The 123,951-nt window shown below is 45.5% G+C and overlaps 5 protein-coding genes and 2 long non-coding RNA genes across 9 annotated transcripts in view; 3 read left to right on the top strand and 4 right to left on the bottom strand.

Annotated features, from left to right (window-relative positions):
• LOC307222587 overlaps positions 1-3,553 on the bottom strand; it is a 3,749-nt gene extending 196 nt beyond the window's left edge. The window contains exons 1-3 of one of the 2 annotated variants that reach the window (XR_013841806.1): positions 3,398-3,412; positions 2,687-3,320; positions 1-587 (exon numbers count right to left, since the gene is read on the bottom strand). The exon at positions 1-587 is cut by the window's left edge and continues 196 nt beyond it. This is a non-coding gene — a long non-coding RNA (uncharacterized lncRNA). Of the gene's footprint in view, positions 588-2,686 lie in introns of both variants that reach the window. The other variant, XR_013841805.1, reaches the window with a different exon arrangement.
• A 3,792-nt stretch (positions 3,554-7,345) lies between these two features.
• On the bottom strand, positions 7,346-10,178 carry LOC307221715 (dispanin subfamily A member 2b-like). Its single transcript, XM_079986491.1, has 2 exons — positions 9,740-10,178; positions 7,346-8,209 (listed from the first exon to the last, which is right to left on the bottom strand). The coding sequence occupies exons 1-2, from the start codon at positions 10,076-10,078 to the stop codon at positions 8,039-8,041; spliced, it is 510 nt and encodes a 169-aa protein (XP_079842617.1). The 5' UTR covers positions 10,079-10,178; the 3' UTR covers positions 7,346-8,038.
• Positions 10,179-15,783: 5,605 nt separating this feature from the next.
• PMIS2 (PMIS2 transmembrane protein) lies at positions 15,784-19,768 on the bottom strand. Its single transcript, XM_079986504.1, has 2 exons — positions 19,174-19,768; positions 15,784-17,156 (listed from the first exon to the last, which is right to left on the bottom strand). Exons 1-2 carry the CDS (start codon positions 19,486-19,488, stop codon positions 16,983-16,985), a joined length of 489 nt encoding a protein of 162 aa, XP_079842630.1. The 5' UTR covers positions 19,489-19,768; the 3' UTR covers positions 15,784-16,982.
• Positions 19,769-28,020: 8,252 nt separating this feature from the next.
• LOC307221806 lies at positions 28,021-31,448 on the bottom strand. Its single transcript, XR_013841537.1, has 2 exons — positions 31,332-31,448; positions 28,021-28,870 (listed from the first exon to the last, which is right to left on the bottom strand). It is a non-coding gene; the product is annotated as an uncharacterized lncRNA (long non-coding RNA).
• A 27,162-nt stretch (positions 31,449-58,610) lies between these two features.
• LOC307221572 (neural cell adhesion molecule 2-like) lies at positions 58,611-77,074 on the top strand. Its single transcript, XM_079986211.1, has 9 exons — positions 58,611-58,721; positions 60,674-60,763; positions 64,509-64,721; positions 65,573-65,719; positions 66,248-66,388; positions 67,021-67,211; positions 71,970-72,063; positions 74,315-74,489; positions 75,818-77,074. The coding sequence occupies exons 1-9, from the start codon at positions 58,682-58,684 to the stop codon at positions 75,876-75,878; spliced, it is 1,152 nt and encodes a 383-aa protein (XP_079842337.1). The 5' UTR covers positions 58,611-58,681; the 3' UTR covers positions 75,879-77,074.
• A 2,778-nt stretch (positions 77,075-79,852) lies between these two features.
• LOC307221488 (B-cell receptor CD22-like) lies at positions 79,853-96,927 on the top strand. The gene is made up of 10 exons (XM_079986001.1): positions 79,853-80,159; positions 82,153-82,210; positions 84,174-84,587; positions 85,688-85,960; positions 86,875-87,144; positions 87,315-87,722; positions 89,936-90,229; positions 90,677-90,949; positions 92,228-92,497; positions 95,109-96,927. Exons 2-10 carry the CDS (start codon positions 82,177-82,179, stop codon positions 95,111-95,113), a joined length of 2,241 nt encoding a protein of 746 aa, XP_079842127.1. The 5' UTR covers positions 79,853-80,159; positions 82,153-82,176; the 3' UTR covers positions 95,114-96,927.
• A 1,744-nt stretch (positions 96,928-98,671) lies between these two features.
• LOC307221480 (B-cell receptor CD22-like) lies at positions 98,672-122,297 on the top strand. 2 transcript variants are annotated; one of them, XM_079985965.1, is made up of 14 exons: positions 98,672-98,966; positions 103,163-103,220; positions 103,705-104,118; positions 105,693-105,989; positions 106,491-106,751; positions 108,422-108,682; positions 110,228-110,488; positions 111,096-111,356; positions 112,125-112,385; positions 113,120-113,219; positions 114,007-114,070; positions 114,645-114,802; positions 115,835-115,907; positions 120,300-122,297. In XM_079985965.1, the coding sequence occupies exons 2-14, from the start codon at positions 103,187-103,189 to the stop codon at positions 120,462-120,464; spliced, it is 2,610 nt and encodes an 869-aa protein (XP_079842091.1). In that variant the 5' UTR covers positions 98,672-98,966; positions 103,163-103,186; the 3' UTR covers positions 120,465-122,297. The 2 variants fall into 2 exon arrangements, with proteins under 2 accessions (XP_079842091.1, XP_079842092.1); XM_079985966.1 differs by lacking the exon at positions 110,228-110,488 and having other exon boundaries at positions 98,673-98,966.
• The last annotated feature ends 1,654 nt before the right edge of the window (positions 122,298-123,951 follow it).

Here is a 123,951-nt window from a genome sequence, read left to right as displayed (position 1 = left end):
GATAAATGGAGTCGGCATCCTGTCATCAGATCCTGTTTGATAACATTGCATTTTTCAGAATCTCTTATAATCCCCACACACCCCCTTTTCAAAAATTATATGTATACCTAGGAATAGATTTCCAATGTGTATTGGAATATATGACAGGATGTATTACAGAATATATTACAAATTTGCTCCTAGGTATTGCTCCTAGGCATTGCCTCTAAAGTGACAACATCAAGTGCTCTGAAAGTTCATGCACCCCATTGCTCGTCATTGCATAAATTCAATAGAAATCATGTGATGTGCATGCATGTGTATACCAGCCCTTTAGTTATGGAATGAATCAAAATGCACAGCATCCAACCAGGCCTTCTCTGATTATTGCAATGGTGGGGAGGTTTTTCAGGGGGTGGAGAATGTGCGGCAAAACCTTAGTTATGCGGATGCTGATTTTTTGCATTTGTATACACAATTGCCATTATTATGATATACACAACAATTAAGACGCATCCCACCCCAAGGGCTGTGTTGGCCAAAATGCGCGCCATCTTGGAGTTTCTTTTGGCAGCTATGACATCTCCATTAAGGTTGGCTTCTCGGGTCTGTGGAGAAAGAGAGAGAGAGAGAGAGAGAGAGAGAATTGACGGCAGATGTAAAGGAGAAGTACAGCTGTGCGTCATCGGCCTATCGCTGACAACTGTGCTCCAGAACTCCAGATAACCCCACTCAGTGGTTTCATGTAGATGTTAAACAGCAGGGGGGATAAAATCATACCCCAGGGGAATCCCACATTTCTGAGAAAGTTCATGTCTGTGTTTGGGTGAAGGAGGACTAACAGGAAGCAGGAAAGATAAACAAAAGAAAAAGTGACCTTGCTAGAAGAGGTCATAAAGTGAGGAACAGAGGCGACACAGTGTGGTGGGGAAAATAACTACAGGGGAATTTGTGTTTTTAATTAGGCCTTTAATATAGCCTATACTCAAGAGTATGCAGGAAGATGAAAAGAAATGAAAAGAACCACAGAAACATGGGGAAGGGAGTCAAAGTTTGAAATGCTAAAATTATGATGGAATAATTGTAATATATTTAAATGAAAATTATAAAAAAATTAAAAGATAAATAAATAAAGGATCCAGAGTTTTGTCTTCCCCAATGGCCAGAGGCTGTGGCAATGTCATCTTTGGACTTGGAAAACTCAATGCAAGCAGAGACTCATTTGCTCCACCGTAGCAAGAGACTAACACAGAGGGCTGGGCCCATTTAAGCAAAACAACAACTCACACTGCTGGTAGAGGCAGCTGTGCTGATACTATATAGGGCGGAGGTTGTCTTTATTTCCTGCTGAAGGGTAGGAGATTCAGAGTTGCAGATCTTAGCTTGAACCCCTCCACCCAGCTGGAACCCTCCTGAACACAGCCATGATTCAGTCCCCTCTCTGAATCTCACTCTGCCTGAGTTTTGCCTTGACTGAGCAAAAGCAACATCTGAGCGATCCCCTTATCCTGCTCTCTTTGAGACCACCACCCACTTTGTGCTCTGCCGTTTCTCCTGTAGCACGACACCGTGGCTTAAATGATGGGTGTTGTAGGAATTCTAAGGTCTCAAATATAGAATAAATGTTGATAATTGCACACATGCATAAGTCTATATGCCACAATAGTGCAGGAGAGCAATCCAAAAGCCAGCTTGGGTCTCCTAAAGACTCTAAATATTTCCTCTGCTTCCTTAATCCCTCTTGCCTGAGACCACATGGGCAGGTAGCAATGAGGGGAAGTTCCTGAAGGGATTCCTCTCCTATATCTATTGAACCTCCTTTTTATTAAGTGTCACTGTTTGCCCAGATGAGGGATGACTGACAGGCATCCTGAATGTCTTATCCAGGGGTCTGCAAGGTTTACATTGCCTGGGTCGGTTCACTCCAGCAGAGATCCCTCTGTGGGCCAGATCGTGCAGACGCAATTTCTGGCGCTGCGAAAGTGAGTCCCTGTGCCAGTTTAGCACAGCACACAGGGACTCGCCGAGCAGGCGGCTCGGTTTGGGGGTGGCTCGTGGGCTGGTTAAACGATCCACGTGGTCCACTTGTGATCCATGGGTCTTAGGTTGCTGACCCCTGGTCTTATCAAATGCCTTTTCTGCAAACTGTGTCTGGAACTATGTAAATCTTGCCAAATCCTCAGGAATATGAAACCTTGGCCTACCTGAACCACAGTTACCCCACATTATGTGTGATGTAATTTCTGACTGTTTGTAGAGGGGATGTCCTTCTTCTCCATGCCAAAATGAAAACCCTTAAAAGAGATGTTTTTTCTTGGTTCTGGGTCTCTCTACGCTCCTTGCTAGGTGGGGAGGGAACTCTGTTGCAACAGAAAAATAAAGATCTGCCTTGTTTTCACTGCTTCCTGCCTCCATCCATTTATCTCTGACTGATCATAGACTAAGGGGACTTGGTCCCTTAAGAAGTTGGGCAGCAAAAGTCAACCACCCCTATTTTTCTCTATCAGTTGGGGTGAGGAAAGAGTCCCCAAAGCCTGAATCCAAAAACCCTAGGCTCCCCTGCTTCCTGAGTTTCAGCCACACCACAAGCCGCCTTCTACAGACTGTTGCTAAAAGGAAATCAGAAAAGGTCATGGGGCCTTTTGGACCCCCTCTTCTTATAGCACTACATCTCCCCCAGCCCAAAGAAAAAGAGGGAGGAGCTCACCTGCATAGAGTAAATTAAGGCAGCAATGCCCAGGGGGAGGCAGCAGCAAAGCATGGTACAGATAGAGTACACCAGGTAATCAGGTTCATTGGCAGGTGGACCACGAATAATGACGGTGGCCTGCGGAGGTTGAAGGATCGGAACCTGGTAGGATCCTGCACCAGCTGCACCATAATGTTGGTACTGGGATGGCACAGCGTTAGAGGGCCAGCCCATGTGGCATGGTTCTGGTCCAATAAGAGGTTTCGTTGGCTCAGGGTCTTCATGGAAGTCTTTGTCAGCGTAAGGAGGTGGATCCTGAGTGGTGGTGGAATCGTCTTTCAGCCTCTCGTAGTTGCTCATGGCGAACGGCCTGCTCTCCTTTTCCTCCCCTTTGCTCCCCGAAGCTGGCAGTCTGTGATTAGCTGCTGGGTGCTCCGTTCTTCCCCTCCTCAGCTGCACCTCTAACTCTTCTCCCCGCCTCCTGCTGCCTCCCTCCCTTCCTCTTTCTGTTTTGGTGAACTTTGGTCCTCTTTTGCCTAGGCGTTGGCTTTACATTGCTGGCTGTTCTGCTCAGGTGGCCGCTAGTCCGTGCTCTGTCTCTGGAATTAGAACAGCAGCTCCACTGAGTCTTTCAACCCAGACGTACGAGTGGCTGGGAACGAGAAAATTGGTAATGACTCCTTCCCCAAAACTGCATACACCCCTATCATAAAATATGTACAATCGTACCTTGGTTTTCGAACAGCTTAGTTCCCGAACATTTTGGCTCCTGAACGTCACAAACCTGGAAGTGACTGTTATGGTTTGTGAACTGTTTTTGGAAGCCAAACATTCTAAGGGGCTTCCGCAGCTTCTGACTGGCTGGAGCTTCCTGCAGCCAATCAGAAGCCACAATTTGGTTTTCGAACGTTTTGGCAGTTGAATGGACGACCGAAATGGATTGCATTTGACTTCCACACTGCAACTGTATATTATATCATATCACATATTTATTTATATCACTCTGAGGCTCCCAAAGCAGAAGAAGAAGAAGAAGAAGAAGAAGAAGAAGAAGAAGAAGAAGAAGAAGAATAGTAGTAGTAGTAGTAGTAGTTTGGATTTGATATCCCGCTTTATCACTACCCTAAGGAGTCGCAAAGTGGCTAACATTCTCCTTTCCCTTCCTCCCCCACAACAAACACTCTGTGAGGTGAGTGAGGCTGAAAGACTTCAGAGAAGAGTGACTAGCCCAAGGTCACCCAGCAGCTGCATGTGGGGGAGCGGAGACGCGAACCCGGTTCCCCAGATTACGAGACTACTGCTCTTAACCACTACACCACACTGGTATACAATTGCAGTATTGCCACACTGGCATACAATTGCAGTATTTGCCTTTGCACGAATAGAATAGATGACATTTACTAATTAACGTTCAAAGCACATCTTTTTCTTTAGCTTTAAGGCAGGGATGGGGTGCTTCAGGACTGGGTGCCCAATGTCCTGCTCCAGGCCTCACTGTTTGGCCCCAGGCCACACCTTCCCTGCCTGTGTTCTGCATGGCTTGGGCTGGAATTTGTAGGATGAGAAGACGGGTATGATAGGCATGTATTCCTGTTGGTGAAGTGTTGGGAGAATTTAGGCAGCAGGCCCAGCAGTGCTGAGCAGACGTGGCAGGAGGGTTGGAAAAGGGAGTTAATCGCCGGATAACAAGAGGAGGGGAACAAAACTGGAGGATGGAGTCTTATATAGGAAGGTAAAACTGGGCAGGATGGTGGGATAATAATAATAATAATAATAATAATAATAATAATAATAATAATAATTTACTTATACCCCGCCCATCTGGCTGGGTTTCCCCAGTCACTCTGGGTGGTTTCCAGCATAATATTAAAATACAATAGTCCATCAAACATTAAAAGCTTCCCTAAACAGGGCTGCCTTCAGATGTCTTCCAAAAGTCTGGTAGTTGTTTTTCTCTTTGACATCTGGTGGGAGGGCATTCCACAGGGCGGGTGCCACTACCGAGAAGGCCCTCTGCCTGGTTCCCTGTAACTTGGCTTCTCACAGCAAGGGAACTGCCAGAAGGCCCTCGATGCTGGACCTCAGTGTCCGGGCAGAATGATGGGGGTGGAGACGCTCCTTCAGGTATACTGGACCGAGGCCGTTTAGGGCTTTAAAGGTCAGCACCAACACTTTGCATTGTGCTCAGAAGTGTACTGGGAGCCAGTGTAGGTCTTTCAAGACTGGTTTTATGTGGTCTCGGCTACTCCCAGTCACCAGTCTAGCTGCCGCATTCTGGATTAGTTGTAGTTTTCAGGTCACCTTCAAACGTAGCCCCACATAGAGCACATTGCAGTAGTCCAAGTGAGCAATAACTAGAGCATGCACCACTCTGGCAAGACAGTCTGCGGGCAGGTAGGGTCTCAGCCTGCGTACCAGATGGAGCTGATAAACAGCTGCCCTGGACACAGACTTGACCTGCACCTCCATAGACAGCTGTGAGTTCAGAATGACTCCCGGGCTGTGCACCTGGTCCTTCAGGGGCACAATTACCCCATTCAGGACCAGGGACTCCTCCACACCTGCCCGCCTCCTGCCCCCCAGTGAGGAGAGTTGCAGCTGGGAGCCAGAGGGGTAAACCCATATCATGATTTTAAGGCAGGGGCAGACTTTGGTCTTTCAGATTTCAGAGACTCCCTGCCCAAGGCCAACATTTGGTGCCTCCAACCTCTCACTTTCCATTCTGCTCAATTCACCATGCCATAGTTGTGGCGCCCAGTGCGGCAGAAGCAGTCACACTGCCCTAAATCCCCCTTTGTTTTAAGGACATGGATCGTTGTATTTTATTGTTGCCAATTCTGGGGCAACTAACATGGCCATTGTCCATGGGACTCTGCATGGTATCCAACTGAATTCTACTCAGGGTAGCCCCACTGAACGGAATGGACCTAAGTCAGTCATATCCATTAATTTCAATGGGTATACTCTGAGCAGAGGAAGCACTGGATACAACCTAATCATTCCTACGTGATGTCCGTCGCTTGCTAAGTGTAGAACATTTGTCCATGGCAAGTCTGTGTTTGTAATGCAAGTTGTTCATACGTTGTGAGTTTGTATATGTCTTCAATCCAATCATAGAAGGGAGCTGCATTTTTATTTTTCCAATTCATCAGGATCAGTCTTTTTGCTGTGGAGAGTCCACTCGTATTGTCCTTTTGTAAGGTTCCATGTGCTGGTTATATAATTCAAGAGGATATTTTGCTCTGTAAATTTAAGGTTGCTTTGTAAAGTTTTATTGATAGTTTGCTCTGCCAAAAATCTTTCAATATAGGACAATGAAAAAACATACTGTATTTTTCGCCCTATAGGGCGCACTGGCCCATAGGGCGCACCTTGGTTTTTTTGGGGGAAATAAATAAATAAATAATTATATCCCCCCCCCCAGCCACGGGGCTGGGGCAGGGGAAGCCCGAGCGTCCCCCGACCCCATCCCCCAGAACAGGCTCCCAAGGCTTACGGATATCTGCACGAAGCATGGGGCGCCCTCCGGAGCGTGCCCCGTGCTTTGGGCTGCTGCCCACAAGCCTTGCAAGCCCGCGGGAACTCCCGCCGGGCTCGCAAGGCTTGCGGACATCTCCGTGAAGCACGGGGCGCCCTCCGGAGCGTGCCCCGTGCTTCGGGCTGCAGACTGCAGCCCGCAAGCCTTGTGAGCCCGGCGGGCACTCCCGCCGGGCTCCCAAGGCTTGCGGATAGCTTCCTGAAGCCTGGAGAGCGAGAGGGGTCGGTGCGCACCGACGCCTCTCGCTCTCCAGGCTTCAGCGAAAGCCTGCATTGGCCCATAGGATGCACACACATTTCCCCTTCATTTTTGGAGGGGGAAAAGTGTGTCCTATAGGGCGAAAAATATGGTATGTTTTGGGGAAGCATTATCCTATTGCATCTCCAACAGTTAGATACATTAGATAGCCCCTTTTTAAACAAACGTAATGGGGTCGAGTATATTCTAAATATTATTTTTTGTTGTATGAGCTTCAATCTAAGGTCCACAAACACCCTTGTTATAGCAGAAAAAACAGTTTCCCACTGTGTGGTCAAAATGGAGATCTCTGATTCTTTATTCCAACCCTCCCTCAGTACCTGTATATCAAATTGTTTTGCTAATAACAAAAATTCATATATGTTGATGGCTGTTTTTTTGTTGTTGTTGCATAAGATTTAATCAATGATATTTGGAATCCATTCTTACAAATACCGTAATAGGTTAAGATCTGGTGAAGTACAATAACAACCTTGTAAAGCATAGAGTTTTGGCCCCCCCCCCCCTATTTTTCCTTCTACACGGGTTCGGTTTCTCTTTCTCTTTTTCTCTCTTTTATTTACATCTCACAATATTTAGCACACATATAATTATGTACTTTTTGAACTTTCAATAAAGATGTAATAGTAATAGTAATTTATTATTTGTACCCTGCCCATCTGGCTGGGTTTCCACAGCCACTCTGGGCAGCTTCCAACAAAGATTAAAAATACATTAAAATGTCACACATTTAAAAACTTCCCTGAACATGTCAAAAGAAGAAGAAGTGTAGAGCATTTGAATATTTTAATTACTTTGCTTTGGTAGATTAGAGTTCATGTTTTGTAGCCTTGCCTTGTTTAACCATTACACCTACATAATAAACAGTTCTAATCACTCACTTCCACACATTCACATACCGATGGTTTATTTTGGCTTTATATTATGTCTGTATTTGTCCATCTGTGATCTATAATTGTAAATGGAGTATGCATATTGTCACCAGATCCTGCTTGATAACATTGTGTTTTTCAGAATCTCTTATAAACTCCATCCCCGTTTTTAAAAATTATTATGTGTACAGTGGTACCTCGGGTTACATACGCTTCAGGTTACAGACTCCGCTATCCCAGAAATAGTGCTTCAGGTTAAGAACTTTGCCTCAGGATGAGAACAGAAATCATGCTCCGGTGCCGCAGCAACAGCAGGAAGCCCCATTAGCTAAAGTGGTGCTTCAGGTTAAGAACAGTTTCAGGTTAAGAACAGACCTCCAGAACGAATTAAGTACTTAACCTGAGGTGCCACTCTATAGGAATATATGGCAGAGTATAGGATATTATATATTTTTTCCTAGGTAGAACTTCCAAGAGCACTTGATGTCCCCTTTGGGACAATGCTTTGAAGTTCACACATCCCATTGTTGGTCATCTAGTAAAATAAACAGAAATAATGCGATGAGCCTGTATGCGTGACTCAGTCCTTCAGCACTTCCTGCTATGGAATGATTCATAAAGCACAGCGTCCAGCCAGGCCTTCTTCTCAGTAGTGCAACGGTGGGGAGGTCTTTCGAAATGTGGAGGCTCTGCAGTGAATCCTCAGTCAAGTGGGTGCTGGTTTTGCAGTTGCCAATACAAAGTTGCCATTATGATGATATACATAATGAAGCAGAGGCAGCCCACTCCGAGGGCTGTGTGGTTCAAGATGCGAGCCATCCTGGAGTTTCGCTTGGCAGCTATCACATCTCCATTAAAGTTGCCTTCTTGGGTCTGTGGAGAAAGAGAGTGAGAACTGATGGCAGATGTAAAGGAGAAGTAGACCTGTGCATCACCAGCAAGGTACAGTGATACCTTGGTTGTCGAACGGCTTGGCTCCTGAACAAATCGGCTCCCAAACGCCTCAAACCTGGAAGTAAGTGTTCTGGTTTGTGAACGTTTTTTGGAAGGCAAACTTCTGACGTGGCTTCTGTGGCTTCCAATTGAGTGCAGGAAGCTCTTGCAGCCAATCGGAAGCCACACCTTGGTTTTCAAACGGTTCTGGGAGTCGGAGGGACTCCCGGAATGGACTGAGTTTGACAACCAAGGTACCACTGTACTCCAAAACTCCAGATAACCCCACTCAGTTGTTTTATGTCGCTGTTAGACAGCAGAGGGGATAAAATCAAACCCAGAGGAACCCCACACTAAAGGGTCCAGGGGATCAAAGAGCACTCCCTAAGCATCACCTTCTAGAAATGACCATCCGAGTAGGACCTGGGCCACCATGAAACAGGCCACCCACCCCTAACTCAGAAAGCTGCCCAGCAGTTCAGACCAGGCCTAGTTTGTGAAAACAAATGCCCCAAAGAATCCATGCAATTTTAAAGTGGTCATCAGATACTCTTTCCTGTTTCGCTGCAAGAGGCTAACCCAGCTGCCTCTCTGGATGTTGGCTGCCTGAGAGTCATCCTGCGCCTGCCGGGGAATAGGAGTCAAGTCCTCTTTAGGTGGTGAGGTGCAGGACTCCGAAACAAAAGGAGGAAGGCCACGCAGGAGACAGCCCAGAAACATTGCTACCCAAAGAGCCTGTGGGGCCAGTGTCTGACTCCTCACTGGCCAGAGGCTGTGACAATGTCATACTTAGACTTGGAGGACCCACTACAAGCAGGGAATCCTCTGCTCCACCATAGCAACAAGAGACCAAAGCAAAGGCCTGGGCCCCTTTAAGCAAAACAAAAACTTTCAGCACTGGCAGAGGCAGCTGTGCTGAGGCTCATTTTATTTCCAGCTGAAGCGTAGGAGATTCAGAGTTGCAGATCTTAGCTTGAACCCCTCCAGCCAGCTGGAACCCTCCTGAACACAGACTTGATTCAGCCCCCTCTCTGAACCTCACCCTGCCTCAGTTTTGCCTTGACTGAGCAAAAGCAACATCTGAGCTTTTTTCCTGCTTGGCAGGGGGTTGGACTCGATGGCCCTTGTGGTCTCTTCCAACTCTATGATTCTATGATTCTATGAGCGATCCCCTTATCCTGTTCTCTTTGAAACCACCACCCACTTTGTGTTCTGCCATTTCTCCCTGTCCCTGTAGACAACATGGTGGCTTGAATTATTGGGTTGGGGAAAGGGCCCCCAAACCTTGAAATCCAGAAGCCTTAGGCTCACCTGCCCCCCCGAAATTCAGCTACAACACAACCCACCCTGTAGCCTTCTACAGGCCTCTGCTAAAAGGGCCATCAGTAAAGGTCATGGGGCCTCTTGGACGCCCTGTTATTATAGCACTACATCTTGCCCAGCCCAAGGAAAAAGGAGTGGCTCACTCACCTTTACAGAGTAAACTAAGGCAGCAATGCCCAGGGGGAGGCAGCAGCAAAGCATGGTACAGATAGAGTAAGCCAGGTAATCAGGCTCATTGGCAGGTGGACCACGAATGATGACGGTGGCCTGCGGAGGTTGAAGGATCGGAAACTGGTGGGATCCTGCACCAGCTGCAACATAATGTTGGTACTGGGGTGGCACAGGGTTAGAGGGCCAGCCCATGCGACGGGGTTCTGATCCAGAAAGAGATTTAGTTGGCTCTGGGTCTTCATGGGAGTCTTTGTCAGAGTAAGGAGGTGGATCCTGAGTGATGGGGCCCTCTTTCAGCATCTCGTAGTTGCTCATGGCGAACGGCTTGCTCTCCTTTTCCTTTTTGGTGTTCCCTGAACGCAGCCTCTAAAGTCTTTCGCTCTGCTCCTCCTCAGCTGTCTGTGATTAGCTGCTGGTGCTTTATGCTTCCTCCCCTTGGCCGCCCCTCCAGCCCTTCTCCTCCTCCCCTCTTCCTCTTTCTTCAAACTTCAGTTTTTTTGCCTGGGAGCTAGCTTTACATTGCCGGCTGCTCTCTCAAGTGACCCCTAGTCAGGGCTCTGGCTGCGGAAGTATATAACAGCAGCTCCACTGGGTCTTCTAGCCCAGAAGTATGAAGGGCTAGGAACGAGGAAACTGGTAACCCAAAGCAGTCAGATTAATACTGAGTGTGGCCTTCACTTTCCTCATATTTTCTCTGTGACTGAATGGACATGCACACACACACACACACACACACACACACACACACAGCACACCCCACACCATTTCAAAGCTGCAAATGGGCACATGCTTCCATATTTTATGTTATCTCAAAGTCAGAAATTGAGGCAAAAATTGATTGTTGGAACCAGGCCTGGTGCTGGAAATTGCTTTAGTAGTCCTGGCAGAATTGCCAAAAACCTTCCTTTTGTTTTGGAGTCTGGCTGGCCGTTTTTTGCTCTGCCCACCAATCTTGTCTCCAATTACTCCTGACTGGGAACAGGTTGTAGCCCAGGTTTCAGCAAACAAAGGACAGATTGCCTTTTGAGAAAGAGATAAATGTTGCTTCCAGCTGACTCGCTTATTGGCCACCCATCCTGATTTGTTTGCACAAAGTTTACAGGGGGGGGGGGATTAAGATGACAGCAGCTGTTTACTAAGTAATCACTCATCCTGCTTGTTAGATCAGAAAAACCTTATCTCAACTCAGTGCGAACTCAGATCTCATTTTCTACCATAGACATTCTCAGATCAATATGGTACAAAAACCAAAGCAAGGACCCACAGCACAGGGACGCTGTCTGCAGCGCTCTAAAGCCGGTGCTGGAACTGGGACTGTTGGAGGGGCTGTAGCCACCATGCTCTTAGGCATGGGTAGGCAAACTAAGGCTCATGGGCCAGATCCGGCCCAATCACCTTCTAAATCTGGTCCGCGGAGAGTCCTGGAATCAGCGTGTTTTCACATGGGTAGAATGTGCCCTTTTATTTAAATCTCTGGGTTATTTGTGGGGCATAAGAATTGCCCCCCCCCCCCCAATATAGTCTGGTCACCCACAAGGTCTGAGAGACAGTGGACTGGTCCTCTGCTGAAAAGTTTGCTGACCCGTGCTCTTAGGGCTTATCCGCACTTAACTTTTTCCTAGCTCTTTTCAAATCTTCACATTGAAGTGTGATCCCCGTCCGCCCAACCCAGCAAAAACCCATACTTTAGCGCCCGGTCAGTTCGGATTTTCCATGCTTTGCTGTTTGCTCCGATTGAGCTGCAAACAACGAGTTTTCCGGAGTGTGTAGTAAGAACGGGTTTAGGGTTGTGCGACACGAACTGGGCGCTGAGCCAGGGGGGAGCCTTTTCAAATCCGGGTGAGGGAGGCTTTAGGACCCTGCCAGAAGCTTGCGCCTCCTTTCCAAAGTTTGGAAAGTCCGCTGGGGGGTGGCGAAGTCCACTGTTGCAGTGGCGTAGCGTGGGTTGTCAGCGCCCGGGGCAAGGCAAGTAATTTGCGCCCCCTAACCCGTGGATTTTAGCAGGGGGCAGAGAGCTGTGAGTGCGAGCGCGCCCCCCAACCAGATGTTGCGCCCGGTGCGGCCGGCCCCCCCTGCACCCCTACGCTACGCCACTGCACTGTTGGCCTCGCACAGGGCCCCATGTTACCCAAGTCCGCCACCGCCCTTCCTTTTACGCGTCGTTTTTGCAGAGACGGAGTCTGAATGGACGACACCCGCTGCTGTGTTCCCAGCTTCTGCCGGCGCCACGTCGGGGTGCGTGAGCGTGCGAGAGAGGAAGCCCTGGGTGCGGGGTTTGTGCGGCCCCGTGGCTTCCTGTCGCTGGAGCCCAGGAAGAGAAGCTGGGGAAGGCAGGGCGAGGATGGGGGGAAACAGAGTGGGCATTTAGGGTTGCGAAGGAGAATTAGGGACATCCCTAGGTTAGTTGCATAAATGACTGTCCTGCTGGCTTTTACCGTTCAGCGCAAAAGCGCTGCAGGAGCGGGCGAGGGGGATGGAGGGAGAAAGCAGGGAAAGGTACTGAAACTTCCACTCTTTCCTAGCCTTTTCTCCTACCACCCCACACTTGGGAGCGGTGGGGATGTTGTGGGGAGGGGGGGTGGAGATGGAGGATGGGCAGCCAACTGGAGGAGAGGCTCACAGAAGCTGGAGACAGATCGGTTTGCAACACATGTGGAAATGGGCACACTGCGCATCTTTACATTCGTGTAAGAAGAACGCACAAGCACGCGCACAGCAGGCAGTGCACTCACCACCTCGTTCCCGAGACAGCCCCAGGGAGATTGGCGTGTTGCACGATCTTAATTCAGATCACAGCCGTGCACGTGTCAAGCGGCTCACTCATCCCTCCAACTGTCCCTCCTCATTTTTTTGCAACGTTTGAAAGCGGATCTCTCTTTTCCCCACCCCCGGCACCAGTTCATCCAGAGTGAAGGTAAAACCACCCATAGGATTGCTTTTGATGGGTGGTCTGAATGGCTAGGAAATACATGAAAGTGAGAGACCTCTCCTTCCCCACCCCCCATTATTCCTGCTCTGAATGGAAGGAGCGTCTTCACCCCCAACCAGTGCCCTGTGAGAAGCCAAGTTACAGGGAACTAGGCATGGTCGGCCAATTGGTGTTAAAGAAGGATAGAACTTTTTTATGTATGCCACAACAGCAGCAAGAATACTCATCGCAAAGTATTGGAAGACACAAGAGCTACCCACCCGGGAAGAATGGCAGATGAAGGTGATGGAGTATATGGAGCTGGCGGAAATGACCGGCAGAATCCGAGACCAGGGAGAAGAATTGGGAGAAGAAGATTGGAAGAAATTTAAAGACTATCTACAGAAATATTGTAAAATTAAGGAATGTTAGAAGGATGTTGGAATGAAGTTATGTGGTTTTAGCAGTAATGTTATAAAGGAGTATTTAAAGATGGATTATTAACAGGTGAGAATGTAAAGTTATAATATATTAAGATAAATTAGTAAGATAAAAGTAAAAATGGAAAGGATTTGCTGAAATAACTAATTGAACTAGAATACAAAAAAGGGAGGTGTGAGGAGGTCAGGGAAACAAGTAAATGAAAGACAAGATATGGAAAGGTTGGTTTGTTTTTAATTGTTTTTACTTTATTGTATTTTGTATTTTTGTATTTTTTCTTTTTTCTTTTCTTATTCTTGTAACTTTTTTGAAACTTTAATAAATATTATTTTTTAAAAAATACAGGAAACCAGGCAGAGGGCTTTCTCGGTAGTGGCACCTGCCCTGTGGAACGCCCTCCCACCAGATGTCAAAGAGAAAAACAACTACCACACTTTTAGAAGACATCTGAAGGCAGCCCTGTTTAGGGAAGCTCTTAATGTTTGATGGACTATTGTATTTTAATATTTTGTTGGAAGCTGCCCAGAGTGACTGGGGAAACCCAGCCAGATAGGCAGGGTATAAATAAATTATTATTATTATTGCCTAGGTTTCAGAAAATGAAGGCCAGATTGCCTTTTTAGATAGAGATAAAGATTGATTCCTAGCAGAAGAGTAGTGGCAAGTTCATAAGTGGAGGGTCCTTTCATTGTAGCCTCCCCTCCCCGCCATGCCCCTTCTAAGACTTCTGCAATAATAATAATTTGGGTTGCATTGCCATGATCAATGCAGATCTCCACATGTTGCCTTTCAGTTAGGAGTCCTATTTCCTGTGTGTGTGCATGGGCAGATGATTTGGAATGTTCCAATATCTTCTTTCAGAGCCACTTAAGTTGTCTCTTCCTTGAAGCCCCACTGCATAGAACAAAACTTGCACACTGTTCTCTTGAAATGAAAGCACCTTGTATTTTCAGCGTCCCTTAAATGTTTCTTCCCACACACCTTCTCCAGGGTGACCCTAGGAGCCAATCCTAACTCACCTATTTCCATTCTGATGGGTTATAATCAACACAAATGGTGAAAAGAGCTCTTTTCATTGCTTAAACCCCAACCCCAACCCCTTCCATGCTGTTCAGGAGGCTCTGGGACACTGGAGACAGAGACTGTGCTGGGACCTTCCTGCAGCAGGGCATAATGGGTATTTTGGGTATTTGACCTCCTGTGACCCTTGACCACTGCTGCTTCTAGATCAGTGTTTCCCAACCTTGGGCCTCCAGCTGGTTTTGAACTACAATTCCCATCATCCCTGACCACTGGTCTTGCTAGCTAGGGATGATGGGAGTTGTAGTTCAAAAACAGCTGGAGGCCCAAGGTTGGGAAACACTGTTCTAGATGACCTGTTTATTGCACCATTCACCCTGATATATTTGCACAACAATTGCAGGGGAACATTGATGTCACCAGCTGCTAATGGAACATTTATATGGTTCATGCTTTTATTTGTATGGCGAAAGGTTAGGTGACGGTGCAGTGCATTGCCTCATTTCTTCCTGTATTGCAAAAAGTCTGATTATTGGGGGAAGTGGGAGCACCAAAACTGCTGCCATGTGATTGATGGACCCCCCCCCCCCCGGAATAAGGACAGTCTAGATTGAAGGACAGCCGCTGAAGTTTGGAGGTTTCTCCCTCTCCCATTACACTAGAACTCATGGATCTCCAATAGAGCTGCAAGTTGGATCATTAAGGAGAGATAACAGAATGTACTTCTTCATGCAGTGCTTAGTCCAACTATGGAACTTGGGATGGCCACAAACTTAGATTGCTTTAAAGAAGAGGATTAGACAATTTCAAGGAGGAGAGGGCTATCAAAGGCTGCTAGGCATGATGACTTTGTTCTGCCTTCACAGCTGAAGTCAGTGAATCTGCCATGAAGGTGTCATGATTAGACATGTCAGGGAATTCTGATGAAAACAGAAACGAGAGCGGAAATGGACAATGTTGGCTCATTTGCCCCCCATATCTGCAATGGAAACCCCTCTAGCAGGTTAAGTCAGTGTTCCCTGTTGTTGCTGCTTTCAACCTACAAATTACGTCCCCTCTCCCCACCCCCCATCTGCGTTGTGTTTCCTTTGCATCAAAATGAATGGGATGGAATGACGTAATGACAATGTAACGTAAGTAATTTATGTAATTTCACCACAGTGGACGGTAAGACGAATAACTAGGGCTGCCATACGTCTGGGAAAACACAGACATGTCCTCTTTTGGGGGTCAACATGCCCATCAGGGTGGATTTGTACATTTTAAAGGAAATGTCCGGGATTTTTTTTGTTTTTGGCAGTGGCTTGGGCTGGGGCGGCTTGGGCTCAGGCTGCTCTTGCATGCTATTGCCGCTGCCAGCCCGAGCCGGTGAAAGAGGCACATGGACGCTCTGCATGCCATGGCTGCTGACAGTCCAAGCTGAGGAAAGAGGTGCACCCACACACCTCTTTTCCTGGCTCAGGCTGTCCTCTTTTTTGCTCTTCAAAATATAACAACCCTAGAATAACACACTTTGGGGCAGAAGGCGAACTGCAGCAGAATGGAGAAAGAGCTGCATGTGACAGATAATGAACATTTATCATTTATCCCACTTTCCTTTCTCTATGTGGAACCAATAACAGTTTTGTGAAAACATCGCACAACACAGAACCATGGTGATCTCATTGTATATTTTATTTATTTTGCCTCAGATAGCTCTCTAAGCATCTCACAAGTGCCTTCTTTGCATTAAAAACACATGGGATAAGTTATCGCAGGATCTTCTTCTTTTTCTTCTTCTTCTTTGGCGATCACTCGTAGTCGAGTAAGATTGTCTTACATAAACACGGTTTTAACAATCAGTCCGTAGGTGACTGTTCAGGCCAATTCTGGATCCACACGTCCTTCCACAGTGGGGACATTGGTTTCCGGGTGGGAGCTGATCACGGTGTGGATTTGCCAAGCGTGCCTTCCTCTTAGCACATTTCTCCCTTGCATTCTGAGTTCAAGTGTCTTCAAAGCCTTTGGTAAAGGCTGTTCCCCAACTGGAGCGCTTGCAGGCCAGTGTTTCCCAGTTGTCGGTGTTTATACTACATTTTTAAAGATTTGCCTTGAGACAGTCCTTAAACCTCTTTTGTTGACCACCAGCATTACACTTTCCATTTTTAAGTTTGGAATAGAGTAGTTGCTTTGGAAGACAATCATCAGGCATCCACACAACATGACCAGTCCAACGAAGTTGATGTTGAAGAATCATTGCTTCAACACTGGTGATCTTTGCTTCTTCCAGTACACTGATATTAGTTTGCCTGTCTTCCCAAGTGATGTGTACAATTTTTTGGAGACACTGTTGATGGAATCTTTCAAGGAGTTGGAGATGGCATTTATAAGATTCCATCAACGCTGTCTCTGAAAAAATTTACAAATAAGGCCAAAGAAGTGGGACAATGGGGAATGGGATGGGTGTCAAGGATAGGGCTTGGGTAGAAATTTGTGCTCTGACAACTGTTGTGTTACATGCATGTCCGAATTATTTGTGAAATGCTGGAAGAATGGTCAGCAGTGAAGAGGAAGAGGACAAGACCAGAAGACTCTCGAAATCAAAATAACTCTGGGTGGGAGAATGAGAGAGGAGATAGATACTTTTAGAAGGAGTTTGAGATCTTTGGGTATCACAGAGGTGGCTCACACATGATGTTCATCGCTTGACATTGTAATTCTATCCCTAGTTAGAACAAGGGTATAGGAGTCAGCTCAGAACATGCCGCTTTACAGAACGATTCAAAGAGCATGACGTCAATTTAGGAGGACTTCTCAGACTTGGGCATCTTGAGCAGGGAAGGACTTTTAGCATATGAACGTTGTGTATCCTCAGGGGCTAATGGTTGGCACTTCGATTATCTGGTGAGAAATATTCATCCAGAAGAGGATGTATATAATCAGGCACCCAAGACCCACTCCGAGTGCTGTGTGAGCTAATATGAGTGCTAGCCTGGAGTTTCGTCGAGCGCTTATGTAGTTTCCATTTTGGTTGGCGTTTTGGGTCTGGGGAGAAAGAGAACAAACTGGATCAGGGGAAGAGCACACTGACCCCTTATCTCTTCCCGAATGTGTGTGGCATAGTGCAAAATCAGACACCCATGTACAAAGTAGTAACTTGCCCCAGTCCGCAGGGGCATAACTGACCACTGTAACATCATGGCAAGTGGAGAACCATCTCTCGAACCAAAGATACAAGGTGGAGGTTCAATTCTCCTTGCTGCTTGACAGTAGGTTCCAGATGATTATCTGCTCCAGTGGTAACATGCAGTACTGTCATGGTAAACGTTGCCTCTTGTCAAAATGCAATGTTTTCTGATTTATCCACACTCCCAGATGCAGTAACTTAACGTATCAGCAAAACCCAGACAAAAGAAACATTCAGAACAGTGCTGCACACAGCAAATAGTTCCAGCTATGGAATTCACTCCCTCAAGAGGGAGTGATGGCTTGGATGGCTTTAAAAGAGGATTTTAAGGTGGTTAAGACTGAATAGTGGCTACTAGCCACAATAAAAGGGACACGGGTGGCGCTGTGGGTTAAACCACAGAGCCTAGGACTTGCCGATCAGAAGGTTGGCAGTTCGAATCCCCGCGACGGGGTGAGCTCCCGTTGCTCGGTCCCTGCTCCTGCCAACCTAGCAGTTCGAAAGCACGTCAAAGTGCAAGTAGATAAATAGGTACTGCTCCGGCGGGAAGGTAAACGACGTTTCCGTGCGCTGCTCTGGTTCGCCAGGAGCGGCTTAGTCATGCTGGCCACATGACCTGGAAGCTGTACGCCGGCTCCCTCGGCCAATAAAGCAAGATGAGCGCCGCAACCCCAGAGTCGGCCATGACTGGACCTAATGGTCAGGGGTCCCTTTACCTTTACCTTTAGCCACAATAACCAGCCATAGTCACTAATTGTTGCTGGGAATTCCAACTGGGGAGGGGGCTGCTATGCTCCTGTCCTGCTTGCAAGCTTCCAGTGCACATCTGGTTGGCCACTGGGAGAACAGGATTCTGGACTGGAAGGGCCATTGGCTTGGCCCAGCAGGCTTTTCTTAGGCTGTTATGGATTCATGGGTGGCATGCCACAGCTCAGTTAAAACGCAGTGGGGCTCTGTTCCATGAAAACAGTTGCCACCATAAGCGTGCTTGCCTTTAAGCTTCCGCGAGCTTCTCTCTTTGTTTTGCTGCAACATATTGTCTCAGCTACCAGGGCCGGGCCTAGACATTTTGCTGCCCGTGAACCAGACGGCACCGTCGTATTTCAGTGTATGGAATCCAGCTATACTGGCAACAGCATCTTGCTTTAACACAGGTGATGGTACGGTGTCCTCAGCCTAGATCACGCATAGGCAGACTTGGCCCTCCAGATGTTTTGGGACTACAACTCCCATCATCCCTAGCTAACAGGGCCAGTGGTCAGGGATGATGGGAATTGTAGTCCCAAAACACCTGGAGGGCTGAGTTTGCCTATGCCTATGCCTGGCCTAGATTGTCTCAGAGGCCTTAGCTACAGGGGAGCTAGCTGGGTATTTTGCCCTGTGTGAACCCTTGAGGGAGAAGCCCCCACCCAGTTTCCCTCTGAGTACCCTAGATTGTCTCAGAGGAAAACTGAGTGGGGGCTTCCCCTTGAGGGTTCACACGGGGCAAAATACCCGGCTGGCTCATCTGTAGCTAAGGCCCTGTTTTAGCTCTAACTAGGGGACTCTCAGCACCAGGGTTTTTTCCACCCCACCTGGATCTCACCAGAACCGAGTTCTGACACCTCTCAGGTGGGTGCCATTGTCATAATAAGAGAACAAGGGAGGCATTCGTGGTGAGTTCCAGCGCCTCTTTTTCTAGAAAAATAGCACCCTTAAGAAGTTACAGTCCTTGGGATTCTTTGGGGGAGGGGGAAGCCACGACTGTTTAAAGTGGTATGATACTGTTTTAAGTGTATAGTGCAGTTGGGGCCTTAGATGTCAGCACAGGCAGCTGACCCTGCCCTTTAAGGTCCCCCCAGCCCTCTCTCAAACACTCACTCGGCTCCCACTCACCTGTATTGAGTATGCAAGGGCAGCAACACCCAAGGGGAGGCAACAGCAGAGCATGGTGAAGATGGAGTAGGCCAGGTAATCTGGTTCACGGCTGGGCTGCACGGAACTGATGACGATGGTTTGCGAAGTTTGTGCTATGCTGGCTGGAACATAGTAAGGGGTGTACTGGTGCGGCATAGCGGGAGTTCCTCTGCTGCCCGTGGTGGGTGCCATCCCAGCAGAAGGACCAGGCTCCTCGTTCTTTTCAGAGTAGGGCGGTGGATTATCCATGTGCAGAGCATTTTCGTTCATTCTCTCATATTTGATGTCACTCATGGTGCAGGTCCTGCTCTCCTCCGTTCTCCACTGGCTTGCTGTTCTGCTAGTGAAGTTTCTCTTCCTTTTCTCTCGGTATCCCTGCTTCTTGGGTTGTCTGCTGCGTGACCTGCAGTCCCCGTCTCTCCTCTTGCACCTCCAGCCCTTTCCCCTCCCCTTTCCCCTCCTCCTGTCGTGGTACCAGACCCACTGCTCTGAATATTCTTTCAGAAGAGTCCTTGCTCTATAACCTAGGCTGATCTGCTTGGCTCTCTTGCTTTAGGGTAGCTGTGTGCAATGCTCTGCCCTTGGACAAAACAACTGGGCACCGTGGTCCTCTCTCCCACCCTGCAAAATGTGTGGGTGTTTGGAATGAGGTTTTAGATAATGAATAACCCCAGCCCATTGATACCGAATGTAGAAACGCCAGGGAGCATTTGATATCCCCTTATCCTTCCCTAGGAATGGAGGATAAATTAATTTTTCTCTGCATTTTAATGCAGAATCACCTAAACTGTACTTCTCAAACCAATATACACTTCTCCTGATTTTGCAAAGCAGTTCTCCAACCAAACAAGATTGATATATTAGGGTGAGAGGTGCCTAAAAACTCATGTTTCAGTGAAAATGATATACCCAGTACAAAACTGCATTATATGTTGGGGGAAATTGCTTGCAGAAATATGTGCATTAGTCAAAATGTGTTTATTGAGAGAAATTAACACTGAAATGCTGGTATAGATGATAGATAGATAGATAATTTATTATGGTCGGAGACCAGCTTATAAAACACACTTGGGGGTACAATCCCAGAAGGAAAACAAACATTTAAAACAATGTACAACAATAAATTTAAAATTTATAAATGCGATAAGCATACAGACACTTAAAACTTTAAGATAAGCTACTGCAGAAAGATGATCCAGAGTCACCCATGGAACCGAGTTTGGGGATTTTCTTAACAAAGTAGTTTGAGTCAGGGGATGGTCTGTGCCTACAGATCTGTACACGTCTTATGATCTTTGCCTAACAGGAAAATGTCTAATTTTTGCTTTTCCAGAAGGTCAGCGAGCCTCACCAGCAGGGGATCAAAAAAGAAACTACAAATTGCTGCAGAAATATGGAGAACTGAACTTAAGTTTGGAGAAATGAGAAACTTGGGTCACGGTCGCACTGTACATGCAAAGCACTAATTTACCACTTTAAACAGTCATTGGTTTCTCCCAAAGGCTCCCTCCCCAGTTTATTAAGGGTGTTGAGAGTTCTTTGGAGACTGATTCTCCCCTCCCAGAGCTACAATTCCCAGCAGGGGTGCCAACTTGAATAAAATATGGGGAGGGGGGCAGGTAAGTCCCACTCACATAATCGATCACATGTCATGGCACTCACCCACCATTTGAATGGGAATTCCCTTCAACTTTGGGAGGGGGTGGCCCCCTCAAATATTTTATTTGGGGGGGGGGCAAAGGGACTTCGGCTCTTAGGAGTTGGATCCTACAATTCCTAGAGTTCCCTGACAGGGTCGGCCTGGACTTGCTGCCTCCTCAGCAGTCCCTCCCCAATGTTGCCTCCACATCAGCATCTTGGCAAATAGGAGCTCCTGCTGGGATCCTCCCAGCCCTTTGTTCCTTCAGCCCCAACCCTTCTCAATGTTGATTTGATTCCCTCCCTTGTTCCTAGTGCAGATCTTCATTCCCGTTTCCTCCCGTTTTTTTGCAGTTTGCCTCAGGTGCCAAAATGTCTTGGGACAGCTCTGTTTCCCTCAGGAATGGGAGATTTGGGGCTGCTGGTCCTATGCTGTGCGACCTTCTTCTAGCAAAGATTCAGGCATCCTCACTTTTGATTTCAGTTTTCCCTTGGATACTTTTGTTATTTTATGCATGCTGACAGGTCTATGTGGCTGCTTGAAGCTTTTTTCTTTTTTTCTGACTAGTCAGGCATTTTAATGATCAATTTGTATTGCTTTACGTTTTGTTGCCATGAACCACCCAGAGATTGCAGTATTAAATAAAAGGACATCTGGAGAGCTTTTGAGAACTAATGCTGAGTTTCCCTCCTCCCTCCCCATTGCTTTTCCTTTTGTGCTGTTTAGATCATGAACCTGAGGGCTGAGATTGCTTTGTTTGGCTTTTATGAAATTTACCTGGGAGCTGCTCTGGGAGCTGTTTTTGGCTGAAGAACTGGGCAAAGCAATTATAAATCAATGCATGCAGACATAAATTAGCAGCAATGGCAACAAGGAACCTCCATGCTTAGTGGCACAATATCTTAGAAGACCAATTGCAGTGGGGGCGACAGTGAGGGATGGGATTTGTCTTTATGCCCTGCTTGTCACCTTCTAGAAGAAGGGATGGGAAATCTCTGGTGGTCCTCCAGTTAGTGTTGGATTCCACCTCTTATCAGAGATAAGGCGAGTCAGAGTCCAACAACAAGCCAAGGGACAAAAATTCCCCTTCTCTGTTCCAGAAGCTACTGAGCAACACTTCTGGGAAGAAAGCCTTGTGCTGGACCGCTGTCTGATGCAATAGCTGTGATGCAACAGGAAACTTCTTATCATAGCTATAATGAAACTTGTTTTCCACAATTTCGGTGACATTATATTCAGGGTCATTAACCAGCAGTCCGTTCCTAGTTGCACTTCCCTCTTTATTTCCCCACAGTCATGACTTTTGGATTGAACATGGAGGTTGAAGATCAAGAGAAAAGTCCTGTGAAAAGCCCCCCCCCCATACAACCATTGGTGGCTGCTGTCCAGTGGAACTGGTAGGGCAGAATACAGGGAGACCCTCACTAGGTGGCAGTAGATGACTTACTCCAAGTATGACCATTGATCCACCTAGCTCAGTATTGTCTACACTGATTGGCAGTGACTCTCTAAGGTTTCAGGCAGGGTTCTGTCCCAGCATTACCTGAAGATTCCGGGGATTAAACCTGGACTCTTCTGAAACAAAGAATTTATTTATGTATGCAGCAATAGTGGCAAGAGTCTTGATAGCACGAGGATGGAAGAATGAGGAAACCCTGACAAAAGAACATTGGCAAGAGAAATTGATGAACTATGCAGAACTGGCCAAACTGACATACAAACTGCCAGATAAGGACAACTGTGAGAGCCAGTGTGGTGTAGTGGTTAAGAGCGGTAGATCCGTAATCTGGGGAACCGGGTTCGCGTCCCGCTCCTCCACATGCAGCTGCTGGGTGACCTTGGGCTAGTCACACTTCTCTGAAGTCTCTCAGCCCCACTCACCTCACAGAGTGTTTGTTGTGGGGGAGGAAGGGAAAGGAGAATGTTAGCCGCTTTGAGACTCCTTAGGGTAGTGATAAAGCGGGCTATCAAATCCAAACTCTCCTCCTCCTCCTCCTCCTCCTCCTCCTCCTCCTCCAACTTTAAAGAAGAGTGGGTACTTTTCACAAATTAGTTAAAAAGACAACAAAATGAATTGGACTCCTTGGCAGGTTTTGAATAAACATACACTAATTTATTGATTGATAACATGGTAGATGAAGGGACGCAGGTGGTGCTGTGGTCTAAACCACAGAGCCTAGGACTTGCCAATCAGAAGGTCGGCGGTTCGAAATCCTGCAACGGGGTGAGCTCCCGTTGCTCGGCCCCTGCTCCTGCCAACCTAGCAGTTTGAAAGCACCTCAAAGTGCAAGTAGATAAATAGGTACCGCTCTGGCGGGAAGGTAAACGGCGTTTCCGTGCGCTGCTCTGGTTTGCCAGAAGCAGCTTAGTTATGCTGGCCACATGACCCGGAAGCTGTACGCCGGCTCCCTCGGCCAATAAAGCGAGATGAGTGCTGCAACCCCAGAGTCGGTCACAACTGGACCTAAGGGGTCCCTTTACCTTTAACATGGTAGACAGATAATGGGAGGATTTGTATAATTTTATAACATGAAGAGAATAATATGGGTTGAGAAATCAGAGAGAGGAGGTGAGGGAAGTCTCTGCGGGGGGAAGGAGGGTTTGAGGGGGGGAAGGGGGAAAAATAATGAATATGATATGTTTTGATATGTTGCTATGTTGAAATTGCTAATAAAAACATAAAAAAACCTGGGCTCTTCTCCATGTAGGCAGATGCTCTGCCACTGAGTTACGGTCTTTTCTCTGATCAGATCTCCCTTGCTTTAAAAAAACCTAAAAGTTAGCGCATAAAAAGAGTCTTGCTGGGTCAGGCCAACGGTGCTGATTTTTTCTGCCATCTATCGTCAAAGAGTAGGTAGGAACGTAAATAAAGATTGTTTGTGATACTGTGCGGCTGTGTTTATAGCCCATCGAAATGGCTGCCTCCAGGGTGTAGCATGCAGGATTTATTGCTTCCAAAGGCTTGTATTTAGTTTAATATGATGGTTAAAGTAAGACATAAACAAGCTGTCTTAGGGCTGGGCTGCTTTGCTGTGCAACTGGAGATGAGGAACGGTTTAAACATTCCCGAGATACTGCATTTTGAAACCAGAGCTGGATTAAGACCTTGAGAGCTTCTCAGCACTGGAATGATTATAGTGCCCCCTGCAGATAGGTAATCCAAAATAAAAAACTAAACACTAAAATAAAAAAAGCTTTATTTGAAATGACACAAAACTTACATGTATGCTACAATTAAAATAGCTTCTTTTCCCTCAGTTTTCTGATTTCCAAATTCCGGATAAGTTCATCGAAGTCACTTAACAAAACATGTCTGATTCCATACAGAGTACAGAAAGTGAATTAAGTTGCTCTCTGAGGAGTTTTTTCCCCCTAGGTGAGGAAAAGAGTGTTCAGATGTACAGTTCTTAATCATCAACATCAGAAAATGATGACTACTTCTTCTGAAATAACAAATGTCAAATTCTTCCCCCCCAAAATGGGGTTGCCCTTATTTTGCTGCTGCCCTGAGTGTGTGTGTTTAATATTTTTATGGGGTAATCCAGCATCGTTTGAAGCATACCTGAAATGATCCAAGTTCTATTAGGATAAGGTTACCAGATTTTTTTTCAAAGAATCCGGGGACACTTTTTTTTTTGAAAAGAGAAAAAAAAATATTTTTAAAAAGTTATTTTTTTAATAAAAAATTAAGAAGTAATATCTTCTCTTCTGTGGTCTCCTCTGTTGCGCTGCCTTCCTCTGGGCCCCGGCATGTTCTCTTGGAGCGCTAGCCACTGTGGAGTAGGCTTGGGTTGGGCCTGGATTCGGCTATGTGTCCTTGCTCTCCCAGTGCTCTTCTACTTCTTTTCAGCAGCGGTGGCAGCAGCAGCAGCGTGGCAAGGTAATAATAATAATTTTTATTTATTTATATCCTGCCCTCCCCAGCTGAAGCGGGGCTCAGAGCAGCTAACAACAGTAAAAATAACACGGTTTACATAAAATCACAATCAATTAGTTGAAATCCATTCTAAAATCCATTCTAAAATCCATTCAAAATCCATTCAAAATCAAATTAATGGCAACCATTGGGCTAGAGTGCTATGAGGATTACAGAAGGAGGGGGCCAAAGGCCTGGTGGAACAGCTCTGTCTTGCAGGCCCTGCGGAAAGATGTCAAGTTCCCCAGGACCCTAGTCTCTTGTGACAGAGTGTTCCACCAGATCAGGGCCACAATCTCCTTCCACTTTCTCTCTCTTTCTTCTCCTTCTCCTCTCCTCCTTCTCCCTCCGTCGGCTCCGGGGTTTTCCTGGCCCTGGAGTGCTGCTGGGCAGTCGGCCGGGTGGCTGGGCGCTCTCGCTCCTGGCTCAATTTGGGTTGCGGGGGTGTGTGTGTCAGTGGTTCCCCCAGTTGACGTGCTGGGCGTTCCTGGTTCCCCCTTGGCAGTGGCAGTGGCATTCTCAACAGCCCGGAGCCAGCCTGGTGGCGCAGTTGGCTCTGGCTGGCTTCAGGAGCTGCTCACTGCCATGGCGCCCGCCATTTTGCCTCGCCAGAAGTCCCCATATGATGTGTCTTGTGCCGCTGAACCAACCACACAACATTCATTCCCTACTAAAAAATCTACAACACTTAAACTATAAATCCGGGGACATTAAATGAAATCCAGGTACATCCGGGGACGGATTTTGTCCCGGGACAGATTTGTAAATCCAGGGACTGTCTCCGGGAAATGGGGACATCTGTTAACCATATTTTAGGATTACCTATGAAATTATCCGAAAGCTTTTGCTGATTCACTGGTAGAGATAGAAAATAAAGCAGGAATCCTGGCCATGCAACCATTTTAAGGGAGCATATTTGCATGCCACATTATGTTCAGTTACCTCCACTGTTTCAGCTCTGTCTTAATGAAGCCAATTAGCTTAATGAGATTGTTTTCCAGGAGACAGGGGCTATTTGAAACAATGCAGACTCCCATGTGCTTCCATATGCCATTTCACCCCTTTGCATTATTTAGATTTAAGAGGCTCCTTAGCCAGGGAATGAAATAGTGACTGGCAGAATCTCTCGTTTTATGTGATTTACTTGGAACCCAGAAGCTGCGTAATAAGCCCCTTGCAAAACTGATAAAGAGGATAACTGGTTCTGTAATGCATAATGTAGTACCATTAGCAAACTGGTTTTTATGGCTTGCTGCCCTTGCCAGCATCCCCTTTGTTCTTGTCTTCCTAGCAACACTTGCAGCAAACAGCTTAATGCAAAAAGCAATGGGGACAAAGCATAGCCCTGCCACAACTCATGGTGAATGGGAGGAAATCTCTGGAGCTAAACTGGTATTTACCTTATTCTATATGTTAACATATAGAACATATGTTAACATACAGAATAAGAGAACAAGAAGAACGTATGTTTAAAGAAGATTGGAAAATGTTTATGGGGGGAAGTGGTGTATATTTGAAAATGTGGGCAGCATTAAGATAAATTCAGCAGTGTAAATAGGTTTTGATGGATGTACTGTAATAATGAAATACGCAATGGTTTAGTTTACATAAAATATGCAGGGATTTATATTATGCAAAATGAACCATGGAAAGAGAAGAAGGGAAGTCATTGATACTTTAAGGATATAAAAATGAATATTCTAAAATGTAAAACAGAAAAGTTAATAAAAATAAAGGAAAAATAAACAAAAATAAACTGGTGTTTATCAAATGCTTGAGGTGTTCAGTGGAAGGCTCTGCCCCCCCCCCCGGAGGAAACCTAGGCAGCATCTCCTGTGTCATAATAAGGGATAGCTTCTGTCCTGGCCAGCAGGAGTGCCAACTTGGCCCGCAACCATGGGTGCCCAGGGCATGGCCCTGGCACCAAAATTTGTGGGTGACCAGCCCCTTCATGGAGAATTTTGTGGGTGCTTGAGCACCCAGGGCCTGAATGGAGTTGGCATGAATGCTGGCCAGGAACGGGCAAATTGTCAATTTTGGTTCTCCAGGTTCTGTATTTTTCCAGTCATAAATTCAGTTCTCCACATTTCTGCAACAATTTAATTTTTTTTAATCCTCATGAAACTTCACCCATACTTCACTGTGAATTTTTCCCAAGAAACATAGTTCCGTATTCTGTTTGGACTAATGCACACATTTCTGCAAGCAAATTCCCACAATATAATGCATCTTGGTGGTCATTTGGAACTGCCTCCCGCACTCTCCAAGACCTCGGCCCAAGGTCCTTTCCCTGCAGCAGGATTGCTGCCGAAATGATGGTGGAACTCATTCAGCCTATTATCAAGGCAAGCAAATCCTCCCTTGCTGGGAGCTGGCTGCTGCCGGAGAACAGCTTTCGCCAAGATCCTCTACCAAGGCTGGACTTATAGCCTTGCTGGCAGCAGAAGGAGGACGGCACTGGGATATGTTAAAAGGAAAGCAAAGTATGGGTCAATTTGACACTGGTGCAGAATTAGGAATTCACTGGAGTGAATAAATATGTCTTGCATGTATGCCATTACTGTGCAGCGGCGTAGCGCGGGTTGTCAGCACCCGGGGCAAGGCAAGTAATTTGTGCCCCCTAACCCGGGGCAAGGCAAGTAATTTGCGCCCCTAACCCCTAACCTGCGGCCGCTGCCAGCTTCTTCTTGCTGCTGCCTGGGCTGGGGTATTTATGGTAAGGTAGCCATGGCAGCGGCGGCGGGTCCGTGTCAGGTGATCTGAGGCGAGTTGCCGCTGGCGCTGCTGCCCAAATGACACCGCTTGCCCGGAGGAGGAGGGCAGAGAGGCAAGGAAAATGCAACATGGCCCAGCAGCTGCAGCAGCAGCGGCGGCGGGGCTGTGAGGAGGGGCTGCCTGGCGCGCCCTCCGCAGCCCTGATGCGCGGGGACTGTGGCGAGTGCTGAGAGCCGCTGCCTGCCGGACGCCTTCAGCCCGGGCGCGCGCACAGCTCTTCGGTTCCGCGAGACATGGGGCTCTGCTACAGCCTGCGCCCGAGGCTCTTCGGCGACTCCGGAGGCGGCGAGCGCGCCCCCCCAGATGTTGTGCCCAGTGCGGCCGGCCCCCCCTGCACCCCCCACGCTACGCCACTGCTACTGCGGCCCACGTTTTGTTATCCCCCAAATGGGAAACAAGCGAGGTCCCAACCAAAGAAGAGTGGCAACTTCGGTTGACAGAATATGCGCAGCTTGCAGACTTAACGTATAGAATAAGAGAACAAGAAGAACATACGTTTAGAGAAGATTGGAAAACGTTTATTGAATATATGGGAAATAACTGTGCACAGCCGAAAATGCTGGCAGCACTAAGATAAATTCAACTGTGTAAATAAGTTATGATGTACATAATAATGGAATACTGAATGGTATAGTTTCTGTAAAATATGCAGGGATTTATGATATGTAAAATGAAGCACGGAAAGAGAAGAAGGGAAGCCATTGCTATCTTAAGGATGTAAAAATGAATATTCTAAAATGTAAAACAGAAAATTCAATAATTTTTTTTTTTTTTTAAAAAAATGCATCTTCGAGGGCTGCTTATATAGCTACAAAGGTTTTGCCCCCCCCCCGTCCCCCCGCTCTGCTGGGCGGCAGCAAGATATCAGGGGTTCCAGATGCGGAGCCATGGTTGAGAATCAAGATGCAGCAGAGACTGTAGCATCTTTAAGAAGTTTGGTTTATTCTACACTGGAAGCTTTCAATGAGGGGAGTGCAGAGTTTATGGCATTTGCACCTTGTCTTATTTCCCACTGTGGCGCAGCATTGGAGTCCAAGGCATCTTGCACCCCATTCCGGTGCCTCCGTCCCAGACCTCCCATTGAATCCCCACAAAACCCTGAGCGGTAGCTTAGGCTGAAAAGCAGTGTGTCATGAATATGCGTGTGTGTGCACGAGTGTGGTGCATTACAAATATGACTGATGCACAGATTATCTTCAGTTCTCGTCATGGAAAAGCACCAGTCGTGCGATGTTCAAAATGAGGAATACAATCCCCATGCCAACTGCTGAGTGGGCCAACTTCAGTGCCCGCCTGGATTTTTGCTTTGCAACCACGGTCCTTCCCATGCGGTTGGCATCTCGGGTCTGGAAAGAGAGGTAAGTGAAAGTGCCTGGGATGAACTGGATAGAAGAAGAAGAAGAAGAAGAAGAGTTTGGATTTGATATCCTGCTTTATCACTACCCGAAGGAGTCTCAAAGCGGCTAACGTTCTCCTTTCCCTTTCTCCCCCACAACAAACACTCTGTGAGGTGAGTGAGGCTGAGAGACTTCAAAGAAGAGTGACTAGCCCAAGGTCACCCAGCAGCTCCATGTGGAGGAGCGGAGATGTGAACCCGGTTCCCCAGATTACGAGTCCACCGCTCTTAACCACTACACCACACTGGCTCTGGATAAGCACCACACTGGATAACCTTTCTTCTCTGGCATGGCCCATTGTCCGAAGGGTACCAAGGACACTCCAGCCTCACATGCTCACCTGGCATACCTGCGCCATCTCCAACATCTCCACATCTTCCGTGAGAGACATGGATTTCCAGTAATGGTCCTAAAGCTTGCAAGCCCAAGCTTGGAGGTTTGAGCAAGCTTGTTTTCTCCTGCTCCAAGGGTACAACCTGAACCAATGGCTTCATGTTACAAGAAAGGAGATTCTGACTAAACTTGATGACAGTAAGAGCTGTTTGACAGTGGGATGGACTCTCACGAGAGGTGGTAGACCTCATTGGAGGTTTTTAAGTAGAGGTTGGATGGCCATCTGTCATGTATGACCTCATTGAGATTTCTGCATTCCAGGTGGTTGGACTCTTGGGGTCCCTTCCAACTTGACAATTCTATGATTCTATGATTCTCAAGAAATTCAGCCCACAGAGCTGCCCCTTCACTCCAGGGCCTGCATACCTTTTTGTGCTATTCAAGAGGCTGTGCCCCACCCCACCCAATCTCCTGATGGCAGTAGGGCTGCCAAGACCAGGAACGGAGGAGTCAGCCTAGACCTCCTGCCTAGCTATGCCCCTCATGTCATGGCTGAATCTTGGACGTCTGTGTGGGCCCTGCCCCTCTTCATTCACAATCTGGAAGCTGCTGGGTGGGGGGAGCAGCAGCTACAAGAGCCCCCCCCCCCCCCGCAATCAGAGACCCCCTTAAGAGGAGTTAGGGCAGAGCAGCCAACCGCAATAGGTTCTTCCTTGCGGGGAACCACCAGGGTGCCTTTGGACACTTAGTTCCAAAGTATTTCCACCGCAGAGGTTACAGGAGAAAGACAGAGACAGGCTGCAGCTTGGGCCATTGAAGGAGGCTGGACCAGATCCCAACTCCAGGTTTGCTTGCCTACACCCTCTCATCTGCGGAAGCTGCACAACTCCGGGGGGAAAGCCCCCCATCACAAGGCTGGCGATGGTGGCCCTTTCTGTGGCACCCATACAATAAGCTAGTCAGGCTTTAAGGTGGGCAAGTCTTTGGTTCTGGATCTGTGCAGCTCCTGAGACGGGCAGATGGATTTTTCCTTTTTTGCTGCGATGGTCCAGCACAACTTGCCTTGCTGGGTTTGACCCCAGGAAAGGAACCGACCTGGGCTTCTCCTCGCAGTCAAGAAAACCTTGACTACCCCACTCCCAGGGAGGGCCCCAAGGACTCAAGGCAGCCAGACGCTGCTTGAGGCAACTTTTGGGGGAGAAAGAAGGGCGTGGGCAAAAGGAAAATGACCAGGGTGGAACATCCAAGGTGGGTCTCAAGCATCACCCCTGCTTAGTCACTGCTGAAGGGCAACTTCAACTGCCTCCTCTTCCTTCCTTTATTTGAAAGATGGAACTTGGGATGCAAAGTAGGACACCCGCTCCCTCAGCCAGGGTTCCTTTCATGCTCATGGAGTTGGGCTCCCTTGTAAGCATCCCCATAATTTATGCTTATGGTTATAATTCGGGGGAAATTCAATTGCTGACCTTGAAAAATTGGCTGATTGAAGTCTGGTACACAGCCTCAATGGTGAAAAGGACTAATCTGATTTGGGTGACAGGAGGCAGACAGAACTATGACTACTTTGCTGAAAAATGAGCCTTTTCATTAGGAACTCATATAACAAGGGCAATCAAATCCATATACTTCAAGATCTTTATCTAGATAAGTTCAACATAGCAATTATTATTATTATTATTATTATTATTATTATTATTATTATTATTATTTCATTATTACCTCAATGTTTGCTTTGGCTTTTGTTTTGCATTGTCTCTGCATGATTGGAAAATATAATACAATGCATCATTGTATAATGTCATAAGATGTGTAGATCAGGGGGTGGCAAGTGGGGATCTTGGTTCCTCAAAGATAATGACCCCTCCCCCCGAGGAATGGACAATTGACTGAGGACAATGTGGGGAGCTTGGCCCCCTCTGGGAATTGAAGGCTCTGACTCACCTAAACGGAAACAAGCTTGAATTTAGTAAAAACTAAAGCTTAACTGTTTGCCTGGATATTTTATCATGAGGGAATCCCCTTGTACCCATAACACTGCTTCCCTCCCTCCTTCACTCCCTCTTTCTTGCACACTCACCTGTAGAGAGTAAACTAAGGCAGCAGTACCAAGGGGTAGGCAGCAGCAGAGCATGGTAAAGATGGAGTAGCCCAGGTAATCGGGTTCATTGCAGGGTTGTACAGGTGTGATGGTGATGGTCTGTGGTGGCTGAAGGATGGGATCTACTGTGGACCCTGCACCGGGTGGGGCATAATAAACTGGGTATGGGGGTTGGAAAGGTGGAGATGCCCCATAGCCCATGGGGGGTGCCCCATAATCCATGGGTGGTGCTGGCCCAGCAGGAGGGATCAGTGGATCGAACACTTGTGAGGGTTCTTCTCCAGATGGGAGAATAGGTGGCTTCTCATTGCTCATGGTGTTGACCTGGTCTTCTCCAGAGGGGATAGGTGGCTTCTCATTGCTCATTGTGTTCATCTGCTCTCCTACTTCTATCCCACTTTGCAGTTCTGCAACAAGAGTTTCTTCTCCTTTCTCTATCTTTCTTCTGTTCTGGCTGCCCCGATGAGCTGATGGGTGACCTGCTGTCTCTCCGTCTCTCTCTCTCTCAGGTGGTACCTTCATTTCCTTCCCTGCACTTTGCCTTCCTGCTGTTGTGGCACCTGACCAACCACTCTGAATCTTCTTCCTTCAGGATGCCTGCCTTTTGCAGCGAAAGGCTCCGGGCTCTTCTTCTTCTTTGCTCAACAGACTCTTGGGTATCACTTGGGCTCTTTGATTCGGTGACTTTCCTTTTTCTCACTATCTGGAAGGGAAGTGGGTAGAATGAGGGGTTAGGTAATGAATAATCCAAGCAAACTGGCAGCTACCGGGTGTGGTTACTCGGTTAAAACAGGAAAGCAGTTCCCGTCAGTGAGGTACTTTGGGCCAGCCATTGCCTCTCAGCCTAAGCCACCTCACAGGGTTGTTGTGGGAGGGGGAGAAACATTTTCACCCTCTTGAACTTCTTGGAGGAAAAGGTTGTACAGTGGTACCTCGGGTTAAGTACTTAATTTGTTCCGGAGGTGCATTCTTAACCTGAAACTGTTCTTAACCTGAAGTACCACTTTAGCTAATGGGGCCTCCTGCTGCCGCCGTGCCGCTGGAGCACGATTTCTGTTCTTATCCTGTAGCAAAGTTCTTAACCTGAAGCACTATTTCTGGGTTAGCGGAGTGTGTAACCTGAAGCGTATGTAACCTGAAGCGTATGTAATCTGAAGCGTATGTAACCCAAGATACCACTGTATATCTCTCCCCCCTCTTTTTTTCATTAATTTTTTATTAGGAATTTAAACAAAACATATTATCTTGAACACATATCATCCTTAATTTCCCCTCATTTCTCCCCTCCCTCCCATAAAACAACCACCCTCCCCAACCCGCCCCAACTTCCCTCAGTTCCAATCTCTGATTTCTTTATAAAAGCTATTCTCTGCATTTTACAAAGTTATATGGATCCTTCATTTGTCTAACTGGTTGTTATCAATAAAAAGTTTGTGAGTGTTTATTCAAAACCTGCCAAGGAGTCCAATTCACTTTGTTGCGTCTTTCAGTACTTTGTAAAAGGTTCCCATTCATCTTTAAAGTCACAGTTATCCTTGTCCCGTAATTTATGTGTCAGTTTTGCCAATTCTGCATAGTCCATCAATTTCTCTTGCCACAGTTCTTTAGTCGGGGTTTCCTCAGTCTTACATCCTTGTGCTATTAAGACTCTCACCGCCATTGTCGCATACATAAAGATGTTTTTCAACTTCTTTGGCAGATCTTTCCCTGCAATCCCTAACAGAAATGCTTCGGGGTTTTTTAACAAATGTTAGATGGAACATTTTCTTCAATTCATTGTATATCATTTCTCAAATTTTTAAAATTACATTACAGTCCCACCACATATGATAAAATGTCCCTGGAAAAGGTTGTATATCAATGTAATTAATAACGGTAACAATTACTATGATGCTAAAATAAGACAATTAAAAATAAATAAAAATACATTTCAGAGCAATGAAAGGCTCTTCGCCACTTTCTGTATTACTTGACTATTTGATAACCCTGCCCTCCATTGATTAAAAAATACCAAAGGGGGAGCAATTCTTTTCCCAGGAGAAAATAATAATAATTGTCCTACAATATCAACTGCTCAAAATGGTCTTTTAGCAAGGCATGAAATAACTGCAGCAGCAGCAGCAACAACAAAAAATTATTTTTTGTACCCCGTCCATCTTATTGGGTTGCCCCAGCCACTCTGGGTGGCTTCCAACAAAACATACAAAAACACAACAGAATATCACACATAAAAAACTTCCCATTACAAGGCTGCCTTTGGATGTCTACGGAAGGTCACATACTTATTTATCTCTTTGACTTCTGATGGGAGGGCATTCCGCAGGGTGGGCGCCACTATAGAGAAGGCTCCCTGCCTGGGTCCCTGCAACTTCACTTCTTGCAATGAGGGAAGCACCAGAAGGCCATTGGAGCTGGACCTCAGTGTTCGGGTTGAATGATGGGGATGGAGATGCTTTTTCAGGTATACAGAGCCAAAGCTGTTTAGGGCTTTAAAGGTCAATACCAGCACGTAGAATTGTACCGGGAGCCAATGTAGTTCTTTTAGTGTTATATGGTCCTGGCAGCTGCTCCCAGTCACCAGTCTGGCAGCTAAAATCTGAATTAATTGTAGTTTCCGAGTCACCTTCAAAGGTAGCCCCACATAGAGCACATTGCAGTAGTCCAAGCAGGAGATGACCAGAGCATGTACCCTCTGGCGAGACAGTGGGCAGGCACTCCATGAAATGATAGTGTCCATGTACATGCATTGAGATTAAGGATGAGTGAATCTGTCAGTTGTGGTTTCACTCAGTTTCTCATTTTAGATCTTCTTATGATTTATGTGGAATTGGTTCAGTTTGGTTATGTACTTTTTGATGTCTTTATTGTTTATGGCATCTTTTGTTATGTCTGCAATGATGTAACTTTTAAAATTCATTGTATGCTGCAGTGAGCATGGTTTTAACCTTGGAAAGGTGGCATACAAATAACATGATTGATTGGTTATTTCCACATCAGTTTACTTAAAAAAAAAAATAAAAAATCCCCACCAGCATTTTAGTATACATTCCATCTGCTTTATTCCATCTCCAGTCTGGGAACGTTCATCCTTGTCTTCATGCCTTGAAGAACCTTTAACCCAGCAATGTAGAGCCTGAAGAAAGAACTGCTGTCAAATTTTTCTGTCTTGTAGCTGAAACTTTTAGGGTGGACGATAAATGTGGATTGATTACTGCCGTGTGTGTGTGGCCTGTGTTTCTGGATCATCCAAATGACTTTCTCCTGTGCGTGGCCTGTAGGTCTGCTTCTTTTTAACAAATACTTTTTCATTTGATATGAAGTTTAAAGTAATACATTAACTGTGTGCACTTTAGATTTGTAGGCTCTATGACGTATATACTTTGTTAGCTTTTGTCCCATTTGTACTGCCATATAGTGGCTGCAGGTTATATTACTGTTGACATGCTTTAATGACAGACAGTTTGCTTTATGGTGCTATAATCATGGGAGGAGTTCATTGTCATGCTAAGTTAAAGTCCCTTCATGGTGTGCTGGTTGTGCTAGCAGAATGGTTCGTGTAAGAGAAGATTCAGGAAGCCACCACAATTTTTGTGGCTGGTTGCACAGCCGATTGCTGTAGCCCCAGTACTTCCTGTGGGACAACCCACTTCTGCTAGCTCAAATGTTGCGCTGGATTTCATGAATGTTCAATCTGGGCCACAGGTTCATATAATCCAACCCAACTGGACTGGTCTGTTCGAAATGATTTAGTAAGCAGACCTTATTTGGTCTTAACTGTGGTTAAAAAATAATAATGAATGGAGATCATACTCTCCAACATTCCTCAGATGAAAGTAGCGACATTTCTCCCCCCAGACCCTCCTTGACACCCCATTTTTGTGTGTGTCCCCCCAAGCATTTCCTATTAGAAGGAGGATGAGTGACACCCCCACTTCACTAAGAGGTCACATGCCCCCCCACTGTCCCAAGGAAGCCTCTTAATCCTGATTTGATTTGATTCTTCGGTAGATTTTTTAAAAAAGAAAAACACACACCAATAAACAAATTTTAGAAAGGGGCAAGATTAGACACTGACAATGTACAGTCAATGTACAATGTACAGTCATACCTCGGGTTACAGACGCTTCGGGTTGTGCGAATTCGGGTTGCGCACCGCACCGAACCCGGAAGTACTGGAACTGGTTTCGGTGCTTGCGCATGCGCAGAAGTGCTAAATCGTGACCCACGTGTGTGCACACGTGGCGCTGCAGCTTGCAAACACTGCGGGTTGCGAAAGTGCTTCCCGCATGGATCACGTTCACAACCTGAGTGTCCACTGTATTTTTTTGTTTAAATCAAGGCTCCTTGTACTCTGCTCTAGGTCCACTTTCTTCCCATCCAGGGCAACCCTGCCATCTGCTTGCCCCTCAGAGCCAGCACGTAAAGTGGGGCTGGGCCTTGGCAGCCGCTGCCTCTTCTTTTCCTCACCTGCTCTCCAACAGCAGCTGCCACAAGCTGCCCCAAGGGAGGAGGCCAGCAATGGTGGCCAAAGAGCATCCATGGAGAGGCAACAGGATGCTCATTCACAGCTGCCTCTGCTCAGGACAAGTGCCGGCTCACCCTTCTCCCTAAGCTTGGTGGTGGCCAGTGCTGGTGGGAGCATCATGGTTATGAGAGCCAGTGTGGTGTAGTGGTTAAGAGCGGTAGTCACTAATCTGGGGATCTGGGTTCGCGTCTCCGCTCCTCCACATGCAGCTGCTGGGTGACCTTGGGCCAGTCACACTTCTTTGAAGTCTCTCAGCCCCACTCACCTCACAGAGTGTTTGTTGTGGGGGAGGAAGGGAAAGGAGATTGTTAGCCGCTTTGAGACTCCTGAAGGGGAGTGAAAGGCGGGATATCAAATCCAAACTCTTCTTCTTCTTATAAATCTGATACTCTGAAGGAGCTGAATGAGCCGGGTTTTCGCTATCCCTGGATTTGTGTGTACAACAGATGGTCAACGTCCCGACAGAAATCCATCGACATTGCTGTAGTGCTCTCTAGTGAACTTCTGTTAACTATTAGCAGGCCCTGTTCCAACTAACTTGATTTCTCAGTATGTTTCCCAAAGCGGTTCAAATTCCAAATGAGGACATCCATCCAATGTCTCCCTCCATCTCAGAGCTGAGACAATTTACCACATGGGTGGGCAGGGACCTTCCGGCATGTGGGTCAGTCTTGGCCTATGAGGGGCTCTAACCTGGCAAAAGAGGCCATTTCCCCTCAAACCACACCCACCTGCCCATCATGTGCAGGAGGGCAGGGTTTAGTGCTACTGGGTGTTTTGAAAACCAGAGGTTCAAAGGGCACCAAGAAGCATTTAAAAGCCCTTTTGCAAACAGACCTGTGCTGTTCTTTAGACCTCTGAAAATTTGCCATTTAATGAGCAGTGCAGGGCTGTTTGCAAAAGGGCTTTCAAAGAGCCCCTCGCTGTGCTTTGAAGTCCTAGCAGTCAGGCCTTCAAAGTGCAGCATCACCTGATGGCTGGGCAAAGATTCGACACCCCACCCCGACTCCAGTCTGGCACAAAGGGTCCTTGGATTGCCACGGTGGTCTTCTATTTGTATGGAGTTTTTTGCATTGTTTTGTTTCAAAAATATGATCTGTAGACTAAAGCGGCACAGTCCACTCTAATGTATCTGAATTCTGCTATTGCATTCTGGGGCCTGGGTAGCTTGAGCCAGAGATATATTCTAAAGTTTGGTGGATGATATTTGAAGACCAAGCCTCCCTCTGCTTGCACTTTGAAGCTTTTCTTTTCAAAGCAAAGGATATGGTTTTTGTAAATCATTTCATCTTCACTTCCATTTTTGTTCCTTTTAATAATGCTTTGATAGTACAGCTCTGCTCACTTTAGACTTCAAGCACCTGCCCTACCCAGGAAACCTTGACCTGTTGCTTGCCAGTTGATAATGTGGAGACGTCTGAATTTCATAGGGTAACTATATGTTTATGCTTTGAACTGTATGTTCATGCTTTGGTTTGAAAAGTGCAAATCAGATTGTTTCTCATCAAAATGCAAACAACCTTGCATTTCTCTCCCTATCTCTTCCCTTTGCATGAAGGCTGAGATAAAAATACAATCATTAAATAAATGTCCTTTGCTAAGAAACCCACACTGCTTTTTGTCCTGCCAAATGTAGAGTTCATGGTCCCTTGAGTTCAACCCCACTGTTTACTGTATGTAGGTTCATGCTGTATTTACAAGGTGTGTATCTAGGTTTGAGACTGTTTCTCCAGCACCTGCTCATAACTTACAATGACACATTTCTTTGCAAGGACTAGTGGTTTGTGTGCGTGTGTGTGTCAATTTTAGGAGGAAGAGGGGGGAAAGCTCAGAAGGACTGAGCTGTCTTTAGCTTTCTTTCACCATATCCCATAATCTGTGCTTTATGCTGGGCTCTTAACCCAGATAAACAATCAGAGATTTGTTTAACCAGTGAGGTTAAGAAAACATGTAGCAGCAAGAGATTAATTTCTCAATCAAGGCATGGCAGGGATGAGTCCTGTTGAGCAATCTTAGTCCAGCCTTTTTGAACTACAGCTCCCATAAGCCCAAGCCAGCATAGTTAATAGTCTGGGGTGATGGGAGATGCAGACATATGGTGGGCACCAGGTTGGGGAAGGGTGTTGCAGTTAATGGCCTGGAAGCTGCCTCCATTTCTTCCCCTTCTGTTTGCCAGGAGGTGATGGGACCAGTGGCCATGATTTTTGATGTTGAGCTTCGGACCATATTTTGCGCTCTCCTCTTTCACCCTCATTAAAAGGTTCTTTAATTCCTCCTCACTTTCTGCCATCAAGGTTCTGCATATCTGAGGATGTTGATATTTCTTCTGGCAATCTTAATTCCAGTTTGGGATTCATTCAGTCCAGCCTTTGGCATGATGAATTCTGCATACAGTCATACCTTGGCTGCACGTTTTTGGGTTGCACACCGTGCCAAACCCAGAAGTACCGGAATGGGTTACTTCCAGGTTTCGGCGCTCGCGCATGCGCAGAAACACCGAATCGCAACCCACGCGTGCGCAGACATGGCACTGCAGGTTGCAAATGCTGCGGGTTGCGAATGTGCCTCCCGCACAGATCACGTTCGTAACCCGAGCAACCACTGTATAAGTTAAATAAGCAGGGAGACAATATGCAGCCTTGTCATACTCCTTTCCCAATTTTGAACCAAATCAGTTGTTCCATATCCAGTTCTAACTGTAGCTTCTTGTCCCACATAGAGATTTCTCAGGAGACAGATGAGGTGATCAGGCACTCCCATTTCTTTAAGAACTTGCCATAGTTTGCTGTGGTTGACACAGTCAAATGCTTTTGCGTAGTCAATGAAACAGAAGTAGATGTCTTTCTGGAACTCTCTAGCTTTCTCCATAATCCAGCGCATGTCTGCAATTTGGTCTCTGGTTCCTCTGCCCCTTCGAAATCCAGCTTGCACTTCTGGGAGTTCTCGGTCCACATACTGCTTGAGCCTGCCTTGTAGAATTTTGAGCATAACCTTGCTAGCGTGTGAAATGAGCGCAATTGTGCGGTAGTTGGAGCATTCTTTGGCACTGCCCTTCTTTGGGATTGGGATGTAGACTTCTTCTCCAATCCTCTGGCCACTGCTGAGTTTTCCAAACTTGCTGGCATATTGAGTGTAGCACCTTAACAGTATCATCTTTTAAAAATTTAAATACTTCAGCTGGAATATCATCACTTCCATTGGTCTTGTTATTAGCAGTGCTTTCTAAGGCCCATTTGACTTCACTTGTGCGGCAGCGGCGTGGCGGCAGCGGCAGCGGGAGGCCCCATTAGCTAAAGTGGTTTCTCAGGTTAAGAACAGTTTCAGGTTAAGAACGGACCTCCAGAATGAATTAAGTTCTTTTTTTTTTTAAATGATATTTATTAAAGTTTCCAATAATGCACGTAAAAGCAAACAACATCACAGACATATAAACATACACAAACAAAAACAAGTATAATTTCAAACCTTTTTTTCCCCTTAAGCCTTATTTCCCCGACATCCTCATACCTCCAACCTTCAGTATTATAGTTTCATTATCCAATCAGCAAATCCTCTCCCTTATTTCCCATAGCTTTTGATCTTTCATTTTCTTTTCCTTAATAAACGCCGCTGAAAACCATTAATTCTTAAACCCATGTCATTCTAGCCTTCATTAATTTTACAATATTTGTTAAGATAGTTTTTAAATTTCTCCCAATCTTCTTCCACTGTCTCTTTCTCCTGGTCCCGGATTCTGCCGGTCATCTCTGCCAGTCCCATGTAGTCTACCATCTTCATCTGCCATTCTTTCAGGGTGGGTAGATCTTGTGTCTTCCAATACTTTGCAATGAGTATCCTTGCTGCTGTTGTAGCATACATAAAAAAAATTCTGTCCTTCTTTAACACCACCTGGCTAACCATACCCAGGAGAAAGGCCTCTGGTTTCTTCAAGAAGGTATATTTAAATACCTTTTTCATTTCATTATATATCATTTCCCAGAAAGCCTTAATCCTTGGGCATGTCCACCAAAGGTGAAAGAATGTACCTTCATTTTCTTTACATTTCCAACATTTATTGTCTGATAAGTGGTAAATTTTTGCAAGCTTGACTGGGGTCATGTACCACCTATAAATCATTTTCATAATATTCTCTCTCAAGGCATTACATGCCGTGAATTTCATACCGGTGGTCCACAACCTTTCCCAGTCAGCAAACATAATGTTATGTCCAATATCTTGCGCCCACTTAATCATGACTGATTTAACCGTTTCATCCTGCGTATTCCATTTCAGCAGCAAGTTATACATTTTTGAGAAATTCTTAGTCTTGGATTCTAACAACTCTGTTTCCAATTTTGATTTTTCCACCTGGAAGCCAATTTTCCTGTCCAACTTGTAAGCCTCCATTATTTGATAATAGTGAAGCCAGTCTCGCACTTTATCTTTTAAATTCTCAAAACTCTGCAGTTTCCACTTGTTATCCTCCTGTTCTAAAATTTTCCAATATTTTGGCCATTTAGACTCCATATTAAGCTTTTTCACTGCCTTTGCCTCAATTGGTGATAACTACCTTGGAGTTTTGTTCTCCAGCAGATCTTTATATTTAATCCAAACATTATACATTCATGGATCACTGCCTTGCCGTGGCGAAGGGGCTTGAAGAACTCAGAGAAGCTATGAACTATGCCGAGCAGGGCACCCAAGATGAACAGGTCATAGTGGAGAGTTTTGACCAAACGTGATCCACCTGGAGGAGGAACCGGCAAGCCACTCCAGTATCCCTGCCAAGAAAACTCCATGGACAAAGACAACAGGCATATAAAAGTTATGACGCTGGAAGATGAGCCCCTCAGGTCGGAAGGCGTCCAACATGCTACTGGGGAAGAGCGGAGGGCAAGTACAAGTAGATCCAGAGCTGATGAAGCGGCTGGGCCAAAGCCGAAAGGACGCTCAGTTGCGGATATGCCTGGAAGCGAAAGGAAAGTCCAATGCTGTAAAGAAAAATATTGCATAGGAACCTGGAATGTAAGAACCATGAACATGGGTAAGTTGGAGGTGGTCAAAAATGAGATGGCAAGAATAAATATTGACATCCTGGGCATCAGTGAACTAAAATGGACGGGAATGGGTGAATTCAGTTCGGATGACCATCATATCTACTACTGTGGGCAAGAAACCCGTAAAAGAAATGGAGTGGCCCTCATAGTCAACAAAAGAGTGGCAAAAGCTGTACTGGGATGCAATCTCAAAAATGATAGAATGATCTCGATACGAATCCAAGGCAGACCTTTTAACATCACAGTAATCCAAGTTTATGCACCAACTACTGGTGCTGAAGAAACTGAAATTGACCAATTCTATGAAGACTTACAACACCTTATAGAAGTGACACCAAAGAAGGATGTTCTTCTCATTATAGGGGATTGGAATGCTAAAGTAGGGAGTCAAGAGATAAAAGGAACAACTGGCAAGTTTGGCCTTGGAGATCAAAACGAAGCAGGGCAAAGGCTAATAGAGTTCTGTCAAGAGAACAAGCTGGTCATCACAAACACGCTTTTCCAACAACACAAGAGACGACTCTACACATGGACATCACCAGATGGGCAGAATCGAAATCAGATTGATTATATTCTCTGCAGCCAAAGATGGAGAAGCTCTATACAGTCAGCAAAAACAAGACCTGGAGCTGACTGTGGCTCAGATCATCAGCTTCTTATAGCAAAATTCAAGCTTAAACTGAAGAAAGTAGGAAAAACCACTGGGCCGGTAAGATACAATCTAAGTCAAATCCCTTATGAATACACAGTGGAAGTGAGGAACAGGTTTAAGGATTTAGATTTGGTGGACAGAGTGCCTGAAGAACTATGGATGGAGGCTCGTAACATTATACAGGAGGCAGCAACAAAAACCATCCCAATGAAAAGGAAATGCAAGAAAGCAAAGTGGCTGTCCAGTGAGGCCTTACAAATAGCGGGGGAGAGAAGGCAAGCAAAATGCAAGGGAGATCGTGAAACATACAGGAAATTGAATGCAGATTTCCAAAGAATAGCAAGGAGAGACAAGAAGACCTTCTTAAACAAGCAATGCAAAGAAATAGAGGAAAGCAATAGAATGGGAAGAACCAGAGATCTGTTCAAGAAAATTGGAGATATGAAAGGAACATTTCGTACAAAGATTTCCATAATAAAGGACAAAAGTGGAAAGGACCTAACAGAAGCAGAAGACATCAAGAAGAGGTGGCAAGAATACACAGAGGAATTATACCAGAAAGAAACGGATGTCTCATATACCCCAGGTAGTGTGGCTGCTGACCTTGAGCCAGACATCCTGGAGAGTGAAGTCAAATGGGCCTTAGAAAGCACTGCAAATAACAAGGCCAGTGGAAGTGATGGTATTCCAGCTGAACTATTTAAAATTTTAAAAGATGATGCTGTTAAGGTGCTACACTCAATATGCCAGCAAGTTTGGAAAACTCAGCAGTGGCCAGAAGATTGGAGAAGATCAGTCTACATCCCAATCCCAAAGAAGGGCAGTGCCAAAGAATGCTCCAACTATCGCACAATTGCACTAATTTCTCACGCTAGCAAGGTTATGCTTAAAATTCTACAAGGAAAGCTCAAGCAGTATGTGGACCGAGAACTCCCAGAAGTGCAAGCTGGATTTAGAAGAGGCAGAGGAACCAGAGACCAAATTGCAAACATGCGCTGGATTATGGAGAAAGCTAGAGAGTTCCAGAAAGACATTTACTTCTGCTTCATTGACTATGCAAAAGCCTTTGACTGTGTCGACCATGGCAAACTATGGCAAGTTCTTAAAGAAATGGGAGTGCCTGATCACCTCATCTGTCTCCTGAGAAATCTCTATGTGGGACAAGAAGCTACAGTTAGAACTGGATATGGAACAACTGACTGGTTCAAAATTGGGAAAGGAGTACGACAAGGCTGCATTTTGTCTCCCTGCTTATTTAACTTATATGCAGAATTCATCATGCGAAAGGCTGGGCTGGATGAATCCCTAGCCGGAATTAAGATTGCCGGAAGAAATATCAACAACCTCAGATATGCAGATGACACAACCTTGATGGCAGAAAGTGAGGAGGAATTAAAGAACCTTTTATTGAGGGTGAAAGAGGAGAGTGCAAAATATGGTCTGAAGCTCAACATCAAAAAAACGAAGATCATGGCTACTGGTCCCATCACCTCCTGGCAAATAGAAGGGGAAGAAATGGAGGCAGTGAGAGATTTTACTTTCTTGGGCTCCATGATCACTGCAGATGGTGACAGCAGCCACGAAATTAAAAGACGCCTGCTTCTTGGGAGAAGGGCAATGACAAGCCTAGACAGCATCTTGAGAAGTAGAGACATCACCTTGCCAACAAAGGTCCGTATAGTTAAAGCTATGGTTTTCCCAGTAGTGATGTATGGAAGTGAGAGCTGGACCATAAAGAAGGCTGATCGCCGAAGAATTGATGCTTTTGAATTATGGTGCTGGAGGAGACTCTTGAGAGTCCCATGGACTGCAAGAAGATCAAACCTCTCCATTCTGAAGGAAATCAGCCCTGAGTGCTCACTGGAAGGACAGATTGTGAAGCTGAGGCTCCAGTACTTTGGCCACCTCATGAGAAGAGAAGACTCCCTGGAGAAGACCCTGATGTTGGGAAAGATGGAGGGCACAAGGAGAAGGGGGCGACAGAGGACGAGATGGTTGGATAGTATTTTTGAGGTTACCAGCATGAGTCTGACCAAGCTGCGGGGGGCAGTGGAGGACAGGAGTGCCTGGCGTTCTCTGGTCCATGGGGTCACGAAGAGTCGGACACGACTAAACGACTAAACAACAACAACACCTTGGAGTTTTGTTCTCCAGCAGATCTTTATATTTAATCCAAACATTATACAGTGCTTTCCTGACAATATGATTTTTAAAGCCTTTATAAGCCTTGTTAACCTTGTCATACCACAAATATGCATGCCACCCAAAGAAATTGTTGAAACCTTCCAAATCTAAAATGTCAGTGTTCTCAAGAAGCAGCCAATCTTTCAACCAGCAGAAAGCTGCTGATTCGTAGCAAAGTTTTAAATCTGGCAGGGCAAATCCCCCCCTTTCCTTTGCATCAGTTAAAATCTTGAATTTTATTCTGGGTTTTTTGCCCTGCCAGATAAATTTAGAAATGCCTTGCTGCCATCTCTTGAAACATTCCATCTTGTCCACTATTTGCAATGTTTGGAATAAAAACAACATTCTAGGCAATACACAGAATGAATTAAGTTCTTAACCCGAGGTGCCACTGTATATACAACATGTAGTTATCTTCATTTCAGTCAGTCCAATAAGGATATCTATGCTCACAAAGAAAACTACAGTACATATAATTTCAACTATGTGTTTTCTACCCAAACATAAGACCTCCCATTCTCTCTATGTTTCCCTTTGTAATAAACACATTACTTTAATTTGTCATTATTATTTGGTAAAAATTCTCTTTTCTATTTTGATGTTATTTTCCTTTATATATATCATTTACAGAAATCATTGAAAGGCAACTACTGTGCTTATATTACAGCTATTTTACAAGTAGTTCTTGAAGTTATCCCATTCTAGAATGAACTCCTGTCTGGGTTTGTCTCTGATTCTTTTGCAGCTGTTTCTTTCATTAACTTCGCAACGTTTGCATTCAGCCACCCTGAGCCACCACTCATGCAACAAACCAAATCAATAGAAATGGGATGTGGGCTTACAGCACGAAGAGGAAGGCGGCTGGGCTGTGGTGCATGTGGCACAACAGCATGAGGCTAATTAGCACACAAGCTGAAATATCCTCTGATATGGGAATTAAGGGTTATTTGAACCCCTGGACTTGGCAGTGATTATCGAGGGGTTTTAATAGCCTGTGCCAGTGGAGAGTGAGGATTTCCCCCCAATAACAGACCCAAACATATCTTTTCATTATTATTCAGTGAAATACAGATCTCTTGTGCGTGGCGTCAGTCGGTTTGTCCAGTGCTTTACAGAGAAGACCCAGGTCATACCAGATTTTGAATCTGGCTGATAAATTGATATTTTGTGCAAATGTTTTGCAATTTTCAGTTCCCCTGCCATAAGAAAGGACTTTTTTTTAAAAAAAACACACACCAGTGTATTCATGAGAGAGAAGGAAGCACGCATATGCTATCTTCTGGCTGTTGTGGTTTAGAGGATTGTTTCAACTCTCACGCTATGCTATTGGCTCCAGAATAGGGATTTTGCCCACCCCAACACCCCCATTTGCTGAGGATTTATGGACAGAAGGAAGACCACAGCAGTGTTTGCAAGAGTCACGTAAATAATGCTGAGTCCAGAGAGAAAATAAATACTGCTCACACTTTAGGGAGGAAAATGAACAAAAGCAGTGTATGAGGAAAAATAAACAGAGAGGCTTTTTTCTTTCTTATTTCAGGCCTTCTACATAGCAGGGAGACATTGAATCAAACATGCAGAGGAAAACTACCTCCAAACTACATGGCCAATCAGGGTGTGTATTGTCTCAGCAAACATCATGCTACTCGGTCTGGTTGCTAAGCAACATTTCCACCTGTACCCTTCTTGGCTAGTTGACTTTAACACTAACCCTTTAGTTACAGATGGAATGATCTCTGCTGTTGCCACTTTCAAGTCAAGCATTAGCAGCTGGATCCTAGAGACTGGTGTGTGTGTGTTTCTTCTTTGAGTAAATGTAAAGTTGGCCACAAGCCAGGGAACATAGTCTGTCTGGCTCGGACAGATGCCAGCTGACAACTGTCATGTTTCTGCATGATGCTGGAGCCTGAAATAAAACTTAGGACCCTCCCTGACTCCTAGGCTTCATCGACTTTACTCCCCTTTCCAAGATCAGTATGCAATTCCCTTGTAGATCAGCCCCACCTCACCTCTGACTGCTAGATCCCACTTCCTGATCTGTCAGTCACCTTGTCTCCTCCAAAGAGAGACACTGAAGCTAAACAGTTTACATGACGACCTCGGACTCTGTCTTCTCTTTCCCAGAAGACTTTACTGGCTCACAACAGAGCTATCATTGCAAAGAGGGACGCAGCTTAGAGGAAGGCGCTACAAAGGGGGTGCAGCTTTGCAGGAAATGGGAAGGCTTCCAGGACTGTTATTTTTAGCTGCAGCACTAAACGGAACTGTGGAAAGAGATCTGACAACCCCCCTCACACAAGCATGAGTGTTTTAGGAGCGAGGAAGCTAGACAAAGAGGGGCCAGGGTTGTGGTGGAGGGACGTAAGCCCTGGAATTCAACAGGGGACCAGTTGCAGCAGTTGAACTTCTGCCTCTATTCCAGGGAGAGAAAAGTTTGCAAACCTACTGGGGTCAAACTTAATGACCTGACTTGGATCAAGGCAGCTTCCTACCTTCCTATGATATTCTCTGGAGGGAGGTGGAAATCTCCAGCAGTTTGTGGGTGGGCAGGGGAAAAAGAAAATCCCTGGAAAAGTCCCTTCTGTGAAATTTTGGCTCGAATGAAATGTTAGTTCGCCTTAGTGCACGAAGGAAGCAGTGGGCTGAGGGAGAACGGAAAGATGCAAAGGTCACAGCTATTGCTGTCTTCAGCAGGTGATCAAACCACACTTTGTGGGGAGCCTGAGAAAAAAAAGAACTAGCAACAACAGCTTGCCACTAAGTAGGCTTCTAAGTGGTTCGTAAAATACCAAAGCCAATCACACAACCTTTAAAACATGTTGCAGGAATCCCCCCCCCAATCATTCAGTTTGTACAAACACGACACACACACACTCACACACAACATATGCGATGCTTCTGTTATAAATTCATAAAAAATCAGCCATACATCGGATCTGTACCGTTCCACTTTTATTTTACACCATGATGGAAGGGCTATCAAAGGGGGGAGACTTGACACAAGGCAGCCATAATCCCCAAGCGTATCAACACATCTGCAGCAAGCCCTAGCCAGTTGGCATGCCAACCTTGATGGTCCTAGACAGAAGATCATTACACTCACAAAGGACCTGCATATGGAAGTGGATTCAGTATGGACTGAAACAAAGGACAGTGATCAGCCGTTCCCTCTGGGGGCAGGAAACAGTGAACTCCTCTTTGTCCTCAGGAATGTAATCATGGGGAGGGGGAAAGGAGGAACTGGACAGGTGACAAGACACTCAGGTTACCACCACAACTCCTCCCTGAACCCCTCCTCCTTGTGATGTGTCAATGATGTAGTCATGATGTAGTTATGATGTAGTCTTAGGGGTGTAGCATGGGGGATTAGTAGCTAATAAAAGTTGGGTCTTCTTTTGTTCAGGGCTTCCATCTTGTTCCACCTTGTGGCAGGTGGGAGTCCTGTGGTGACAGTCTTCAATAAAGACCAAGCCTACTGGCTGCTGTTTTGCTCTGGTATTCCTGGCTGGTATCTTTGTTTTTTTGTCCAAGGGAGCCCTCAGATTTCTCCGTTTACAAACATAATCATCCATACTTAAAATACACCACAAAACAATCCCATCAAAACATTATCGTATAAGAGATGTTACTAGGTCAGAGATGGAAAGAAGACAAAGTCCCTACTGAGAGGAATGGCAAACCAAGCTGATGGACTATGCCAAAATGGCAAATCTGACTGGAAAGCTCAGAAACCAAGAGGACAAATACTTTATAAAAGAATGGGAAAAACTTATAAGTTACTTAGAAGACCACTGTAAACAGATGGAAACATTAGCAGAATTTTGATTTCACTTGTAGTGTAACAATTACCATGGATAATATGGTTTGATATAAGAACCACCAGTACAGATGGAGCCTCTTGGATTTTATTGTACAGTGGTACCTCGGGTTAAGAACATAATTCATTCCGGAGGTCCATTCTTAACCTGAAACTGTTCTTAACCTGAGGTACCACTTGAGCTAATGGGGCATGCAGCTGCCGCTGCACCACCGGCACACAATTTGTATTCTCATCCTGAAGTAAAGTTCTTAACCTGAGGTACTATTTCTGGGTTAGTGGAGTCTGTAACCTGAAGCATCTGTAAGCTGAAGTGTCTGTAACCCGAAGTACCACTATACTGTACTGCAGTGCTGCCAGTCAATAAGCCCACCTGAATTTCACCATCAGACTGTAGTGAGATTAACAGGGCCCATTTTTTAATATAAATGCAATGGAAGGGAAGTTGGTCTTTCAGGTTTCCTGATAAATTTCTGGTCAGTCCTAACTTTTAGTCTTCAGCCAGTCCACTTTTCTGTTCATTGAGCTGTATCGACTGGGATTGACCCCTGCCAAACCCTTTAAGCTCTCTTCCTTGTACTGAAGTACCTGTTTGAACACCATTTTAACAGGGGTGGCTTTCTTTTGACCAATTCTCCCTCCTTTCCCACTACTATGCACATCTATGGCACAAACATTTCATTCGCTGTCTCCAACTCTTTGATTTCCTGTCAGGCTGACAGGCTCCCAATCTCCTTCTTCAAAAATAACAATAGAACGAACGGTTGTTCTTCAGTTTTCTTTCTTTTTAATTATGCACTGAAGAGTAGTATATGAAACTAAGGAATGGTACACAAAATTTCGCAAGCTCTTCCATCATCTTATCAAGTCTCATCTACAGCATACATTTAAAGCATCATTACACCACTTTGGTGGTCATAGTTTCCTCTAAAGAATTATCTCTTTCAACCATACAAGTTGGTAGCTATCACTACATCAAAGAGGGAACAGAAGCAACTTCAGACCCTCCAAGTGTCCCTATTTTCCAGGGATGTCCCTGATTTAGAGAAGCCGTCCCAGTTTCTGATTTGATCCTGGAATGTCCCACATTTCCTTAGGGCGTCCCTGTTTTCATTGGAGAAATGTTGGAGGTTATGGTAGGATGTTCCTATTTTCATTGGACAAATGTTGGAAGGTATAGATTTGTCCAGCCCCCTGGGGCATCTGAAGGCAGCCCTGTATAGGGAAGTTTTTTAAAAAAGTTTAATGTTTTATTATGTTTTTATATAAATGGGCCTTCTCTGTAGTGGCTCCCCACCTGTGGAATGCTCTCCCCAGGGAAGTTTGCTTGGCACCTTCATTATATACCTTAAGGTGCCAGGCAAAAATGTTCCTTTTTAACCAGGCCTTTGGCTGACCTGATTGACATCCTATACTCTTTTAAAATGTAGCTCTTTTTTGGAGGGGTGTTATTGGGTTATAGTTCTTATTTTGATTTTATATATTGTGATCTTTTCTGTGAAATGCCCTGAGACCTCCGGGTATAGGGCAGTATATAAATTCAATAAATAAAATAAAATAAAAATATATGCTGGAAGCTGCCGAGAGTGGCTGGGGCAACCCAGTCAGATGGACGGGGTATAAATAGTAAAATAATAATAATAACAATTTATTTGTATCCCGTCCTCCCCTGCCGGAGCGGGGCTCAGAGCGGCTAACATCATATTAATAACACAATATATATAAAAACAAGCACTCAGTTGATTAAAATGCATCCCAAATTAATTCAAATAAATTATAATTATAATTAAACTAAACAAATGGTAGTCCTCAGGTTAAATTGGAAGCAGTTAATACTTGCCAGGACCAAATGTTTCCACTGATATTATAAGGACCTGTGAGAGGGCTGGAAAACCTCCTTCATGCTTGTTCTTATACAAAGAAAAAATTAGTCAGACTGAACCCTGGCCAAAGGCCTGGTAGAAAGATGTCAAATCTGTTATGGAATAGGTTGTCCCCATTTTCATCAGAGGAATGATGGAGAGCCTCAAGTGACAGCAGAGGATCCAGAATCTACCAAGCTACCTATCTGCTCCTTCAGAGGGAGGGTAACCCCATCAAGACCAGGCCACCTTCATCCAGTCTTGGGAACCACCCACTAACAGGGCCTCCATCTTATCTGGACTGAGCTTCAGCTTCTTGGCCCTAACCCAATCCAGAACTGAGGCAAGACCAGCACATCCATTTCACTTAACAAGACTTATCTATGGTCAAAAAGGAAAACACTTGAAGCTATTTACATAAAACAATGTAGAATAGTCATAAGAAAATACTAACAGAATAAAACTTCTATTGGGCTGCAGCCAATGTGGGTCCTACTCAGCATAGAAATTAAATGCACATGGCTAACATTGGTTGATCTTTTAGTCTACTCTTGAGCAAAACTTAGCTAGGTAGAAACCATTATGTCTTTTCGGTAGAACAAAGTGTATCAAGACAGGGATAAAACCAGCTGTTTTAAAAGGCATATGTTCATTTTACGAATAATAAGATGTGTTTGTGGAAAGGGAATTATTGGTTTGTTTGTTTTTGTTTACTTTATATTTTGTGTTTTCGTTTTGTATTTTTATGCTGTGAACCACCCTGCGATCTTTGGATGAAGGGCGGTATACAAATTTAATGAACTAATAATAATGTTGACCGCCTGATCCCTTGTATCCCAGCCCAATGACTGAGACCTTTAAGGGATTCTCTGTTGGTGATCTCCTATGGTTTAGATGTACACAAGGCATTACCTCCTTTTCTTTCACATAGGAGGAGATGCCTCTGCTGAGTTGATGCCTGTTGTGACATGTCTAAAAACAAATGAAGTATGCTTCTTGCTTCAGAAACAATGACTCGCACTCTAAGGCAAAGGAGCCCAGGCCAACACTAATGTTCTGCTGATATATTTGCACACAAAGGGGAAAGTCCCCAGTGCTCCTTGTTCCAAAGGAAACCAACTCTGGGTCTGTTGTGGTAAGCCTGGAATTCTGCAACACTCAGGAGAGTATGGAATGCCCAACTATATTATGGCTATGAGATTTCTGCAGCACTTTCATGCTCTGTCCTCAAGCTCAACCATGTCTCCTGGAAGACATGGCGTGTCTGCTTGGAACTGCTTCAACCCTCCTATGTCAGTCTTCCCCAACCTGCCCCAGCCAGTATGGCCAATGGTCAGGCATGATGGGAGTTGTAGTCCAAAACGTTGAGAGGTCATCACCAAACTGGGGAAGGTTGTCCTAGGTAGAACTAACTGTATGGTTTCAGGGCACAACTTACTTTTCTGTGTGGAAACCAGTGTAGAATCTGGAAGCTGGAGTGCAAAGACCTTTGTAGAGTATCACTGAACACTGGGTGGAAATTGCAGGAGAGGAGAGAGCTGTTGTGTTTGGTTCTTGCTTTCAGGTTTCCCATAAGCATCTGGTTGGCCACTGTGAGAACATGATGCTGGACTGGATGGGCCACAGGCCTGAGCAGCAGATTCTTCTTATGTTCTTAATAATTAAGTGCCTCAAGAGTTTTGAGGAGAAAAGGGGCCCAGAGATTGGGAGCTTGGAAGACAAGGCCTCTCACTTCCACATCTAAACAGCCGGTGCCAAGCTTATTTACAAGGCCACATGTTTTTCCTTGCGTCACCCAGGACCATATTACATTGTCCCCTTACATATCTGGGTGTGGTTTCAGAGATGGGACAATAACCAGGATTGCTGAGGGGAAAACAAGACAGGATGTTTCTGTCTCCTGACAAAGCCCATTGTATGGTGGATGCTTTATTTATCTCTGCTGTCCTCTGCTCTGATGTTTACCATGCACAGAGATGCAGATAATGGTTTTCCAACCTGTCTTTCCATCCAAGTCTGATAGAGGCCCCTCCTCACCACCTGGGAGGGATGAGACCAGAGGCCTGCATCACAGTAATCTCCCATTGTTTTCTGTGCCTTCATTCCAAATTGCACGTTCCCTAAGGGTTCCCTGTGGAATTATCCTGCATCTATCCCAGTGGGGAGGGAGTTTTACCCCTGAAGCGAAAACACTCGTAAGTTCAGGATGCAGCCCAATCTACGCAAGCAAACCATTCCCACCTTTAAAGCAGGTTTACAGCTACACTTTAAGCAAAAGAACAACAATAGTCCCTATTTAAGCTGGAGGGGGGGTGGCATTGGTGTCCAGACAAAAGAAGGGAGGGCAAGTTGCTAGGCATGTGTGCCGAATGGGTTGCATGCCCTCCAACATTTCTCTGATGAAAATAGGGACGTTCCATTCCACAATGATAATTTTATTATTTATACCTCACACATCTTACATAAAAACATAATAAAACATTAAAGATTTTTTTTAAAAAAACTTCCCTTCAGGTGGCTCAGGGGGGTTGCGTAACTCCATAACCTCCAACATTTCCCCAATGAAAACAGGGACACCCTATGATACACTCCAACATTTCTCTGATGAAAATAGGGGCATCCTAAGGAAAAGTGGGACATTCCGGGTTCAAATAAGAACCTGGGAAATTTACAGTAATTTCTGTAAAGCTGGGACTGTCCCTGGAAAATACAGTGGTACCTCGGGTTAAGAACTTAATTCGTTCCGGAGGTCCGTTCTTAACCTGAAACTGTTCTTAACCTGAAGCACCACTTTAGCTAATGGGGCCTCCTGCTGCTGCCGTGCCACCGGAGCACGATTTCTGTTCTCATCCTGAAGCAAAGTTCTTAACCCAAGGTACTACTTCCAGGTTAGCAGAGCCTGTAACCTGAAGCGTCTGTAACCCAAGGTACCACTGTAGAGACACCTGGAGGGTATGTAATCTTCAATTGTCACAATTTTCCTGGATGGCCCTGGGATTCCTAAAGCTGTTATGGCTTCTGGGTTGATTTGAGGCACCCCTATTTCTCCTGGCCAGCTGACAGGGGCCACAGAAGCAGCTGGGGGGTCAGCAGCATTGGGAGAGAGGCATGAGGGCTCCTTCCCAAAGCCTAGTTAGTGCTTTCTAGGCTAGGTGTCTAAGCAAATTAAGTTTGCAGCTGTCTGGGTGCCTGCATCTTAACTCAGCAAGGATTCATTGGCTACCCACACCTGGTTTAGTTGGCCAGTCAAAGCCTTTCCTGGGGTTTGGCCGTTGTTGCATGCCGACGGCTTCTAGCAGCCACAAGTGAGAGCTGAGTGCAAGGTGGGGACCAAAGGTGAACAAACAACCCCAGAAGGAGCACAATGTGCCCCCCCCCCACCAGAGGAACTAAAGTAAAGGTAAAGAGACCCCTGATCATTAAGTCCAGTTGTGACCCACTCTGGGGTTGCGGCGCTCATCTCACTTTATTGGCCGAGGGAGCCGGCGTACAGCTTCCGGGTCATATGGCCAGCATGACAAAGCCGCTTCTGGCAAACCAGAGCAGCGCACGGAAACGCCGTTTACCTTCCCGCCGGAGCGGTACCTATTTATCTACTTGCACTTTGATGTGCTTTCAAACTGCTAGGTTGGCAGGAGCAGAGACCGAGCAACGGGCACTCACCCCGTTGTGGGGATTCAAACCACTGACCTTCTGATCGGCAAGTCCCAGGCTCTGTGGTTTAACCCACAGTGCCACCCGCGTCCCATACCAGAGGAACTACCCCTCCCCTAACACCCCATACTATGTTAGGCAAAATTGCACTCCAAAATTCATATATATTCCAACAACTGCTCCCTAAAATGCTGCTGAATTATTTTTTAAAAAATAAATGCAAACTGATAGGGAAAAGTGGAGAACTGAATTTAAGATTGGGGAAGTGGGGATGAGGAACTGAGAGAAACTGAAACTGAAACTGACCAATTTGTCGGGAACGAGTTGGCTGTTATCCAATGCTCAGGGATGATGCAAGTTGTAATTCAAATCAGCCTTACCTCAAAGGAATACGTATGTCTGTCTTGGTCCCGCGCCACTTTCTTGATATCATCACCTTTGAAAACCTTCCCCTTCCAAGCAATGGAGACAGAGGGGGGAGGGTAAGCCAAGATGCTGAAGTTGTATTGGGCAGGTGTCCCAATCGGGGTGACAAATGAGTCGCCTGTGAGGAGCTCTATCCTTGGAGTGACTGGGAAAGCAAAGCAGATTGACATTTGTTACATGGGAAGCTAGCTTTTCCCATTATTTTACCTCTGGGTAAAACATAGTGACTGCCAAGTAATATATTTTCTGTATTTCTGATGTACTTTGCTTTTGAAAAATTGTTTGTCGGTCTTTGGACCGTAATAAAGAATGTGGGGTATTATCTATACAGTGGTACCTCGGGTTAAGAACTTAATTCGTTCTGGAGGTCCATTCTTAACCTGAAACTGTTCTTAACCTGAGGTACCACTTTAGCTAATGGGGCCTCCCGCTGCCGCCGTGCTGCCGCTGTGCAATTTCTGTTCTCATCCTGAAGCAAAGTTCTTAACCCAAGGTACTACTTCCAGGTTAGCAGAGCCTGTAACCTGAAGTGTCTGTAACCCAAGGTACCACTGTAGAGACACCTGGAGGGTATGTAATCTTCAATTGTCACAATTTTCCTGGACGGCCCTGGGATTCCTAAAGCTGTTATGGCTTCTGGGTTGATTTGAGGCACCCCTATTTCTCCTGGCCAGCTGACAGGGGCCACAGAAGCAGCTGGGGGGTCAGCAGCATTGGGAGAGAGGCATGAGGGCTCCTTCCCAAAGCCTAGTTAGTGCTTTCTAGGCTAGGTGTCTATGCAAATTAAGTTTGCAGCTGTCTGGGTGCCTGCATGTCCCACCAGCACTGCATTTCACAGCATGTTCAAAGTATAGGCAAAGTCTTTGTTATGTACTGAGTCGAATAGGATCCAAACTGCAGCAGTCTGATTGGTCCTAGAACAATAGGATCCAAAAGGCAGCAGTCTGATTGGTCCTAGAACAATAGGATTCAGAATGCAGCAGTCTGATTGGTCCTAGAACAATGCAGCAGTATGATTGGTTGGCAGGAACCACCCAATCATGCTCCAGATTGAAGTGAATCCACAACCTGATTGGCTTACAGTAGAATTCCGGAATTAGCCAATCATGTGCAGCCCATTGTGTAAATAATGTATATAAAGCAGATACTTTGAGGGGACATTCATTCATTCCTCCTCACCACCATGAGCTGAATAAAGAGCATGAAATGACTTTGCGATTCTGAGTATATTTCAGTCTTTTTGTTTTTACAAAATTAAAACTTTTAAGTTTAAAAGCAGGGGACAGGTAGGCGGATCTGGGCCACAACACACACATCCCAGTGCTTGTCCACCTGGGACACCCCTAACAATGGCATTGTTCCACATGACGCCATGCTGACCTTTCCCATAAGTTCTTCCATCATGTACTTGCCATCACAGGCTGACTAGGTGGGGCACTGTCTTGAAGGAAGAGGAGGGGTGGTAAGGGCTGGGATGGGCAGCGGCCGGGGAAGAAGCGAACAGCTTTTCTGAAAAGGAACTCAAATGCCAAACCCTGTCTTTCCTGCTCTCCTCCTCTTCATGTCCCCAAGTCCCCCTGCTTTCCTGGGATGGTAGATCCTTGCGGAGATAAGGAGCTGTCTCTTGAAAACATAATAAACAAAATGCCCATCACAGTGATGGGTGGAGGCAGAGAACAGGACTGTAGATCACAACTGCAAGGACTTGTTGCGTCTCATCCCCCATGGGGTGGGTGCGGTGGTCTACTGGCTGTGAGGGACAGTGGCATAGTGGTCTAGGGTCTTGTTGGGGGGGGGGAGTCAATGTTTTTGTTTAGCCCACCTGGCTAATGTAGAATGTTGATAGAATCACTGAATTGTAGAGTTGGAAGGGATTCTAAGGGCCATCTGGTCCAGCTCCTGTCAATGCAAGAATGCTGATGTGTTTTAATCTGGTATTAGCTGATACAGTGGGACCTCGGGTTAAGAACTAATTCATTCTGGAGGTCTGTTCTTAACCTGAAACTGTTCTTAACCTGAGGTAAAAGGTAAAGGTAAAGGGACCCCTGACCATTAGATCCAGTCACGACCACTTTAAAAAATATGGTCTGAAGCTCAACATCAAAAAAACCCTAAGATCATGGCCACTGGTCCCATCACCTCCTGGCAAATAGCAGGGAAAGAAATGGAGACAGAGAGAGATTTTATTTTCTTGGGTTCCATAATCACTGCAGATGGAGACAGCAGTCACAAAATTAAAAGATGCCTGCTTCTTGGGAGAAAAGCAATGACAAACCTAGACAGCATCTTAAAAAACAGAGACATCACCTTGCCGACAAAGGTCTGTATAGTTAAAGCTATGGTTTTCCCAGTAATGATGTATGGAAGTAAGAGCTGGACCATAAAGAAGGCTGATCGCCAAAGAATTGATGCTTTTGAATTATTGTGCTGGAGGAGACTCTTGAGAGTCCCATGGACTGCAAGAAGATCAAACGTATCCATTCTCAAGGAAATCAGCCCTGAGTGCTCACTGGAAGGACAAATCATGAAGCTGAGGCTCCAATACTTTGGCCACCTCATGAGAAGAGAAGACTCCCTGGAAAAGACCCTGATGTTGGGAAAGATGGGAGGGCACAAGGAGAAGGGGATGACAGAGGACGAGATGGTTGGACAGTGTTCTCGAAGCTACAAACATGAGTCTGGCCAAACTGCAGGAGGCAGTGGAAGACAGGAGTGCCTGGCGTGCTCTGGTCCAGGGGGTCACGAAGAGTCAGACACGACTAAATGACTAAACAACAACAACACCACTTTAGCTAATGAGGCCTCCAGCTGCCGCTGCGACGCCGTCACACGATTTTTGTTCTCATCCTGAACAGAAGGTACTGTTTCTGGGTTAGTGGAGTCTGTAACCTGAAGCGTCTGTAACCTGAGGTACCACTGTAGTTGATTCCATTTTTTTAAATGCTTTCAATAGCTTTTTTTAGACTGCTTTTACTGATACTTTCATTTTCCTGTTCTTTTTTGTAAATTGCTTTGAGGTGTGTTTTTTAAAAAGCCACTTAAGTGGTAAATAAGTTTAAATAAACCAGCAAATGAAATCTCAGACATTGAAATCAGGTTTGAAGGAAGCCTTCGCCAGCCTAATCACAGCATGGGGTTAATTTTGGTGTGCTGGGGAGAGTCACAATGGTTCCTCTGCTTTGCAAATGAGCCAAAGGGGCCATGAAGGCTTGTGATCCCTGAAGCAATGCAGGAAAAATCACTCAAAAAGGCACAATTCACAAACGTAAAATATACTTTGAAACCCCTGGCAGGAACAAGAACTCCCCCATTCAACATAAACTTGCAATACCACATTCAACTCAGAGTCAGGTTGTATTTTTATATATTCATTGTGTCCAGGAAAGGGAAGGGGCTATCCTTTGTTTTATGAGCTGTTCTGCAGGATTAGATATTGGCCCAAGTCAGCTGAGATTGTTGTTGCTTGTTTTAAGTGTCTATATATATATAATGGGGGAAAGGAAATATTTAGATTTACTAGTCTGTTGCGTTATTCAGTTGCATAGGAACCTTGCCAAGGGTTTTGTAACTGTAAATTATCTATTTCCTCTCTACCTCAATACCCCCAAGCTTTATATTCCTATATAAACAATAGTATCAGTGCCCCATGAGATCGAACCCCACACTCTCTACCAGGTGAGAGGGAAGGAGACTCTGCATCTCTCTCCCACCAACACTTTATGTTTAATTAGTGTTTTAAAATTACACAGTACATAGTTAACCTGTGGTACTCACTTCCACAGGAGGCAGTGATGGGCACGAACTGGGATGGCTTTAAAAGAGGATCGGACAAGTTTGTGGAGGTGCTCTACCTACGCAGTTGGAGGCAGTAAATGCTTCTGAATACCAGTTGTTGGAAGCTGCAGGACAGGGAAAGAGCTCGTGTTTGGAGATTTCCCACAGGCATCTAGTTGGCTGCATTGAAAACAGGGTGCTGGGCTGGATGGACCAATGGCCTGATCCAGGGCGGGCTGGGTGGGTGATCTCCATAGCGGGTGGCTCTTGAGGAGCAGCACCCCACAAGATCGAATCCTCTGGCTTCTGCTGCAGAGTGCTGCTCCTCAAGAGTATTCCATGTATGGCAGGGTCTGGTGATGCAGCGCTTCTTCGCCTGATCAGAGCCTCCCAGCTCTCCAACAGGTGGAAGGCTGTATGTTTAACTGGAGTTTAAAAAGCTCTCATTAAACATCAGTCCTTCACCCAACTTGTTTCAGGGATGGATCTGGGGCTGGCCAGGTGTTCCCTGGGGCAACCCGGATTGGGTGCCTGGATTGGGGCCCTGGGATGGATCAAGGTGTGTGTGTGTGTGCTCACATCCCTACTAGGACTTGTCCTTCCTATTGTATTATTGAATGAGCTTTTAAATGAATTTTGTATTGTACATTTGTATTTTTTTAATTGGCTTTTAATTGATTTTATCTGTCAGCATTTTGTTATTAAGTTGCATCAACACTATTTATTTTTATAAAGCGACTAACAAATGTAACTAGCTAGCTAAATAGCAAGTGTGGAGTGCAACAAAATGTTGCAGTGCATAGTGCTGTTGTTGAGAGTTCCAGCTAGGCCACACAGCCCAAGTTTCCTTTGAGTTTATCCCATTTCGTTCTGCCACCCCTAATTCTGCCCCCCTCTAGCAAACACTCAGCATTCTGTGGCAATGGATTATGCTCAATCGTCATTGAGATATTCTATTTTGAATTTTTTCTTTCTCTTTCTCCTCCAAATCTTGGAGTTCTGCCACTTGAGCATGCTGGTGCTACCCTCTTGCATCTTAATGGTACTGTTTTGACTAGGTAGCCATCGTAGCTGAGCACCTGAGTTTGCTGAAATATAGGCAAATGCACATTTGGAAATGTCCAAATGGCCCGCACAAGAGTGCATGTACACAAATCTTCCTATTTTCTTTCTCCCCTCCCACCCTGACTTCCTGCTCCAGCCCTTTTCCTCCCTCCCCCCACTGATGACACAGGGGCACACAGCAGGGAGGAGGAAAGAAAAAGGTGGGAGGGAGAGGGAGGGTGGGTGGTGGGTGGGCGAGAAAGCCTTATAAATAGCCCAGGACCCAGGAGTCCCTGTTCCAAACTGCTGGTGCTGAAAGGCAAAGGAGCCCAATTCCTATCCCCGCCTTTTAAAGATGGAACCAGGGAGATTCCTCATTTTCATGTTTGCAGCAGGTAAGATGAATGAATGAATGAATGAAGGAAAGGGCCCTGTTCCAGGAAGGGAGTTTGTGGGTGTCTAGACTGCCCACAGTCCCTTAGTATTAGCTCTTTGGCTATTTCGTTCCTTCCTCTTTATGACTTTTTCTTTAAGGGTGCAAGTGAGACCTGCAACAAAATATTGCAGTGCCCCTCTTCAAGGTCCTAGCCAGTCTGGCATACCCTCTCCCAGAATACTGCACCCATTATCCTTCCTCCAATTTTCCTCAGTGCTTTGTGGCAACTGACCACGCATGATCCTAATCAGATGTCTCTGGCCTTTTAATCTCTAGTATATTTCCTACCCCTCCAACCCCCTCCCTGCCCCAGTTGTACTTCTGCAAACTTTGGGGGCTCTCTGAAGCCCAGCAATGCTTCCTTTGTGCTTGGGGATATTGTAGGCTGCCTGGGCATTTGGGCTACATAAGGACAGTCAGTCAGAGGAGGAGTTCGTGATGGGCTGAAGTGCCTCTAGATCAGAAGGCTTCCGCAAGTAATCTCAAACCTAGAAAATCTAGGAATGTACCAAGCCAGCCAGTTTGTCCATCTCACCCAGCAATATCTGCTCTGACTGGAAGCAACTCTCCAGAATCTAAGGCAGAAAAAGGTCTTTCCCCGTTACTTGCTCTCCCTATGCTGCTAACTGGAGATGCCAGCTGAACTGCCATTTGCCCTAGCTCAAACTTGCAAGCAAATGTTTTGCTTAGTTTTCCTAACGGCAAATTACTGCAGCTGCTGCTGTTTTCTGAATGCCTAACAGGATAGTTTTGAAGGAGCCAACACCTATTTTGTGTTCTAGTCCATACTAGTCCTACTCAATGTAGACCTACTGAAATTAATAGCCATGACTTCGGTTCCAACTGCACTATACAATCAAAACAGTATCATGCCCCTTATCATAGTCATGGTTTCCCCCAGCTCCAGATTCCTGGAAAGCATACTTGGTTGAGGGTTGTTAAGAGACCCCCCCCCCCAGAACTTCAATTCCCAGAAGTCCCTGGGAAGAGAGATTGATAAACCACTCTGAGAAATGTAACTCCGGGGGTGGAGATGGGGATTAGGAGCCTTTCCTAACAACTCAGCACCTTAACAAACAACAGCTCCTAGAATTCTTCGGGGGAATGTTTATAGTGGTATCATAATGCTTTAAACGTATGGTGTGAGTGGGATCAAAGAAAGCCCACTTTCTCCCCCTTTTGAGTGATTTCCCCCGTATTTATATTTAGCTGACTCACCAGTGTAGCGACTGAAATGTAGATAATCAACCCATTAATTTTACTTTTAAGCTAAAGGTAAAGGGACCCCTGACCATTAGGTGCAGTCATGACCGACTCTGGGGTTGCGGCGCTCATCTCGCTTTATTGGCCGAGGGAGCCAGCGTACAGCTTCCGGGTCATGTGGCCAGCATGACTAAGCCGCTTCTGGCAAACCAGAGCAGCGCACGGAAACGCTGTTTACCTTCCCGCCGGAGCGGTACCTATTTATCTACTTGTACTTTGATGTGCTTTCGAACTGCTAGGTTGGCAGGAGCTGGGACCGAGCAACGGGAGCTCACCCCGTCATGGGATTCAAACCGCCGACCTTCTGATCGGCAAGTCCTAGGCTCTGTGGTTTAAACCACAGCTCCACCCACGTCCCCAATTTTACTTTTCCTGGACTCCAAAGTGGTCCAGGGCATATTTTTGTTGTCGTTGCACCATGCAATTATAAAGCTGCACCCTGGTGTCACTGTGAGGTTGCTGAGGATCATGAGGGGACACCTCTTGAATAATCTGCTGCTTAAGTGGTGCTCTGAACACTATTGCCGCTGGCTGTGGCCGCTTGGAATGCTTGCTTGTGCTGGTCGGCCAGCCCTGACTAGATGCTCTGAGCTAAAAGGACTTTGCTTTGTGACTGGACCAAACAATGTGCTTCTTTCCTCTTCCTAGGGGCTGTTCACTCCGCCAAGACATCTCTGGAGATCATTCCTGGCAATGGGGACGTGCAGCTGGGCGAGAAAGCGTATTTCTTGTGCAAAGGTGACAGCGGATAATGGAGAGGGTGTGCACGAATATGCATCAGACCAGGAGCCAGCACAGTATTTGGGGCCCCTGCAGGGTGATCTGAGTGGCAGAGACCTGCTTGCATATAGAAGGCCCCAGGTTCAAAACCCCAGCATCTCTTCCCTGTCTGAAACCTGAGAGATTTGCTGCTGCCAGTCAATAGAGACCAGCAGTGGGGAACTGGTTGATTTGCCTTACCCAGACTGTCTGGTATAGCTCAGCCGGTAGAGCATGAGACTCTTCATCTCAAGGTTATGGGTTTGAGCCCCCCCCCCCCGTTGCTTTTTAAAATTGTATTTATGCTTTTCAGATTTATACTTTTCACTAGTTTTACAATCATTTTAACATTTCAGAACTTGACTTCCTTTCCTCTCTTTCTGCGGTTCCTTAAATTTATTTTTAATACCTTCTTCAAATTAACTTAATTTGCTCATTTAGTCATCTACTTTAAATATATACTCTTATATAAAACTGCAGGTTATTACAATAATACTGCCAATGTTCTTATTTGTTTACAATTTATCTGTAAATATTCAATAAAACATTTCTTTTATTTAAAAAGTTTGTTATCTTCTGGTAAGTTTCACCATTTCTCCATATTCCATAAGTTTTTGTATCCATTCTTCCTTTGCTGGGACTTCTGCTTCTTTCCATTTCTGGGAGAGTAACATTCTTGCCACTGTAGAAGCATACAAGTTTCTATACAGTTTAGGTAGTTCTGTCCCCTATAATTCCCAGCACATTGGGCAAATGATTCCTGCATTTGAAGGGGTTGGACTAGATGACCCCTGGGTTCCCTTCCAACTCTACAATTCTATGATTCTAAAAATATTGTTAGGGGAATTTGCTTACCCAGCCTGCACTAAGGAGGTGTGTCAAGGACGTTTGTGCAGGAAAAGCTCAGCCTTGAACCAGCTTGGTAAGAGTGAGCATCCTCTTCTTCCAGCTGGATCAGACATCCAGCTGTGATGGCGCAGGGTGACTTTCCCTCTGTGAAAAGGACTTGGGGCACATCCACAGTCCTGTTTGCCCCGTGATTATCATAGAATTGTAGAGTTGGAAGGGGAAGGAGAGGGTTTTTTTTTTGTCCTGGGCAAAATCAGCTGCTTACTGCTCGATGAGAACAAAAGGGTTTGCGGCAGAAGATCAGCATTTGTTTCATTTCAGTGGTAAACAGCAGGTTTCCCCAGGGAAAATAGTGGGACAAAAAAAATATGAACCTCTTGGACCCATGCCTAGGAATCACGGGACAAGTGGAAGGAATCATGGGAAAAACAGAAGTATGGGTGAACCCTTAATTTCTCTTCATGCCGAGGGATGCCTCTGTATACACCTGTGTAATCTATAGGCGTGTGGGACTCACCATGGTAGCTTCTCTAATGCCTTTGCCAAATAAACTCGCACCAGTTCTCACCAGAGTGGTGCATGCTCTAGTTACCGGTATCTCTCGCTTGGACTACTGCAATGCACTCTATGTGGGGCTACCTTTGAAGGCGAACCGGAAACTACAACTAATTCAGAATGCAGCAGCTAGACTGCTGACTGGGAGTGGCCACCGAGACCACATTAACACCGGTCTTGAAAGACCTACATTGGCTCCCAGTACGTTTCCGAGCACAATTCAAAGTGATGGTGCTGATCTTTAAAGCCCTAAACGGCCTCAGTCCAGTATATCTGAAGGAGCGTCTCCACCCCATCGTTCTGCCCGGACACTGAGGTCCAGCGCAGAGGGCCTTCTGGCAGTTCCCTTGCTGCAAGAAGCAAAGCTACAGGGAACCAGGCAGAGGGCCTTCTCGGTAGTGGCGCCCTCTCTGTGGAACGCCCTCCCACCAGATGTCAAAGAGAAAAACAACTATCAGACTTTTAGAAGACATTTGAAGGCAGCCCTGTTTAGGGAAGCTTTTAATGTTTAATAGACTATTGTATTTTAATATTTTGTTGGAAGCCGCCCAGAGTGGCTGGGGAAACCCAGCCAGATGGGTGGGGTATAAATATAATTATTATTATTATTAGTGGACTCTAGTTCCCATTATCCACAGCCAGCATGGCCAGTAGTCAAGAGATGATGGGCATTGTAGTTCAACAGCATCTGCAAGACCACAGGCTCCCAATCCCTGAGATAGACAGTGAAGAGCGAGATAAACCAATGATCTGTCTCGGTATAAGGAAGCTTCCTATTGGAAAGATCCACAGCACAGTGATAGAGCACATCTTTTGCAAACAGCATCTCGAGATAGGGCAGGGAAAGCTCACCCCACATCTGAGCTGCTGCCAGTCAGTGTAGGCAGCACTGAGCTAAATAGAGCAGTGGTCTGACGTGCTCCTTCAGAGGACACACCTGCTTCCCTCCACAGTGGACGTTGCTTGCGTTGCCAGTTTGGCCTCTCTCCCACCCCGCTTCTGGGGGTGTGTGTGGTCTGCCTTTAAAAAACTTGTTTAAAATTATGTTTGCTGCTTATGTATTTAAATAACCATGCGGCATCTGGTTTGTTTGTTTTTTAAAGTCCAATTGTTTGTGGCTTTGGGGAGACAGGAAGAGGGCTCAGAGGTGGTATAGGCTCCCAGCCGCTCGCTGTTCTGTCTGCACATTTCCTTTTGTTTAAAATTCACAGAACCTCTTCCTTTCCCACCTGCACTCAAGTTGTGTACACAGCATACATTTAAATCATATTCTGCCCCCCCCCACCCCAAAGAATAATGGGAACTGTTAAGGCAGCTGGGAATTATAGCTCTGTAACGGGTAGTCTCTGTTGCCTCCCGGGATCCTTGGTGGGATTTGTCCAGACTTTAATTGTACATAGATTTGGTCTTCAAGAGATGATTGGATATGTTTGACAACTACATATTCACTGCCCTTTCCAGAGCAGAGTGGCTCCTGTTTTTGTGAAAATCTGGGCTTTCCTTAAAACAACAACCCACCCATTCATCCAACTTTTTAAGATAGTCTGTATGTGTGTGCGCAACGTTTCTCTTATACAACTCTCCACTCATTTGATGGAAGGGTTGCCAACTTGGGGGGGGGGGGGCCTGTGGACATGTTTGCAAAACAGAGAAACTGTTGTTTACACTCCACTCTTCTCTTCTCTTCTCTTCTCTTCTTCTCTCTCTCTCTCTCTCTCTCTCTCTCTCTCTCACACACACACACACACACACAGAGGCAGCAGGGCTGCATTCCTCCTGCTGCTTTCCACCTGCTTCACCTGCACCCAGAGCTCTACACCTTGCTCCAGGTGTGCATGCAGTCTCATAACCCTCTCTTCATCTTGAGCCCAGCCCAGTCCTTTTCCTTCCTCTGTGCTACCTCCCATCACTGAGCTGTTGGAATGGAGGTTAATTGGCAGAAGTGGAGAGGGCGCGGAGGAGGGCAGAACCTCTTGCAGAGACCTAGGCAATCATTTGCAGCAGGTGCCTGTACAGTCTCTTTATTATTATTTTTAAAAACCCCTTTTTAAGGCAGTCTTACATACCTGGAGATACAAGCCCTCCCTCTGCCACCTGACTGGAGGCAGGCAAACCTGAAGATTTCAGGTCAGCCCTGAAGGTTTGGCAACCCTCTTAGCAACCCCTGATTTGACGAATAGCCCTATCAATCAGAAGGGACATGGGTGGCACTGTGGTCAAAACCACAATCAGGTCAGGTTTCTCATCATCCCTCCCTCCCTTGCTACCACCCCATCTGGGCGATCTATTAATTGTGGATTTTAATTCCTCCGCATGTCAGTGAGAGCAGGTGGGGAAGCTACCTTGACCTGGACTGACCCAGAGGATACTGACATCGAGGATTCAGAGCTGTACGCATTGCGGCATATCGACGAGCAGTCTAAGGGGCTGGAGATGACTCTTCCTGATCCACAGGCAGGAGGGATCTTCACCTGCAAAGGCGACTTTGAGTCTGGAGACACAGCAACTGCCCAGATCAAAATCCGTGTGGTCCGTAAGTGACATTCTATTGACGTTCTATTGACGTTCCTGCAATATGCTAGAGCAGGGACCGAGAACCTCAGATCCAGGGAGGAGGGGATGGATGCTGCCTCCCAGGCCTCTCTACCTGGCCCTTGGGACCCCCAAGGCCACGCAACCTCAAGGGCTCTCTCCTTTCTGAAACGTTCCCTTTAATGGTCTCTTGGTTGACTGGATCATCTACTTTTGCCCCATTTCTTGCCTCTGGCCTCGCTTGCCAGGTGGCCATTGGAAACCTGCCCGTTAGGGAATGCATCCCTCATATTGAAAAGGGCTCCCAAGTCGTGGTCTAGAGTGACAATAAATTGGGAGTGTTAGGTAAAACTAACACACCGTAGGTCACGTTTACACCATAAGTTTAAAGTGCTACGATACCACTTTCAACAGTTCATGGCTTCCCACAAAGAAATCTGGGAGCTCTAGTTTCTTAAGGGTGCAGAGAACTGTTAAGAGGCTCCATTCCCCCCACAGAGCTACAGTTCCCAGATTTTCATGTGAAGACGGGTGAACTGTTTAACCCCTCTCTGCCCTCCCATCATATCCTTAAAAACAGCAGGCAATAAGGTCAACGCAAAAGATAAGGTTAGGCTCCCTCTGCCCCCTGGTTTGAACACTGTGTACAAAGTTCATCATACCATGATGTCACCAAGTGCAGTCCAGTCCACCTGACTCTGATTTTTTACCCCAAGTTGTGATTTGCCTGTGGAAGGGCCCAGGTTCAATTGTTAGTGTCTTCAGTTGGGGCCAGAAATCCTGGAGAGGTGCTGCCAGTCAGCTAGATGGCTTGGCTTGGTACAAATCAACTTCCCATGTTTCTATCCGTAGAGAGACCGAGGTTTGTGACCCCCATGGAGCCCACGAAGGAAGTTGTTGAGGGCACAAGTGTAGCCTTTGATTGTCAAGCCACTGGAATCCCACCACCGACTGTACGATGGACCTTTGGAAACCAGGAAATCAGTAAGATTGGAGATGGTGAGTAGGATATTCTGTTCAGAGGTGCCCCTAGATAGAAAACCCACTCGCACCTCTGCTATTTTGCTTCTCCTGTGCTGTTAGAGGACAAGGGGTTAAAACAACATCTCTTGACCGCTGCCAAAATTATTATTTGACAAAACCTGGGTGGGGGGAAGAGAATGGATGACTAAAATCTTGACCATTGTATGCAGGGTTAAGCTCACACATGTGGTTAGAACCAGAGAGAGCATAGACAATGTCTTTATGGAGAAATGAAGTCTCTTTCTAATTTATTTTGAAGCAATAAGGTACAGGATAATGCAAACCCATTTGTGTTACTTGGAAATGTGTTATACTGATCTGTCATTGGTTATTTGTTATTGTCTGATCTTGATTTAGGTGCAGGTATTTGTCTTGCTCAATGTTCAGTTCTCGATATCCCTTTTGCTTTTGGCATTTGTTATGATATTTTGCTAGTATGTACCTGCAAAACATACGGTATATCCCACTATCACCACTGCTAATTTGCTTCTCCTTTCTGGGCAGGAGGACGAATCTCCGTGCTTGCAAATGGGACGTTGGTGGTAAAGGACTCCCAACCCTCAGATGCTGGTGTCCACACCTGCGAGGCCAGCATTAAAGAGCGGAATGAAACTGTTGTCATGGACGTCTCCCTCAATATTAGATGTAAGAGATGTTTGGGGTCTCTTAGCACAGTGCTGGGAGATAGGAGCCTTGGCCTCTGTTGGGCTGCCAGGGTTGTAAATTTGGTTGTATGTGGAGGGGATGGACCTAATCAGAGGTAAAGTTTAGGAAGCAAGGAGTGGATGGGTCTTTTGATTTGGAAAGAGAAGGGTAGGGCTGAGAGAGATTCCTGCCTGAAACCTTGGAGAGCTGCTGCCAGTCAGTACAGTGGTACCTCAGGTTACAGACGCTTCAGGTTACAGACTCCGCTAATCCAGAAATAGTACCTCAGGTTAAGAACTTTACTTCAGGATGAGAACAGAAATTGCACAGCGGCAGCACGGCGGCAGCGGGAGGCCCCATTAGCTAAAGTGGTACCTCAGGTTAAGAACAGTTTCAGGTTAAGAATGGACCTCCAGAACGAATTAAGTTGTTAACCCGAGGTACCACTGTATAGATAATACCCCACATTCTTTATTACGGTCCAAAGACCGGCAAACAATTTTTCAAAAGCAAAGTACATCAGAAATACAGAAAATATATTACTTGGCAGTCACTATGTTTTACCCAGAGGTAAAATAATGGGAAAAGCTAGCTTCCCATGTAACAAATGTCAATCTGCTTTGCTTTCCCAGTCACTCCAAGGATAGAGCTCCTCACAGGCGACTCATTTGTCACCCCGATTGGGACACCTGCCCAATACAACTTCAGCATCTTGGCTTACCCTCCCCCCTCTGTCTCCATTGCTTGGAAGGGGAAGGTTTTCAAAGGTGATGATATCAAGAAAGTGGCGCAGGACCAAGACAGACATACGTATTCCTTTGAGGTAAGGCTGATTTGAATTACAACTTGCATCATCCCTGAGCATTGGATAACAGCCAACTCGTTCCCGACAAATTGGTCAGTTTCAGTTTCAGTTTCTCTCAGTTCCTCATCCCCACTTCCCCAATCTTAAATTCAGTTCTCCACTTTTCCCTATCAGTTTGCATTTATTTTTTAAAAAATAATTCAGCAGCATTTTAGGGAGCAGTTGCTGGAATATATATGAATTTTGGAGTGCAATTTTGCCTAACATAGTATGGGGTGTTAGGGGAGGGGTAGTTCCTCTGGTATGGGACGCGGGTGGCACTGTGGGTTAAACCACAGAGCCTGGGACTTGCCGATCAGAAGGTCAGTGGTTTGAATCCCCACAACGGGGTGAGTGCCCGTTGCTCGGTCTCTGCTCCTGCCAACCTAGCAGTTTGAAAGCACATCAAAGTGCAAGTAGATAAATAGGTACCGCTCCGGCGGGAAGGTAAACGGCGTTTCCGTGCGCTGCTCTGGTTTGCCAGAAGCGGCTTTGTCATGCTGGCCACATGACCCGGAAGCTGTACGCCGGCTCCCTCGGCCAATAAAGTGAGATGAGCGCCGCAACCTCAGAGTGCGTCACGACTGGACTTAATGATCAGGGGTCTCTTTACCTTTACTTTAGTTCCTCTGGTGGGGGGGGGCACATTGTGCTCCTTCTGGGGTTGTTTGTTCACCTTTGGTCCCCACCTTGCACTCAGCTCTCACTTGTGGCTGCTAGAAGCCGTCGGCATGCAACAACGGCCAAACCACAGGAAAGGCTTTGACTGGCCAACTAAACCAGGTGTGGGTAGCCAATGAATCCTTGCTGAGTTAAGATGCTTCCTCTGCATGTGAAGATAGGCTCTGGCAGATTGAGTGGACAAGAGCAATAGAGGCTCCAACAATTACGCAAGCAATTTCTGCACTTGCTGTAGAGGGGAGTGAGGGGCAGATGGGGCTCCTCAACCTGGAAAGATAGCCCATCTAGAAGAAGGAAAACTCTGATCCTAAACCTCCACTGCTTTGTATGATATCTTTGGGAGAAGGAAAGGCTAAGGAGTAAACCCTACACAACTCTGGAGTGGACTCCCTAAGATGGTTTGATGGTGTCTTGTATGTCTCCTTCCAGCAAATCCTGTGGCCCGGCTGGTGCCAAAAGTATTGCTCTGCTTTCCTTTGGACCACATCAGCAAGGCCCAGAGTGGGGCCCAGGACCTGCATACACACAGAACTCAGCTACATTAGTAAAGAAACAGTGATTTGACTGACTGCACTATAAACATGTAACAACAGATGGCGCAAGAGAGCAGGAAATTTTAAAACCCCATTTCCCATAGAGATTTATTTTATTTTGTTAGAACGATCTAATTTCTGACTTAATTATAGCTCCCCCCCTCCATGTCTAGTTCCACCCACAGTCCAGGCTTGCATCCTAGGGAGGTCACTTTGGTGCTGCTAACTACCAGTTTGACTCTCCCCCCCCCCCCAAGGCACACTCCATTGTCTCTTGAGACAGATGGATTCCAACAGTAGATTTTTAACACGGTCATTTCTGCAAACATATGCACATCTATGCATGTTTCCCCCTATTATGGAAGTGTATGCTTTCATTTGGAGGATTGCATCACAAAATTAGCAGAAGTTTCAGCTCTGAGGGAGAGCTGTGCTTCAGTTTGTGTCAAAATAGTCCGGCATGAAAATCCCCAAACTTGGTTCCATGGGTGACTCTGAGTCAACTCCCTGGGATAGTTTATTGTTGCTCATTGTTTCTAAATTTATTGTTGTACATTGTTTTAATTGTCTGTTTTAACCATATTTAACCACATCAGTTTCTAATGCTGTGAGTGTCCTCTATTTCAGAGGCTTCTACTCTGCAGCCTCTTATAGTTGTTTTAACTGCGAGTCTTTTAGTTCTTACACTCTTACAGTTGTTTTAACTGCATGTTTTTATTTGTTTTTAGTTTTTATCTGTTTTAATTATCAGTTTTTATCCATTCATTATCCATGTTTAATCTTGTATTTTATTCAGATGTTTTATCCTATGCTTGTTCCTTTGTCCTTATTTGCTCCAACATTTATCAGTTAAAAAAAATCCTAACTGCTATTTTATTTACCGTATTTTTCGCTCTATAACACGCACCTGACCATAACACGCACATCGTTTTTAGAGGAGGAAAACAAGGGAAAAAACATTCTGAATGAAACAGTGGATGTATCATTTTTGGGCTTCATGCTGTGGCCACAGACATGTGATCTGATGGTGAATTTGGGGTGACCCAATGCAAAGATCCTGAGGATCCCTGTGGATCCATGCTTTTTAACCACGTTTTTGCACCATTGCAGCCCCAGGCAACAGTGGGTGCGTGATTTTGGGGGGGCAGGCTGTAGCCATGGACATGCTATGTGATCTGGTGGTGAATTTGGGGTGACCCAATGCAAAGATCCTGAGGATCCATGTGGACCTATGCTTTGTAACCACATTTTAAGTGGGGAGCGAAGGAAAAACAAATAAGGGACATGAGAGGGGTGTGCAGAGAAGCAGCTGGCTAAGAATGCAGGAGAGGGATTTAACGGGAGGGAGGAAAGAAAGGCAAAAGTTTCCCCCCACCCAAGCCAGCTATCTCTCTCTCTCTCTCTCTCTCTCTCTCCCTCCCTCCCTCCCTCCCTCCCTCCCTCCCTCCCCCTCTCTCTCCCCCTCCCCCTCTCTCTCCCTCCCCCTCCCCCCTGTCTCTCCCTCCCCTCCCCCCTCTCTCTCTCCCTTCCCCCCTCTCTCTCCCTCTCCCTCAGCAGCACAGAAGCACAGAGAGGAATTCCCCTCTGCTTGCCTGGAGGGGAGGGGCTTTCCCTGCTCTTTGTTCCGTTTCAGCAAACACAGCAACGAAACACAGGTGGGTGGGCAGTAAGACCCTGAGGCAGAATGCAGGAAAGCATCCACTTCCTCTTTTCAGTTTTCCCTTCTCCGTGAAGCGCTGCGATTTGATTTTTGCCTGATTTTTCGGCTCCAGGGACCACACATTCGCTCTATAACACGCACAGACATTTCCCCTTCCTTTTTAGGAGAAAAAATCTGCGTGTTATAGAGGGAAAAATACGGTATATGTGTGTTTTTTTATCCTGGTCTGTGACCGTAATAAAGTTCATTCATTCATTCATTCATTCATTCATTCATTCATTCATTCATTCAAACTGAACTGGATTTCTCCTCCATCCCTAATGAGGACTGAACATGTTCAGTGGCCATGGAAGACCAACCAATTTTTCTCGTATGTGTGTGTGTTTGTGTGTGTTGGGATCTAAAACTGGTGGTGGTAGCAAATGGAACATCTTGGAAAGGGATATGACTGACTAGAATGGAATGCTGAACAGAAGCACTCCTCAGTGAAACATTTGTCTCAGGATCCACTTATAAGGACTGACTCATAAGATATAAACCAGGAAAGCATGTCTGCCATTAATGATTTTTAAAATAAATATCTTCATTCAATTTTCTTTTCCAAAATGTGCAACCATAGCAACACCATTAACAAACAGCAACATTTATTTTTTTTACATCGGAACACCCAGAGATGTGGCTAAATAATTTCATACACTGGACTGAGTGAGCTTACAGGGGTCCCCCTTCAAAGGAACCCCCAAATCCCATAAAACACTTCTTGAAAACTCAATGATGATCCCAGATGGCCTTTTCTGTAAGTTGGGGAGGCTGTCTACTGTGCCTGGTTTTTTTGTTTTTTAAAAAATGAAAATCAAATGAAAATTTTAATGTAAACTTTTATGGAGATCAGTGAGTGGTGTTTTTTTTTTTTTTAAAGAAAGGTAAAAGGAAGAACTTCAATCAAAAACCAAATAAGTGAGCCCACCAATTGCAGGTGTATGGTAGCCAGCATTCTCAGTTTCCTATGCTGATATATTATGTTATGCTAACTGCTTCTTCACACATTGCCTTTTAGGCAAGAAGGCCCCCAAGACAGCTCACAAAACATACAGGCAAATACAATAATGTAAAAACAAACACTACAGATTATATCAATTCAAGACATTTCAAAAGTATTAAAAACCAAACACATCCAAAAGGCAAAGAACATTCCCTGTAAAAATGCAGAGAAGACAAAAATGCTTAAGCAGCGCCTTCACCTTATAAGGACCCAGACAGGGAGCATGGGGCAAGGCAGATGGACAAATTGCCCTTGGTGGTTCTAGCAGCTTAACTTTTCCCTTGAGGCATTTGCAGATAAGGAAGTGTTGGCAGCCAGGGAGGCTGCAGGGCATTTGAAGAACATTTAATGAAAGATATAACACACACACACACACACACACACACACACACACCAGTTGTTCACTTCACAGTGAAAGGGTAAATTCAACCCCACAAGAGTTGGGTGAGGGGCTACTCCATGAAATCACCCCTCCTTGAATTGTTGGGTTAAGTTCATGAATTTTAGACTGGATCACTGTTTCTGCTCAGCCCTAGTAAGCAAGCAATATCAAGCCACCAATGGTTGCTGAGGACACCTGCAGTGTAAGCCACTCTTCTCTGCAACCTGGTGCCCTCCAGATGTTTCAGACTATAACCCCATGGACAGGAATGCTGGGAGTTGTAGTCTAGCAGCATGTGGAGGGCACCAGGCTCAAGAGGGCAGGTGCAAGTTTTGGAAAATGAAAACCCCATAAGTGTTCCTTCGCTTGTCATAGCAGAATACTATTCCACCTCACATTTTGATGCATCTTAAATTCTCCTTTTTAATTTTGTTTCTAGTTCACGCCAACATCACAGGAGGATCTCTCAGAACTGCTAATAACAGCTGCCAATGATCAGGGTAGCAGCAAGAAGAAGGTTACTCTTCAAGGAGGTGAGTTGCAAACAATTGGCTTAAAGTCAGAATGTTGACACTAACCTGGAGAAGAGAAGACTGAGAGGTGATATTAGATTCAGGTCGGTAGCCGTGTTGGTCTGATGCAGTCGAAATAAATAAAAAAAATTAAAAAATTGTCCAGTAGCACCTTAGAGACCAACAAAGTTTGTTCTGGGTATAAGCTTTCGTATGCATGCCCTCTTCTTCAGATACACTGAAACAGAAGTCACCAGACCCTTGTTGTTGTTTAGTTGTTTAGTCATGTCCGACCCTTCATGACCCCATGGACCAGAGCATGCGAGGCACTCCTGTCTTCCACTGCTTCCTGCAGTTTGGTCAAACTCATGTTGGTAGCTTCGAGAACACTGTCCAACAATCTAGTCCTCTGCCATCCCCTTCTCCATGTACCCTCAATCTTACCCAACATCAGGGTCTTTTCCAGGGAGTCTTCTCTTCTCATGAGGTGGCCAAAGTATTGGAGCCTCAGCTTCACGATCTGTCCTTCCACTGAGCACTCAGGGCTGATTTCCTTAAGAATGTACACGTTTGATCTTCTTGCAGTCCATGGGACTCTCAAGAGTCTCCTCCAGCACCATAATTCAAAAGCATCAATTCTTTGGCAATCAGCCTTCTTTATGGTCCAGCTCTCACTTCCATACATCACTACTGGGAAAACCATAGCTTTAACTATACAGACCTTTGTCGGCAAGGTGGTGTCTCTGCTTTTTAAGATGCTGTCTAGGTTTGTCATTGCTTTCCTCCCAAGAAGCAGGCGTCTTAATTTTGTGACTGCTGTCTCCATCTGCAGTGATCATGGAGCCCAAGAAAGAAAAATCCCTCACTGCCTCCATTTCTTCCCCTTCTATTTGCCAGGAGGTGATGGGACCAGTGGCCATGATCTTAGTTTTTTTTGATGTTGAGCTACAGATCATATTTTGCGCTCTCCTCTTTCACCCTCATTAAGACACCAGACCCTTATATACAGAAGTAGACTTGAAAGAGAAGTTGCTGAATTACAACGTATTACTAAACTGAAAACTATGGAGAGAGCTGGTCTGAACAGAGATACTGGATTCTTGTCTCATTACATATGCTAAAGCTATTTTTGGTCACCTGAATACTATCCCTTGCTTTTTCCTGTAGGACTAATTGTAGTCGTCAACAGGTTTACCATTCCAATTGAGTCCATCACCCATCTCCTACTACCCCTCTTAGAAAAACCCCACCCCAGCCTCCCACTGTATATAAGGATCTGGTGACTTCTGTTTTAGTGTATCTGAAGAAGTGTGAATGCACACAAAAGCTTATACCCAGAAGTTGGTCTCTAAGGTGCTACTGGACAATTTTTTAAATTTATTTAGAGAGGTGATATGACAGCCATCTTCAAATATCTGAAGGGTTGTCTCATGGAAGATGGAGCAAGCTTGTTTTCTTCTGCTCCAGAGGGTGGGTAGGTAGGACCTGAGTCAATGGATTCAAATGACAAGAAATGAGATTTCAACTAAAAATTAAGAACTTTCTGGTGGTAAGCAAATTAATTAAGTAGAAGATTTATGAATAAATTTTTCAAAATCAACAATCCTTCTGGTCAATCTGAACACAAGGGATCTCAATTGGCTTCTCTCTTAACTCTCTACTATCCATAGCCCTTGGTGGCTTTAAATACCTAGGAATAGCTCTCATATTTGACATTAAATAGGATGATGGAACTATACAAATGTTTCTGAAAACATGCAACAGGATCTAAAATAAAATAAAATAGAAGCGTACTAACCTAAGCTGGATCAGTTATTGCGGTAATAAAAATGTCTGTATTACTTAGATTCTCATGTCTCTTTTAGGTACTGCCAGTCCCCTCCCCTTCACTAAAAAATGGCAAAATTCAATTACTTTGTGGCACAAAGCAAAAGATCAAGAGCCAGTCATAAAATCTTATTTATATAGGTCCAAAGGAATTACAGCTTGAGAAGTTGCACTCTATCAAAGGTCCTAGAGAACGATGAGAACCACAATATGCCTCACTCCCAGCCAACAATCTTGCCTGTTGCTCCCAATGGCTGTCTTTCTTACAGCCACAATACATGCCAGGAGTCTGTGCTGACTTACCTTCACCTCAGCTTTCCCCCTCCGGCCGGTGCCCTTGCTCACAATGGGGGTCATTCTCTGCTCAAGGCTAGCGAAAGGATTCCTGAATTCTGATGTCCTTCCCATCTGCTCTTGCAAATGGATATCCTTCTCCCCTTTCCAGACACTCAAGGTTTGGGAACTGGCATCCTTGTGCTCATTGTGTTGATCATCCTCTTGGTGGCTTTGCTGGTGATGGATGTCTTCTGCTACTACAAGCGCCAGCGTGGCTTGCTGATGTATTGTAGGAACAATATCCTGGGCAAAAACCCATCCGGAACAGGCACAGAAAACAATGGGTGAGTTCATATGGGGAAGAGAAGAATAGTCATGGTAGGAAACGAGGACCAAATATTGGCATAGCAATGATGGGAATCTCTTCTTAACCTTCTCCAGTGGTGATCTTCCTCCACCAGTCTTTCATCTACTCATCCCATCTCATGTTTCAGTTGGCAGCCACAGCAGCCTGATTGGGATGGTGGTGATAGCAGTTTGTAGTGATTTCCATGGTCCATCAGTTATAGACGTGTTTTGACCATTAAGACTTTTTCAGATATGTCCCAATTGGTTCTGAGTCCTTGGCTTAGAAAACCTTCTCCATCTGCTTTGGGGAAGGTGTCCAAATAATTCAACTAGTGTGTCAGCGGCTGAAAAAAGTCTTTTAGCTGAGCACTTTTCCTTTTGTCGAGAGCCTGTTCTCTACAAACACAACCTTATTTTGTATATCACAAATTCTTTGAACCTAGTACAGTGGTACCTCGGGTTACATACGCTTCAGGTTACAGACTCTGTTAACCTAGAAATAGTGCTTCAGGTTAAGCACTTTGCTTCAGGATGAGAACAGAAATTGTGCTCCGGTGGCGCGGCAGCAGCGGGAGACCCCATTAGCTAAAGTGGTGCTTCAGGTTAAGAACAGTTTCAGATTAAGTACGGACCTCCGGAGCGAATTAAGTAATTAACCTGAGGTACCACTGTATTTCAGTTAGTCCAAGGACTCAGGGCTAATTGGGACATATCTGAAAAAGATTGGCTGGATCTATAACTGGTTGTTCCATAACACTATTGCCCTATTTATATTATTGATCACTGTTCTTTATCACATGTTTCTTTCTTTTTTAGCACAAGTATACTTTCATCTATGTCAGACTTTTTAAAAAACAAAAAACCCACACAACTAATTTTAAATGGCAATTGTGCCTCTCCCCCGATAGAAATTTAATTATTGTCACATTTATATTTCACCTTTCATTCAAGGAGCCCAAGGTGGCACTCATGGTTCTCCTCCCCGTTTTATCATCACAATCACCCTGTGAGGTAGGCCAGGCTGACATATGGTGACTGGTTCAAGGTCACCCAATGAGCCTCATGGCCAAGTGGGGATTTGAACCCTGGTCTCTCCCAGGACCTAGGCTGACAATCTTAACCACTACGCCATACTGGCTTCCTCAAAGAGGGTAGGTTAACCTGACTTGTCTTATTTTTTCTCTCTGTATGTTGCTCTGGGAGCTTTTTTTCAGCTGAAGATTGGAATAAAAAAGGATTAAAAAATTGGAATAAAAAAATGGATAAACAAGCATTTTTATCTATGCTCACCCATGCTTTAGCTTTCCATTATTTGTTTCCACAGGAAAATGCTCTCCAAATCAGGGAAAAGCACAGTGGTGAATGTTTCTGGCATTGAGGCCTGATTAGTCGACAGCGATGACCTTAGATTGTGCAGGGATGGAGATGGGACTCCATGGCCAAGCTTGGATGAGCTCTTCATCAAAAATGGAAACACAAAAGGCGACTTCCCATATGGGAGAGCTGAGAAAACAGTGCCTCTCTTTCTCATCTCACTTTTTCCTTAACACCCTCCTGCCTGTGGCCCAGTGACCTAACTCTCCTTTTCAGAATAGCTGTTGCACCACAAGCCAATGGGAACGAAACACCCTCCTCATGCAGCCTTCCTCAACTCTATGCTCTCTAGATGTTGTTGGATTCCAACTCCCATAATTCCAAGCCACCATGGCCCAAACGGTCAAGGATAGGGCTGGGGGGAGAAATTTGATTCCGTTCTCATTTAAAAGCAAACTTACCTAATTTGCACTTCTCAAAACAAGATGCAGAACGAAAGCCAGGCATCCTTTGAAATCCGCCTGTCTCCACATTTTGGAAATGCCATGGCTCATCTGAGTAGTGGGTATAAAAATGCACGTACTAGTGTAAAGTGCATACTAGTGAAGATAACATGCAGCTATGTCTTATATTAGGGAAAGCTGTTTGTCAAAAATGTTCATGTTAGGCCAAATTGTATACAAAAAAATGTGTATGGGAGAAATTTGCACTAAAATGCTAATGATCTTTCGTGAGTCCTTTTTTTTTAAAAAAAATCACCAATTGATGCGGAAATATGGAGGAGTGAACTGTGGATAAATTAAATAAACAAGACACTGAGAGAAACTGACATTGACGTATTTCTCCATCCCTAAGTCAGCGGTGATGGGTTCTGTAGTTTAGCGACATCAGGAAGGCATCAAGTTGAGGAAAACTGCTCCAGTGTAGGGATGGTCAACCTCTGACCCTCCAAATGTTACTGGACTACAACTCCCATCATCCTTGATCACTGGCCATACTAGCTGAGGCTGATAGGAATTAGGGTCTAACAACATCTGGCGGGCCACAGACTCCCCAACCCCACCCTCATGGTTTCTCTATACCAGGAGCAGACTGGAAATCCCCCCCACCTCCTTTTGTTTCTCAGAGCCCTTGTTTCAAGCAAAAAAGTTCTGGGATTTCTCCTTAGAATTGTATGGCCATTTAGAGAATAAACTTTTATTCCTCTGATGCTACCTCTTCTCCATCATCCCTGATCCTTAATCTCAATAAAGCTTCAAAATTGGAACCTGGGTTTGACTGCATACTTTAGTAGCCCAAGGATCTGCTCCCTGCATGCCTGATTGATTGCTCATTCTGGCTCCATGCTTTATCTGACATGAGGAACACAGGCCAGCTTGCCTAGTGGGGAATAGGAAGGCGTTATTTGTTAGTTAGATGTTAGATGTAAGTAGCAGTCATGTCTGGGGGGAAATTAAGAGGTGGTGACAGACATAAGAAATGGAAACACACTGCATCCTGGCCAACCCCAGGTTTCATTATTACCAAGGCCCTGGATGTGTATGTTAAATTACAGTTGCACTGTATTATGGGCTTTGTAGTTAGGCCCATGCATGTTTTCATACATATGCACACTTCAACCATACCACGCCACATAGGTGGGTTTTGTAGTATACCAAAATACCACTGTGACCATGCATGAAATACCTACATGTCAAAACACCTGGGGGTTGACTACAAAGCCCATAATGCAGTACAATTGTGATGAATGTGTATGTATGCATGAAAAGCATCAATGGCCTGAAAAACAGTGATTGTTAATATACAATTATCAATGGGAGTCATCATACATTTCATGCAGTGGACACTTATGGTTGATTTCTGCAAAAAAAAAATATTAACTGTAATAGTCACCTGGGCTATCATACTTGTGCATTCCATTTCTTTCCTCCAAGGAGCTCAAGGCAGCATATATGGCTGCCACCCTGAATGTTATTTTCACTACCAACCTGCAAGGTAGGCTGTGGCTGAGAGACTGCCCCAAGATCACCTAGTGAGGTTCATGGCTGAGTGAGGATTTGAAACCTGGTCTTCCAGATCTGAAGTCCTATACTCTAACCACTACACCCCACTGGCAGTGGCATCATCCTGGGAGAATAAAGACACCAGGATCCCCAGGCACAGGTTGTGTTACAGGTGACAGGTCAGGGGAATCCTAGGACCGTGGCATCCATGGGCACATCCTGGCAGAGGAAACATGAACTGAGCGCTCCTGTCTATTTGTTCCAGGAGCCGATTGAGAAAATACATTTCAATTCTGGAGAAATAATAGCAACAATGAGCTGCAGATAACAAAATTACACTGGTCTATGCACCATCCATACAGTAACAACAATAATTAACTAAATTTCTATACCACCCTTCATCTAAGGAACAGTAGGGTGGTTTACAATATAAAAGCACAAAAAATGCATACCATAATAACAAACAAAACAATACTCCACCCACAGTTTAAAAGGCCATTGATTCCCTCTAATGCCCATTACTAGATGCTGCTAGAATGCAGACAGCACCACCTGGTGTGTATAGAAAGGGAGACCAGCGGCAGAGGAAGCAGCCAGAAGTTCATCTCTTGGTTCGGGCTTCATATATCTGCAAGGACAGCAGAGCCATGTTAAGCCAGTGAAATGGTTCTGGGAAAACTATTCCCTGCACTGACATAAGAAGGACTGTGGCTCAGGGGCAGAGAACATGCTTTGTATGCAAAAGGTCTCAGGTTTGGTCCCTGGCATTTCCAGGTAGTGCTGAGGGGGGGGGGGGGAGGTAAGCCATGTCCAAAACGAGATGGACAAAATGGTGTTCGACTCACTATAAATAATGCAGCTTCATAGGACATGAAACCAGCTTGGCTCCATCCATTGGTGATGAAGGAGCAGCAGCTCCTTCAGTGCTTGGTTTCCTCTTAGCTTTCAAAGATAGTTGCCTTGGGCTCTGTCACTGCACCTGTGGCACCCTGACCTCACTGCTGCCCTGCCCACGTAAGTGACAATGAGGCTACTGCCAGGTCCAAGGCTGTGTGGTTAGTTCTGCCGCAACACCTCGGCAGCTGCCCCTGCACAGGAGGAATTTTCATGGGTGTGTTCAGAGCAATTATTTGTCCGTTGCAGATGTGAAACAAATAGCATTTTGGGAGATTGGACCCAGCACACAGCAGATATGTGAATGGCCTAATTTTGCAACCTGTAAACTGAAAATGCTATTTCCACTCTCAAATGGGGTTTATTTTGCCACATACCCGTCTTCTCAAGCCTCAAGTGGTTTCTCTTGGGGGAGGGACATGTGGGGCTTTTGAGACCAATCAGGATGGGGTAGTGATCAAGCTTTTCATGGTCAAATGGTCCTATGTTCAGGTAAGGTAAAGGTAAAGGACCCCAGGACTGTTATGTCCAGTAAAAGGCGACTATGGGGTTGTGGTGCTCATCTCGCTTTCAGGCTGAGGGAGCCGGTGTTTGTCCACAGACAGCTTTCCGGGTCATGTGGCCAGCATGAATAAACTGTTTCTGGCACAACAGGACGCTGTGACAGAAACCAGAGTGCACAGAAATGCCATTTATCTTCCTGCTGCAGTGGTACCTATCTATCTACTTGCACTGGTGTGCTTTCAAACTGCTAGGTTGGCAGGAGCTGAGACAGAGCAACGGGAGCTCACCCCATCACAGGGATTCAAACCACTGACCTTCTGATTGGCAAGCCCAAGAGGCTCAGTGGTTTAGACCACAGCGCTACCCGCACCCCCATGTTTAACCCCCAGCATCTCCAGGTAGGGTTCCCTGCCTGAAAGCCTTGGAAGCCACTGCCATCCAGTATGGACAACACTGAGCAAGATTGTCTAACTCATCTCCTTATGTCAGGAAGAGACTCCACATTGTAGTTCTGGTAACTCGCCACCCAGGCTAGCCTCAGAAAGAGCTGGAGGTTTACAGTGGCTTCCAACTCAGAGATTAGGAGCGAAACAGAGATACTTGCCATTGGCAGCCAAAACTGTGAAGATGTGGCTCTCCAATTCCTTGCAGCACCCCCAAAAAACAAGTCTGGTTGCACCAGTACAGAAGCTGCTTGTTGGAGAAGAGGAAAATAAGAATGTTTGGCCATGCAATTATAATGCAAGCCATTGAGATGCCAACAACCGTCCTTGACTTATTCCTGGACCAGCCCCAACTCTCTCCACATATACAAACATTTCATCTGGGGGAAAACGCACACACCAAAGGGACAAACTGATGCTTGATTCCTCCATGTGACATACCTCAACTTAGCAACTTCTTCATTTCCAGGCAAGAACAGCTGCCAGTTCTCAGCTTACATATTCACAGGTGAGTTTGCCTTTGCTGTTGTTGCTCAGCATAGCTTGGGTTTGCTTTTTTAAGCAAAGAAAGGGGAGGAGAAACCCCACATGCACCTTATTTCCAGGCTGCCAAGTTCACCTCCCAATCTAGAAGAAGGTCACCAACTTTTGAAGAAATTGGGTTCTGTTCCTAGGCCTGAATCAGAAACTTGAACTGTGGACATTAGCAGGTGATGTTGCTGATCTCCATGCTGTGAAAATGTGGCTATCCTGTTTCCTGTATAAACAGCCATTGCTAAAGGTACAGAAGCAGGCTGGGCTGGGGTTTTCTGATCACTTGGGAACCCCTTGTCTGGATGGACAGATAACCTTAGGCTAAGCAATGTCACTTTAAGACCCCAAGCTGTAGGAGAAATGGATGGCTTATTCCTAGAGATGATTGACTCAAAAGGGGTTTTGTTTCCCAATGGATTCTATTAATGATTCACTGGAGAATGTTGCATTGGCAATAGTGACCCTTGCGTCCTATGGCTTATCTAGCTGCTGGAGCTGCTCCCATCCACTCATCTCCATTCTAGGAAGAGTTGCACTTGCTGCGTGAGCCACGGGCAGGGGAAGGTTCTCCTCTGTGCTTGCCAGAGACGGTCAAAGAATCAAAGAACAAACCAGGACAGATACACAAGTCAGGAGCAACAAATAAACAGGACCATATTTGAGTCGAAGAAGACCACATGGCTTGAGCGAGGCTCACTTGACACAGGAAATCCTTCCTAGGTCCCAGAGTTTCCAGTGCCCAGACTGGGCTGGTGGAGTTAGCCCAGTGCCTGAGAGTACTTTACCATCTGCAGTTCAGCAATTTACCACATGGGACAGATTTCCACAAATCTCAGCAACTCCTGACAACTCTTGCTTTGCATGCAGCATGCCTCCTTAGCTCTCAAAATTGGACTCTAACCATCTGCCTGGACAATACACTTCTTAGTGTAAGCATACAGAAGGTGACTCGGAAACTACAATTAATTCAGAATGCAGCTGCTAAACCGGTGACTGGGAGTGGCCATCGGGACCATATAGCACCGGTCTTAAAGGATCTAAATTGGCTCTCAGTACGTTTCCGAGCACAATTCAAAGTGTTGGTGCTGTCCTTTAAAGCTCTAAATGACTTTGGCCCTATATACCTGAAGGAGGCCCTATATACCTGAAGGTCTCCACCACCATTGCTCAGCCTGGAATCAAGCACTGAGGGCCTTCTGGCAGTTCCTTAACTGCAAGAAGTGAGGTTACAGGGAACCAGGCAGAGGGCCTTCAATGCCCTCCCATCAGATGTCAAGGAAATAAACAACTTTTTGACTTTTCGAAGGCATTTGAAGGCAGCCCTGTTTAGGGACGTTTTTAATATTTGATGTTTCATCATGTTTTTAATATTCTGTTTGGAGCTGCCCAGAGTGGCTGGGGTAACTGAGTCAGATGGGCAACATACAAATATTATAACAGCAGCAACAACAACAACAACAACAACAACAACAACAACAACAACTACTACTAATGGTGTCTCTTGCAGCTCCCTCTCCCTTTAAAAACAAAAAAAAGTATCTTTTTCCCTGGGCACCCTGCAAATTATAGTGCTGGGAAGACTCTGGTTACTCGGGACTCAGCTGTACAGCTACAAATGTATAACGTTAAGTGCATTATACAAATGTGACACTAGATGGTGATGGGGAGCTTATGGCAAAATCAATATATTTTTCAAAACTCCCTTTAAAAAGCATTTTGTGTCTAGATTCCAACCTGCTGTCTTAATTAGCCATGATCCCTGATCTCCCAGGTCCTAGTCTAAGGTGTCAGACTAGGACCTGGGAGATCAGGGATCATGGCTAATTAAGACAGCAGGTTGGAATCTAGACACAAAATCACTACACCACACTGGTTCCATTCCATCCTCCTCCTCCCCCCTCCCCTACTGAGAAGCATAATGTGAATGAGTGAAGGCTCTAAGTAATAATCCACTTTTCCTTTCCCAGGCTTCGCACTTGCATGGACTCATAATGAGGCATTTCCTTTGGCTGCTGTTCCTTGCAGGTAATATATGCAGGTTTTGGTATATGCTAATGAAAGCAGTCTGGGACATCTCAAGCCCCGTTTGTCTCCTGGGTCTGTAGGGTAGCATTTGGACGAAGGATGGAAGAATATATGAGTGGCTCATGAGAGAGCAAGCAACAATACTTGCATGCATTGACTCTGGAGTCATTCAGATCAAAATCAGTGGGACTTACTCCCAAGTAATAGTCTACATACCATGGTTCCAGAATCCATCAGCAATCCAAAGAGTTGGAGACTGCAAAAGAACCAGATACCTCCCTGGCTATGAAATAGAGGAGAAGTGTCTTTTAAGGCTTTGAAGTTCTCCGCAAGCGAAAGGAGCCCAGAGGAGGTAGACTGGAGACAGGGGCTTAAAAGGCCTCAGTGTTCCCAGCCTTTGTTAGAGTAGCTTAACTCACTTTGAGCTATCCATGGTCCTGAAATGGCTGCCTTCCCGCCTTCCCCACAGGAGTGGACACCAGCCATGACACTGACAAAGGAAGACTTGATACGAAGAAGTAGAAAAGAGAAAATGCTAAACCCCTAGCTAGAAAGTCACTCTCGGGACTTGAACACACTTAATAGGACATTTTTGCTTTGCACAGCAGATGCCCTCCTTTCAAAACTCCTCTCAAATTCCTAAATTTTTGTCGCATTGCCATGCAACAATGGGTGGTAGAGAGATGGATGTTTTGCACAGTGGGCATCCAGAGCCTCCTTGCACATCTTAAAATCATGGGGTTCTTTGCATTCTGTCCACTGCATTTAAAAACAATAGAGAGGCATTTATCAGGGAAACAGTGGCCTATGAGCTGGATGGAGCCCATGGCCCCTCTTCATCTGGCCCACAGCACCCCCTTGCCCTGCCCACCCAGCTCCAGCAATTAGATTTGGGGGAAGTGACACACAGCATAAATTAATAACACAGCCTTCTTCAGTAAAAGAATAAAAGCTTTACTGAGTTAAAATAAACTTGTTTGCAAATAACTGCATAGTGAACAGAAGATTAAACTAGCTTCAGAGCATACACAGAGTTACTGAGTCACACAGAGGCTCCATTGGGCACAGGCTTCACAGAGCACAGGCTCCACCATACTCTGACTCTCTCACACACACACACACACACACACACACAGAGAGAGAGAGAGAGAGAGAGAGAGAGAGAGAGAGAGACTGGGACTGAGACACTGCCTGCAAGCAGATACAATACTTATACAGATAATAAGTCATCCTCAAGATGAGTCACAGTGATTCAGCATGCTGAGTGATTGTGCAGCTTTTCAGCATTTCACAGCATTTCTAGACTCCTTTACTGCTTCTGCTCTCAAATACCTTTGTCACATGACAGGAAGGCCATCTATTAAAGCCTATAGAAGACTTTTTTTGAAGCTTTATTGTACAGGGAGCATGGGGGGGGGGAGAGGAAGGCTCACAGCTCTGAAGAGAAGGGTTAATTCTCTCTCTGTGCTGCAACATCTCTGGCAAAAACTACTCCCCTTGACTAGAAGACATTTTTCCAGCCTGACTACAGCAGGGTAAGAAGGGTAGAACATGAGACTCAAAGTATATGTTTGTGAGAGAATAATGAGTATGGGTATGCGCCTGTATACACGCATGGTGTGAATGGATTTGTGCAGTGTGAGCTAGTGGATGGTGGCCCCACTCACTGCTCTCTCTGGCCATGGCCACTTTGGTTTTGGCTCCACCCAGTGCTAGAATGTGGCCCTCAGAAAGTTGTCCGTGGGAGAATGCAGCCAGCTACATTTTGTACTTTTGCATAATCTGATGCAAACTTGTCCATTGTCTTCATGGGAGATGATGAAAACATTAAGAGGTATTGGTTAATTTCTCAGTTCTTGGAGACAAATTCAGTTTATGGGTGACATCAAGGAGCTGGAAGCGAATTTTCATAGTAGGTGAGTAACTAACTAACCAACCTTTCACATCCGCTTTCCCGTTTCAGGTTATATATATTGCGATTACCCCCTAAGAATAAGCCCCGATACTTTGGTTGCTTGGAAAGGCTCCTGTGTGGTGATTCCATGCCAGATCAGTGAAACACATCATTCTGCTAAGGTCCGTGCCACAGCTGTGGCTTGGTTTTTCCAGCCTGTTTGGGATAACAGTTCATTTGACTATGATGGCAGTCTGTTGTATGACAGTTCCAAAAGGAGGAAAGGCAATGCAATGGCAGTAAGTCCTGCCTTTCAGGACCGGGTGAAGTTCATAGGCAATTTGGGCAACAGAGACTGCAGCCTGATTATTACTCAGCTCCAGACAAAGGACAGTGGCACGTACGGGGCAAGAGTTGTTGCTTCCGTTGGAAACTACAGTTGGAGTAACAAATGGTTTCGTAATGCTACGGTCAACGTTATAGGTAAGAGTTTTGTAGAGCAGTTCTAATTTGCCTTCATCACTTATGAAGGATGTGGGACCCAAGCCCTTCTCTTTCAAAGTGTTGATAGCAGCGTTTAATATGGCAAGTTTCAGCCCAGAAATGATGCCTGGAGGTTGCAAACTAGTTAAAGGATATGTGTAGGCTTGTGGCTGTAGGAGACCCAAAGATTCTCTTCCTCTTATACAGTGGTACCTTGGGTTCCAGACCCTTCAGGTTACAGATGCTTCAGGTTACAGACTCCGCTAACCCAGAAATAGTACCTCGGGTTAAGAACTTTGCTTCAGAATGAGAACAGGAATTGTGCAGCAGCAGTGAGGCAGCAGCGGGAGGCCCCATTAGCTAAAGTGGTACCTCAGGTTAAGAACAGTTTCAGGTTAAGAACGGACCCCCAGAATGAATTAAGTTCTTAACCCGAGGTACCACTGCACTTAAGAACTTAAGAAGAGCCTGCTGGGTCAGACCAGTGGCCCATCTAGTCCAGCACCCTGTTCTCATAGTGACTTGTGAGAAACCCATCCCAGGATCTGAGCAAAAGAGCACTCTCCCCTCCTGTGGTTCCTAGCAGTAGGTATTAGGATGCATTACTGCTCACTCCTAATCCCCTCCCAGAGCTACGGTTCCCAGAGTAGATTAACAATCAATCCCTCTTTGCAGGGAATCCTAGGAATTGTAGCTCTGGGAGGCAAATGGGGTCTCCTAACAACTCTCAGCGCCCGTAATAAACCACAGCTCCCAGAATTCTTTGGGGGAAGCCATGACTGCTCAGAAATGTATAGTGTGAACGTTGCCTTAGATATGTCCATTAGTTTCAATGGGCCTACTCTGAGTAGGAGTTAGGTGGATATAAGCCTGGACATTGATGTAGGAAAGACGCCAACATTTAGATAAATAAAGATGCACATTAATTGATTGCCCAATGTGCTCAGTCCCTATTTCTAACAGGTAGTTACTTATATGAGTCTCTTTTTTGTTGACTGGTTTTTAGCCACATTCTCCTGTTACCCTGAGTATGCAGGTGCACTGTAATAATGTTGTGATACGTATCATCCACAAAGAAACTTTTTGATCTGATTTTCCAGACAGCCCCAAGGGTGTCCATGTTGGCATTATGAATGACCTGCCCATAAAAGAACGAGACACGGTTGTGCTGTGCTGCTCTTCAGGCAGAAATTACTCCAGAGACAACTGGTACAATTGGGTCAAGTCAGATCACCATTCAGTTGAGCATAAGTATAGTGCTTCAGAGCTGTTAATCTTCCCTGTGACCTCTGAACCGGTCACATCTTATAAATGTGAAGCATGCAACAATGCTGGCTGTACTTTATCCCAAATGGTCACCGTGGATGTACACTGTGAGTAGCACCACTTTATTTACTAGTTGGGACCCTAAGGCATTCTGCACCGACAAATCCACAAGGACAGAGAGAGCAGCATGTTTGGTCCATCCAAGGCACATAGCATAAATGCACAGTCTACCTATTTGTGCAGCCAATTCAGGGATTGCAGGTTGAATACAAATGGATGAAGTCCAGGTTCCTGCAGACAGAGCTTTCTTCTTCCAGCATCAGGTCCAGCTCTGAGGGCCTTCTGGCGGTTCCCTCACTGTGAGAAGCAAAGTTACAGGGAACCAGGCAGAGGGCCTTCTCGGGAGTGGTGCCCACCCTGTGGAATGCCCTCCCATCAGATGTCAAGGAAATAAACAACTATCTGACTTTTAGAAGACATCTGTAAGACAGCCCTGTTTAGGAAAGTTTCTAATGTTTGATCTTTATTGCCTATTATTATTATTATTATTATTATTATTATTATTCTGTTGGGAGCCACCCAGAGTGGCTGGGGAAACAGAGTCAGATGGGCGGGGTATAAATAATAATTTATTTATTATTATTAGCTAGATAATACACTGTGGATGTCAAATATTTGATAGTGTTGTGTTTTATGAAAGTGTGGACCTTCACCCATAGAAACTGTGGACTATTTTTAGTTGTCAGATAGATCCACTGAGGCAAAAACAATTTGGTGATCTTTTTCCATACTCCTAGAAACTGAGAGCAATGTAAACTGTGAGCATTCACAGTTGGCCCAAGAAAAAAAATATGAGCGCCAAGAGTTGCAGGGTTGATAAATTATGTTGTTTTCCTGACTTCAATGCTGTTTACTTGAAATGCAACAGATCCTTAGATGACATGACTTTCCCGGGTTCAGTTGACCAGTTGTGGGGTTTCTTCATATGATGGTTTCTCTTTGTCCTCCTCTCTTCCTAAAGTTGCCCCCAAAGATGTAAAAATAAAAATGACGCCGGCAGGCAAGATCCAGGAAGGGAAGTCTGTTCAGCTGAAGTGTGAAGTCGGAAAGGCAAAACCCCAGAATCTCACATACGCATGGTACAAAGATGGCGAATGGCTGGAGATGGACTCTGCGACTGAAGAGTTGTCCATTCCAGAAGTTACTTTAGCACACTCTGGCAGATACAGGTGTGAAGCCGGCAATAGTGTGGGCACATTGCGGTCCTCACCAGTCACACTCAGTGTTATTGGTGAGTAAGACAAAGAGAGAGAGACATTGAAATTGTACTAATGATAAAATCTTAGAGCTTGACTTCTGTGTTGTAGCCTCTTAAATATGACTATTATTACAAATACATCATTATGTGATATAATGAGGCGCAAGCTGATGACCATCTACCTTGAACTTTTCCCATTTCAGGTTTCTTGTCTGATGAAAGTGGACTGAGGAAACATGCTAAGTCTCTGGTGGCCTGGAAAGGATCCTGTGTGCTGATTCCATGCGAGATCAGCAGAACATTTAACTTTGCTACAGTCAACGCCACAGCTGTGGCTTGGTACTTTGAGCCTTTTTGGGACCACAATTTGCCGGATTATAATGGTACCTTGTTGTACAACAGCTTCAAATTCACAGAAGGCAATGCAAGAAGTGCTGCCTTTCAGGGTCGGGTGAAATTTTCAGGGGACCTAGGTAATAGAGATTGCAGCTTGATGATCACTCAGCTCCAGAAAAGTGACAGCGGCAGGTATGGGGCAAGAGTTGTTGCTTCTGTAGGAAACTATCCTTGGAGACTCAAGTGGTTCCTTGATGCCACAGTTAATGTTACAGGTAAGAGCTTGGCAGAACAGCTGTGATTTTTTTGCTCCATCCCATATAAAAGCGGTCTTTTAGCCGAGATGCAGAACCCTCCCTTTCAAAGTATCAGCAGCAGTGTTTGAATGGTCAGCTTTCAGGCCAGAAATGATGTTAGCAGGGAATCATTCCCTCTATTTCCAAATTTCAGAGGAGAGGGGAGGTTTCTGTGTAGCCAAAACCCATGCACAAGTGCTGTGTGTGTGTGTGTGTGTGTGTGTGTATATATAACTTCACATCTTATACAATCTTTTTGGACTTCCATCAGCACCTCTGATGATCTACCATTTTTATCATTTCTTCTGTATTTCTTAAATTCCTATTGCCTTATCTTAAATCACAATCCGTCTCTTTAACCATTTTTGCAATAATTCAAATAATTTACCTCACAAAACTTCATGCAAACCTACAAACATAATCTGGCCATCACAATTACTTTTCAAATAGTCCGTAAATTTACACCAGTCTTCTGTGAATCTCTGGGATTCCATTTGTGAATCTCTGGGATTCACAGAGAGGTACGAGTGCTGAGTATTAGCAGGCTCGGGGTCAGTTCAAGGTTGGCATAAGTACAAGTGATCTTTAGAAAAAAATACTAAGACAGATTTAGGGAACCTGTGAAGTGAAGGCCCAAGACAGGTGTTTATCATTATGTGAGCTGCGCACAGGTGGTCTGAAGCGAGCGAGCGAGCGAGCTACCACCATCCCTGTGGAGCCTCTTTTTAATGAGACAAATATGCAAGCCAGGCAGATACATTTTTTGGGCTGTGATCTTTACACATCTTCTGTCCCGAAATCGTGGGGTGGTACAAAGCTATTTTGGCACCTGTTCCACAGCGTCATTTTCCCCTTGCGCAGTGTATGACGTAGGAGACAAACGTCTCATGGAAAAGGGTTACAGACAGGACACCACAAACTGCTGAGATCGCGAAAGGTCAGGCAGAGGTGGAACGATGTACAGACAGCTGTGGCTTGTTTGGGGGGGGGTCCCTGTACCCCAAGGTCACGCGTGCAGGCAGATTGTGGCTGCCTGCTGGTGGGGAAGTGTGCTCCCTCTGGACCCCACTCCCCACTCCGCGATATCCCTACAAACCTGTGTGACCCCTCCCCCTGCAGATGTTGCTGGGCTTGCAAGTGAGAATCCAAAGAGAACTGAGCATGCTCAGTGGCCGTGGAATGCTGACGGAATGTTGATGTCACCTGTTGAATTTCTTCACATCAAACTACTGAAGATGTAATGATAATTCTTCGATTGCATACATTATTTTTTTTTAATGAGATGGACTGCCTTAATTTTTCCTTAGCAGTTTCTAGCCATCTGGAGCAGCTAGAACATGATGCTGAAAATGGAAGTGGTGGTACATTATGACATGCCGTCCTTTCCTAGATAGTTGTATCAAGAAAGTACGAGAGCAATCTTGTTGGTACAACTGACTGGGCCCCAAGAAAGAGACAAGCAGGTGGGCCCACTGAGGTTGGTCAGCCCACAGTGTATTGTGTCCAACAGCCCCCCAAGGCCTGGAACTGTGCTAACACACAGGTGGATACTGATGCTTTGGAGAAACTCTGTAGCTCAGTGGTAGAGCAGCTGCTTTGCATGCAGAAGGTCTCAGCCTCAGTTCCCAGCATCTCCAGATGCTTCATCCACACACATACATTTAAAGCACTCTTATACCACTAACAATCATGGAACGTTTTTGGCAATGTTGCTTGTTACCAGGGCTTTCCCACCCAGCTGGAACTCACCGGCATCTCTCAGGTGAGCACCATTGCCAATATAAGAGAACAAAGGAGGCGTTCATGGTGGGTTCCACCAACTCCCCCCACTCTAGAAAAATAGCACTGCTTGTTATGGTTTTGGAAGTAATATCTCCATGAGGTCAGCACCTTTAACAAACCATAGCTCCTATGATTCTCCATGACTGTTAAAGTGGTATAAGAGTGTTTTAAACACATTGTAGGACTGGGTGAGACTCCTGTCTCAAATCCCGGAGAGAGCAGCAGCTGTTCAGTGTAGAAAATATTGAGTAGATGGACCAATGGTTTGGCTCAGTAAATGACAGCTTCCTATGTATTGGTGGCCAAGGCATCAGGTTCTCAGCAGTATCAATCAGTTTATCCAGTAACTCTTTATCATCACTTTGCCCTAACTACTGCTATTTTTCTTTTCTTTCCTTCTGTGGATTCAGAGTCACCTCCAGAACCCAGGTTGGAAATAGTCCCTGCGATAGTCCATCAAGGGAGGACTACAGAAGTGGTCTGCTCGGTGCCTTACCATTGCACCGATGTGCTCATACGCTTGACTCTCAGTGGCTTAGAGGAGCATCACTTGTCTCCACAAATAACCATGTTTGAAAATCAAATCATGAAGAGGGTGACGTTTGAACCCACATGGGAGGACAACGGGAAAACGGTGGGCTGCTCGCTGAGCAATCTGGACGGGTCAGAGATATCCCACAGTACCATGAAACTGAATGTGAGATGTGAGTGCACAGTGGTAAAGGATGGGTCTTTTTGTGGATTGAGAAGATGCTGCCTGGTGGGAGCAAAATTCAACTAATGCAGTTAGCCACGTCATCACAAAGGCTGCAATAATATGCACCAGGGGTAGTGAAAAAGGGAATCGTTTCCACGCGAAGGGCCATCTAAGCTCTGCATTTATACCTCCAAGGAAGGAGAGTCCACTTCCTGATGTTATTCAGAATCTCCTTTCTTGTAAGTTGAATCCACTGGTTTGGGTCTTAGCCTCCAGAAAAGCCCTTTAGATATTTGAAGATGGCTGTCATATCTTCTCTCATTCTCCTCTTTACCAGGCTAAACATGCCCAACTGTTCCCCCAACTCATAAGGCTTTGTTTCCAGACCCTTTATCACCTCGGTTTGTTATTATGTATGCAATCCACAAACAGGCACATTGACCTGATTTTCCAGATCGTCCCGAGGATGTCCAGCTTACCATTATGAATGATTTGCCAATAAAGGAAGGAGATGCCGTCATGCTGAACTGCTCTGTGGGCAGAAGTAACCCTGGAAACAACTGGTACAACTGGGTTAAATCAGATTCACATACAGTTGAACATAAGTATAGTGGCTCAAATGTATTGGCTTTCCCTGCGACGCCTGGATCTGAAACGTCTTACACATGTGAAGTGTGCAACTATGTTGGCTGTACCTCATCCCAAGCAGTCACTGTGGATGTTCATTGTAAGTAATGCTACTTAATTTGCTTTCTAGAAGCACTCATCATTGACTAATGTACTTGCTCACAGGGAGAGGAAAAGCTTTTGGAGGCAAGTGTATTAATTCAACACATTTAACATGTCCAAGACAGGCACAGCCACTGCACAGCCCATGAAGCAAATTCAGGGGTTACAGCCTGAATGCTCAAGGAACTAAATCCTCTGTCCATTTGTGGATGGCTGGTACACTGTGGATTCCAGGTGCTTTGTAGCCTTGCTTTGAAACATGTCAATGGAAACTGTGGGCCACTGTCAGTTACAATTTATACATAAAGACCAACCAGAGGGGGGAGAATTTGCTTTGGAGAGTTTGAGGATGATGTAAGCAACAAGCTCTCGCTGATTGCACAAGAAGGTAGTGTGTGCCTGGGGTAGGGCTGCCACATTCTGTATGCATGTGTCTTTGGGGACAGTACAGGAAATTCCTCTCTTGTGCAACTGGCTTTCATGCATGCCATGGCACTGCCAGGCAAGGAATGTCCAGCATGAGGAATTAACTCTTTATTAGAAGTACACTTGCAAGTTAGGAAAAGGCATGTCCACCAGTTCTACGTCTCTCAGCTACTCCTAGGTGTGCACCTGATGAGGCAGTTGCAGCGACAGAGAGGCCTCAACCTCAGCTTATGTATCTCCCCAGTGCTCCCCCCCTAAAAAAATGTTTAGGGGTACTCTCATTTTGATTCAAGCAAATCACCATTTTATAGTTCAAATCGGGGAAAATAAAAACAATAAATGGACAAAAGTACAAAGGTTCACAACATGTTTAGGGGTATGCATACCCCCATGTCCCCCCAGAAAAAAGCACTCTATCTCCCCTACCTGAGCTGTGTACAAGCAGACGAGGACTATGTCTGTGTGTAACCTGTTTCTGTGTCTCCCATTTCAGTTCTCTTCTGATCCTGGGAGACAGTGGAGCAGGAGAGGTGGGGGCAGGAGGCGGTGGCAGCGTGGGGGTCCTTGACTTTACACCAGCCTGACCTATCTCTTTCTCCTCCTGCACCTGTTCTTCACTCTCCAACGCTGCAGTTTCTCCTGCCTCTGACTTCAACCCCCCTTTTCCTGGGTCCCCTCCTCAGCATCTAACACCCATTCCTCAGTGTCCAGCCAGTCTCTGACAGTGCAGCAGAACCCTTGGTGCTGCAGTGATGATGATGATGATGATGATGATGATGATGATGATGATTTTGCATTCATTTGCTTGTGTCTTTGTGTGATGCTTTGTGTTTGTTCTCCCTTCCTGCAGTTGCTCCCAAGGAAGTATACATTTTGGGAATGACAGAAAAGGTGGTCCATCAGTATAGCCGTTTTCAGGTGACATGTGAAGTGACAGCAGCTAACCCTCGAGAACTGAAATATGCATGGTACAAAGATGAGCAACAGCTGCTGCAGGACTCTGCAGATAATGTGTTGACCATCCATGAAGTGAAACCAGAGGATTCCGGGACCTACCATTGTGAAGCAAGCAACAGCGCAGGCCCATCACGCTCCCCAGCCATTCTTATAGATGTCCGTTGTGAGTAAGATTGATTGAGCTTATTTATATGCCACCTTTCCACAGTGGGCTGGGCCCAAGGTGTCTTGCAACAAACATCCCCTTATTACCAGAATACAAAGAATTACCAGAATACAAAGAAGGGGTGGTTGTGGCTAGGACTGCCTTTTCCCCATTCTGGCTGGTTCTCCAGCTACGAACCCTTTTGGATAGAGATGACTCGGTCACTGTACTCCATGGTCTGGCATCTTCCAGATTGGATTACTGCAACACACTCAACATGGGGCTGCCCTTGAAGGCGATTCGGAAGCTTCAGCTGGTCCAAAATGCAGCAGCCAGATTACTGGCTGGTGTTCCATTTAGATATGATACAACCTCTATTTGAAATAGCTGCATTGGTTGCCAGTTCATTTCTGGGCCCAATTCAAGGTGTTCACATTGGCGTTTAAAACCCTTAAACATCTCAGGCCTCAAATATCTGAAAGACTGCCTCCTTCTCTACAGCCTCACTTGGGTGCTGAGATTGGCCCTCTGCCCTCAGAGGCTGAATGTGGTGAAGGCCTTGGGCAGGGCATTCTTTGTGGTGGCCCCTAAGTGGTGGAACTCCCTCTCAACAGTGGTACACCTGGCACCTTCATTATACAACTTTCAGAGGTTGCTGAAGATGCGCCTCTTTGTACACCAGTTGAGGTGTACGCTTTTAGGATCCGCTTTGTTTTTATGGCTTAAAGTTGTTCTAAATTGTTTAAATGGGACGCAGGTGGCGCTGTGGGTTAAAGCCTCAGCGCCTAGGGCTTGCCGATCGAAAGGTCGGCGGTTCGAATCCCTGCGGCGGGGTGCGCTCCCGCTGCTCGGTCCCAGCGCCTGCCAACCTAGCAGTTCGAAAGCACCTCCGGGTGCAAGTAGATAAATAGGGACCGCTTACCAGCGGGAAGGTAAACGGCGTTTCCGTGTGCGGCTCTGGCTCGCCAGAGCAGCGATGTCACGCTGGCCACGTGACCCGGAAGTGTCTCCGGACAGCGCTGGCCCCTGGCCTCTTAAGTGAGATGGGCGCACAACCCCAGAGTCTGTCAAGACTGGCCCGTACGGGCAGGGGTACCTTTACCTTTACCTTTAAATTGTTTTTAATACTGTTTTAGTGCTGTAGCTTACCCCTGGATCTTAAGGTGAAGGATGGGTAATAATTAACTGATTGATTAATAATAATAATCTCTCCTCCAGAGGAGGTTGAGGGCAGCAAAATGGAAATGCTGTAGAGGATGATGGTGGTAATTCCTCTTCTTCCTGGAAGTTCCAGTTGCTGGTGCTGGTTTTATTGAAATGATGGGTTGTTTGAAGCCTTCATGCTTGATTCCTTTGTTCTAATACCTAGGCACTAATCCTATTGCACCCCACAGCTGAGCACAGAATCCCAACATCTCAGACTCTGAATCTCTGTTGTAGGTACCAGTGGCCTTTTTCTTATGTCATATTTTCAAGCAGAGGTCATGGATGCTCACTCCACCCCAGCTGATAGAAACCAAGTCATTGCTAGTAGAAGGTCACACATCCTTCAGGCAAAAAGCCAGCTTCATTCACTAATAGGATTGTGGGGCTAAAATGAAATGTTGCCTACATTAAGCATTCCCATATTCAGATTCTGAATTTTGCATCTTGCAATGTTTTCCATTTTGCTTTCCAAAATTTGCCTTGGGGTTTTGAAAGGCATAGACCTTTAAATGACCTAGGAAATAGGTCTGGAGCTGAATAAACTGCAGAGCTCACCTTCAGTGGGTGGTGTTTAAGACTAGTCCTACTCAGGGTAGACCCATTGATGGACATGGCTAACTTAGGTCCATTAATTTCAATGGGTCTACTCTGCGTAGCACTTAATTGAATACCACCCAGTTTGTGCAAGAATTGGCAGGAACCACCTCAAAAGCAATATGCATAAGAATCCTTTGGAATTATATCTGGCCTAGAGATGTCCTGAGAGATCCGAGAGTGAGGTGCACAACTTTACAGAATGATGCAGATAATGCTAGGGGTCTGTTAGTTGTGGGGATGGTAGGATTACGGATGTAAGATGGCACCCTTTTCCACTACATGCAGCACTGTTCCCATGCTGCTGCAGTTCTTCCTCCAAAAACTACATTATTTGTCTTCCTCTCCACTGTGGGAAATTTATGTAGCTTATGCAATATATGTAATTAACTATGGTGTCATTACATTATTCCATCTCATTTATTTCAAAATAAAGGAAACACAGTGCAAATGGGAGCAAAAACAAAGCATACGTAGTAGTAGTAGTAGTAGTAGTAATAATAATAATAATAATAATAATAATAATAATAATTTATTATTTATACCCACCCATCTGGCTGGGTTTCCCCAGCCACTCTGGGTGGCTTCCAACAAAATATTAAAATACAATAGTCTGTCAAACATTAAAAGTTTCCCTAAACATTTGCAGTCTGAAAGCAACAACAACAACAACAGCAAAGCAATCATATTCATTGGACTGGGTTATTCAGAATGGCATGGGATGATTAAGTGGACGTAGACAATTTCTTCTCCTGTTTCTGTTTTTGTCATAATTCTCCAACATCTCCGGAATATGATGTTGAGTATGTTTTCTTTCTTTGCCCCAAAGCCTGATTTATAGGGATTTCAAAGAACTGAAACAAGCAGTCATCAATACTGTGACCACCTTTTGAGAACAAAGAAGCAGAGCAAAGCCCCAAAGGATATGTCTGGATAAGAGAACCTAGAAGAAACCACAAAGGAGGAGAGGCAATCAAGATTCCAACTACATTCTCACAAGTGATGATTCTTCCACCATACTTTCCACTCTTTTCTTAAATGTTGTCTTGTGTTCACATCCCTTTTGTAAGAGAATGAATTCTTGATAAACATCTCCTTAAGATGAATCTTGGTTTAAACCCCCATTTAGAATCAAACAATGTTTGTAGGGTACCACATTGGCTACGTTGGACCCAAAGCTTAGGCCAGTCTGGAAAGCCTCAGGTTCCTGCCTCCTCATCTCCCCATTTTTGCCTTTTCCTTTTGTGCACCGTCTCTGCATACTGACTGGGAAGGGCCATTGCTCAGTGGCAGAGCATGTGGTTTTAATGGAAAAGGTCCCAGTTCCAAACTCTGCTATCTCTTGCTCTGGGCTGGGGAAGATTCCTATATGAAGCCCTGGAGAGCGGCTGGAAGCCAATACCAGCACTGACTTGAATGGACCAATGGGATGAGCTCAGAATCCAGCCCCTTTCCATGTTCCTAATTGCCAGGAAGAGAGTATTCCCTAGCATACATTGAGGATGGGCGGAGGGAGGGAAGAGATACTTTCATTTGCTTTTTCATACAAACTCACCTAAGCTAACCTTCCCAAAGCAAAACCCAACTCTCCTTTGAAATCTACTTCACTGAATTTTCCATTGCACTAGGGAATATCACTGGCAAAAATGTGCTTATTAGGCATAATTGCATACAAAAAATCCATACACTCATCTGTGCATGAAAATGTGTTTGAATCTTCTCAAAAACATTCCCCAAATTGATGTAAAAATGCAGCGAACCTAACGACTGAAAAACATGAGAAAGAGAGGGAAACCAAAATGGGCAGATTTCTCTGACCTTCATGAACATGCACTGAATTTGACTTGCAAAAATGGAAGTCACTTTCAAACTCCCACCATCACCCCTGGCTATTGATCATGTTTGCTGGGGCTGAAGGGAGTTGTAGTTTAGCAACATCTGGAGGGCAAAAGGTTACACACTTGTACTCCTATCAAGACAAGGGATAGAGGTCAGGAGATAAAGATGGTAGAATGGCCAGTACCAATGCTTTGTGGACAACATAAATGTATCCCCAAGAATTGGTAGGGAGCGATTCTTCTGCTGATGTCCTGAACCCATGGCCTACCTTGTGGCAAGTCAGGAGTCAAGTCCCTAGTCCAGGGTCAATCCACATGTCCACATGTGTGCTGCATCATGTGATTGATTATGTGTGGTGGGGCATACCTGGGCCCCCACAGTATTTTATTCAACTTGGCACCCCTGCACTGTTGTGTTTTCTGAACAGCTGTTGTCTTGATTCTAATGAGTGTGTGTGAAAACCAGCCTACTGTCTGAAACTGAAATTTACATTCATTGCTCCTCCCACTTAATCTCTGGCCCCACCCACCACTGGCACCCAGAACAGAATGCAGTCTTTGGGATGAGTAAGGTTGACCACATCTGTTCTAATCCAAATTTAACCCTCATTTGGCAATTCTGTTCTTAGCTGTTAGTTTCCTCCTGGAGCTTGCTGAGCTGATCAAAGTGTCTTTAAATAACATATTAAACATTAGTGTTGGCATTGCTAACCAAACATGAATACTGCTGTACAAAGCAATTGCTAGTCTACATGATTTGACTTGTTTTTTGTTTTGCTTTCATTTTTTAACAGACTGTTGTATTCATCCTTTGGGTTGCTCTGTATATTTTGTTCTGTTTTCTGCAAAAATAATAAAAATGTCAGTTTTAAGAATGAATTATTTGGATAAGTAGGTTAAGTCTGGATTCCAGGGTGCTGACATGGAACTGTAATGAAAAGTACATCATTTTGAGCTCCTCGTGCTATCGCTTTGATAGTCAGTAGGCGGAGCTGTTTCTTTTTCATCAGGCTAGTTTTGGCCAGAGTCACATCAGCAACTAGAGTCCCCTTGTTCATGAGAGCTTATTAGGCAAACACACAGAGCTTCCAAGGTATTCTGGGCCACCTGCTGGCTCTGGGAAGGAACTGTAAGTCTCCCTTGCTCAGCAGCATTGAGATACTGTGAGTGAGCCTATAAGTGAGGGGGGTGGCAGATGCAAAAAGATGACCAGGTCACACAGCCAATATGCTGACCCTTCTTCTACAAATTTTTTGAAATTGCAGGAGCCTCATTAGCCTCAACTGCACTTTCATCTGGCCACTCCACAACCTTGTCTTCCAGTTGAACTCTGCTCCAAACAAGCCTCAAGTAGTAATGGTTCATTCAGGCAGACTTGCAATTCCAAGGGGACCATCTCCCTGTATATTGTGCACCCTTCACTCCTGCTGAAGGTGTTTTTCCTTTCAGCTTGGATCGCCTTTAGTATTAGAGCCCAAATGGAGTTGGGGAAGAGAATTGGGGGTGGGAGTTGTGTTTGACCAGCAGTAAAGGGAGGAGGGCTAGGGCAAAGGGTCCACTATATCCCGTACTTGCATCCCTCTGGTGTCTTCAGTTGTAGTTAAATTGTAGACTTGTCTTTGAAGACATGGGTCTGCCACTGTGGTCTTTAACTAGGATGTGGAATGTCAGGCCTGGAGGCTGAATGCAGCCTTCCTGGGTGTTTTTATCTCTCCCTCAGAGCTCTCTCCAGCCACAAACACACTTTGCCCCCTGAGTGTTGTTGCTTGGCTGGAATGTGTCCTTGAACTCTGATCATGTGTCTTGGAGAATACAGAGAAAACAGAAAGGTGAGTGAGTGTTTACCTTCCTTGCTGCTCCCATTTCTGCCTCTCGCCCACCCACCAGTCACTCTGGGTGACTTCCAAGATATATGAAAACAAAATAAGTCACTAAACATTTAAAAACTTCCCTATACATGGCTGCCTTCAGATGTCATCTAAGGTTGTAAAGTTACTCATCTCCTTGGCTTGGGGTTCGCATAACTCCATGCCTTCCAATATTTCTCCCATGAAAATAGGGAGGTTCTAAAGAAAAGCGGGACATCCGGGGATCAAATCAATAACTGGGACGGCTTCCGTAAATTCAGGACTGTCCCTGGAAAATAGGGACACTTGGAGGGTATGGAATTCTGGAGGCTCCAAAATTGTTATATTGGTCACATCAGTTTTAAAATACTGTGAAAAGAAAGCATTTAAACTATGACATACAGCTTGAGGATTAAACCAGTTAACACACAAGCAGTTTAATCTTAACTGGAGTTCAAATAATATTAGCTAAAACACAAAATATTATGCAAAGCAGCCTACAAATGTTATATTGGTCACTATGGAGATACGTTTGCTACCCTCTCTCTGCTACCCTGTTTTTCCTTCTTCCACCCCCCCCCCCTTCTTGCCACCCACATGAAATCCGGCAGATGCCTGCAGTTGATGTTTGGGCCCACCCCTTCCTTAAATGAAACATTGGATGGTCCTCTGCTGTCAGGGGTTCCTGCTGACCAGCCATGCATTGCTCCGGTATCAAACTCACAGCAACATGGGTAGGCTACTCTTCTAACAAAAATACCTCACCCTGAACCACAGAGACTCAGCCAAGCTTGAAGCAGCAGAACCAGATGCCCCCAGATCTTCTGCTCAGGGTAGAAAGAGGGAAGTTCTTGTGACAGATGCGCAGCCTTAGTTGCTGCTGGGTTTATTGTTATTTTGGGCCATCACAGCTTGGCTGAACAGCTGCACTCAGCCCTGAAAGGGCACTCTTAACACAGCTAAGCTGAGCTCCTCAGCCTTCGCCTGCATCTTCACTATCAGGTAGGAATACAAATGAATGATTCCTAGGGAAATAACTCTTACTTGAGAGCTTTGATCTTCTAAGGGTTTTTTGATGAATGACCCATAAGGGGATGTCTCACCAAGGGTGTTCGCAGGTGACACACAGCAAGGGTACAATCTGTGTATCTGTGTAGCTAGGCAGTTGAGCTGTACACACTCACAGATATTCACATCTAATGTTCAATGGGAGTCGGGTCTGTGTACACAACAGTGGAGCTTTGCAAATCAACGCATGCAAACTGTTTCATGCAAACCCTTGTACTGTGTAGAGGCAGCTGGCACCTCTGTTCAGTCTATTGTGTGAACAAGGCAACTAGCAGTTGTGATCCATGTAGGGATGGCTGTAGGTTTGGCAGGTCCCTGGGCAAACTGTCTCCTCCAGACAGCAGCCCAATGTACAGGGTTTTAGTTGGGGAAACATTTCCCATCACTTCCCTGCTGGGAGAAACCCTGTAAAGGAGATGTAAATGTTACATAGCTGTGCCTTTCAATGCAGGTGTGTTTGTTTACACAGATTGTCACTGTGGGGGACCCAATCAGGAAACAAGGCAGTGTTAACCCTTCACCCCCCACTGTGGCTTCTCTTCACCTGCAATTGGCAAAGTAAAACAAGATTTTGTTTATCTCAGTTGCGTAGGTTTGGGACTCTCAACTCTGACTGAGATTTGAAGCAAACAGTTAAAGCCTTCTAACAGCCACTCCTCCCTGCCTCTTGGGTTCCGATCTGGATCCAGTATCATGCTGTCAAAATGTGTAGCAGGGTGGGCTGGGGGTGGGGAAACCCTTCCATTCCCTTCACTTAAAGATACAGCTACACAGGTAATACAAACTGTTCTTTGGCCCATGTGTTAGAAAGATTGGTGGGAGGTCATGCGGTAGTCGGATTTGTTGAAGTTGGCTTCACTCCATTTCTCATGTATCCTATCTTAATTTTTGGTTTGCCACATTTCCACATTCGTTTGCTTTTTTCCTTTAAAGTATCTTTTTTAAAAATTGTACACCTTTGTATGCCATTTTGCCTTATAGATACATTTTTCCAAGCAAATTTACCTAACAGAAAGCATTTTTAATGTGGTCATTCCTACCAATATATGCATTTTAATGCATACTTCCCCCTCCATGTGCATTTTAAATGGGCGTTTTGATGGAAGAGGGACGCAGGTGGCGCTGTGGGTTAAAGCCTCAGCGCCTAGGACTTGCCGATCGAAAGGTCGGCGGTTCGAATCCCTGCGGCGGGGTGCGCTCCCGCTGCTCGGTCCCAGCGCCTGCCAACCTAGCAGTTCGAAAGCACCTCCGGGTGCAAGTAGATAAATAGGGACCGCTTACCAGCGGGAAGGTAAACGGCGTTTCTGTGTGCGGCTCTGGCTCGCCAGAGCAGCGATGTCACGCTGGCCACGTGACCCGGAAGTGTCTCCGGACAGCGCTGGCCCCTGGCCTCTTAAGTGAGATGGGCGCACAACCCCAGAGTCTGTCAAGACTGGCCCGTACGGGCAGGGGTACCTTTACCTTTACCTTTCTTTGATGGAAGACTTGTGCATTTGGAGAACGGCCAAAGGATAGCTGAGTTTTGGTCAACACTTTATTTCAGGAAATGAGAAGTAGGTAGCTGAACATTAAAATATAGACTGAACCAAACTTCGCTCCCAACCCTAGGGAGGTCTAACCACAAGCAGCCTTTGAATTCGGTTCAGAACTCTTTTCACCCATGTGTCTGTCTGTCTGTCTGTGATCAACTCCGGCCCAAGAAACCAATGTCCGCACTGTGGAAGGACATGTGGGTCCGGAATTGGCCTCCACAGTCACTTACCAACTCATTGTTAAAACTGTGTCTATGGAAGACAATCTTACTCGGCTACGAGTGATCGCCAAAGAAGAAGAAGATTTATTTTTACAATGTTGCATTTATTGTTCATGTTTTGTGTGTATATGCACACATAGTTAGTTGTATTTATTGATTTGGGTTTTGTCCCCCCCCCCCCGGCTTTCCCAAATGCAATACATAAATTCAAAGTTTTCTGAGCTTAAAATACTTCAGTTTTGTTTGCTTCCTCTAATAACTTTTGTACTTGATCAGGAGGAAATGCTCAAGCAAAGAAACTGAAATAGAATGTCCCTGTTTTCATCTGAGGAATGTCGGAGGGTATAGCTGCACATCCTATTGATGGCCTGACTCTGTAAGGGATGCTACAACTGGGGTGGGCAGGCATACAGGTTGCAAAGTCTATTTATTGCAAGGGGAGGATGAACTCTAGTAGAGCAGCTCAGTCTGCTGAGTCTTGCCTCTGCGAAAAAGAGGAGACAGAGACAGGATGGGGCTGATGGCAAAGTAAAACAAGATGGACAGCTGATGGGGCAGCCTGAGACCCCTGCCCTGCCCTGCACTCATAGGGGGGATGTCACAAGGCCTGGCATGTCTAAGTCTTCTGATCCAAGCTTCACTGTACTTCCTGCAGCATCTCAGCATGCCGGAGAAGCAGTAGCTGTCAGCGGCCAGATCGAAACAGGCAGGAGTTTGAAAAGGTGCTTTCAATTTTGCAAGGCAAATTCAGTGCATGTTCACTATGGTTGGTGAAACTGGTCCATTTTGGTTTCTCCTTATTTAGAATTGTAAGTTCTGTATGCAATATAGCCGCATTGTTTTGGAAATGTTCTTAAGAAGCTTCCTTGCTCTCAGTGGCGTAGCGTGGGGGGTGCAGGGGGGGCCGGCCGCACCGGGCGCAACATCTGGGGGTTAGGGAAATCCACGGGTTAGGGGGCGCAAATCCATGGGTTAGGGGGCGCAAATCCATGGGTTAGGGGGCGCAAATTACTTGCCTTGCCCCGGGTGCTGATAACCCACGCTACGCCACTGCTTGCTCTCATGCAGATCAAGCTAGTATTTCTGAGCTCTGAGGGGGAAGTGGAGAGGTTGGTGTCTCCTATTTATATCCTACTTCTGAGCATTGATATGGGCTCTGCAGAAGGCCTGAAATGGATGTGGAAGTCAGTGGAATATTTTGATTGAAGACAATGGGTGGACTTCTATGTGGTTAAGTTTCCCATTGACATCCATTTTATCTACCATGAGAGAACATGCATTGAAAATAATGCAAAAATGGTATAAGACTGCTATGAGACTGTTTCAAACGAAGGTGTCTAATTAGAGATCCTGTTGGAGAGGATATAAGGAGCCGAGGTAATTTAAGGTCAGGTGGAGGACAAAGTGTCAGAGTTTTGGACTGTGGTCTTTGCAGAAATTTCTATAGTGATTGGACAACAAGTATTGAAATCTCTGGAAACACTACTGTTAAATAGGAAGGGCACTACATTAGCTGATTGGCAGAAAGCGGTTTGGGGAGTCGCTTTGGTGACCCCTCCCCCAATAATCTGCTTAAAGAAACAAAATATTAATTTTCTTTTGTACTAGTTTGGTGATTTTTATTGTTTATGAAAGCAAGGATGAAATTCAAAGACAACTCCCAGCAGCATGCAAAACTTTCTGGCTCCTGTGAACATAATGGATTTGAATTTGTATTCCATCCTTTATGCTTACTGGAGACGGCTGTCTTCCTGGTAGTTAGGGACATTGAAAAGTGCCATACACAGAGTCAGCCCATTGGCATTATTTATTGTTTACTTATTACATTTATATACCACCTTTCTTTTTCTAAGGCGCTCAAGGTGGTGCACATGGTTCCCTCCTCCCTTTCATCCTCACTACAACCCTGTGAGGTAGGTAAGGGGAAGAGATGGTGACTGGCCCAAGGTGACCCTGTGAGTTTCAGGGCAGAGTGGGGATTTGAACCCTGGTCTCCCAAGTCATAGTCCAGCACTCTAACCATTACACCACACGGGCTCATTGGTCCATTCAAGTCAATATTGCCTACTGACTGGCAGCAAATCTCTAGGACTTGAGGTAGGAATCTCTCCATGCCTTGCGATGACAGGCATTGGATCTGGGACTTTTGCATGCAAATCATGTGCTCTGTCTCTGAGCTACGGCCCTTCCCATAGGAGTACTATGGGAGAAGAAGCTCAATAGACAGGAATAGAGCTTGTGACAGGTTCTCTTCCTTCCACCAAGGTGCATAAAAGCACATTTCCATAACATTCTTATGACTCTGGGAATATATTTTTGATGGTAAATAACTGTTACTGAATGAATCAATAATCCGTTTCCACCCCCTTGCTTCCAGATTTGGCCCTTGCATGAATTCACAATGAGGAACTTCTTTTGTCTGCTCTTCCTTCCAGGTAATGCAATTGTGATGCTGGTTTGATTTGTGCCAACAAAAGCAAATTGGGCTTCTGGTCTCATTTAAGCACCACTGTTCTCTTTGGTCTTTAGAAAAGAATGAGGAGAAGGCAGTGGTGGATGTTGGGCTCTCAGATTTCAGCAGTGCCCTTTGCGACACTAAAATTCCACCCCCCCCCGTAGCTCCATTCTGAAACCGTGTCTTGATGCCCCCTGCAGGGCAGTGCTCAGTGAGACCACACCACTCCTGCCACCCTAAAAGTGCCTCTGATGATGTGATGATGGTCCAGTTTAAATCTCCCACTAATGCACTGCTATTGACATGTTTCAGAATATTCCTGCTAAAAAGCCACCAGTCTGGAGAGGTAGTCAGAAGTTTAGTTTAGTTTTGATTACAGAGCACTGCCTTCAGATCATTTTCACCATCCTTCTGAATGCATGGTGGCAGCTGAGCAAAATATCACATGTTGTTCTCTGATTTAGGTATCTTGGGTAAGGAAAATATGTTGACTATTGCACCGAATAATCTGGCTGTGTGGGAAGGATCCTGTATTCTGATTCCATGCAAGATCGAGCAAACATATAGGAAAGTTCGGGTTGACATCTTCTTCCTGATTTGGTATTTTGACCCTAAGTTTGAAGACAATCTGAAAGATTATACTGGTATCATGTTATACAATGGCTCTTCGACCTCAAAGAACTACCTGACTCCAACAAGTCCCCACTTTCTGGATCGGGTGAGGTTTGTTGGGAATTTAAACAGCAGAAACTGCAGCCTGAAGATCTCTCATCTCCAGAAAAATGACAGTGGCACATATGGAGCAAGATTTTTTGGCTTCGTTGGAAACAATCGTCGTCTAGACAAGTGGTTTGCTGCTGCTTCTGTTAATGTTAACGGTAAGAAACTTTCAGAGATGATTTGTCCTCCACTCTTGCGAAAGTGGTTAAGTAGTCTGGAAGCTAAGGGCACCTCCAGGCTGTCACTGTTCTGTGGGAGAGATTCAAGTGCATACCACAAATGTAGATTTATGCTCTTTTAAGTGCTCTGTTGCCCTAGTGCAAGAATTCACTTTTAAAAAGAATCAGCCTTTCTGTAGCTTGGCAAGTGACAGGGTCATGCACTGAAATGTGTGGGGTGAGCAAATGACTAATGTGGGAAGATGAGTAAATACCTCATAAAGAAATCAATATAAATAACAGATGCATAACTGCCCTGTGATCAAATCAGAACAAATGGTCAACAAGGATATACTCTGCGTAAGTTTAATGCAAGGAAATACAGTGGTACCTCGGGTTAAGTACTTAATTCTTTCCGGAAGTTCATTCTTAACCTGAAACTGTTCTTAACCTGAAGCTAAGGGGGCCTCCTGCTGTTGCCGTGCTGCGGCGGCGCGATTTCTGTTCTCATCCTGAAGCAAAGTTCTTAACCCGAGGTAATATTTCTGGGTTAGCGGAGTCTGTAACCTGAAGCGTATGTAACCCGAGATACCACTATAAAGATGAACGTTCAATAAATAGGTCTTCGGGTAGAGTCCTAAACTTTCACTTTTCTAATGCTGTAATTATAATCCTATAGGAGTCATAGAATCAAAGAATTATGGAACTGGAAGGGATCTCAAGAGTAGACTAACAGTAATGGGTAGACTGGTAACTGAAGAACATTTCTGGAATCCCCTCCTAAGGGTTTGTTCAATGACACTAATAATGTATTTGCTAGGCAGCCATGCCATATCTCTGTGTGAAACTAATGTGTCATTCATCAGCTACATTGTGTTGCATCAAACGTTAGTCCACTCAGAGTAGACCCAATGAAAATAATGGGCCTAAGTAGATTAACTACTATAGATACAATGCACTGTGTTCTTATTTGCCTTGCCAGTATCTAGTGCTGAGTTTTTCACAGCACTTGGTTTTGCAAAAAGAATCAAATATTTATTTATTTATTTTACTATGTAACAAATTTATAATCCGCTTTATAGCCTGAAGGCCCCGAATTGGCATACAAGTTAAATATAGGGATACTATATACACAAGTTCAGCTTTAAATAATAAAATAAAAAATTCATATGAACTTCAGATCAAGAAAACCACCTCTGCAAGTTCTACAAAAAAAGAATAAAATCATTTCTGCAAATGTCCATTTGACAAATATCAACTCAGAGGCAGTATAACTATGCTAACATGCAGCATCACAGAAGGGGTTCAAAATAGGCCTGGATGCTTCTTGCCATTTTTGGATAGATGATCATTGTTCTTATCTGCTCAACAGCTTCCTTTTAGATCAGGGAGGGGAACCTTTAAACTTCCAGAAGTTGCAGGATTAGAACCCCCATCACCCCTGACCATGCTGGCTGAGGATGATGGGAGTTGGGGTCCAAGGACATGCGGAGAATCACAAGTTCTCCATCTCTGGTCTACAGCTTTGCCTGACCAATGACTTGGAATTTCCCTTTTTAATTTTCTGCATGCAGTGTCACCACCCAAACCCCAAATAGAAAGCAAAATGGCACAAATCCGAGAACAGTGGCCAGTGACAGTGACCTGCTGGGTATTTTACCACTGCCCCGATGAGCCAATTATGTTGACTTTCAGCGGCTTGGAGGAGAGTCGTATGTCTTCCCAAAAAACAACCCATAGAGATGGAAAAGTCCAGACTGTTCTGAGTTTTACTCCAACTTGGGAGGATCACGGGAAAACGCTGACATGCACTCTAAAAAGCCACAGTGGGACAGAGATATCCCAGAGCGCCATGACATTGGATGTGAAATGTGAGTATTCAGGGGGGATGAAGGGAATGTGCATTAAAGGTTTAACTACGGATGATTGTCAGAGACGCTGAAGGAAGTCAAAAAATAATTACAATTTGTTGTATGTGGGATTAAATGAATAATCAGATGGAAATTTATAAAATGTATAATAATAAAAATTATTCTAAAAAAAAAGAAAGAAACTGGGCTATGTGGGGGAAATCTGGAAAAAAGATATTCCGCCTGAACTGCACAAGATTCTGTTCCGCTGAAAAGCCATTGTCTGAACTCTGAATCTTGTGGGGGATGGTGGGCTTTGGCTTAGGCATTTACAATAGCAAGAAGCATGTGATTGTCACATTTGAAAGGATGTCTGTTATTGAGTACAAAATGTGAGGGGATCCTTGCAAGATGGGAGGGGGTTATAATTAAGGGTCCCTGAGTATATTCTAGGACCTCCAGCCTTGCAGCAGCTGTCACTTTCTGATGGTACTTATGACTTCCATATTTTATTTATTTCAGATAGTCCCAAAAGAGTTAAGCTGAGCGCTATGCCTGGAATCACAGTCCGAGAAGGGAAGAAACTCTCTCTTGCATGTACAGTCAACAGTAGCAACCCTGAAGTTACATACCAATGGTACTGGAAGGATATGCGGAAATATGAATGGACGAGCCCAATAAAGGAATTTGAATCTGTAGGAGAACAAGATTCTGGTGTCTATCGCTGTACAGCTGAAAACACAGTTGGATTAGATAGCTCAGAACTGACCATCAATGTCCAGTGTGAGTTTCTTTGTTGGGCTGGTGAATGATGACCATCAAGATTTACAGACATTACGCACCTCTTCCTTCCTCTTCTGAGGGACTTTTCTTATTTCAGAAGAGAACTACTTTCTCCTTCTGATTTTCATGCATTGTGTGACTATCAGGACAGGAAACAGGAAAAAGCTTCTTTATCTCCAATTCTATACAAACCAATATAGTTTGTAAACCTGCATCATTGGTCTTGCATAAAATGTACCTTTAGAATACAATCTTAAGTCCGATCACCTTCAGCCTCACTCACCTCACAGAGTGTTTGTTGTGGAGGAGGAAGGGAAAGGAGATTGTTAGCCGCTTTGAGACCCCTTCAGGTAGTGATAAAGCGGGATATCAAATCCAAACTCTTCTCTTCTTCAAAGATGGGCAGGGTTGCAACCAGGGCTGGCTGGTGGCTGGCTGGGTCTGGAGGAAGGATAGACATGGCTCATTTAACCCCATAGGTGCCGAATTGCAGTATCTGAACACCTTTCTGTGGACTTTCCCAGCACCCCCAAATGCGAAATAACAGATATGATGAGAAAATTATTTAATGCTATCCCAAAATCTTCCTCCTGGGGTTGGGTTGACTCACCCTGATTAATGTGGCATGCTGGACCAGGATCTTCAGCAGCAGGATTATAATCCCCACTCAGACATGCAGTTCACTGGGAGTTCCTGGACCCCAGTCACCATTTCTCAGCCTAGCTTACTTCACAGGATTGATGTGAGGATGAAATGGGGAGGTGGAGAACCACACTCAGCAGCTTGAGCTCCTGGGAGGAAAGGTGGGATGAAAATATATACTGTACATAAATAATGGTTGGCCAAATTAATACTACAGCAGTAAACATCATAATCACCACCAATTAATTGATTGATGATGATGATGATGATAGAGGGGGTAGTAGTGATTCTGTTGACACGGTGGTAGCAGAGGTGGTGGTGAATGATGATGATAAAAGTGTAGTCATACTCTGACTTCCCCTGTGTGTGAAGACAGGCTGTGGCAGATTGAACAGATGAGACCAAAGTGGGTCCAATGGTCAAGCAGACGGTTTCTGCACTTGCTATAGAGGAGAGTGAGGGGCAGATGGGCTCATCAACCCTGGGAAGGTAGCCCATCTAGGAGAAGGAAAACTCTGATCCAGAGTGGAGTCTCTATGATGGTTAGATGGTGCCATGTATGCCTCCTTCCAGCAACTCCTGCAGCCAAGCTGGTGCCAAACATATTGCTCTGCTTTCTTGTGGGCCACACAAGCAAGTCGGAGAATGGGGTCTTCTCTTCTGGGCAGCCAGGACCTCCATACCCACTGCCCAGGCTCGCGCCATATGGAGCTCACTTGGATGCTGCTAACGCAGCGATTTGACTAAACCCCCGGAAACACGGGCTGTTGTCTCTCAAGACAGGTGGATGCCAAAAACAGTCACCATCAGCATAGTAATGATCTGTCTTCTAACAGTATCCCAAAATGTCTCTGCTGGAGTGGGCTGACTCACCCTTCCATATGGTGGGGCCAGTTTTGCTACCTTCACCAATCCCTGAATACACACGTTACTCTGTCACAGTTCTCTTGTCCCCCAAGGAAGCACACACATTTTCTTGCCCTGAAACAAGAGTCCTGATTTCAGTGTCCTTAATATCTCTACCCCAGATCCACCAAAGGATGTGAAGATTGACATGCCACCAGGGATAATCAAAGAAGGGAACAACGTGGTTTTGCGGTGCTCTTCCCGAGGGAATCCTGCCACCAACCGCCATGGTTGGTATAAAGATAGCGAGTCTGGCATAATTGGAACTGACAAGGAGCTGCGTTTTGAGGCGATCCAATCCAGAGATTCCAGTACCTATTACTGCATAGCCAGCAATGCCATTGGAAATTCAACATCCTCATCCGTCACCCTGGACGTTCAGTGTAAGTAACCTCAGTTTCAGGAAGTGAAGGGTCTGTAGCTTGGACTTTGACTGGCAGGGTCATAGCTGTGCTCTGCATCAGCTGCCACCTGATCCTTATAAAAACCCTGGAGGTACCAGGAATATTGACCACTTGCATGCAAAGTATGTGGCACATCATAATCAAATTTAAAAGACAGTTGGGCGTATTTGCTGGAGAAGATTATCAATGGCAGCTGGACATGACAGGTTTGTTGTCCCTCCACCATCAGAGGCTATGTGCTGGAAATCTCAAGTGGGGACAGTGTTCTTGTCTTCATGTCCTGCTTAAGGACTTCCCATAAGCATCTTGGTTATTGACCACTGTGAGATGGGCCTTTGGCCTGATTCCTATGGGCTGTCCTGAAGCTTTTACCTTGGGATGCAATGAGAGGTCAAGCAAGGCTGTTTGTATAAACGAGCAGCTCTGCTTGATTTCTGCAAGCTGAATTGGGATAGTAGCACCAGCCACCTTGAGTGAATCTTGTCCCAATCCTGCTTGTGCACAGCCCTTGAATACCATGCTGGCAGAGGTGGAGGGTGAATCCTTTATTCTCTGGTTAGAGCTTATGGAGAGAGTTGGGCACCACCAACCTTCCTCTATTGATGTTCTCCATGTTCATGATCCTCCTTTGCTGGCTAGTGTGGAGTGAATTAAGGCCATTGAATCCTTCAGTTAAGAACAGAGTTGGCTGCCTTATACAGAGTCAGACCACTGGTCCCATCTAGTTCTATGTTGTCTAAACAGGCCATGGCTCTGCAAAGTTCCATGCAGGAGACTCTCCTAACCCTGTGTGGAGATACTGGGGATTGAACCTGGTACCTTCCACACGCAAGACAGATGCCCTACCACTGAGCTATGGCCCTTCCTTTTAAAGGCTGTAAATCTGAATGTGCAAGGCCACCGCTGCATTTTCAGTATAAGCAATTTCTTGCTCACCTGCTCCTACATAATTTCTACTTGGGGGCATCCACAGTGCGGCAGACTAGCAGCCCATGTGTGTTGACTGCTCCCATGCTTCTGCTGGTGATATTTGAATGATGCTGATCATGCTAGTGGGACTGGGAAATTGGGTAGTGATTCTGTCAGGGCAGGTGCCAGGAGCTGGTCAGTAATAACTCACATGATGTCAGTGAAGTTAACTCTTTATTCAAAGAAACAAACAACTCAGGATTCCAGGCCTAGTGGGCACAGTAACTCTTCCCTGTAGATTATTGGGAGACGTCAGAGATTGAACTACAATCTTTAAGCTGCAACCTTTTCCATGTTATTGTGAATATAACTCTTAACTTTTGGAAAGTGGGTATAAATGTAGAAATACTTCTGGAAAATGACCAGCACCCGTGCACATAAACAACTTGGAGATTATCAATATTAACTCATCAATGTGCAACATTTGTATTTATAGGTATTTATGCTCATTCTTTGCTATTTTGTGTGTGACTGATTATTGTGCACATCTCCCAACTACGCACATCATGGATGATGTTTCTCAGGAATAAAAAAAACATTGATTTGATTTTCCAGATGCTCCAAAGAATGTCCAGCTTATCCTTAATAGCCGCCAGCCCATCACAGAAGGAGACACTGTCCCACTGAACTGCTCTGTGGGCAGCAGTAACCCCAGTCACAAATGGTATTACTGGTACAAGTCAGGGGAAAGTATAACTTATACTCAGGAACTGTACACCTTTACTGCACCACCTGAAAAGGTCAGCATTTACAAATGTAAAGTTTGCAACAAGATCAGCTGTACAGCATCTGCACCCATCTCTGTGACAACACTCTGTAAGTAATGCTACTGGAAGACCTGGAACACATGCACCAGTCAAGCAGAGGTTATGGGAAGGCAGGTGCAGTCATTTCGCAAACTTGAGCCACACAGGCTATGTGGCTCCACTACGTGTTTGGAGAATTGCAGGTTGAACTTAAATAACTTAGCCAAATCATGAGAAGGGTGTACTCTTTGGCATATAGAGCCTCTTGGCGTAGACTGATCTTACACCTGAGATCCCAACTTGTTAGCAGCCTTATACATGACAAAAGCCAGGATGCTTGCCTATAGAAATTGTGAGCCATTATTAGTCGCAACTTACACAGGCAGACCCGCTATGGCAGAAGGATTTTGGAGAATTTTTTTTCTGATGCTCCTCAAGGGGTGAGTACCCACTGTTGGCACTATTTAAAAAAGGCAACTGCCAAAAGCAGGGCTGTTGAGTGCAGCAGGCATGTGCTTTTCAAGCTGAAAATTGAGGTTGATCACTCAGATTTACTGCAGAGGAATCTGTATTCAGCGGTTGTTGTGTGCGTGTGGCGGGTTTTGTGTGTGTGTTCAGGTGCGAGGGCAGGTGAGGCACCTCATGTGATACATTGCCTTTGGTCTCTCCACCTGCAGTTGGTCCCAAGGATGTGAAAGCTGTGCGAGAACCACTGGGGCTGATCAAAGAAGGCAGCTTTGTTAAGCTGAGATGCGAAGTGAGAGATGCCAACCCCCAGGAGCTCACCTACATATGGTACAAAGAAGGGCAACAGCTGCAGCTGGACTCTACGGTGACCATCCCGAAAGTGACCCCTGAGCATTCTGGCAGTTACTATTGTGCAGCAAGCAACCAAGTAGGCTCAGCAAAGTCCTCACCAGTTTGGCTGAGTGTCCGTTGTGAGTATGGAAAGGAGAGAGTCCTGAAGATGGCTGATGAGGACCCCACCCCAAGTACCTGATTCCCTGACTCTGTCCTCAGGGGTGGCCCATCCATTCTCGCTGCTTGAGTCAAAATGGGAAGTGTCACTCTGCCCTGCCATTGGCACCGCTGCCTCCACCACCCTCCCTGCCATTTCCTTCACTGGTGGAGAAGTGCTGATTTCAGGCGAGATCTCCCCAATTTCGGGTGAGATCTAGCCTGAAACCATGCAAGATATTGTGCACTTCACAAGAGCTTGTCCAATTTCAGTGAGAATTCACCTGAAATCAGGGTCAATACCAGCCCCACTTCACCCCTATAAATTGGGGCCGTGGGGCAGGTGGGGTCTGCTTAGGCAGCCATTGCTACCTGAGGCAGCATCCCCACCCCACCAAATGGCACATCACCCTGCCTGTCCTCCAAGCATTGCTTCTAGCTGAGGACAAGCTTCCAAGATCTTTTCTTCAACCCTTGCCTTTTAATTAGAACCAGAGCTGTCCATTCCATCCTCCTGAGTTTCATTGTTTCCTTTCTAGAACACAGCAGGGAAAAAGGATGAGGGCAAAATTCAAGTTAAAAAGTTAGATCTGCCTCTCAATAGCTCTGGCTTCACCTACTGTTGGTCTCTCTCTGTCTTCTGCCCTATAAGCCCCAAAGGGCACCAGCCACCCTTGAGTCATATTGAGAGCCTTAAGACAAATACTGGACAGTGCTGAATGTATCTTCCCTGCCTTTCTTCTTGGCAGATGGGCCTCGCAATGTCCATTTACTCCTGAGCACCCAGGATGCTATCATTGAGGGAATGAGTATCTCATTGAGATGCGATAATGAAGCCTCTCCACCAGCTGATGTTTACACATGGTACTGGAACAAACAGAGGCTCCAGGAAACTTCCAAGATACTTCAGCTTAAGAAAATCCAGGTCGACCAGTCAGGATCCTATCACTGCAAAACTTCTAATAGCATCTCTGAGCAGGAGTCACCGCCCATGGGCATCACTGTGTCCTGTAAGTAGTTTAAGGTTACCAGATTTTTTCCAATGAATCCAGGGACACTTTTCAACTTCAATAGGAATGATAGGATTTTGTATGTGGACTGATTTGTAAATCCGGGGACTGTCCCTGGGAAACGGGGATGTCTGGTAACCTTAGAGTAGTTATTAATGGCAGGTCAAGAATTCTACCTTGCACAATGTTGTTTTAGTAGCTGCATGACCATCCTTTGTATGTTGATAATTATTGTGGAAGGATGATCCATGGATATAATGGCCAATGCATTTCCAACAACCTGTGATTTTGGGAGAGTATTGTGACCTGACCAAGGAGTATGGGCAAAGGAGAATCTTGAGAGCTAGACAGATAGTTCTGGAGGGCTGTATTTGAGCCCAGGACCAGAGGTTCCCCACTGCTAATCTATACAGATCTGCTGTAGTGTCAGAGTTATTGTGGGAAATAAACATGGCAGCAAACCCAGCCACTCAGAGCACTAGACGGTGGTGGGGGGGTTCAGAAAGTGGGTATACACAGCCCTGCCTGGGACCTTCTGCATGCAAAGCCAATGTTCTGCAGCTGAGCTCAGGCCCTTCTCACTGCTTGCAAGGCAGATGGATGCCAAGGAGAGGAACCTGGTGGACTTCAGTCTGCAACTGAACAAAAGCCTGCTTGGGATCAGGCAACAATCTTTTCGCCGTTACAGCCAGGTGTTGCAAATTCTGTGCTTTCTCCCTTTCTGTGTCATGTAGACAGCAGAGCTACTGTGTTGAAGCGTGCCCTGATTGGCCTGGGCAGTGTCCTATGTGCGGTTTTCCTCCTGGGGTTGCTGTCACACGTGGTGCAGAGATGGTAAGTGGTTGTGGGGAGAGCCTCTTTGACCCAGGTAGGTCATTAACTGGTGGTGTTTCTGAAGGAGGTAGGCTTCCCTGTCCTGCTGGCATTGTATTATTGTGCATTTAATTATGTATGGATTTTATAATCGAGCTAATGCTTGTAAACTGCTTAGAAGCCATTTTGGCATGTAAGCAGTATGTAACTGTAAATAACTAGTGGGTAATGTCTGGCATTGTCCAGGAATTTGTAAGAAGAAAAGAAAAGTGTTTTTTAAATGGATAGTGTAGTGGCCCGTTATGCCCTAAACCAGACAAAGTCACATTTGGGCTTGCCATCCTACTTCACAATGGCTCCTGGCAGCCAAACTTTGATGAAGCCTCCTGCCCTCATTTCTGGACACCTCATGCTAAGTTTTGTGATGAAATCTGGAGAGGTGGCCAAACCTATGGCAAAAAATTATCAAAGTCATACCCATGTCCAGCTTCAGTCTGCCATCTTGATTCAGAAGGGCATTTGGCATCCTAACAATGACAAAAACCACTACCGCACCTTGAGAATTCTCATGCTGAATTTAGCAACGGTAGCTTGATAGCTGGGAAAACCTGTAGAGAACAGACAGACAGACCAGTTTCCAAAATATGTAGCAGAAGAGATTGACCAATGATCTGACAGTTTAAATAATGCCTATCAACTTTCTATAAATCACACACACCTTCTGTTTGGTGAAGTGGTTTGGAAGTGGTGGTAGTCTTCTGGTGAACTGCCCCAGTGGGACAGAACTGTATCTTTTCTACCATTGCAGGAAGAAAACATTAGACCCCGGCACTGGAAGGGCACGGAGATCAGGCTCATTTTTTGTGAAGAAGGTTAAGTCTTATTTTCCACTGGCATCAGTACATTGTGGGAGGGTGAGGGTGTTGAATCTGTTTGCAAATAACAAGTGACATGGCTGCTTCTGTGACCAGCCAATGACCTCTAGATTTTGTTGGCAGTCATGATGATCAGCATGAATTAATAGGACAAATTAGATGAAGCTGCACCACAGTCCCAAGTATGATGACAGTGGTTGCTTCTTCTCCCTTGTGGCAAGTAGCAACCTGTGGGAGTCATCCCACCAGCCTTGTGATTGGGACTGGGGCGCAGTGGGAATTGGTTGCCGTCCCCTTGCTTTGAAAGAGAATTGGACAAGTTCGTGGGAGATATCAGTGGGTACTAGCCACAATGACTATGTTCCACCTTTACAGTCAGAGGCAGGGTAGCTCTGAATTTCAGGAGCTGGTGGCTTTTCTCAGCCCCGAGTGACACATGGGACACCCCGTGAAAGGCACAGGAGCCTGTCATCCTTTGCATGGAGGGGTGGGTAGGCAGTTGGAATATATGTCCCTGCAGAGAAAATGAAGGTGTCCTAGGCAAGAGAGTAAACACTGCTTTGTTTCTTAGGCCAAGGGAGAAAAACTGTGTAATGGTAACAACAGGCTGAGAGAAAATGGAGCAGATGGCTCCATTGGATTCCTGAACCAGGGTGCAGAAACTTCAATTTCTTATGCGGCACTCAGGTTCCCTCCAAGTTTGTCCGAGGAACGCACTGTTTATGCCAGGTATGATGGGGAGCAGACTAGAGGGTTGTGGGAAGCTGTGGTAGATACGTTGCCTTTTTTGGAAGAAGGGGGAGTCAGACAAGTGATGGGTTTAGATGAACTGCAGTAGGAAGGGGCTTCCACATGCAAGGAGCCACCACTGAATAGGCCCTTCCTATACACTGCCTGTAAGGGACACGGGTGGCGCTCTGGGTTAAACCACAGAGCCTAGGATTTGCCGACCAGAACTTTGGCAGTTCGAATCCCCGCGATGACGGGGTGAGCTCCTGTTGCTCGGTCCCTGCTCCTGCCAACTTAGCAGTTCGAAAGCACTTCAAAGTGCAAGTAGATAAATAGGTACTGCTCCAGTGGGAAGGTAAACGGCGTTTCCGTGCGCTGCTCTGATTTGCCAGAAGTGGCTTAGTCATGCTGGCCACATGACCTGGAAGCTGTACGCCGGCTCCCTTGGTCAATAAAGTGAGATGAGCACCGCAACCCCAGAGTCAGCCACGACTGGACCTAATGGTCAGGGGTCCTTTTACCTTTATACACTGCCAATGCTCATATTTTCTCTCTCCTTCCTTCCCTATGATGGACCAGATACAAAGGAGGTCACCAGAGCTCCTGTGAGTTTATCACTGGTGTAGAAGAGGGGATTTCAGTTGGTACAGCTTCTCATGTGGTGGGTGGGGAAAATGTGCCCATCCTGAAACCACATCGTTTGCATAATGATTAAAGACTCAGCAACCCCGGTTCTTCTTTGCATCTGGTACTTCTGTTGCTCATCTCCTGTGAATGGGAAAGTGTATAAAGTCAGTAAGGGATCCACCCACTGAAAATCAACAAAATGCAACATGGTGCATTCTGGATGTAGATTACAACTCCAACCATCCTTCACCATTGACCATGCTGGCTGGGGATGATGTGAGTTGTGGTCTAATGGAGGGCACAAAGTTGACAAAGGCTGCTATATTTTATTCAGACAGCCTAAGCACTAAATTCCTCTTCCATACTCCGAATGCTTTTCTAACTGGAATCTTCAATTCTTTACAGTGTCAAAGCACCGCAACATTTGGATGATGCCGTGATCTACAGTGTGGTAAAGAAACCCCAGCTCCCCACAAAGGTACATCTTCATTGTAAGACAGAATCCCATGGGATGTGTGAATGACTTGGCTTCTCCAGTATTGTAGCCCATGATCTCCTATGGTTGGCATGTCTGGACATATGGTTGGAAGTATGCCAGGGGCCCAGATCCTAGCAGGTTCTCCACTGACCAGAGAACCCTGGAGATGCTGCGGTGAGGAGGTAGACTCACAGAGGGAAAGAGGGTGTCCTCTTAAGGTATCCCCCATAACTCCAAAACGCTGTGAGGTTTGGTCCATGCAAGGTGGAGGTAGGGGCTTCAAAGGGGTCTTGTCCCAACACAAGCATGACCAATGTTTCAGGTAATGCACTAAATTTGGTTGTCATTCAGACTGCAAATGGCAGTTTGACTCACACTGTAGAGAAACAGATTTAAGAGCAATATGTCTGCCTCTTTTAAAGCATCACAGAGAGTTGCGGCTTTCAATAAATGTGTATTGAATATATGGGAAATAACTGTGTACAGCTGAAAACGCTGTCAGCATTAAGATAAATTCAACAGTGCAAATAAGTTTTGATGAACACAATAACGGAACACAGATAGGTATAGTTTTTGTAAAATGTGCAGGGATTTATTATATGCAAAATCAACCATGGAAAGAGAAGAATGGAAGTCATGGATATCTCAAGGGTGTAAAATGAGTATTTTAAATTGTAAAACAGAAAATTAAATATATATTAAAGAGAGAGAGAGAGAGAGAGAGAGAGAGAGAGTGAGAGAGAGAGAATTGCGGCTTTCAGTTTAGTACAGGGAATTCAAGCTGTCACTAGAATATTTTTCTCAACTTTGTGGTCAGCTGTAGAATAGGTGTGTGGTGAGAAGAACAGAACAGGGGAAGCCCTGATGCAATTTCCCCCAACCTGGTACCCTCCACCTGTTTTGGACTAAAGCTCCCATCATGCCTGATGATTGGCCATGCTGATTAGGAATGATGGGAGTTGTAGTCCAAAGCAGCTGGAGAACATCAGATTAGGGAAGTTGCCTTAGTATCACCCTCCTTTGGAGTCATGAAAAAGTCAGGTTTAATTCCACCCTGTTTTTGTAAAGCAACTTGAGAAGGTGGTTTTTGTTTTAAAGGACCTTCAAAAACAAAGAGCACCCGAATCTGGCAAAATAAAATGCCAGATACCTTTAATTAGCTGGGCTAATGTCACAACCACGAGAGAAAGGTAAATCATCCCTAACCTTCCCAGGTAATCCACTTCTGGATAGATAATGAACTGCCTTCATAGTGATTTGTTGCTCATGGCATTTGTTCTAGGACAAGTGAAAACTGAACTGAGTGGGTACCATTTATTTTTTTAATTTTAATTTGCTTTGAAACTCATATCATCAGGCTTGCTAATGCACAGGGCCATGCTGTCCTGATTCAGCTTCTGGTTTCTTATGCTGTCCCACCCACTTGTTGGCAATTTACAAGAAATCGTCACCCTTGAAGTGAAAACCATTTTTCTTAAAAAAGACGAGCATGTGTTTCCTTTGTAAGGCCCAGATAGAATCTCTGCAGAGCGTAACATGGCCCCAGGGATATGCACTGTCAACAGCATCTCCTACTAGCTGTGCTACTTTTTAAAATCATTACAGTATGCCAGTGCCTTCTGCTATCTGCATGAGAAGCAGAAATTCAATAGGTAAAGGAGGCTTTCCTTGCCATAGTGGTGAGACGGGAGAGAGGAGAGAAATCTCTTGAAGTCTGGTCAAGCAACTGTTTAATAAAAGTTTTGGAGCATGCGGAAGACCTGCCCTGAAGATGGGGGGGGGGGGAAACAAACCTAGATCTGTATTAATTGGCACTTCTAATGAAGCTACAAATCCATAGCTGTCAACTTACAGATTTGAAAATAAGGGACCAGCAGCCTCGAAAATAAGGGATCAGCAGCCAAAATAAGGGATCAACAATTACTTTGATAAAATACATATTTTGTTGCGTGCAAATGGCTTTAGATACCTGTTAGGTCCATAAATTACCATATAGCATATATTCAACACAAAAAAACAGCAACAATTTGTTGTTGACAAAGCACTGCTGGACATAGAAAGGGCTCCATTACCTTCAGTGGCTTATTTAAGGGACATCATCAATAAGGGACAGCAGCGGGACATGGTGCTGGGATAAGGGACTGTCCCGCCAAATAAGGGACGCTTGACAGCTATGTACAAATCTCACCACCCCTGAATGTTGGCCATTCTGGCTGGGACTGGTGGGAGTTACAGTCCAATGATGTCTGGAAGGCACTGAGTTGGGGAAAGATGCTCTGTTGCATCCAGGAAGCTTAACCACTAAATCCAAAATGTGAAAGTTTTAGCAACTGCATAGGGATACCTGTTGTAGCTTGTCTGGGTGGGAGTGCAGATGTAGTATCATGAAAAACTGTGGTCCTTAAAAAACACATGAAAAAACCAAGCTGTTAGTCCTTAAGTTTGCAGCGAGCACCCTGAAAAATGTGTAGGTGGTTTCTACTAAATATTCCAAGGCTTTGGGTGGAAGCTGCCTTAAAACTAGCCAAACTATTGGCCTTTTTAGCTCTGTATTGTCTATTCCATGGGTCAGCAACCTTTTCCAGCTGTGGGCTGGTCCACCGTCCCTCAGACCATGTGGTGGGCTGGACTATATTTTGAAAAAAATATATGAATGAATTCCTGTGCCCCACAAATAACCCAGAGATGCATTTTAAATAAAAGCACACATTCTACTCATGTAAAAACATGCTGATTCCCGGACCGTCCACAGGCCAGATTGAGAAGGCGATTGGGCTGCATCCAGTCCACGGGCCTTAGGTTGCCTACCCCTGGTCTATTCTGACTGGAAGAAGCTCCCCAGGATTTCAGACAGGAGTCTCTTCCAGCCCTGGAGATGCTGAACTTGCCATGCAAGGCAAATTCTATGCTAGGCTTTGATGAAGGGCCAGGGAGGGCTGGGGAGGATTCTTAGTCTGAAACCCTGGAAAGACAGTACTTGCAGACAACACTGAAGTACAGTACAGTGGTGCCCCACAAGACGAATGCCTCGCAAGACGGAAAACCCGCTAGACGAAAGGGTTTTCCGTACTGGAGGTGCTTCGCAAAACGAATTTCCTATGGGCTTGCTTCGCAAGACGAAAATGTCTTGCGAGTTCCTGCGGGGTTTTATTCCTCCCCCCCCTTTTCTAAGCCACTAAGCCACTTATCTGTTTATCCGCTAAGCCGATAAGCCGCTAAAAGCCGCTAAAAGCCGCTAATAGTGCTAATAGCGCTAATCCGCTAATCCGCCAATGGGCTTGCTTCACAAGACGAAAAAAACGCTAGACGAAGAGACTCGCGGAACAGATTAATTTCGTCTTGCGAGGCACCACTGTAAATGGACCAGTGATCTGACTCAGTAGAAGGCAGCTTGCTATGTGTGTGCTGCAAACATCAAACAAACACCACCCTTGTTGTCAGCATTTCTTCTCTACAGATTTTGATAATGGACATTCTCTGCAGCTGTCGGGATTCTGACAGCATCTGGCATGCAGAAGATAGTACCTGACAATGCAAAGCTGCAGCAGCGGACACTGTTTGATATTAGGCATGATTTTAACAGCTATAATCTAGCAGCAGCTAATATTTGACCATTTGTGATATTCTATAAGTATTAGAGCAAGGATGCAGAGGTTCTTGGATTCCGGCTCCCATCAGCCCCAGCCAGAACACCCAATGGTCAAGGATGATGGGAGCTGTAGTCCAACAGAATCGGAAGGACTACAGGTTCTACACACTACACTACACTTGATCTTAGCCTCAGCTGTGCAACAGAGGTCACTATTTGACAGCATCTCACAGGACAGTTGTTATGCAGCTGCCACCAGTTTTGCTTCTGCAATATACTAGCCAACAATTGACGTATGAAAGTTGGTAGATGACATGCAATGAAATGTACTCCAGTTTATATAATGCATTCATTCATTCAGTCAGTTATCCAATCAAAACAGGCAAATTGCAACATTTTGAGATCCCCCCATACAACTCAATTCAAATATTGCATTTTGAAAAATGGGCATTTATTGACCTTCTTTGGACTTTCATTTCAGTGTAACCCTGGGTCTCTCTAACACAGTAGAGAAGTCTTCCCCAACTGAGTGCCTTCTGGATGTTGTTGGACTACAGCTCCCATCATCCTTAACCAATGGTCCTGCGTGCTTGGGCTGATGGGAATTGGGGTTTAATTACATCTGGAGGATACCTACCCATGATCTACTGGCAGCAGCTCTCTGGAATTTGAAGCCAGGGTTCTTTCTCAGCCCTGCGTGATGCCAGGGGTTGTATCTGAGACCCTTTGCCTTTAGAGTAAACCCTCTGCTCCACCACTAAGCTACACTCCTTCCCCTCAACTTGTATCTCCTTCTGCTTTAGGGAGACACCAAACCTGACTACGAGAATGTGGTGAACAAGAGTGAAGAGGAACTGCATTACTCATCCTTGGTGAACCTGGGCCCACGGCCTTGCCCCACCTATGTAGACTCTGAAACAGACTCTGAATCAGAGGAGAGCATCCAGTATGCATCCTTGAAGCACTGATCCTCTTGGAACTAGCAGAGATCAGGAACTACTCCTAGACTCTTTCCCCTCTGTGTTGAGGTGGTGCCAGCGGCTGGGCCTGTATTATAGCTTGCTGTTTGCAATCAAATGCAGCAGAACTTGAGCGGGCAGTACAGATGATCTGGCTGTACTGGGAGACAAGCAAGGCTGAGGTTTAGATAGATATGGTGCATCACTGCCAGCACAGCGCTCCACCTATCAACACAATTCATTGGTGATCGAGATCAGTATCCCCATCGGATCATATGGGAAAGATCTGCTATTCCTTCCTTCCTTCCTTCCTTCCTTCCTTCCTTCCTTCCTTCCTTCCTTCCAACAAGTCAATCCATACTTGCAAAATAGAAAAGTGCTCTCTGTATATTCCAGGTGAGACTATTCATTCATCCATATCATCATATCATCAATCTTGGCTAGAAGCAGCTCTGCAGGCTCAGAAGTCTTTCCTATCATCTGCTGCCTGATCCTTTGAACTGGACATGTCACAGATCGAACCTCTGTGTGGATCCTTCCACTCAGCTATGGTTGCATTTGGTTCAGGGATTCCCAAACTGGGTGGGGCCCCACTGTGCCTTGAAAGGGATGGGGAAGATATTTGATTCAGATCATGTTTTACGGTAAACTTGAAGAATTCTCATTTCCCAAAGCCACACACAAACCGAAACGCAGTTGTCCCTCAAAATTCTCACTTCTGCAAATTTTGCAATGTAGTTCTCCAACCATGCGACGCGTATAAAGAGGTATATGCAAAGTGGGCATATATATCTCTTTGTGTGTGTCCCAACTTTTCATATCAAGTGGGCCACAAGGGTACTTTGACATGAAGCCTATGGGCCTCACACTGCCTTGTTGTGCACATGGGGGAACAAGGCCAACATTTGACCCCCTGTCAGCCCTCATTCTACCTTCCCAAAGCTGAGTAAGCAAGGTGCTGGCTTTGGGAAGGAGGTGGGAGGACTCTAGGACCCCATCAGAGCCCTTGTGCCTCATTCCCAAAGCCCAGTGCCTTGCTTACCTGGCTTTGGGAAGGCAGTGCAATGGCTGTGGGGGAACATCAAATGTTGCTGAGGGCTGCCAAAAAGACCTTGAAACTTTGAGAGAAAGACCACAGTGGACCACCCATGTGTGCGCGTGTGTGCACGCACGCATGCATATCTATTAGTGAAAACAACATGGGAAAATGTAGTATATAAAGGGAAGTTGTTTTGCAAAATGTGCATTAGGCGAAATTGCAGACAAATATGTGCATATTGGGGCAGATTCACACTAAAATGGGTTATGAATTTTCATGATGTGAAAATGTGAAGAACTGAGCTTGGAAAGAATGAGAAACTGAGAGAAACCAAAACTGTCACATTCACCTATACTGCCAGGAACTTCCTGCGGAGGCAAGAGGGCCAGAGGCTGACCCAGGGGAGAGGACGGGTGATATATGAGCTTTTGTGCTACCCAAGGGACATGAGCTAGGGCTGGAGGAAGAGGGAGAGTCCAAGCAGTTGGCGATGAGGTAGGAGGTGTCAGAAGTGGAGGAGGAGACTGTTGCTGCCCCCTTCCCCACAGTCTCCAAGGACCAGGAGGGCTGGAAGAGGCAGGCATCTTGTGTAGGTCGCAAGTTTCTTGTGCATGCCCTATCAGGCAAGGGGTACTTAAGTCTGAAGGGGGGCATGGTCACACCATTGCACCAACAGCCTAGTTTGGGGCACAAGTGTGGGGCGGCGATGCCAGCTATTTCTTTGCCAAAGCTGTGTGTCCGGGTTCCGCGCACCTTAGGAGCTACATTAAGTGTGCGCTTTATCAATAAATGATTAAACTACTGGTCATTTGTCCTCCTTAGACCAGAAGATACATATGTACTGAAGAGATCATGGGACATACTGCATACCAACCAAGCATATATACTCTTGCTGAGCCGCAGCCATTACTAAGCTCGTAGTCACATTTGTGGACCTATGAGCCCTATATGGTCAGTGACAAGACATCTGGTTCTGAATGGTATTGCTACAGCCTTGCCTTCCTTCTGTCACTCAGATGTAATCCATCAGTTTGGACATGCAAGTGTATCCATGGAGTTTGCTTTTGAATCTGTCTATTGATTGAACAAACAGTTGTCTCCAATGTTTTGCAAAACTTTCTCCTAGCAGCACTGATTGTATCTGAAAGAAGTTTATGGCAGTCCGCTTATATATCCTTTGTATCACATGGTGGAAATACTAATGGTTCGCAGAACAGCTTGAATCCAGGTATCATATCTCAATAACCCCATTCATTTTGTTCTAAAATGTCAAGGCTAGTGGACAGGTCCACCGCAAATGTACGTAATATCAATAACCACCTCCTTCCTTATGATGCTTCCAGCAAATGGGGATTGCATATATCTGATACCTGGCATACATTCCTCAGTGTCGTATGCCATCCTGCAATTCATTTAAAATACATTACTGTTTGAGTAGTACGTAATGGAAATCCACACACTGTTCTATATATATAATCCCCTGCATCAAAATGGAAAACAGGTTTTTGTCTTCAGCTACTGTCCTTCCCTGCAGCAGCCAACACAGAAGGTTGAGTGACAGCCGTATCAGTTTGGCAGCAAATTGGGACCAGCAAAAACTAAGGGAGTTGCTTCTAAATACTTGAGAGGTTCCCATGGTATGCACATGTACATACCGATGGAAGATGTTCTATAAAAGGAAGGGTGATACAATGCAATAAATAGTGACGGATAATTAAAACCCTCTTAGCAATATGGAAAGGACTATGACTCTTTGGGATCTACAAAATATTGAGGTGACAGTTGAAAGGGTGATACCACCAACTACCGTTTTTTCGCTCCATAAGACGCACCAGACCATAAGGCGCACCTAGTTTTGGGAGGAGGAAAACAAGAAAAAATATTCTGAATCCCATAAGCCAGAACAGCAAGCAGGATCGCTGCGCAGTGATCCCTCTTGCCGTCCTGGCTTATGGGATAGCCGCTCGCAGCCTCTCCCAGGCAGCGGGATGAAGGCTCCCCTTGCCCGAAGAGGCTGTGTACGGCTAAGGCAGAAGCCAGGAGAGATGCTTGGCTGAAGGGGTGTTGCACAGAGAGCGAGAGCTGTGCAGCGCCCCTTCAGCCAAGTGGTAGGAGGAACAGAAGGAGCCCCCTCTGTTCCTCCTCTGGCTTCGCAGGACAGGCGCTGCAGAGAGAGGGAGAACTGCACAGTGCCCCTTTAGCGAAGTGGGAGGAGGAACACAAGGAGCCCCTTCTGTTCCTCCTTTGGCTTCGCAGGACAGGCACGTCGCTGAAGGGCCGCTGCGCTGTTCTCTCTCTCTGCGCAGTGCCATTTGCTCCATAAGATGCACTCACATTTCCCCTTACTTTTTAGGAGGAAAAAAGTGTGTCTTATGGAGCGAAAAATACAGTAGGTTGGCTTTAAAAGAACACTGGACAAATTCATTGCAGATAAGGCTATCCTTGGCTACCATGTTC

The sequence above is a fragment of the Podarcis cretensis genome (assembly GCF_951804945.1).
Source record: "Podarcis cretensis genome assembly, chromosome: 8".
NCBI lineage: Eukaryota > Metazoa > Chordata > Lepidosauria > Squamata > Lacertidae > Podarcis > Podarcis cretensis.
This window is presented reverse-complemented; position numbering and strand designations above follow the sequence as displayed.

What these genes read in the sequence shown, in the direction of transcription:
- PMIS2 (XM_079986504.1), bottom strand. Translation starts at nt 19,488, where the DNA reads ATGAGTGACATCAAATATGAGAGAATGAACGAAAATGCTCTGCACATG. An exon ending in CCCTTGCATACTCAATACAG is followed by an intron (nt 17,157 to 19,173) that starts GTGAGTGGGAGC and finishes CTTTCTCCCCAG; the next exon opens with ACCCAAAACGCCAACCAAAA.
- LOC307221715 (XM_079986491.1), bottom strand. Translation starts at nt 10,078, where the DNA reads ATGAGCAACTACGAGATGCTGAAAGAGGGCCCCATCACTCAGGATCCA. An exon ending in CCTTAGTTTACTCTGTAAAG is followed by an intron (nt 8,210 to 9,739) that starts GTGAGTGAGCCA and finishes CTTTCTCCACAG; the next exon opens with ACCCAAGAAGGCAACTTTAA.
- LOC307221488 (XM_079986001.1), top strand. Translation starts at nt 82,177, where the DNA reads ATGAGGCATTTCCTTTGGCTGCTGTTCCTTGCAG. An exon ending in TTGGCTGCTGTTCCTTGCAG is followed by an intron (nt 82,211 to 84,173) that starts GTAATATATGCA and finishes TTCCCGTTTCAG; the next exon opens with GTTATATATATTGCGATTAC. An exon ending in AGTCACTGTGGATGTTCATT is followed by an intron (nt 90,950 to 92,227) that starts GTAAGTAATGCT and finishes CCCTTCCTGCAG; the next exon opens with TTGCTCCCAAGGAAGTATAC.
- LOC307221572 (XM_079986211.1), top strand. Translation starts at nt 58,682, where the DNA reads ATGGAACCAGGGAGATTCCTCATTTTCATGTTTGCAGCAG. An exon ending in CATTTTCATGTTTGCAGCAG is followed by an intron (nt 58,722 to 60,673) that starts GTAAGATGAATG and finishes TCCTCTTCCTAG; the next exon opens with GGGCTGTTCACTCCGCCAAG. An exon ending in GACATACGTATTCCTTTGAG is followed by an intron (nt 67,212 to 71,969) that starts GTAAGGCTGATT and finishes TTTTGTTTCTAG; the next exon opens with TTCACGCCAACATCACAGGA.
- LOC307221480 (XM_079985965.1), top strand. Translation starts at nt 103,187, where the DNA reads ATGAGGAACTTCTTTTGTCTGCTCTTCCTTCCAG. An exon ending in CATCTCTGTGACAACACTCT is followed by an intron (nt 110,489 to 111,095) that starts GTAAGTAATGCT and finishes CTCCACCTGCAG; the next exon opens with TTGGTCCCAAGGATGTGAAA. An exon ending in AGTTTGGCTGAGTGTCCGTT is followed by an intron (nt 111,357 to 112,124) that starts GTGAGTATGGAA and finishes TCTTCTTGGCAG; the next exon opens with ATGGGCCTCGCAATGTCCAT.